At 44.8% G+C, this 144,179-nt stretch overlaps 1 pseudogene; it reads left to right on the top strand.

The window, feature by feature from the left end:
* Positions 1-53,555: 53,555 nt before the first annotated feature.
* LOC126420207 (5S ribosomal RNA) lies at positions 53,556-53,674 on the top strand (annotated as a pseudogene).
* The last annotated feature ends 90,505 nt before the right edge of the window (positions 53,675-144,179 follow it).

Genomic DNA, 144,179 nt, shown 5'->3' with positions numbered 1-144,179 from the left:
CTTTTCTTTTCGCGAGATGTACGTAGGAGAAAGCAACATGTCGGTGGACTCTTGTATGAATGTACGCTGTCGGAACTTAAACTGCAGACGACCCCGCGATGACAACACCTGTCTTGCAGCGTCTGCCTCTAGACCTGGCTGAGCATCTCCGTGAGCTTTCGCGCTTCTGTTGACGAAACTCGCTACTCTTCTTTGGATTTTCTCTACTTCCTCTATCAGTGCTATCTGGTATGGATCCCAGACTGACGAGCAGTGTGCAAGTATTGCCGTGAATAACCGTTTTGTAAGCTACCTGCTTTGTAGGTGGAGAATACTTCGCGAGGATTCTTCCAACGAAGTTCATTCTGACGTATGCCTTACCCCGGAATTAGTTTCATGGGGTCGTTCCACTTCACATCGTTCCATACGCGCACTCCTACATAACATTGCCGTAGGAAAGGATGTTGTAGAGATGGCTTAGCCACAGCTTAGGGTATTGTTGCCAGAATGAGACGCAGTGGCGGAAGTAAAGGTCTGCGGGCGTGTCGTGACCCACGCCGGGATAACACAACTGGTAGAGCATTTGCTCGCGAAAGACAAAGGTTCCAGGTTCACGTCCCAGCCTGTCAAGCAGTTTTAATCTGTCAGGAAGCTGTAGCCCAATTATATGGAAGGAGTGGGTATGGGTCATCGAAGCGAACAAAAGTTCACATATAACAGAAAATACCATTCTGAAGCTTCGTCAGCAAAATAACAGCCAGTTCAACGAATGTAGGGAAGTGTGTGCATTTAAACTTGTCCCATCTAATATCTCTTACGCTAAAGAGTACTCTTAGTAAATAAATTATCTGAAGATACTGGTTTCAGTTGAGCAGTCAATGCCTGGAAAATTTTATGTTTCGGTGTATATCTGGTTACGGTAGAAGCAAACAATCTCTGTAGTCTACTGCCTAAGCTTCTAATACATCTTCTTCCACGGTTCTGCATCTGCTGCGTTGACTGCTGTCATTATTCTTTGCAATACAAAGAAGTTAATAATGATTTCAAAATTATGTAGGCAGCTCGAACATGAGACAACTTCCATTTATTATTTTTTTCGTTTCGTATCTTGTGCACAGTATTTTACGCACACTTGAGCAAGATATATCGAGTCATTTTGATTGGACAGCTACAAAGGATAAGATAAATGGATTGATAAATTACGATAGTCTCTCTACTTTAACCGCAGTCTTCTAGAGTGGATGCAAATGGAGAACCACGCTTATATTATCAAACGACGAGATGGTCGAACTAAATTGAATTGGTGTAATGACCGTGTAATCAAGTGGTGACCGATCTCGTTATGTTGCACTGAATGATCGTAAGTGAAGAATGGTTAAATCCAACCTTCCGAATTTAGATGAAAAGTGTGAAAAAAATACTGTCCAACCCAAAATCAATAAAGCTGCACTTATATACTCGCCCTGCACTTTTACACAAGCATGCAATATGCATGCTCAAGATAATTAAATAAACATCACTCTCTGACATTAAATATAGTTCACTAACACTAATACATTCTAAACAGAAAGGAAAACCGACGCAACGCGGAAGAGCTACGAAAATCGGTCGGATATGGGTAGATGTTATGTACATGTAAACACAAATAAGCAATTACAGTTTCAAACTATGGATGATTTATCCAAGAGAAAGAACTTCACAAACTGAACAAATCAATAACGCGTTGATCCCCCTCTGGCAATTATGCTAGCAGTCCCACAAGATTTCGGGATTGCAGCCGGATTTCATCGACTTCTTTCCACGATATTTCGGCTGACAACCTTACAGCCATCTTCAGGCGAGTGTTTGACGCTGGAGATTGCTAGTGCAAGACTTGCACTAGCAATCTCCAGTGTCAAACACTCGCCTGAAGATGGCTGTAAGGTTGTCAGCCGAAATATCGTGGAAAGAAGTCGATGAGATCCGGCTGCAATCCCGAAATCTTGTGGAATATTCGATATGCCGGGAAAATTTCAAGAGTCACATGCTAGCAGTTATTTGCCTTACAATTGATTGATAGAGTTGTTGGATGTCTTCCGGAGGGATATCGCGTCAAATTATGTCCAACTGGCGGATCACATCCCCAAAATCCCGACATGATTAGAGGGCCCTGCCCACAACACTCCAAACGTTCTCAACTGGCAAGAGATCTGGCCACCACGATGGAAAAGGAAGAGTTTTGCAAACATGAATATAAGCAACAGAAACTCTGGCCATGTGCGGGTGCCCATTATCTTGCTGAAATTTAAGCCCACGATGGCTTGCCAGGAAGGGCAACAAAACAGAACGTAGAATGGTTCAAATGGCTCTGAGCACTATGCGACTTAACTTCTGAGGTCATCACTCGCCTAGAACTTAGAACCAATTAAACCTAACTAACCTAAGGACATCACACACATCCATGCCCGAGGAGAACGTAGAAAATCGTCAACGTATTACTGTGCTGAAAGGATGCCGCACATAACAACCAAAGTGGTCCAGATATGAGAAGAAATGGCAAGCCAAACCATCATTCCATGCGACAGGATGGTATCTCGTCAGTGCCTGGGGTGTCTCGGCCTGAAATCTCGTTGACTGGAGTAGAATTGCCTTCAGTGACGAGTCTCGCTTCAGATTCAGCCCCGATGACCAGAGCTTTACAAACGTCCTCGTACAGGGATACTCATTCACTGATTCCTGCCCACAGCCGGGCAAGCGACCTACTACACACTACCGCCTGCTGGGCACATACGAAATCAGAAGGGTTTTCTATCTGCCGTTGGACAGAGATCGGTAGATGGAGTCTCTAAATAGTGACATTTTTAAAGTGCCGAGAAAGATGTACAAACCGGGTAGTCTGAAAGGGACAGTAAGCCATTTCATTCAGAGGTCACAGAAGAGCGTGAAAAAGGAGGGATTAAAAATCGTTAACACCATTTTCTGCTTCGGGCCACGTTGAAATTCCTTTGAATGTTTTTAGACAGTCGCTAGTGGTTCCGTCCTGAATAACAAAGCAACAACTGCGGCTACATAACGTTTAGGGGGGCTGCAGGCCCACCATGTCCGTAGAAAAGTGTTGAATCGTCGGGGGGCGGGGGTGTGGGGGGCGTCTTCAGTGGCAAAATTTCTCAAGAACGTCGTCTTTCTGTACATCGCACTTCAAATTGTCTTTTTGGGGCGCAAAATGTGTGAAAATAAACGTCCCTAGGGAAAGGGTGGTTTGGGTTTCATGGACGCCCTTTATGCCACCTACTGAGTATTCCTCATGTCGACACTGAGTGGCGGGGGCGGGGTTTTCAAAACATTTCCCTCGGCCACCCATAAGAAACCTGCTTGATTTCAACGACAGGTTTCGCGGAGGTGGTAAAAGAAGGGCGGGCAAGAGTGGAGGCGACGACTTTCCCATAGAGAGACACGTCCGAGATGGCGTTGGGAAGAATTATGGTGAAATCTGGCGCCAATGTGACATCACTAACTCACTTTGCAGCTCACGTGAACTTACGACCTCTGGCCTTGATTTGCACGTGTCAACACTTTGTCATCCTTTAATTGTGTTGCATTGTTTAAGTTGCCTAGCGCGTATCTTTGTCTGTGTATGAAAGCTTATCTTAGGAAACCCGCAGGGATTTTGATGCTGTTTTGACTCAAAGGTTCGCCTCTGTAGCTCAGTGATCATCGTCTATGGTTGTTATTTGGGGGCCCGGGTTTGATTCCAGGTGATGATGATGATGAGGTCCCATACTCCGAGGAGCGTATGGGGCTATGTGGGAGACTCGCACCACTGCACTAGGCAAGGTCCTAGTGGACGTGGTTTGCCATCGTCTTCCTCCGACCGTAATGGGGATGAATGATGACGATGAAGACGACACAACAAAACCCGGTCATCTCGAGGCAGGAGAAATCCATGACCCCGCCGGGAATCGAACGCGGGACACCGTGCGCGGGAAGCGAGAACGCTACCGCAAGGGCACGAGCTGCGGACTTGATTCCACCTACTGATAGGTATTTTTCCTTGGTGGGGGGGGGGGGGGGCTGAGATGGGGTGCACTCAGCCTCGTGATGCCGACTGAGGAGCTGCTTGAGTGAGAAGTAGCGGCTCCATAGCCAGAAAACCGACAACGGCCATGAGGGCGGTGTGCTGACCCCACGACCCTCCGTACCGCATTCATCGATGTCACTGGTAGAGGACGACAAGGCGCAGCTCAGAACGCAGAGCTTTGCTTGCTTGCTTTCACCAATAGACAGGCTGATTCACGAGGAAGGCTTGTGTACAGAACTTATTACCACTACAGTGGACAGGCGTCCGACTGTAGATACTTGATGTCACCCGATCGAAACCAGGGCAAGTCGCTAGATTCAAACACATTTGTGATAAATACGACAAATATTTCATAATTAAATGAGTGGGCTACTCTTAGCTACACAGTTAAGTCGCAAACAGACTTTTTGGGGACCAATGTTTAGTAGCATATTTCTTTCTCTTAGCATCAAGTAATTTTCCCCGTGTCGGTTTGCGTGACTAATTACGATACATTCCTGAGTATACAGAGCGATTAAGATGCTTTACAGCTGTCGTTTCATGCAACCCGCAATGTTATATCTGGCCATGGAAAACGACGCGCGAGGTTTTGATATCCCCTCGCTCGCTACGCACAAACTGTAAGTCCTACAGAAAAAAATGAACAAGACCTTTATGTAGTAAATTACATTTAGATAAATTTTGTACCGGGATACGTTTTCGCTAGAGGCCGTAGTTTCCGAGTTATTTAAGAAAAAGTGCGAAGTGATCTTCAAATGCACTCCGACTCCCACACTCAGCCCCATCCAGTCAGGGTTTCTAGTTTATGTTGTTCCAGGCAATCCAACTACCATTGTTCAAGCAGGCCGGTGTGGCCGAGCGGTCCTAGGCGTTTCAGTCTGGAACCGCGCGACCGCTACGGTCGCAGCCTCGAATCCCACCTCAGGTATGGGCGTGTGTAATGTCCTTAGGGTAGTTAGGTTTAAGTATTTCTAAGTTCTAGGTGACTGATAACCTCAGATGTTAAGTCCCATAGTGCTCAGAGCCATTTGAACCATTTGGACCACTGTTCAAAAAGTTGCGACTGCAACAGTTATTTCTCACATTAACCTGGTTTGTTGTTTGGGTTTAATCACGCCACCAGCTTAGTCGATCGCATGCAAATTGCAAAACTGACGTTCTTGTAAATTTTATCAAACAAAATTGTGAATTTTAGCAGCATAAAATAAACAATTTTATCGATGTATTCGTCATGCCTTATGGCTACGAAACTACTGTGCATGGATGGGTCAACACAGTTACTTTTAGAGTAACGTTTACAAAAGTTATTTTTTATTCATTAATTTCACGGGCACGTTTCCGAAATAGCCGACTATAGTGCTGTCGCGATAGAGCAACCAATAGAGACCAAAAGAGTGAAATATCGGGAACAGTTCGTGTAGTAGGAAATTTTTGCACAGTGATAGGAGGGAGTGCCACGAAGAACGTATCAGGAATCGTGACCGGTGAGGGATGAGTGTGGGCGTACAGGTGTACGAAGATCATTTTTGTACGCTCTTGAATAACTCGAAACGTATCCCAGTACACAATTTAACTGCATTAAATTTCCTACAAAAAGATCCTCTTCATTTTTTATGTAGGACTAATTGTTAGCGCGTAGGAGACGAGAGAATATGAAAATCTCGCTCGTGATTTTTGAGAGCCAGCTATGATATTGCAGGTTGCATCAAACGACAGTGGTAGGGGCAACTGAATCACCCTGTTTATGGCGTCCGAGGAGGAACGGTCAATAATCAACAATATGACAGCCGTGATCACTCGAAGCAAAAAATTTCAGCAAACTTCGGACCTAAAAATGCATACCTTAAGAGCTATGAGCAATTTTTCATCTTCGATACTGTGAAGCAAATCTCTTCTGCTGCAAGGTGTGTGCTTTCCACATTTTGGGATAAGGTAGTATCCACCAAAGCAGGAAAAAAATTGTCCAGTAAACATGGGCTCCAAAGTGAGTACCTTGAGAGCAATGAGCACTTGCTCATCTTCGCTACTGCTAAACACATCTCTTCTGCCGAACAAGTATTCATAGGTCTTACGGTATGCACTTTGAAGCTCATGTTTGCTGGACATTTTTCTTGTTTTGGTCTATAGTACATCCTCCCAAAATATGGAAAGCGAAGAGCTTACTGTAAAAGACATATTTTCTACAGAATCAAAGATGAAGAACTGCTCTTAGCATGCATTTGAGAACCCACGTTTACATTGTTTTGCTTCGGATGACGGCCCCTGTCAATTCCTTGAATATTGACCACTCTTAATGGGACGACACATTGTGTAGCTGGTGGCCTGATGCTGACCCTGCTCAGTCGGGGGCTGATGCCGCTTGGTTCTGCAGAGCACGCGGACGCCAGCAGCAGCAGCAGCAGCAGCCGCCACAATAATTGATGTCGTCGCGATCGAACCGGACGGCCTGTCCGGCAGGAGTGGGCGGTGGAGGCCGGGGTGGGGAGGGTGGGAGGGTGGGAGGGTGGGAGGGTGTACACCGGGCAGGGCTGTGGCGTGAAGGCGGGGGCGAGCCGCTGGGCGAGATTTGTGAAATCACAACGCGACAGTTCCACTGCCGGGAGAGTGAGACACGAGACCGCTCTCTGCATCACAAGCAGAACTTAGTAGACGCCATGGCGGATTACGACGTATGCCTCAACTGAAGTCCGTATTTGGCGTTCTTTTTTAATTTTTAATGTTATAACGTACGTACTATTAACACGTGCCGTTTAAGGGCACCAACGCATTTAAGACTGATCATAAACGAATCTTTTTGGTGCGGTTTGTCGTAACTAAATGTTGCATGTATTGTATTGTATGTTAACCGGGGCCTAGAAACGACGGAGAGGCTCGGTCCCCGCCGCAGCCGCAGGGGTCCACAGCCCCACGCCGACTACCGCAGTCCACTTCACTCCCCCGCCACCCCACACCGAACCCAGGGTTACTGTGCGGTTCGACCCCCAATGGACCCCGCAGGGAAGGTCTCACACCAGACCAGTAGACCAGTGTAACTCCTATGTTTGCGTGGTAGAGTAATGGTGTTGGACGCGTATGTGGAGAACTTGTTTGCGCAGCAATCGCCGACATAGTGTAGCTGAGGCGGAATAAGGGGAACCAGTCCCCATTCGCGGAGGCAGATGGAAAACCGCCTAAAAACCATCCACAGACTGGCCGGTTCACCGGACCTCGACACAAATCCACCGGGCGGATTCGTACCGGGGACCAGGCGCTCCTACCCGCCCAGAAAGCCGAATTAAATGTTAGTTAACAATATATCGTTGGTTAAAACGTGTAGGACATCGAAAGATCAAAGACACAAACTGAAATAACATCTGCCTATTGATGATGGTGGGTAGACAGGGATCATGAACCGAAAGGTTGCCAGTTCGTGTCATTGTTTCCACAAATATTGTTTTTACTTGCCTTCTTGTTTTCTAAAGGATTATTGAGCTTATTTATTAATTTAATGTAAGTATGATATGGAATATTCGATGCAGTGTATAAATACGATGGTTCCCCGTTCAGGAGTTGTTTGATTTTGTAAATATGGAGCATAAATTGCAAGATTGCTTCAACGCCCGTAGCTGATACCGTCGTAATTCAGTACAGTGTACGATACAGGCACATAAACATGGGTAGCATTCGGAAAAGGGACCAAAAGTGCGTTTTAATACAGGCTGTGAAACATAGAGAAGTGTATGTATGATGTTGATAGTAATGTAAGTAGGCTGTTTAGGTTTTTTTTATTGGTAACGCCACGTAGCGCTCTATATGAAAATTGTGGTGTCACCGCCAGACACCACACTTGCTAGGTGGTAGCTTAAATCGGCCGCGGTCCATTTAGTACATGTCGGACCCGCGTGTCGCCACTGTGTGATCGCAGACCTAGCGCCACCACAAGGCAGGTCTCGAGATACGATATAGCACTCGCCCCAGTTGTACGGACGACATTGCTAGCGACAATACGGACGAAGCCTTCCTCTCATTTGCCGAGAGACAGTTAGAATAGCCTTCTGCTAAGTCCATGGCTACGACCTAGCAAGGCGCCATTAGCCTTACCTAGTTTGAGAGTTATCGTATAAATGTCTCAAGAAGAACGTGTAAACCAACAAAGAATAAAGTTAAGTATATTCCAAAGCTACGTATTTTCTTGATAGCAGTCATAACGTATCTTGTTCCAGACTTGACGCCAGTCGGCGTGTGTGTACGCGTGCCTTTCGGCTCCCTTCTCAGTGTGGCGTAGCAAGCTTGTTACGCCACAACAAAAATCACTGACTGTGCTGTGTGCAGTCTGAGGCTGGTTGGCATTGTTGTAATATTCGCTATTGTAGTGTTGGGCTGTTGGCAGTTAACAGCGCGTAGCGTTGCGCAGTTGGAGGTGAGCCGCTAGCAGTGGTGGATGTGGGGCGATTTTTGAGAGCGGATGATCTGGACGTGTGTCCATCAGAAACAGTACATTTCTAAGAATGGATGTCATGAACTGCTATGTATATTATGACTATTAAGGTAAATACATTGTTTGTTCTCTATTAAAATCTTTCATTTGCTAGCTATGCCTATCAGTAGTTAGTGCCTTCAGTAGTTAGAATCGTTTATTTAGCTGGCAGTAGTGGCGCTCGCCGTATTGCAGTAGTTCGAGTAACGAAGATTTTTGTGAGGTAAGTGATTTGTGAAAGGTATAGGTTAATGTTAGTCAGGGCCATTCTTTTGTAGGGATTATTAAAAGTCAGATTGCATTGCGCTAGTAATATTGTGTGTCAGTTTAAGCACAGTCATATATAATTTTTCTAAGGGGACGTTTCAGTAACAGTTAGCACAATAAATATTGCAGGCCGACGGATATTCCCTCGTATTTGGTGCCCATACAGCCATCTCAACACAGGCAATGTTATATTACAATTCGTTCTGAAAATATTAGATGGACATAAGTTTAAGTCGTACCCAGGTACAAAGTCATGTAGGCTTAACAAGGGACAGATTCGACATAAACCAAGTTTTGCTATGCGAGTATACCGAAAGGAATAAAGAAGAAAATGTGACACAGGATATGCAGTGATAGAATGCTATAAAAATCGTACTAGTAACGCAATAAGAAATGATAAATCGCCGTTGATACACATTTGGGATGCTCACAACTCAGCCTGTATTAATTACTATAAATCTAAATTAATAATAAAATATTGTCAGTGTGTTCTGTAAGAATTGTTTAAAAAGCTGCGGATGGAGAATTGAATATTTGTGCAGGTGTATACATACCACCTAGACAGAACAAGAGAATAGTTTAGAGGAATCAGATTGGTTTACTGCTGCCACATGTATAAAAACACCAATATTCAGACACATAAATATATGTGGTACATAGTGACATACATTCAGACGTTCAGCGCTCCATATTCTGTTGAGTAACACGTGGGGATATAGTCAGTTAATTGAGCTGTTGGTCTTCCCCTAGCAGTCTACGTACCAAGACCATTAGATTAACAGTGCAGGAAGCTACATCTTGATGTTGGCACTGTTGGCTAACTCATACAATAGCATATACGTTGCTGTACAGATGAATGCTAACAACGTTTGGAGGCTGCTTGGGAAATGATGAATAAGAGCCCGGGAGTACTTGCTACTACATTTCTGTGATACGTGTTCCGAAGACATTGTAGGCAGAACGGAGTTGGTGGGTCACAAGAATGCCAAACGATAATTTGCTCTAGTAGCAATTCCCTGCCTACCCCATAGGCGTCTCCACCATCTTGTTCGCAGTCTTGTCCACTCACCTTCGACGATAGCTAACAGAGAGAGCGTAAGGAAACTTTATGGTTTCTCAGGCCATAAAAGGCCCACACAACCACAGGGGAGCGCTGCTGTCGCAAACGACGTATAGGAGGATGTTCGGTGTGATGTGCCAACTCGTTCCTGAGGCTGCACCGACGACGTTGGAAATCACGTTTACTTCGTTTTTAGAATATTTAAAATGACTCTACTGAAACAAATACTACTCAACATATATTTCGTGCGATGCCACCGGTCAGCGCGAAACGAAGCTTTGTTTTCTGTTGCGAATTAAATGTTTTTGTAAAGTTGAAATTTTATCTGTCCATTCGATAGTATGCCCTAAAACTAGTCTAGTTGCCTACTGCGGTACTCCTCCTAACGACATGTGTTAACAGGGACAGAAGAACGCACAGAATAGCGAGTATTCAAGCAGCAACCCTGCTGCATGACGGTATACCGGGCGTTATAATTAAATTTTCCCTATTTAACACGTTATAACGCAGTAACTAATTACCTTACGAGTACCAGACTTGGTAGCATTAATGTCCAGAGTATGTGGTGCATGATTTCCATGAGTCACAACGCCACCGACCAGTTCCAGTTATTGCTACCAGGTGCCGTGATCAGTCATCGTGATTCATAGTCTCACACACCTGACCAGTCGCAGCGCATTTGTCGACGCGTCAACACGAGCACGCAAGAAAAGGAGCAGGTGATGCTCCATTATGAAAACAACATTAATGCTGCAGCTGCACTTCGAGAATATCGCCGGCTGAAAGTATTACGGAAGGGGCCTCTTTCTCCACTGCTGTGCGGAGCATGAGGAATTTCGAACCAACTGGAGAACTGGGCGTCGGTTCGGGAAGAGGCCGACGACCGGTTGCACCACTGGTGGTCGATGAAATCGCTGTTGTTATGGCGGACAACGCTGCCCGCAATTTCCGATCGTCAGGCAGTGCGCGTGCTGTGTCACGACAGTTGAACATCCCGTGGTCCACTGCACGGAAGGTGCTTCGAACCATTCTCAAATGATATCCGGATAAGGTCCATACCGTACAGCAGCTTGCACCATAGGACGCACAACGACGTGTTGACTTCGCTCTTCACTTTCTCGCAAGGATTGAAGGTGAAGAGGGCTGGTCCTAGACCATGCTATGAACAGACGAAGCTGATTATTCTCTGATGGGTGGGACGAACTCACAGATTTACCGAGTGTGCGGATCCTCGCCTCCAGTCGCTGTGCCTGAAGTTCCTCTGTATGGTGAAAGTACCACCGTGTGGTGTGGCTTCACGGCTACGTTCATCATTGCCCCATTCTTTTTTGAACAGGTTGGCGCTCTGGGCCCAAAAACGTGCAGTGTGACTGGCCAGCGTTAGTGCGACATGCTCCGCCAGCGTGTTATACCCGACCTACAGGAGAGAGACGCGTTGAACTCGACAGTTCTCATGCAGGATGGGGCCCCACCGCACATCACTCGTGAAGTTCACCTGATTCTCCGAAACACATTTGGTAACGATCGTTTCGATATCCTTGGCCGGCACAATCACCTGATCTCACTCCTTGTGATATCTGGTTGTGGGGCTACCTGACGGACAGTGTTCACCAGGGGAACCTTCACACATGTGCTGATCTGAAGGGCAGCATATCAAGAGAGGTAGCCAGCATACCTACGGATATTCTTCGTTCTGCTGTGCAGAATGGAATCATGCGCTTTCAGACTCTTCTGGACACGGGTGGGCGCCATATTCAGACCCTTTTGCAGCAGTAATGGTACCGGTATGTAATGGTATGTACCGTAGCAACACATTAAAAGTGTTTCAGTTCAACTGATTCTGCATTATTTCTCTTTGCCATGTCCTTGACATTAACCCTACCACGTTTGGTAACTAGTTTCCGTGTTATAACGTGTTAAATAGGGAAAGTTTAATTGTAACCACCTGAATGAGATTTTCACTCTGCAGCGGAGTGTCCGCTGATGTGAAACTTTCTCGCAGATTAAAACTGTGTGGCGGACGGAGATTCGAACTCGGGACCTTTGCCTTTCGCGAGTAAGTACTCTACCAACCCTTTTTTTTTTTTTTTTTTTTTTTTTTAATTTTGCCTTTCGCGGGCAAGTGCTCTACCAACTTTTTTTTTTTCCGCTACCGCTTTTTTTTTTTTTTTTTTTTTTTTTTTTTTAAATCCAATGTCAGGCTTACCACCTTTGCTGACATACATGTTGTTGTACTATCGCATAAATAGTGTCTACAAAGTCCATATGTTGACAAATAGTGGCTACTTAGAAAATTAATTAATTAATGAAATGAATAAAACTGAAAATTCCCAAATGAAAGACATGAAGACATTGCGGATAGTACAAATACAAAAGAAACATGCTCCTGCAGCAATGAAATGAAATTCGTGTCGGGGGCGACACCTGCTCACGACCCGACGTTCGATAGAGCAAGAGAGCCATCTATCGACTCGTTCTCCAGACGTTGGTGTAAGACTGGGTCGTCTTCTCGAAATGAACTAAGGGTCCGTAAGTGTGATCGATGTCTATCTCGGCTTCTTCGTCTATCTCATCTCTCACCCGTCACACCCCATCTGGCCGGCGGGTCGGTAAATGTAAGTCGCAAGTAATTAGCGAAGTCTTGTCTATATTTCTTATGCTGTTGCAGCTTCGTGTGTCCATCCAGGAGAAAGTGCCAAAATCAATTTTGTCCTTTTCCGATTCGTTATACACGTAGCCCACCACCATTCCCCGCACCCATGTCACTGCATTGGTTTTTTGGACCGGGAAATAATATTCTTGGGGGAAAAAAAGCGTGTCTGATGAAATTGTGTGAGGGGCGGAGCGTAACAGGAACGCCAATATCTGTTGTGCCAAGTGCCACACTGGAGCCGTCCCACTACATGTTAAACGATGTTCATCAGTGTCCACTGTTGCGCAGCCTAAACATAGTGGAGTGTCTGCCAAATGAATCGCGTGCCGCCGTTGATTCGTTGCGAACTTCCTATTTATCACCACATACCATGTTGAGCGTACCGACGTTGGGAGGTAAACGTTCCGTATAACGCGCCATATCTGTCGCCAGTTCTTGTCTGGGTACTTCTTTTCCAGGGTATTCCTGGGGCACCGGCGCAGTAAGAGTTGGTATACGTCTCGCGTCGTCGGTAGTCGTGTTGTTGGGAAGAAATCTCTGACATAGCTAAGCTCCAAAAAAAAAGACTTGAAATGTGACAGCTTCGGTGAAATATGGCCCACATCGACTGGGGGCAGCATTGAAGTGGGCGCTAGTACGTCGGCCAACGCACCCGAGATATTGCGAAATTGACCGCGCCACTGTCGGAAAATCGTACTGACGAATAACGCCCGTGCCTTTTCATATACGTTCACTAGACCAAGTCCACCCTCTCCAGGTGGTAGCGTAAGCGTTGTGTATCGGATCTTAAACAGGTGTCCCACACTCACGTAGGTTCCGAAAGTTGCTTGTATCCGTGATGCCATTGTGCGCGTTAAAGGCAGGACATGCGCTACGTGAGTGAGTCTCGGTGCTAGGTATACGTTAACATAGGTCACCCTCTGAATCATATCCAACGCTCTTAATTTCTGTAACCGCACCATTGTCCGCATCAGCTTCAATATGCGTCGGTAGTTATCCGCTGCTGTCCGCTGCACATCCGTGTGGAACGTAATACCTAGGCATTTTATGGTCTTAACCAAGATGAGCGGGCCTTCCTCCCCCGGTTGTAATCCTCGACCGACATTCATGCAGCGTGTTTTTTGTAGATTAAGCACGCTTCCTGCCGCCATCCCATATCGCTGTATCCATGCCAACGCCGTACGTACTTCTTCGCCTGTCCGTGCCACCAGCATCATATCGTCAGCATAAGCGCGGCAATGAAAGGTCAGTTGTGGCAACGGCACTCCCTCCAACCGTCTTCGGAGACCATATAGACAGGGTTCCAAAGCCATTGCATACAAAAATATCGAAAGGGGGCAACCTTGACGAACTGACCTTGAAATAACGATGTAGTCAGTGCCCCGCCCATTCACCGAGACCTTGGATCGTACGCCGTGTAACAGTCGCATGATCACTAGGATGAAGGCCTGTGGGATTCCCAATCTGCCCATCACCGCATGCAAAAAGGTATGATCCACTCTGTCGAATGCATGATCGAAGTCAATAGCGACGAGTGCCCCACGCACTCGGCATGCCGCTGCTAATGCGATGATATCTCGGTAGTCACTGAGCGCCGTATGTACGTTGCTCTTATCGCCGAGGCAAGTTTGATCTATGAGGAGTCTATCAGAAAGTGAAGACCGCAGGCGAGCCCCAAGGATGCGCGCGAAAATCTTATAGTCGCAGTTCAAGAGAGTGAGTGGTCTATAATCTCCTGGATTTCTGCCACCGCGTGGTTTGGGTATTGGGATGATGATACCCTCCGTGAATTCGGCAGGTATCTCAGTCTGCGGTAACAGGAGTTCGTTGTACATCTGAATCCAGGTCCGTCCCATGAGGTATGCAAAGGCGCGGTAAAATTCAATTGGGAAGCCGTCCTGTCCTGGGGACTTGTTCGGAGCCCCCCTGGCAATTGCGTCTGTCAGCTCGTCCTCTGTTATCGCTGTGATGAAAGTCTCTGCATCCAGTGGTGGTCCTCTATCTGGCATTTCCGAGATGACATCATGTAGTGTCTCGTGGTTCACATGTACAGGTCCATATAACTGGCGGAAATAGTCGGTAAACACATGCGCAATATCACGCTGGTGCACAACTTGCTGGCCAGTTTCAGAGATTAGTTCCCTGATCAAAGTCCTGCGTCGTCGTTGGCGTTCACGTACCACGTGGTGCATGGAGGGGGTTTCGGCAGCAACTGTGTCCGCCAGTCTCGCCCGGACCATTATACCTTCCATTCTTAGTCTCGTCAGCTGTAATAACTTGGCTTTTATCCTGCGCATGGCCGTGTGCCTTTCCGGCGATGATTGTTGGGTCATCAGCTCCCTCAGGGCTGTAAAATAAAAATCAGCCGTTGTGCGGTTCCACTGCGATTTGTCCTGCCCGTATCGTATCAACGTTCGCCGTAACGTTGGTTTTGCGCATTTAATCCACCACTGGAGAACCGAGGTGTATGCTCGTTGGCGGCGAACGCAGGTCTCCCAGGCCGCCTCTATCGACCGGTGACATTCAGTGTCACGTAAAAGTGCACAATTCATTTTCCAGTGACCTTTACTCCGCCATATCTTCTGACGCGTTAGTGAAATCGTACAGACGTACGCCATATGATCCGTAAAAGCCGCTGGCCAGATTTCGGCATCCAGTATCGTCGTCCGTAGAGTGCGTGTCACGTACACTCTATCAAGTCTACTCGCCGAGTGTCCCGTGACAAACGTATAACCCGGTCTGTCACCATGCTGCAGTTCCCAGGTATCCAGAAGCGCCATTTCGGTAATCAACGCACGCAGTTCCATGCATGGCACATAATGAGGTACTTGGTCCTTTTTGTCGACGACACAATTAAAGTCGCCGCCCACTATATAGTTATCAAAGCGTCCAGCGAACAACGGTGCTATCTCTTCGGTGTAAAAAGTCGCCCTTTCTCTTCGTTTTGTGGAGCCAGATGGTGCGTATAAATTGATGAAACGAACGCCGTCGACAGTGATCGCTATGCCGCGTGCCGAAGGGAGAGACCTGACATCCTCCACTCCTATTCCTTCCCTGGTGAGAATCGCCACACCGCATCCACTTTCATCGTGCACTGAATAATGTGCCTCGTAACCGTAGAACTCTGGCGGCGATGTGAAACGCACTTCTTGTAGGAGTACAATATCCACGTCCGCAGCGCGTAACATATCTTTCAGCATTTGAATTTTAAGCGGTGTCCGTATGCCATTAATGTTTATCGTGGCAATGCGGTACGCCTGGCTTGTGTTCATCAGTTGTAGGGCGGTGTCATTAAGCGTCCATCTGCACCCCCGGCGCTCCTCAACACACTAAGTTGGTCAACATTTCCCGACCCCTCCCGGCCTCTGGCCAGGACTGTCCTCAATCGTCGCGTTCGTATTTTCATCCTGTTCCTGTTGGTCCATTTCTTGCGCCCAGTCCCCCAGCATATTTCCGGAACTGGTCGAAGGATGGGAGGTAACGTTGTCATCGCTCTGATGTTGGACAGTTGTCATCTCCACTTCCGCCTTCCGGTTACCAGAAGGAGAGTTCAAGTTATCGTCGCTTTGTAGTTCCTGCATCGTCATCTCGGTATCTGTTGAATCCACTGGTCTCAGGTCGATACTGTCGTTGTCGTCCACTGTCCCCTCGGGACTATGGCTATCGTCAGCAGAAGTCAGTCGACGCTTCTTTCTTCTCTTCGGCGAACGCTGTTTCCGTTGCCTTGCTTCCGCATCGGCTGTTGGGGTTGCGTATCCTCCGTCTTGGGCCTGGCCTATCACGCTCTCGGTGGAAGCACTGGCAACCACCACGGATGAGCCTGGAGCGGCCGACAGCTGCATCTCTTCTGTGGTGTCCTGTGTCTGCTGTGGTGGAACCGGTGGTCGGAGTTCCAGCCCGTTGGCGTCCATGTTCTCTATAGGGGGCAGCTGCTGGTGCCCATCGGAAGTCTCCCTCACGCCGCCTCTCAGGGCTTCCACAAAGGTCAACGGTAAGACAGTCGTCGGTTGTGGCGCCTGAACGTCATCCCGTGGAGTTTGCACTAAACGTCGCTGGAGGCATTCCGAGCGGACGTGACCTTCTTTCCCGCACCCCGAGCAAGTGCGAGGTTGCCCATCATAGATTATAATCGCTCGACAACCTCCTATGTACAAATAAGAGGGGACGTGCTTGCGCAGTTCTATCCGTATTTGTCTCACCCCATTTAAAACGGGGTACGTGGTAAAACTCGTCCATTTTTCGGCCACATGGGATAGAACTGTACCATATGGTCGAAAGGCGTCGGTAACAAGTTCAGACGGGACCTCAAACGGAAGTTCGAAGACTCGTATAGTGCGGATCCCCATTCCTGCATGATCGACTGTAACCGCACCAACATTCCCGTCGGCATGACAGAAACGATACCCGTTCGGTGATCGTTGTATAAGTCTTTCGCAAGCAGCCTCGTCAACAAGCTTGACATAGACGACGCTTGAAACGAGCGATAAATTGATTCCCACGATTTCCTGTGGATCGATTTTTACCTCTTCTCTGAAGAAACGTTCAATCTCGTGTGCCTTTGGTCGTGTATAGTCGTTCGCAAAACTGAACTTCAAAGTCGTTTTTCTGTACGAGTGTGCCATCTCGTTCTAAACTCACAACACCGCACACGCGAAGCTGCTCCGGCGTAAACAAACAGGCGCGCGCACCACAGCGCGGCCGGCAGGCAACACGGTCCGCACTGTGTCACTGCCGAAGGCAGACTGCCAACTGAGCTACCCATGCACGACTCATGCCTCGTGCTCACAGCTTTACTTCTGCCCGTACCTCGTCTCCTACCTTCCAAACTTTACAGAATCTCTCCTGCGAGCCTTGCAGAACTAGCACTCCTGAAAGAAAGGATATTGCGGAGACATGGCTTAGCCACAGCCTGGGGGATGTTTCCAGAATGAGATGTCTCCGCAATATCCTTTCTTTCAGGAGTGCTAGTTCTGTAAGGTTCGCAGGAGAGCTTCTGTAAAGTTTGGAAGGTAGGAGACGAGGTACTGGCAGAAGTAAATCTGTGAGGAGGAGGCGTGAGTCGTGCTTGGGTAGCTCAGTTTGTAGAGCACTTGCCCGCGAAAGACAAAGGTCCCGAGTTCGAATCTCGGTCCGGCACACAGTTCTAATCTGCCAGAAAGTTTTATAACCACCTAGTTTACAGACTGAGTGAGGAAGAAAGGTACATGCTTTGAAGGGTCATTAGGAACAAAGAATTTCATACGGACATATGCCTGTTCCGAATAGCTGCCGGGTTAGAACACATACAGTTCATTGTGATGTATGCTCAGTATTAGTCAAACACTGTCATTGATTACAACGTACGACAATAGTGTAAAGGACGAAGAGTCGAATTATTTGATATAAAACACTTGTGATCTACCAAGTCGCGAAATTACCTCAGATTAGCCTACAAAAAATAGCGGAGCTAAAGAGCATACGCGTCACGCGAGGTTTTCAATATTCTCGCGCTCTCTTCGCGAAAACTGTTAGTGTTAGAGAAAAGATGAGTAGGGAATTTTTTGTAGGAAATTTAATATAGTTTAATTCTGTGCTGCGACGAGTTTTCGCTGAAGCGTGCGGTTTTTGAGTTATTCAAGGAAAACGTACAAAAGTAATAGTAAATGTATCTCGGAACCCATTCCGAATATAGCATGTGTCCATAGGAGGTATTTTGTTCAGAATCGCTGGTACTATCACCCCTCAAGGCACGTACCTTTCCTCGTGACTCAGCGTGTGTAGTCTACGCGACGGCAGCTAGGCAGCGAGGTGCACGGGAGACGAGACGTGGCCAACAAGTGTCTACAGGTATAAAAACTGCCGGAGGACACCCAAGCTGGAAACTGAAACTGAAACGCCAGGCTGTTCTGTGAAAATAACTTTAAACCGACAATGTACGGGTCTGTATCAGTACTACCGCGAAGTGTCTCGTCATGTCATATGAATGTGTGGTGTCTGTTCTTCCGGCGATTCGCATCCATATAATTGATACGCCTAGCTGGACAATGGATCTACTTTCTTCATTGCAGATGCACAAATACGTCCGATATCATGTGGGAATCTCAGAGAAGCGAACAGTGAGTGAAACGGACAGGGACTGCGGGTGGGTGGCACGCAGTGAGAATGTGGATCGGCAGTGAGGTGTGCTGAGATAGTCCGCGCAGTTGCGATAACGCTCTGTCCCAGACGGCGCAGTGGTAAACGCCCGTGCACAGTAAGCGGGAATCCCGGTTTTCGAATCCAGGTCCGGTACATACAAGGATCGTTCAATAAGTAATGCCCTCCATTTTTTAAATAAGCCATTAATATAAATAGAGAAACGTCCTTGTTGGTGCTTCACATATGATGTTTGTTCTATGCGCCGATGAAGTTTCGAACCATTCTGGTAGATGGCAGAGCCGTGGCACAGCGTCAAAATGGTGTCTACATGCGACTCTCGTTACAAGCAGCGTGCTATTATTGAATTCTTGCGTGCAGTAAAAGAAACCGTGATGTACATCCATAAGCGTTTCTGTGCAGTATATGGTGATGCTGCAATTGATAGGAGTACAGTTGGGCGATGAGTAAAGAAAGTTACAGCCTCAGGAGATGCAGGAACAGAGACCCGTGACCCGCCATGCTCGGGACATCCTGTCACAACCACTGCTCCAGACATGCTGAATCGTGCTGATGTCATTATTCGTGCCGACTGGTGCATCACAACTCAATAATTGGCTCTACAGTTATTGGTCAGCATTGGAAGTGCGTCTGCAATGATCGAGACTCTCGTATATTCAACGAGAAGGGCACGATGGATTCTACGAATGCTAAAAGTGGACCACAAGATTCAAAGAAAGGCCATTTCATCTGACACTTATTGGAGCGTTTTGAGACCGACGGAGAGGCCGTTCTATCACGGATCGTTACGGGGGACGAAATCTGGGTGCACCACTTTCCGCAGGAAACAAAAAGGCAGTCAGTGCAGTGGCATCATCCTCATTCAACTCAAAATAAGAAATTCAAGACAACCCCTCTGTCGGAAAAGTCATGGTTACAGTCTTCTGTGATTGTGATGGCGCCATTCTCGTGGATGCGATGCCCAGAGGGTCAACCATCAATTCAGAGGCATACGTCAATACTCTGAATAAACTCAAGAACCGTTTCCGACGTGTTCGATCGAACAAGAATCCAGCAGAAGTCTTACTCCAACACACGACAATGCACGCCCACGCACAAGCCTGAGAACCCGAGAACACATCGCCAAACTGGGTCGGACATCATTGCCTCGTCCACCCTATAGTCCAGACCTGGCACCCTCGGACTTCCATCTCTTTGGGCCGCTTAAACACACTCTGAACACACTGGAACACACTTTGAAGCTGAAGAGTGTGTCAGTCATGCAGTGAAAATATGGCTGCGCCTACAGGTCAAGAGCTTTCACCAGCAGGGAATACATGCTCTTCCACGACGTTGTCGTACGACAATAGAACGTGATGAAGACTACGTAGAAAAATAGGACACGGACAAGACATGTTGGTGTATATTGTTACCAAACTCTGACTCTTAACAATAAATATGTTCTGAGAAAATAAATCTGGACCATTATTTATTGAGCGACCCTCGCATTTTCGCTCGTCGCCGCTGAACCTGCGTAATGTCCCGCTGCAGCTGACACCAGTGATCCCCTTCAATTTACATAAAGTGTTTTGTCCTCGACCAGCCTGTGGTGCAGTCACTAACAGCAACAAACACCGAAAGATCTCGAAACACCTGCTGCCCATGTCTTTTGGCCTCCCATGCCGGGCTCTGTCAAGTCTGCCTGACTGTCTGCTAAGCTGAGAGGGTCGCCAGTGACGCAGAATCTGTTACGGAATGGATTACAGTTAGCAGCGGGTGAAAGTATGCGATGTACGATAATACGAGTAACGAGGTTCCAGTATACACGGGCCCGCAGACGATCCTTTTGTGAGGTAATAGTGAACTTGTGGTTACGAGCCAGCACTGATGTCTGTGGTGTATTATCATCATTAGCAAAAATGCATTTGAAATGCAAACTTTTAAATTGCCATCTAATTAACTCAAATTTTACTCAAGGCGCTCCATACCGACAGGTAAAACACTCCTCCAGCACGTTAGATATGATGAAGACGTTCCAAAATTCAATCTGACCAAGGTGTACCTGAGTCTACTACTTCTCAAGAGCGACTGAGTGAGCTGTCGAGCGAAGCTACAAAAGCGATACACACACTTTCAATAAATTTATATTCTACTTTGCAAGAGTTTATCTTAAAGGATAGAAAAATTCCAATACGCACGAGAAAAACAGTCAGTATATATACTGAACAACTGCAGGAATTACGTATGACTTTATTAATAGAATAGCTCTGTTTCATATTAAACGGAAGTTTGTATCCTGATATTGGTTTGCCAACATAAAATGTTTGACTATGTTTATCAATTGTCAACTACATTCGTGACAATTTTTCTTAAAGTTAACTAGATACTGCTCACCTCTTTGCTTTTATAATAGAACTTCTGCAATTAAAAGTGTGGTACGCGTAGCATGTCTCACTATTTCCCATAGGAAAATTCGCAAGTTATAGAACTAAAAAACGAGGGTCACTGCAAAAGAAATCCACACTATTTTTTTAAATCCATCTCTTATTCTATATGTTTGGAAGCTTTACAGTGTGTAGATACATCCTTTAGGAACAATATTTTCATTTCTCCACATAATTTCCATCCCTCTCAACTGCCTTGCGCCATCTTGGAACCAGCGCCTGTATACCCGCACGGTAAGATTCTGGACCAACCTGTTGGAGCCACTGTTTGGCAGCGTGCACAAGGGAGTCATCATCTTCAAACCTCGTTCCACCAAGAGAGTCTTTCAGTTTCCCAAAGAGATGATAGTCACATGGAGCCAGGTCAGGACTGTAAGGAGCGTGTTTCAGTGTTGTCCATCCGAGTGTGTGCAGTACGAGGCCTGCCACCGCCAGGGCATCCTCAATATTGCCGTGTCCGCTTTCATCACATAACCTGCTTGCCCACCGACTAACTGTACTGCGATCGACAGCAACATCTCCATACACATTTTTCAACCTCTTGTGGATGTTTCCCACTGTCTCGTTTTCATAGCACAGGAATTCTTTGACAGCATGTTGCTTCTGACGAACGTCAAGTGTAGCAGCCATCTTGAAGACATGCTGTGACGGCGCCACTCACGGGAACAGGTTAAAGTAAGTTTGAAAATAAGCGGGAAGGACGTATCTACACACTGTAAAACTTTCACACATGCAGAATGAAAACTGTATTTTTACAAAAATAGTGTGTATTTCTTTTGGAGTGATCCTCGTAGAACAAAGCCATCCTTTGCGATGTCTCTAAAATCGTTTTAAGATCTCCTCAATTACCATAAATGCAAATGAGTTGTTTCTTCTTTAATTATTTAGCACTGGAATGAGACTGAAAAAATTATTTCTGTTACAGAAAATGTCTAAGTAATAAGTTTTTTGAACGAAAACGCAAACTATTTCCACAATCACCAGGTTTAGATTTATTTTTAAAGGTCTTGACAGGAACCCAAGGAAATGCAAGTACTGTCTGGGAGAAACCGGGTAGTGTGTCTGTGTGTGTGTGTGGCGGGGGGCGAAGGGGGAGAAGGGGGAGGTGAGAGGCTGAGGAGATAAATCGTAGGATGATACGTCGCTTATACGGGAAAATTTCTGGAACCGGCCCTGCGTACGCAGTGGTCACTGTGAAACTGACACACCTCAAGACGACCAGAGGATTCTGCAGCGAAATATCGTGACAGCAAGGTCGAGACATACGGCAGCTCGTCCAGAATGTTATGGAACGCAGTGCTGGTTTTTGCGGTTGAAGACTAAGAGCCGGTGGCTGTGGCTGAGCGGTTCTAAACGCTTCAGTCCGGAACCGCGCTGGTGCTACGGTCGCAGGTTCGAATCCTGCCGCGGGCATGGATATGTGTGATGTCCTTAGGTTAGTTAGGTTTAAGTAGCTCTAAGTCTAGGCGATTGATGCCCTCAGATGTTAAGTCCCATAGTGCTTAGAACCATTTGAAGACTAAGAGTACTATGGTCGTCAAGATGTTAAGAGGCTGCTCACAGTTAGAGAGCCTGTATACAGAGAGAGTGGCCATAGGTGAAGTTGCCCGTGATTGGTTGATTAGCTTTGGCGCCATTTTTCTGCCAAACGTCTCTCGCGCTTCCTATGTTCGCCGTGCTTTTGAGCTGAATTGAAGTTCAGAGGACTTTTGGAAACGATTAAAAGGTATTTGAATTATTGAGAGACTTGTTATGCGTTGTGCATGCATGTTCGATTTAGTTGTATATCGTTTTCAGTACGTAATTAACGTTTGCGTGTATACTGGTAGCATCACAAGCTTTTCTGAAGCCGATATCTGACAGTTCTAGCTGGAAACGGAAAGTTCTTGTAATTGTTGTGCCATGCTCATTCGACTTTATAGCGTCAAACTTTATTTAGTTCCGAATCAGAACACTAGGCATTATTTTGGTTTCCGCATTATTGTCTGACTGTTGACGCAGGCAAGTTGCAAGCACGTTTTCCGCAATTGTCGTGGTTGCTGAAACATTATTCGTAGTAAACAATTGTAGGTACTCTTGAAGACAGTTTTTAATAGGCCTACTTACTGTGGGGTAGAAGGGATACGGTAGTTTTCTTGTTATATTTGGTCGTTATTACAGTAGCCTACATTTAACATTACCCGATTTTTGTAAGCTTTTTCGTTTGTTATCTACGAGAGGTATTCGTCAGAAAGTCGTAAGCAGTTGTTTACATGTGACATGCAAAAAGTTTGAAGGCGTGACAAGAAGTACTAATACGTCTCACACTTTTTGCGTGTCACAAGTAAACAACTACTTACGACTTTCATTCATCTGACGTAATACAGGTACGTTAAATCTTTAGCATTATGCACTTCCGATACAAAACAAATGGTATACGCTATATTTTATTATTTACGTTACTTTCATTGCAATATGTCTAGTAAACGAACTTAAGGGGGATAAATGCAAGTAACGAATAATTTTTACAGCCACTGTATCAAATTTTCCTGTGCTGTACGTAGTAGGCTACTGTGAGTTTATTATAGCTGTAAAGAAAGGCATTTAACGAATGATTTCGCCATATTGTCTTGTGCTTTTGATTCGGTGAGTGTGTACTCCACTACACCACTACTGGCCATCAAAAGTCCCGCCCGCATTTTGGCAGAAAAATGGCCGCCGTATCGTCCGGTTAGCCACTCTCTCCCTATACAGGCTCTCTACTCACAGTATTGTTGCCATCAGGTAGTGACGTTGTGTCCCGAAAAACATTTAACTGCTTATTTTGCTCACCACCGGATAGGAAATGCGACCGGCCGCTATCGTTTCGTAGCAGGAGCTGTCGCGTAGTACTTCTGGGAACGTCACGATTTAACGTGATTGCAGGAGCGATTCAATTTCGTTCTATAATGAGTCAGTGTGCCGTTTAATGGGGTCGCCTGCGGAGCACAATCTGCAATGCAAGCAGCGGATTTGTACGGAGCGATTCAGAATTACGGCTTGTTTGGCGGAGGCAGGGGAGGCTACGACGCCACCAACAGGTCTCTCGCGCCTCCAGGGCCAGTTCATCCGCGGCAGGACGGGGGGGGGAGGGGGTTGGCGGGTGCAGCGAATTGCGGGGTGCGCGAGGTGCGTGGGGCGAGCCTGACTCACGCCGCGCCGCTGACTCACGCGTCCTCAGCACCACACGCAACGCACGCACACGTACACGCACTCGCGCGCGAGCAGGGGCCGGCGCGTGCTGGTCGCGCGCAGAGGGGCCGCGCCTTTGTCTCGAGTGGTAACAGCCGCACTGTGCGAGTCCACTCGCCGCCCGGCCGACAACACCGCGTGCCAATCCGGAAACACCTTGTAGTGCTAACGACGGGACGTGCCGACAATGTGGGCCTCCGAAACGCGGGCTCTTCCACTGTCTCGCTCCGCACCGCGCAAGAGAGCTCCACTGTGTCGAGATACGAATATACCGGGTGATCAAAAACTCAGCATAAATTTGAAAACTTAATAAACCACGGAATAATGTAGATAGAGAGGTAAAAGTTGGCACACATACTTGGAATGACATGGGGTTTTATTAGAACAAAAAAAAAGAAAGTATTGCTAGACGTGTGAAAGATCACTTGCGCGCGTCGTTGGGTGATGATAGTGTGCTCAGCCGCCACTTTCGTCATGCTTGGTCTCCCAGGTCCCCAGACCTCAGTCCGTGCGATTATTGGCTTTGGGGTTACCTGAAGTCGCAAGTGTATCGTGATCGACCGACATCTCTAGGAATGCTGAAAGACAACATCCGACGCCAACGCCTCACCATAACTCCGGACATGCTTTACAGTGCTGTTCACAACATTGTTCCTCGACTACAGCTATTGTTGAGGAATGATGGTGGAAATATTGAGCATTTCCTGTAAAGAACATCATGTTTGCTTTGTCTTACTTTCTTATGCTAATTATTGCTATTTTGATCAGATGAAGGGCCATCTGTCGGACATTTTTTGAACTTTGTATTTTTTTGGTTGTAATAAAACCCCAGGTCATTCCAAGCTTGTGTGTCAATTTGTATCTATCTACATTATTCCGTGATTTATTCAGTTTTCGATTTTATACTAATTTTTTGATCATCCGGTATGCGCTCGTAACGACACATCGGAACGCGTGATACTGAGGAAGTGGTGTATTTATAGAGCGTGGCACACGTTCGGCAACACGGATTAGTAGCTACTGGTTGCGTATTAGGAGGGGTGTTACACAGTGGCCATTACTTTGGTCAGGAAGAGCAGATAAGTAGTTCCCTGCAAGACATCATAGTCGCTGTCGACTGTATAAAATATTTATTATTACGATTCCAATTTCGGCCTTAGGGCCATTTTCAAGTAACAGTGTAAAAGTTACTTAACCACAAAAATGAAGCACAGGTTGTATATACATAATTAAACAAACATTTCATTAAGATACTAGCGTAATTATAAAAACTGGTGAGAAATGTACATAACTTACATTCTGTCAGAATATAACACTATGTAACATGAGTACATGTCGTCGTCAAAATGCAGCCTTTTGACTGCGAGAGTCCCACAACATCCGATGAGTACGACACGAGTACATCGTAAAGTGTTGTTAAATGTGTGCTGAATTGTCAATGTTACGAACGTTCTAATAGCCTACCACAAATAAAGCTCAGGTGCACTGACAACATGTGGAGCTAAGTCTGTTGGCGGGAAAACACATTTACTAAAGATTCTGCCTGTGCATGTAGCAAAGATAGTGCACACCAAGGATACAACCTATAAGCTTCATATCGTAAAATCTTTTCATCTGTCGACATCATACACCTTTCTAAATAGCGCTATCATTGTAAAGGGCAGTAGGATGGGATGGGAATATTTATTTATAACATAATAGAGGATAATATATGTGTTATCTGTTAATAAGCTCTCACATTGACTTAAGTGCTCGTAAATGAGATGAAGACAGAGCTCTGATACTTAATACTTTGTGTGCGTAAACACTTTACGAATGTGAATGGCGTAAAACGCTTGCCAGCAATCCAATTTACTGTGGAGCACCACAAATCGGGACAAAACGTCAGAATGTCTCTGCACAAATAGAAGATGCATCCTTTAACCAGGCTCTGTTACAACAAACAAGGTTGAAATGGTTCTGAGCTCTACGGGACTTAACATCTGAGGTCCATCTGAGGTCATCAGTACCCTAGAACTTAGAACTATTTAAACTTAACTAACATAAGGACATCACGCACATCCATGCCCGAGGCAGGATTCGAATATGCGACCGTAGCAGTCGCGCGGTTCCAGACTGAAGCGCCTAGAACCGCTCGGCTACACCGAGCAAACAAGGCTAAGTAAATATGGATACTATTACATCGAAATTGCTTAAAATGTTTTCGATAAGTGTCCAAAATAACTGTGCAGTTCTATGAATTACTGGTGAAGTAGATTGATACAATAAGTCACGTTCTTCGGAAACGATGACATGTCGAGGCTACATTTCATTTATAAAATATAGAAAAATAAAATAGATTGGAGTATGCTTTTCTTCCCTCGTTCCAATGTGGTGGTTGTAGAGAATTATGGGCAAAGTAAAGAGTGATTCAGAATCGTGTTCTAGAAAAATAGGTGCAGAGTAAGTGAATTAGGGGCGGAGAAGGACCACCGTCATATACATTCTCCAAAAAATACTCTAGTCAATGAGATTCCAGGCCAAGGACGTGTCTGGGGACGCACCCAACAGAGGTGGAATATGAAGCTGACTGTCGCCCGCCACAGGACCCGAAACCAGGAGTGATGCTCTGTGGTGCCATTTCGTTTCATAGCAGGACCTCTTTGGCTGTCATCCGCGGCACCTTAACATCACAGCGGTACGTCGACGATATTCTACGCCCTGTTTTGTTTCCCTTCGAGGCGAGCCATCTTGGTCTACCATTTCAGCAAGGTAACACCCATCCAAACATGGCAGGAGTCTACTGCTTGCCTTTGTGCTTGGCCAGAAATGTCTGCACACCTCTCCCCAGTTGAGAACGTTTGGAGCATTACTGGGACGAGCCTCCAACCAGGTCGGGATTTTGACGATCTGACTCACAAATCGGGCAGAGCTATCCCTCAGGAGGACATCCAACGACACTCTCAGTCAATGCCAAGCTGAATAACCGCTTGCGTAAGCAACACAGGTGGACGAACGCTTACTGACTTGCTCAATTACTGAAGCTCTTTCACTTGCGTGGGGCAACGGCCTTGTCGCAGTGGATACACCGGTTCCCGTCATATCACCGACGTGTAGCGGTATCGGGCGTGGCAGGCACTTGGATGGGTGACCATCCAGGCCGCCATGCGCTGTTGCCATTTTTCGGGATGCACTCAGCCTCGTGATGCCAATTGAGGAGCTACTCAACCGAATAGTAGCGGCTCCGGTCACAGAAAACCATCATAACGACCGGGAGAGCCGTGTGCTGACCAGGCGCCCCTCCTATCCGTATCCACAGCTGAGGGTGACACGGGGGTCGGATGGTCCCGATGGGCCACTTGTGCCCTGAAGACGGAGTGCTTCCTCTTGAATAAATCATCTGTTTCTTCTGAAACTGTTATCATTTGTTTGTCTGTACGAGTATGTGACATATGCCAATTCAGTCCCATTTGGGTAAGTCTTTTGGGGTGTGCCTTTTTTTCTGTCGATGAGCTTAATTACAAAATTCGGAGAATGCTGGGAAAACAGAGAGCGTTGCCATCTCCGTTCAACAAAGAACGACGAAATTGCGATAGGTACAAGTTAGCAGGAATTCATGAGTCTATAAAAAGATGTATGTGCGAAGCATTCAACTTGCACCATCATCCGTTATAGGAACATCTTGCCGAAAACCTTAGGAAATTTTGGTTACAAAAATCACGAGGCGGATTGAAGGCTTACAATTAGCCAGTTGTCGACCAGTTGGTTGGTTGGTTTGGGGAAGGAGACCAGACAGCGTGGTCATCGGTCTCATCGGCGTAGGGAAGGATGGGGAAGGAAGTCGGCCGTGCCCTTTCAGAGGAACCATCCCGGCATTTGCCTGGAGTGATTTAGGGAAATCACGGAAAACCTAAATCAGGATGGCCGGACGCGGGATTGAACCGTCGTCCTCCCGAATGCGAGTCCAGTGTCTAACCACTGCGCCAACTCGCTCGGTGTCGACCAGTCTGATGTGATAATAGAAGACAGGAAAAGGAAAGCTGAAGTTATAAATTTCGCGTTTAATAAATTAAACAGACATCCACCATTTGACTACCACACACTCTTGTACGGAGGATATAGAAATACGTGTCACTGGCGCAGGAAAACATCAGAGAGAATTGAGAACAAACTAGTGGCGAGATCATGATGGAATACTAATTTGGTTTTATAGTGAGTACTATTTGGCATTGGCCCCCCTGTTATCTTGCACTTATGGTTAATCTCTCTTCCAGGGCAAAATCTCAAGCGTCTGGAAAAAGTCGTAGGTGACTCCACTGTGTGAGACGGGTGAAAGAACAGACCTGCAAAATTTCAAACCAATATGCTCAACGTCGGTTTTCTGCATAATTCTTGAGAATATTATAAGTCGAAATATAATAACTTTCCCAGAGCGAGAAAAGGTGCTATACACACATTATTACGGATTTAGAAAGCTGAAAGGGTACAGTATCGCCCGACATTGAAAATAGGTTTCAACATACTTCATTATTTTTGTCAGAACAACACATTTTTTTTTGTAAAATAACTCAATTTCAATTAATACAGCGAAGCCGGATACCAATGTGGGAAAGAATGACAGTTTATTTATTTAATTGATCACATGTGCACTCCCACAAAGTAAATCCCTACATCCAGTTTGGTGAGATCTGTGAAATGAATGAATGTATGGTCGTCTGCTAACCGCAGATAGTGAATGTGAATATATGATCATCTTTGAGACGATCCTTTGGCCACCTTTGGTGGGACCAAAGAGATGAAATTTACCAGAGCTTTGAGCGCCTGAAATGTGGCTGACCAATACGATAGCAAAGTGCTTCCCCCACCTCGACAGAGATGGGAGAGGACCTCGAGAACGGCCATGTTTCAGCACTCTGCCGCTGGATCTTGTGCTGTTAAGACCTGTTTTAGTTGTGCTCCGTAATGACGAAAGAGTGGAGACATAGTATGCATGTGGAATATTTAAGAGTAGTTTGAAATAATAATTTCTCTATTTCAGGAACTTTTGTGGGGAAAATTAAATGCCAGGCAGGTAATATTAATGGGATTGTAGTAATCTTCGGAAGTGACCAACGGTCACAATGAAACCACGTGTAGCAATAAGATGAAGTACTTCCGTGTGCTTAAGTTAAGCTGAATTACTAGCGTGTGTACAATAAGTTGAAATATTTAAGAAATAGCGTGTGTACCATAAGTTGAAATATTTAAGAAATGGCGTGTGCAGGACTTGAAATTAGAGACGAGTACTTCCACGTGGTGAGTACTGTGTGAGTCTCAATCTGTGTATGAGACAAAGGATAAAGAGAAGTACTCGTCCATGGTATCAGTTGAGGACTCGCGTGTGTGATGAATATGTTCTTAATATTACTTTGCGTGATATGATTCCGTGTGACGCTTGATTCAAACTCTGAGAGAGAAGCAAGGTGAGTCGGCCGTCTATCCAGCAACGCCACTTGGCTTGCATTGCACAGGAAGACGTGCAAATATCCCCAGAGTTCATAGTAGGAAAGTAGAATTACAAAGTGGGGCAGTGTCGTGTGAAACTGGGATAAATACTAATTGAAGTGGGAAAGCTGAAAGTGATAATGTTGTGACTATTCTCTGTGTAGTATTTCATGTTGTAGTGTGGTGTATGTCATGTAATTTGGGTATGTGTGGTTTGCATGGGAGAGTAGCGAGGTAGTTTCAAAAGATTAGTGGGTTATGCTTGTTCCTTCGGTACCGCTCGGTCTGGAGGAAAGTTTCGTGATGATGATTGTGAGAGTCGAAGTGTGAGGTATAATAAAAGATCCACCATCCTATCCAGAAAGTGCACTGTAGCGTTAAAATAATTACGAGACCATAATATAGAGATTCACCATTGTAAAGCCATGCCCACTGGGCGGAATTTCTCATGTGTTATTGTTGTAGGTTGTAGAATTTGTGGGTTTAGGTTAGAGAATTTATCGGAATAAATAAGATAGTGAAAAGAAAAAGATTGGTGGACTATTCCTTCGAATTGTATGTTGTCATAATGTCCCGAATTTATAATGTGTGCGCCATTCATATCCAGTGCGGTGGCCACGTGTTGACAAAAGCCGTTAAATAAAAAACAAAAAGAAAATGTGGTATTGCCAGTGCGTAGTGTACAGTCAGAGTTCTGTAAATTACTGATAGTCAGATGCGTGTTTCCGTTGCGTATTAATCATATAGGAGGATAACTGGTAACTTAAGTGTGAGTACTAGAGTTCATGTTACTCGATAAATAAGAACGAATCCACTCGCTTGGCAGACCACTCATCTTGCAGGCCTGACTGCTTGATGACACAGTATGAACAAGGCATGTGGGTGCCTCTCAAAGCATCGCTCCTGCGAAACTCTGCTTGCATTTTTCTCACATGATATCCAGCGAACTATGGATGAAGACCACCAGGCAGATTCCATATCCGTAGATTTCCCGAAAGCGTTTGACACAGTGCTACACTGAAGACTTAAGGAAGATCCGAGCAAACGGAATACGCTCTGATATGAGAGTGGCTCGAATATTTGTTAAGTAACAGAACCCAGTACGTTGTCCTGGACAGCGGGTGCTTATCAGAGACAAGGATAGCGTCAGAAGTGTCCATGAAGGACGGCTCTCGTTCTCTAGGAGCGTAAACGATCTGACGGACACGGAGAGCAGCAGTCGGCGACTGTCCACTGATGACGCTGTAGAGTGCTGGAGAGTGTCATCGTCGAGTGACTGCAGGAGGAAACAGGCTCGCTTGGACAGAATTCCTATTTGGCGCGATAGATGGCAGCTTGATCTAAATACGGAAAAATGTACATTGATGCAGAAGCGTAGGAAGCACAGTCCTACAATTTTCGAATAAAATATCAATCCTTTGTGCGTCACATTTAGAAAAAAAATTGGGGAAAATTTTTTGTGACGAATATTTACTGTGTATGTTGTACATCTGCCATATCCATTGCAAAAGTTCTTTTGAAGCTATTGGTTAATAAATAAAATAATGAATCCAAATGGCATCATTAGAAATTACATAATAATTACTTAAAAAATACAGACATAACTGTACTGTAAACTTACCGTATTTCTTTCCCTTCCCCTTGAGGAAATACGTAAAGTTGGTTCCATAACCAAGAATTTCACTATACACAGAATAAAACTAAACACAACAGTTATTGTTCACTCACAAAAGCAGTAGCACAACTCACGACACTTCTCTGTTATGCACTTCAAACTAACGGCGTGGCACGAAAGCAAACGCCACTGTGATCTGTTGGCCAAACTTGGAACTACGTGAAACGATGCCAAACGGTATCATTGAAACTTTGGGAAGCTCAAAAAAGCCAGGAATACGTAATGATGCCAGTTGGAATCGCATACGCAGAAAGGGATTAGGCTGTATGGCTCGACATAGTAACATCGGGTAAATACCTAAGTGTAACGCTGCAAAGTGACACGAAGTAAAGTGCAGCTCATCTAAAAAGGAGACCGCGTACAGAACAGTTGTACAGCCCTTTCTTCGGCACTGCTCGAGTCTGTGGGGTTCAAATCAGGGCGCATTAATTGAAGCTAGTCACTGAAGCAATTCAGAGACGTACTACAAGATTCATGATCTATAGATAAGCTGAAGACGCGAGTGTTACCGAAATGCTGCGTGAGCTAAAACGGGAACTCCGTGAGGTAATTAGATGTTGCTTTGGCGAAACGCTGTTGAGAAAATTGGAGACCCGGCATTTTCGACGTACTGCAGAAGGATTCTACTAACAACAGCGTGCATCTCGCGAACATAAGGGAAATCAGTGCTCAACGGAAGCATATAGATAGTAATTTTGTTCTTTTGCGTGCACACGAGGAAAGGGATTGACTAGCAATGGTAGAATGTACGCTTCACCACGCACCACATGGTGCTTTGCGAAGTATGGATGTAGATGTAGATGTAGACGTGAGAGCAAAGCCAATATAATCAAACTCGACAAAGAGAACAGACGTATTGTCAGTCTCAGGATTCACTCGATCGCACCAGAATACCTAACAGAGAAAAATTCTCCTGTCGTTCCTGCGGGAGGAGACGGCCTATTAAACCAAATGAGTTGGCGACTTGGGAGGAGCTTTTGCAGCCAACCGCCGCGGAAAGGCCAGCGGGTTTCGTCGTTCGTATAAAAGCTTTCCTCGATCCACCCAGTGTGTCAAATTTCGTGATTTCAGTTCTTTTAATCAGTCCACAGAGAGAGACTAACAGTCACTTCAGATTGTTTACAAGGGACGGTCGTGAAGTTTTAATTATCATCTCAAGAAAGGAAGCTGAGACCGTGAAATTATGTTATGGTATTACTTCTTTTTTCCTTACTTTCACCACGAAATACTACATATTCATCGTAACGCACAAATGTTTCAAATGGCTCTGAGCACTATGGGACTTAACATCTGAGGCCATCAGTCCCCTAGAACTTAGGACTACTTAAACCTAACTAACCTAAGGACATAACACACATCCACGCACGAGGCAGGATTCGACCTGCGACCGTAGCAGCCGCGTGGTGCCGCACTGAAGCGCCTCATCGTAACGATAGAGAACGTATTTTCGGAAGTCAGCTGTCAGACTGTCAACCACTAAAATAACATCGTTACCTTTCTGAAAATGCCTGAAGTACAGTGGTTTCTTCATTTGAGGAAAAAGATACCATGTGTGGAGAATAAGAATGCTTAAGGCAAAATGTGATAGCACGAAGAAGCACATGTATGGTAGGGTGACCAAGCGTCCCGGAAAACCGGGATTGTCCCGGTTTTCATCCCTGAGTTCCGGTGTCCCGAAAATTTGTTTCGGGACGCTCAAAAGTCCCGGAATTCAGTTTTTAAACACATTTCGTGAAACTTTCTAAAATTTTTGGGATTTCGCTATATTAAAGGAAGTACAACACAAGAAATTAATATATTTTAGCTTATTTGTCTAAAACCTCCATTGTCCCATACTAGTAATCACAGTATCAGTATTGATACACTCAGGCAATAATTTACTTTGAGCGGTACTTTGGCCAACAAGTAGTAAGTTGTATTATTGTAAGAGAGCTATGAAACCGTCCGATTGTCGCGCCACTTACTCACACACTCATTGTCAGAACAGTGTAGTAGTTGGTGTTTTGTCAGACAAACTGCAATAGTTTTTTCTCATATTAGTGGTATTATTGTTGCAGTACTGTGAAACGCAATGCCGAAACGTGCCTGCAAGTTCAGTGACTGTTATTCCAAGGAATGGAATTTCATTAAGAAAGGTCGTTTTGATTACGAAGCAGAGTGTTCCGTATGTAACTGTTTTATTAGTATAAGTCATGGTGGACGTTCCGACATAGTTGATCACATCAGGTCAAAGAAACACATTAACAGATACACCGAGCTGCAGTAAAACTCTACAAAATTATTTTGTGAAACATCAGTCAAGTGAAGAGACGAAAGTTCGAGCAGCTGAGCTTACACTAGCCTACTACACGGTAAAACATCACCAAACTTATAGATCTAGTGATTGTACTAATAAGCTTAACAGCATTATGTTTGATGATTCTTCCATTGCAAAAAAGTTTAGTTCAGCAAGAACTAAAGTGTCAGCCTTAGTGAAAGGAATTATTGCTCCCCAGAGTGTAAAGGAAAGCCTTGAATACATCAAAAAGTCTTCTTTCTACGGGGTATCCAAAAATGATGAAAAAAACACCATTGGAATGTCATGAGAAGTGGGTGAGTTTTTTTAAAAGCTGTGACTGTCTTTAGCATTACTCTGAGTTGGTAATAATTGCAAGGTATTTATTTGCAATCCCAGCCCATAATGCCAATGTGGAAAGAATATTTTCGTTCAGGAATATCCAGTGGACTGATGAAAGAAACAGAATGGAGGTGGACTCTCTTGAAGCAATCCTGCAGATCCTGTACAACTACAAAATGGATTGTGCCGAGTTTTATCACTGTGTCTCAAAGAACAAAGACATGATCAAGAAGGCTGGAGGCAGTGAAAAATACCCTTTTCTCCAAGGACAGTCAACTGCATCCACAAGTGCTCAGTAATATTAAAGCTCATGTTAATATTAATTGATTAAAAGTTGAAATGCTGTAAAATTTTGTAAAATCGTAATACAATTCTTTATTACTGCATATGTTTATTAAATGTCATTAATTATACAGATAATCTAGATTATATCAATCTTTTGTATCCTCTTATTAGTTATATTAATCGGGTTAACAAAATGTATCAAGAAAACATTAATATTTAAAATTAAGAAACCTGGATACATGTGGAATGAGGTGTCCTTTGGCACCCGGGTGAAAGTGTCCCAGTTTTCACCTAAAATAATTTGGTCACCCTAATGTATGGTTGTGTTCTGTGCAAGACAAAGCGGAGCATTATCGTGGAGCAAAACACCCCCATGGACAGCTTCAGACTGTGCTTTTTCTTGACAGCATCCGGTAACCTGGGCAGACGAATTCGACAGTCTGCTGCTGTGGCGATTTCCTCTTACAAGCATAATCTATTATCACTGTACGATTGCAGTTTTAAAAAAGCAGTCAGCATCATCTTTCCCAAAGATGATTGGGTCTTCGCCTCCATCGGCGGTGGTGAATCCACATGCTTGGATTTTTACATGGTTTCCCACATCCGACCAGGTGAATACCAGGCTAGTACCCACATCCTGTCTGAGTTACATGTTACACATGCATGTCAAAAACGTACTCACACTTTCACATTGGGTAATACTAGACGCAGATAGATGCGGTACACAAATTCATGAAGGGCATCTAGCCGTTCTCTACCATTGACCTACCGATCCAGTGAAGATATGGGATAAGACCAGGACGAAAAAGAAGAAGAAGAAGTAAATCCATCTGTTTCTACTTCTTGCTTTGCTTCTTTCACTCAGCATCGTGGTGATACCCCCAGCACTTGAGCGACTAAAACAAGTGATTTGGACTAGCCCGACACAGCTGGAAGATTTCTGCTGCTTCCCCGATTCGGTGGTCTCTTCGAATGGGTGTGAGGAATGGTAGAACCCAGCGAGCGCGACCATTGTCATGTTCAAAATGTCGCTCGCGGTATGTAAGCTGATCCATGACTGGTTTTTATCTCGATTGTAGTACTGCGGTCTTCGAGCACCAGGGCCTCCTGTTTCTGTGGCGTTTCCCGGTTCTTCACAGAGAGATGCTCTGCCCCTTCATTCTTTGTTATTTGGCCTTGCTTGACCACAAAGGTAGCGTCTGCACCAATTTAACTGTTGTGTCATACTGTGATGGTGCATTGTTGCAGGACACTCCTGCCAGCTCTACATGGGCTGTTCCATTGTTGTTCACCTTGAAATGCAGAAAACAAATCACCGCACAATACTCCACTTTGTCAATGGCCTGTGCCCTCTCATTTCGCTTCCTGTAGCAGTGTGCTGCGGGGTTGTTGCATGGGGATTTCATTGCCTAGCAGAACTGCAGACATGTACCTGCAAACAAACTAAAGGTTAATTACGTAACTTTATTTTTTCAAGGTGATAATTGAAACCTTATGATCCCTGGTAATCAGTAATACGGGGCGTTGCTTATCGTGCCCCTTGTTTACGCTACACTCGATACACGGTCTAATAAGCGAGTGAGAGTACAGTAGCTCATAACAACAGCGGGAGAGAAAGGACGTGGGCAAACGATATTCACCGCTGGTTGTAGATTAGTAAGGAAGTACGTCCAATGGTAAATAAACAGCAATTACGGTGCTTCATCACGACAAAAACATGTCTGGGCCAAATTGTAAAGTAATTTAACAGCGCGTTCTCAAGACAATACACTCAGTCACTTTATTTAAGTGATAATAATTAACGTTTTAATTGGTAAAGTTATCCTCAAGTAACACCATTGCCCAGAGGCCAGTTTCGTCCTCAGTCACCCATTGACTACGGATTTTGCAGCACCTACATTTATAGTCACCAGATGACACTTATACATAGGGTTGCACGAGAACAGTGAATATACTTATACGTTTACCCTGATTTATATATAAATAAAGTCATGCTTTAGGCAATGGAAGTTGTAATTGATCTCAAATCTATGTATTGAGTATTCGGATGCGCAACATTTGTTGCAGCCCAAGTAACGTAGTTTTGGGACGGCGTATTTTAGCCCCATAGCACTTAACGTATTTTGAGTGTTATTACTTTGCTGCTATAGATAGACAATGACACTATATACGGCGCCGAAGAAGTGTCACGAAAATCCAGTGCATTTGGAATTATGTCATTGTTACAGTAAATACAGTGAGCGATTTGTACCACCTGCCTGTACATTACTATTTTCAAATTTTCCTTGTTTACCCTTCTCTTTCTTATAGACAAGTAGAATATCTGTAACGTTTTTTCGCCATTCCGTCGTAAAGTGAAACCAGGTGCTACGCACGAAAAATAAAAAATACAGGATCAATGCTCGAATTTTGGAGTGATAAAAGAAGTGACAGCCAATAATATTCATTTTTTAAGTTTTCTAATGAAATGTTCCGGTTTGTCGAAGCTGTTCTAATTAATTTCGTTACAATGTCACTGTATAGAACACTGTCTCGTGCAGAAATACTTAGATACATACAAGGGTTTGAGAATCTGCATCCACAGGAGGAAATTAATCAGACTATAATGTGTACATTTCATCTGCATACAGACGTAGCACCAATATGTATATCTGACTAGCAGTTTACTGAAACAAACTTACAAATTTGTCTAGCACTTGTCTCGTAAAAACATGGTCATAAAATCACACACATTATCTATACAATACAGGACTTTATAAACCTGTGTCTCGATATTTTTCAATAAACTGCCTCATAGCAATATAACATTTACATTTGTATGTTTGTTGTACACACCTGTGTAAAGTATCTAGTCCACCTTTCACATACGTCTCTGTATATTCGCAGCAACGACAATACTACATCGTAGTTGTTACTAAAACTCAAACCTCCAGAAATGTATATAAAACAAGACTAATTAATGTACTATTCACGTTTCGCTACTACTGCCAATTGTAGACAAGTAACGCCGTCCCAAAATCACGTAATGTGATAGCAGCTACAACATTCACGGTCAATTTCTTGCTTTTCGCCACGCGGGGTAGCCGATCGGTCTTGGGCACCTTGTCACGGTCGGAGGTTCGAGCCCTCCCTCGGGCATGGGTGCATGTGTTGTCCTTAGCATGAGTTAGTTTAAGTTAGGTTAAGTAGTGTGTAGGCTTAGGGACCAATGATCTCAGCAGTTTGGTCCCATAACACCTTACCACAAATTTCCGAATTTTTCTGTTACTTTTCAGTATAATCATGCTCTTTGTCCACAGCCTTTTTCGGCCTTGAAACAAGGGCAAATATACCTGTGCAGCAAAAATCGCACTGCTGCTTCTTCAGCCACTGATGCACTGGATTTTTCACGGCCTCTGCATCTTTAAAGTGATGCTCCCGATGAGCTTCTTTGGGTGTGCCCACAGATGGAACTCCAATGGTACGAGGTTCTTCAATCCGGTCAGTCAACATTTTCGGTACCTAGAGTGCACAACCCTTGGAGTAGCCAGTTTTTCAGTAATGGCCCTCAAACTGCCATTTTCGGTGAATAACTGGCAACATAATTCGTGTGTTGTTCTTTGCCAGTCATCACAGACGATTTGGTCGACACGCTGGATGCTGTGGTGTCACAGACGCCACACTGGCATTCCACAGTTGGTAATGGCAACGCAAGTTTCCGTCAGAAGCCGGCAGACGTCGTGCGGGATCTGTCAGACCCAATGGAGCACGCGTGGTGAGCCACGCCTCCAGTAGTTCCGTACCACGAGCGCCGTCTGCCGCTGCGATATAGGATGTCGGTGGCAGCCGCACAACCCGTTCACAGCGAGGCACATATCAGTCGCAACGGAGTCACCACCGAGATGCAGATCAGTCGCAGCTCTCGCTATCACTCGTGCAGACCCTCACCCTAAGATGCTCTTGTTTTAGCTGGACTTAACTGCTACATATTAATTTGTAAAGAGTCTACGTACACTTGGAGGAAGCAGCAAGTTAAGTAAAGCTTCCGTTTACTGATTTACTTGTCCGCTAATCAGCACTGCCCCGACCAGCTTTTCTACGAAAACAGCTGCTTCACCACTCTGTAGCCCGCCTTGCCTTACCGTTGTGTATAAAGCAGTACACAAAATATGTTCTGTGACATCACAGCCGCCCCACGCTGCATCAGCAAACTGTGTCCGCCACTCACCTTCTCTAGAGCGACGAACCAATCGCATAACGGCGTGTGCTGACGTCCCCCGCAGAGTGTCAACCCATCGGAAAAGTTGGCCAGGTGCGAGCAGGACTCGCTCTCTGAGGCTTCTGTTCAGACTTCATGATGTGTACACTACGCGGTTCATCCACTCCGGGAATCGAGAACCTCGACCATTTTTGCCTGTTATCGACACTGATCCTGCCAAGATAACATTACCTGGAACGAGACTTTGGACAATGGTTTAAGTCTGAAAACGGATAAAAAACGGGAAAATACATTTAAAGTGAACATCAACAGTCTCGACTGCAAGAAACCTCTATTGTTGTGGTTACCGGTTTCGGTCAGTTACTGACCATCTTCAGACCTCATACCATGTTTGAACGAGGTGGCGTGTGAAAGGAGGGAGTTGACGTTTTTGGAGTTCGTAACGCCTGTTCCGTTCACTGCCACCGCCTACCAAGATGGTATGAACCTGAAGATGGTCAGTAGCTGACCGAAATCGATAACCACAAAAATAAATGTTTCTTGCAGTCGAGACTGTTTATGTTCATTTTCAAGTACTGAGGATAACCTCTGTTCTCCACGAGAAATGTTCTCAAAAGTTACTGAGAAAGTAAATATTTTTCGCGTGATATAATTACAGACTAACAGTTTTCGGTTTTTTTCCCCTTACTTGTACAGTGAAACCTTAATTCTTGCCAAATTTGACGATTCTAGGTCAACAGGAGGTACACTATAGGTTCTAATGAGTGAGTTTGCGAGTATCAAAATATATGAAATAAACGGCCATATTTTTTGATTGCATTGACTTAGGGACATCAATTTTTTTTTACGCCGCCAAGAGTCTGTAGATCTTTGTATGCCACTTAAGTCTCGACTTCACACATCTATCCGTTGCTGAGAAAAACGGTGCTTAACAATCGCGCAGACAGACAGGTGGACAACAGAGTTACCCTGTAAGAGTTCCATTTCTACCCGACTGAGGTACGGAACCCTGAAAATAAAGTCGAGTAATTTATTTTTTGTTTCTTTGCTGGCGTATGACTGCAATCATGGTATGTACTGAAATCGCCGTACCACACGATCGCAGCAAGCAGTTAGAAGAAGCAAAACAAAATTATGCGACGCACAGTAGAAGTGGGGTATTATGAGGTAATTCGCTTTCTGCATTTGACGGCGTACAACAGTGCAGCACAAATGATGATGAGTTGGTGGCAGTGTGAGGCAACACTGCACCATCGTATGGCGCAGTGCCTAGGTGCTGTAGATGCCTCCAGTGTGGCGAAGAACGAGGTGGCAGATCATCTCTCTGAGGAAAATCGGGCATCGCAAAAGTAGTGGATTCCATGAAATCGAAGACCGGTGTGTCGAGAGGGGAATGTGAAAATCGGTCACGCATCACTTTTTAGCATCTCTCACGACATTTTGAACATGATGAACATTGCAATCCGATATGCTCTGCAACGGCTCACATCAATTTAGAAAGAGCACACGATCGGGGTAACAGTAGAAATGTATCCGGGCCAGGCCAATCCATATCACTCTTTTAGCCGCCTATCTGTCTTTTAGTTCTGAAGAACCGTTATGTTTTGGTATTTGTTTGGTGTTGGCTAAAACATGTGTTTTTTACTTCTTACTAATTACCAAGTGAAAATAACGAAATGTCGGTTAGCGAGAGCAGCAATGCAAAAAGTTTCTTTTTAAATAAGCCTCTCTCTTTTATAGTCAACATCCGTAGCGTAGCGGTAGCGTTATCGCCCACCACTCAAGGGGGCCCGGTTCGAATCCCGGCAGGGGACTGGGTGTTGTGTGTTCTTCATCATCATTACTGACACGCATGTTGCCGAAATGGCGTCAACTAAACAGACTTGCAGTACGCCGGCCGAACTCCGAAGGGGATATCTCAGCCAAAAAATGCCATACCATCATTTCATTTTATTTTTTTTTTATAAAAGGAGTAATTTGCATTGGCTAGAAGTACTGCGCTATTATTGAAAATGGGGAAAGCGACCAGTGCTATTTAACGAGGAACAGACACATGGTATAATAATTGCTACAGAACTGTCGAGACAATAAGGTCCCTGATTTCGTGTGCCCTGGCTAAAGGTACGCGTTGTGTGTAGCGTGCAAGTCTCGCTCCCACCTCGTCCGTACAGTAGTTTTATCACCGTCATCGCTGAACATCCGTTGTATTGCCGAATTGTACCAACCCTAGTCTGGAAATAGTTTTACGAAGTGAAATAGCAATGAAGTACAATGCGTTGTTTGCTTTAAAAGAGTAATGATTTATCTGTCGTTTGTATGAAATAATGCAAGAGGAAGAAAATTATGCCGCACTGGATTAGCCGAGCGGTCAGGGGCGGTGCAGTCATGGACTGTGTGGCTGATCCCGCCGGAGGTTCGAGTCCTCCCTCGGGCATGGGTGTGTGTGTTTGTTCTTAGGATAATTTAGGTTAAGCTTAGGGACTGATGACCTTAGCAGTTAAGTTCCATAAGATTTCACACACATCTGAACGTTTTTTGAAGAAAATTATGGTAACAGTAATAAATTAAAAACTTAACAATTCATTCACGCTACACAATAAAATAAAACGTAGCTGATCTGCTGCGTGTCTACATAATATGCGTCTATCTGCTTGTAGCCCTTCAAAACGGACAAATTAACGCAAAAAACTGAGTTCTTCATCCTTTAGCACCTATTATTCGCAATGCTCAAGTACTGGTATGGTCCCCGATTAAAACATTATTTTTGACCAGAGCTTCAAAACATTAGAATCAGTAGGAGAATGTTGCTGATTTTTTGTCGTGTGCAACCAATTATCAGTTTTCTAGAAAAACAGCGAACGGTGGCTGGACAGTTCCCTTTTATTTGCCTTTTAATTTAATGTTTGGATTCTATTTCTCTTAAAACTGAGTCAAAGCACTTCAATCTTTGTTCGATTTCTACGTTTATTACAGGAAGTAATGGGAATTAAAAATCTAAAATCGGTTATTTTAGAAACTGGTTACTTTGAGAGGTTTTAATTGTCAGGTTAAACTGGTGTGAAAGAAAACGAAGCAACTGAAAACCGGTTGTTTCACCGGTAACCACCATCCCCAGTAGTCACCACGGACGACTGCTGGGTCTATCACTGCGAACCTGAGACAAAACAGCAAAGCAAGCTGTTAAATAGCGTGGACTCGGCAGTGCTGAAACAGTCGAAGACGAAGCCACCATATACGCCGGATGTTACTGCGGTGTCGGCGGTCTCTATACTTAACGTCCACCGCACACAGCGCCGCCCACGTCTCAGCAGAAGACACAACACGTATGTCGTCCTGCAGCAGGTGCGACCGAGACTTACGGTCGCCAGAGGGCTCGGCGCATCCGTATGCGTTGCGCTGTGGACGCCACCAGCGGACGCCGCCTTCGGTTCCACCCGCTGCGTACCAATGTACCCGTCCGCTCGTCTTCTTAAGATGCCGCTCCACGTGTTCTGCCCCCTGATCTCGTAAGACTCGCACTGAGAAACAACGAACAGTGCACGACGCTACTAATTCACAACTCCCATGGGCGCTCAATAAGTAAGGCGACACATTTTTTTCTGAAAGCAGGTTGGTTTTATTAAGGATTCGAATACATCACATTATTCCCCCTCTTTCGGCTACAAAATCATATTTTTCGACATAATCCTCGTTCAATGCAACAGCCTTACTGTGAGGACCCGTGTGACCGCATGGTACTACTCTTCTGGTCGACGTAGCAGCTAACCTCCTGCTGCATCAGTAACCTCCCCATCATTCACGTACTGCTTCCCGCGCAGTATATCCTTGATTTAGCCGAACAAATGGTAGTCGGAAGGTGCGAAATACTGGCAGTGTAGTGTCACCGCCAGACACCACACTTGCTAGGTGGTAGCCTTTAAATCAGCCGCGGTCCGGTAGTATACGTCGGACCCGCGTGTCGCCACTATCAGTGATTGCAGACCGAGCGCCACCACACGGCAGGTCTAGAGAGACGTCCTAGCACTCGCCCCAGTTGTACAGCCGACTTTGCTAGCGATGGTTCACTGACAAATTACGCTCTCATTTGCCGAGACGATAGTTAGCATAGCCTTCAGCTACGTCATTTGCTACGACCTAGCAAGGCGCCATTATCATTTGCTATTTATCTTGTGATACATGTACCGTCAGACCGATGTTCACCAATTATGAATTAAAGTTAAGTATTCCAGTAGTTACTTACGTTCTTTGCTACTATAAATTCCATTACCTGTTCCAGACCTCACGCCAGCCTGCGTGAGCTTAAACGCGTGCCTTTCGGTTTCCTCTCCTAGTGACTTGGCTGTCTTGCCAAGTCACAACTGGCAGTAGTGTGGATGAGGAAAAACAGACCAGTGAAGTTTTGTGAGATCCTCTCGCTTGCGCAGACTTGTGCGAGACCTTGCGTTGTCACGAAGAAGGACAATTTGTTTGCCTTTTTGTGGCGATGAACAAGCTGAAGTCGTTTCTTCAGTTCCACAGCTGTGTGCGGCCGGCTGGCACTCGGGAGATCAGACAGACATGCGCGATCTCGTTGCGGTGATGACAAAACCTCTTCCAACGACTCACCGTGCTTTTGTTCACTGCCAAGTCTCAGTGCACATTCTACAAGCGCCCATGAATATCTACGATGCTCTGGTTTTCCGCCAAAAGAAACATCTTTGAAGACTACATCTTTGAAGACCACGTATAGCGCCTCCACCTATCGGAATTTCATCAATCTGTAGGGGCCGAAGCGGCAATATTCCAACATGTCCCACAGCAGTTTTCTTTTTCAACCGCAATTGGCCGACAAAGAAAGTGTTGCACTACTCATTGAACACCCCTCGGAGTATTCTGTGATCTACGATTGACAAACATCACTGGAACGGACTCAGATGTTCAAAGTTACGTACATTTCATTTTCTGTAAACACCTTAAATAAAAGTAATGGTCTTTCATTAATATACTGAATGTTTTGGAGTGTTCATACCTAGCAAGGCCCGTCCGTACCAGCTACGGACGCAACATTTTATTGGGATTGCCACAGTGTTTGGTGACAGACTAACCTCTTAAGACGCTAACCGTCACAAGAGGATACTACCGAAATCACGTGACCAGTTCGCAGGAGGCTGTCGAGACGAAGCGTTGCTAGACGCTGTCCAAGACGGTGGTTTTGCTCCACTACGCGGCTGGTCCCGACGGAGGTTCGAGTCCTCCCTTGGGCATGGGTGTGTGTGTTTGTCCTTAGGATAACACTGTTCGACATGGGTTCTATTTCTGATATTAAAGTATGTGCTTCTAGACCATTTTACCGTGGGAAATTCAAATATGTAAATAAAATATCGTTGTCAGGGATACTTTTTATGTAATATGTGTATATATGCATATTCACAATTCATGGGAAACACAGAGACGTTATAGAGAAATACGGGTATGTTGCCGCATCCAGTAGTGATAGAACGTGATAATTTCTTGTGCAACAGCAGGTGGGAAGAATCAGACATCATTAGGTTATCCCCCGCCACACCTATGTCATTAAGACCACCTTAAACATCTCATTAACTCGAACAGCGACAGCCGGTCGCAGCCTCGGCAGTAAAGCTTCACGCCTCCTAGGGGCAGGTGCATCGAGTTTACAACAGTGGTGTTAGCCGCAATTTGTGTCAGTCTTAACGAGTGGGTGTTTTGGCTGCCAAGTAACTGTCTGTCATATTTCCGAGCACGGTTGAATTTTTTAGTTCCTGCGTGTAAACTGATTAAGCCTGGTGCTGAAGGTAAAACGACTGCTTGTTTTTACACATCAGCGTTCCTCTAGTTCCCTACTATTAATACCAAAGTGGTATTTTTAAATTTGCAGAAATGCCACGTCGTCGTGGATGTCGATATAAGCCGGACAACGTCTGCTACATCTGTGGGAAGTTCACTTTTGCCAGAAATAGGAAGCAAAATTTCTTCAGTCATAAAGAAAGCATACAAACATTACGTTGGAGTAGAGATAGGAGACCAAGATAAAGAATGGGCACCACATTTCTGTTGTGCTACATGTTACTGCAAACTAATTCAGCGGTGGAAAGGTAAAGAGAATGTGGCGTTGTTTGCTGTTCCCATGGTGTGGAGGGAGCCTAAGGACCATGTTACTGTTATTTCTCTCTAACAAAAATTCACAGTTTTACAAACAAAAAGTCAAAGAGGCACGTTGTTTACCCAGATCTGCCTTCAGCGAGAATGCCAGTGCAGCATTCCGACAATCTTCCAGTATCTTCAAGAGCTCGAGGTCAAATTCCGAGTGACAGTGAAATAAGTAGCACTGAAGAAATCACAGATAATGATTCTTTATATCACTGCACAAGTGAGTCATCGCCACATTTGTTAACACAGGCAGATTTAAATGATTTAGCACGTGATCTAGGACTAAGTTAACAAAAGGCACAACTGCTTGGTTCAAGATTACAAGAGTATAATCTACTCCACCAAAGTACTAAAATCAGTGTGTTCAGGCACAGAGAAAGTGCCTTTATTTCTTATTTTTCAACTGACGAAGCACTGATATTTTGCAATGACGTTGCTGGCCTGATGAAAGTGCTGAACTTCACTTATATTTCACAGGAGTGGAGACTTTTCATAGATGCATCTAAAACCAGTCTGAAGGGTGTTTTGCTCCACAACGGAAATAAAATACCCTCTGTTCCAGTAGCTTATCATAGTTTGACAAAAGAGAATTACGAATTCGTACAAAGGATGCTAAATTCATTAAAATACAATGAACACAAATGAAAAGATTTCAAGGTAATTGCTACGGTACTTGGAATGCAACAAGGCTACACAAAGTATGCCTGTTTCCTTTGCGAGTGGGATAGTCGAGACCGAAATTCTCACTACGTGAAAAAGAAGTGGCCTAGGCGAAGATGGAAAGTTGGCGAAAAGAATGCACAACGTGGAAGTCTGGTAGCTCCTGAATATATACTACTTCCACCGCTTCACATCAAACTTGGCCTGATGAAACAATTCGTGAAGGCCATGGATCCAACAGACTGTCGGTTTGCATATCTAGCTACCAAATTCCCCCGTCTTTCAGCTGCAAAAATAAAGGAAGGTGTATTTGTGGGCCCACAAATCAGGGAGCTGCAGAAAGATGCAAATTTCGAAGCATGTTTAACTGATAAAGAAAAAACCGCATGGGACTGTTTCAAGATGGTGTCGGAAAACTTCCTCGGAAGAAGAGCTACTAACTACAAAGCAATGGTGAAGGATATGATCAAAGCATATCAGGATTTGGGGTGCAATATGTCTTTGAAGGGACATATGACGGACTCACATCTGGACTACTTCACAGAGAGTTGTAGTGACGTTTCGGATGAACATGGGGAAAGATTCCATAAAGACATTTCTACCATAGAAAGGCGTTATGAAGGGAAGTGGGTACCTTCTATGTTAGCAGATTATTGCTGGAATATCATTCGAGAGAAGAAAGATTCACAATACAAGAGAAAAAAGTGATGAACATTACAAGACAGTGACTCATTGTTTGACAATTTTCTGTAATTTCTCATGTCAAATAAATGCTTCAAAGCGTATACACAAAGGTTACTGTGATATATGTTATATCCCACCCTCCATTAATGTGATGAATTTATAACATCATAAAGATGTGCATTTGTTTGTCGAATTTCACCTCATGTTTGCTGCACTATATCAGAAACTGAAAAGAGAAATAAAATTGCGATTACTCATAAACTATCCCTGACAGAAAAAAACCAAAAACAGTTTTCAATTCAGCACTCAAAATACAACTAGGATCACAATATTTTTTATCAGAAATGGAAGAAAAGGTTTTTTTTGTAGAACAGTGTAATTTAGGTTAAGTAGTGTGTAATGATACGATTCGCTGATGACATTGCTATCCTGAGTGAAAGTGAGGAAGAATTAAATGCTCTGCTGAACGGAATGAACAGTCTAATGAGTACACAGTATGGTTTGAGAATAAATCGGAAATGAGAACAGCGAGAAACTTAACATCAGGATTGATGGTCACGAAGTCAATGAAGTTAAGGAATTCTGCTACCTAGGCAGTAAAATAACCAATGACGGACGGAGCAAGGAGGACATCAAAAGCAGACTCGCTATGGCAAAAAAGGCATTTCTGGCCAAGAGAAGTCTACTAATATCAAATACCGGCCTTAATTTGAGGAAGAAATTTCTGAGGATGTACGTCTGGAGTACAGCATTGTATGGTAGTGAAACATGGACTTTGGGAAAACCGGAACAGAAGAGAATCGAAGCATTTGAGATGTGGTGCTATAGACGAATGTTGAAAATTAGGTGGTCTGATAAGGTAAGGAATGAGGAGGTTCTGTGCAGAATCGGAGAGGAAAGGAATATGTGGAAAACACTGATAAGGAGAAGGGACAGGATGGTAGGACATCTGCTAAGACATGAGGGAATGACTTCCAAGGTACTAGAGGGAGCTGTAGAGGGCAAAAACTGTAGAGGAAGACAGAGATTGGAATACGTCATGCAAATAATTGAGGACGTAGGTTGCAAGTGCTACTCTGAGATGAAGAGGTTAGCACAGGAAAGGAATTCGTGGCGGGCCGCATCAAACCAGTCAGTAGACTGATGACCAAAAAAAAAAAGTGAGTAAGCTTAGCAGTTAAGTATCATAAGATTTCACACACATTTGAACATTTTTTTGCTCCACTACGACGCGAAAGCGACTAGGGCGCAGTCACAGATAGCTGCTGCTTCTTCAGGCTATCAAATTTTGAGTCACTCCCGTTTTCTCCCGAGATGGGACAAGAGATGTCTTCCTCTTTCCACGGATGAAGAAACCGTTGCTTGGCGAGCATCTCCACAATGACGCAGAAGTGATTCTCGAGGTGAGACGTTTCCTTGACATCCAAAATCTAGACTTCTCTAACGAACGTGTCCGCCAGTTCCAATATACGCATGTTTTTGGATAGGGTCCGCCTTTAGCAAAACACAATTTTTTTTTAACCCAAACATATTTCACTGCAGTTGCAGTATCTTCAGTGGGCTTTTATTTTATGGCTGTTAAAGATAAAGAATGTTATTTACTGTTTGTATACATGTAACTATTAGTTATTAAATGGTAATTACAGATATTTAAAAAAACACATAAAATTATGAATTCATGCCTTTTTACCACATGGTGTGGATTTTCTTATGTGTTGTGTTACTACAGTGACTGTTTTGTTCCACAGTTTGTCATGTGCAACCACTTACACGTTAAAGTAGATAAACTGTTTAAGCCAAAATTACGATGCCCGCCATGTTTGTTTTTACAGCTGGTAAACAGTGAACAGTGACAGTGACATGTGAGATATGTATCGGCGAATAAACGTGCAAGTATTGAGCAACTGACCACCCAGATCAACCAAACGACTGCCAACGGCGTCTTCTCAACGAGCATTCAGCGAACGATGCCACGTATGAGGCAGGCGCCTGGTTCATACACCCACACCGACTACTGTTCGTTGGCGACGAAGGGTCTAACTTCCACGCCGGTATCGCAACTGTACGTCAGTTGAGTGCTGACAGCTGACCTTTTCAGATGAATTACGTTTTATGCTCCATCGAACAGGTGGCCTTCGGAGTGTACGGGCGTGCAACAGTCGTCGGAAGGGTCCAGACCGAAGGAGGGAGCGTTATGAACTGGGCAATGTTTTGGTGGCATTCCCTGGTTGATCTCGTCATTCTGGAAGGCACAATGGATCAACGCAAGCATACACGTATCCTTGGGACCATGTCCACCTCTATATGCAGCTTGCTTTTCCTCGGGACAATGGCATTTACCAGGATGGGTAATGCTGCGTGTTACACAGCTCAGAGTGTACGTGCGTGCTTTGAACAGCACGAGGATGAGTTTACCATACTCTACTGGACCCCAGACTCCCCAGATTTAAAGCCAGTTGAGAATCTACGGGACCCCCTTGACCGGTCTGTTCGCGCCACGGATCGTCAGCAGAGAAACCTGGCGCAGCTGGCCACTGCACTGGAGTCGACATGGTTCCACGTCCCTGCCGATACTTCCCAGAACCTCCCTGACTGACTCTCCTCCGGCATGTCTCGCAGTGGTCCGCACTGCAGATTACGCTGATACAATAGCTCCCTACTTAGCAGTCATATACAACCGCTCGCTCACCGATAGATCTGTACCTACAGATTGGAAAATTGCGCAGGTCGCACCAGTGTTTAAGAAGTGTAGTAGGAGTAATCCATCGAGCTACAGACCTATATCATCGATATCGATTTGCAGTAGGGTTTTGGAGCATATATTGTATTCAAACATTATGAACCATCTCGAAGGGAACGATCTATTGATACGTAATCAGCATGGTTTCAGAAAACATCGTTCTTGTGGAACGCAGCTATCTCTTTATTCGCACGAAGTAATGGCCGCTATCGACAGGGGATCTCAAGTTGATTCCATATTTCTAGATTTCCGGAAAGCTTTTGACATCGTTCCTCACAAGCGACTTCTAATCAAGCTGTGGGCCTATGGGGTATCGTCTCAGTTGTGCGACTGGATTCGTGATTTCCTGTCAGGAAGGTCGCAGTTCGTAGTAACAGACGGCAAATCATCGAGTAAAATTGAAGTGATATCAGGTGTTCCTCAAGGAAGCGTCCTGGGACCTCTGCTGTTCCTGATCTATATAAATGACCTGGGTGACAATCTGAGCAGTTCTCTTAGGTTGTTCGCAGATGATGCTGCAATTTACCGTCTAGTACGGTTATCCGAAGACTAGTATCAGTTGCAAAGCGATTTAGAAAAGATTGCTGTATGGTGTGGCAGGTGGCAGTTGACGCTAAATAACGAAAAGTGTGAGGTGATCCACATGAGTTCCAAAAGAAATCCGTTGGAATTCGATTACTCGATAAATAGTACAATTCTCAAGGCTGTCAATTCAACTAAGTACCTGGGTGATAAAATTACGAACAGTTGGAAAGACCACATAGATAATATTGTGGGGAAGGCAAGCCAAAGGTTGCGTTTCATTGGCAGGACACTTAGAAGATGCAACAAGTCCACTAAAGAGACAGCTTACACTACACTCGTTCGTCCTGTGTTAGAATATTGCTGCGCGGTGTGGGATCCTTACCAGGTGGGATTGACGGAGGACATCGAAAGGGTGCAAAAAAGGGCAGCTCGTTTTGTATTATCACGTAATAGGGGAGAGAGTGTGGCAGATATGATATGCGAGTTGGGATGGAAGTCATTAAAGCAAAGACGTTTTTCGTCGCGGCGAGATCTGTTTACGAAATTTCAGTCACCAACTTTTTCTTCCGAATGCGAAAATATTATGTTGAGCCCAACCTACATAGGTAGGAATGATTATCAAAATAAAATAAGAGAAATCAGAGCTCGAACAGAAAGGTTTAGGTGTTCGTTTTTCCCGCGCGCTGTTCGGGAGTGGAATGGTAGAGAGATAGTATGATTGTGGTTCGATGAACCCTGTGCCAAGCACTTAAATGTGAATTGCAGAGTAATCATGTAGATGTAGATGTAGATCCAGATGTAGGTGTCTATTCAGGCTTTTGACAGGTGGTCACCTTAATGCGATAGGACGGTGCCTATGCTGTGATAAGTGATGGGCCTGTAACGCTCCATTGTGATGTCCCCGAAATCGCTTTTATGTTTGCTTCTTTCTCTCCGTTAGTGATGGAGTGCTGTTCCTTTTTGCTAGGGACTCTTGAATCTAATCTCACATTTGTTTCATATTACACACGTTCGCGTTTTGTTCATGAGGCGGCAGTGCGGAATTGTATTGAATGTCTTCTGTAAGTCGAGGAACACCACCGTCAACCTGGACCCCGGTACCTGCTGCTGACCGTCGTTTGCTTGTTTCCTACGGAGCAGATGTTCGGTCTCCAGTAGGGTCGGCGATATTGGTTTACTTAGTTCTGTGGAACATCTAGAAATGGCAACATTTCTTCCGTCTCCATCGCGACAGTGAACTGGATATTACGGTGCACGTCTTTTGTAGGATCGAGAAACTACTGAACAGATACGAACGTGTTTGTACAATAATGTGGTTACGTAGAGCTTCGCTCCCACGTAGCTTAGTCAGCAGGTGGATGGATAGTTGGTAAAATTGACTTAAGATCATGACCACGTGATACGACGAAGCCGCGTCCTTTACGAGAGATGGGACGACCTTTCCGGTGCGCCAGACGCTGTTATCGCAGGCTGCCAGAAGTGGAGGATCAAGGCCCATTATCTGGACGCGCGCCACCAGCCCCAGGCTGCAGAACAGAACAGAAACCCCCAACCCCCCCGGCCCAGGAACACTGCCGCCCCCATTCAGCCCCTTAACGCTTGGCTGGGCGCGCTCCGCTTCGGGTCGCCAGTAATCGCATTCGGCGATCCCGTGCGCGCCCAATCGCGTTATCCCCATAGCTCCGTCTCGTCTCTGCCTCCGTACTGCCGTCTCCCCCACCCACCCGACACCGCGTCGTTCACCCTCTCCTGCTCTCTCTCTCTCTACCCCTCCCTCCTTGTCACGTCCCCTGTCCGTTCTCTCGCCGGCCCAAACAAGCTCACTCCAATTTTTCTGCGCCCCCTCCTGCGTCGCCAGACTTCCCGACGTTAGCATGCAAATTAGTCGGCCCGAAGCCATAGCCACGGTCGCTCCATTTGCCGGCGCGCAGAGGCAAAATAGCGCAGACAAGTTACTCCGCTGCTGCACGCGCCGCCGGGACGCAAAGTGCCTCGTCGAAGGCGGCCGGAGCGGAACCTGTTATTAAATCACACCACTTGGCGGCACGACGCTTCGCCAATTTGCATACAGAGGAGGCGGCTTACAAGAATCAAACACGGGGCCGGCTGGCTAAGTGCTCCTGGCTAATACTGACGGCGTCAGACTCCGACGGTGCCTGCGTCACTTCAGGTTTATCAATTCGTTCTGGCACTGACAGTGTGTGCTTCCCAAACATGAGGGGGAAAACCAAATGTAAACACCACTCACGGATTACCCCCTCAGGCCTGTTCCAACTGATCGACTGCTGGGTACAGGACAGTACGAGGGGCGCTCCGTGATAGTGGGACGTGCGACCAGTACCTCGCCAATCGCTCCAGCCCTTACCGTCAGTACGTGAATCCTGATGATGCTGCTGTTTCTTTGTTCAAGCAGCTCCTCATCTTGTAAGTAGGCTGTTTATGTGTTTGTATGTTGGCAGCGCTGTGTAGTGCTCTGCATTAATAACTCTGACAGCGCTGTGCGCACTCTGTAAGAGACTCTGTCGCTGGTCGCACTGGCAGGTGGAAGTTAATCGACAGCAGTGATGGAAGTTGGAGGTGCATAGCCAGCAGTGGTGGAAGTTAGGAGTGAGTAGCCAGCGGTGATGGAGGTTAGAGGTTTGAAGTGTTAGCGCGAGCGGACGATCTGGACGTGTGTCCATATGGAAATGTAATTTTTCGATGATTATATAATTTTTGGAACTGGATGTCAAGGACGATTATATAATTTTTGAATTGGTTGTCACATTATTAAGGTAAATGCATTGTTTGTTCCGCAATAAAATCTTTGCTTTGCTAACCACATGCCTATCAGTAGTTAGAACCTTCAGTAGTTTGAATCTTTTATTTAGCTGGCAGTATTGGTGTTTACAGCATTGCTGTAGTTCGTGTAATCAAGATTTTTGTGAGGTAAGTGACTTACGAAATGTATAGGTTATTATTAGGATTACTACTAATTCAGGGCCATTTTTTCTGTATTAATTATTTGAAGTCAGATTATCATTTTTTGAGCAGTCAGATTGCGTTGCGCTAGAATATTGTGCGTCAGTGTTGAGATGATAAAGAATAGCAAAGTGACAGTATGTCAATTTCACAGAGCAATATAAGCAAAGAAAATTTTTATTAAGAAGTTTCAATTTGGCCTCACAAGAGGTTAATACACCCTGTACCAGGCCTCCCTACCTCAGAAGTAAACGGAGACCGTACTGGGAATCGAACCTGGGTCCTTCTGCACCGGCGGTAGCAATGCTAACCATTTTCTTAACTTACTTGTCACTTGCTTTAGCCTTGCCATTTTTTTATAATGGTGCAATACCGTTCAATAATGGAACTTACACAATTATGCAAAGAATATATCGTCTACATAACATTTAAAATTGATACAAATGACTGATACAGATGAATTTAATTAGAATTCCATAAACAGTATGCTGGCCGATGTGGCCGAGCGGTTCTAGGCGTTTCAGTCTGGAACTGCGCGACCGCTACGGTCGCACGTCCGAATCCTGCTTCGGGCATGGGTGTGTGTTATGTCCTTAGGTTAGTTAGGTTTAAGTAGTTCTAAGTTCTAGGGGACTGGTGACCTTAGATGTTAAGTCCTACAGTACTCAGAATCATTGGAACCATAAACAGTATAACATTTATTTAATCAGGGTTACAACATGTAGCAGGTTCATGCAGGATCTGCGAACTTCATCAAAATAACAAACAACAAAAATTGACGTAGGGACTCACTTCTAGTGAAACAAAACAGAACGGCCGCCGCGTACTAATGAGAGATGTGTGGGTTCACACCGATCCCCAACGTCTTCTCGAAAACGTATTCCTTGGCACATCCCATGAGTCAAATTCTGGAACAAACAAGAACTCACCTTCTCATGCCCGGCACACCCCACGTGCAGAAAGGATCCATGAAGACATTGCCCAAAAAAACTGGCTTAATATTGACGATATCTCTAATGGCGCATTAAAGAAGTATGACTATTCTGAAGAAACACCAAAAAATCAAAGTCGCTCTGGCTGCCGTCATGAAACAAATAATGAACTGAGAGTTCTTTGAGCCAAATCATTTCGGCTGTATTCGTGAGTGGTAAAAGAGTTTCATCCGGTAAAAGAAGTGACTGAAGAGCAGCACGGAGAAGAAAAGCAAGCATTTTCCCTATGGAGAGCCAGAGCTATGAGGCAGGTTCACAGACAGTCGATATTCAACCGTCAAGCATGCCAAAGCGGAAAATCATCCATATTAATGGCTTTGCAACCAGAGTGCCATCATCTGTTTCTCTAACAATCAGATGCCAGGTCGGCCAACGGCCTTGCCGCAGTGGTAACACCGGTTCCCGTCAGATCACCGAAGTTAAGCGCTGTCGGGCTGGGCTAGCACTTGGATGGGTCACCGTCCGGGTCTGCCGGGTGCTCTTGGCAGCTATTGTGGGGCCAGTCGGGGAGCTACCTGAACGACAAGTAGCGGCGCCGGTCACCAAAACTGACAACGGCCGGCACAGCGGTGCGCTGACCACATGCCCCTCCGTATCCGCGAGTGAGAGAATGTGAAAATCTTCTACGTGGTTTTTGAAGGTGCTGCGGCTTCCATCAAACCCATAAGTACGAGCAGCTGAATCACCCTTTCATCTACGTCTACATGACTACTTTGCAATTCACAATTAAGTGCCTGACACCGCGGTGGTCTCGCGGTTCTAGGCGCGCAGTCCGGAACCGCGCGACTGCTACGGTCGCAGGTTCTAATCCTGCCTCGGGCATGGATGTGTGTGATGTCCTTAGGTTAGTTAGGTTTAAGTAGTTCTTAGTTCTAGGGGACTGATGACCACAGCTGTTAAGTCCCATAGTGCTCAGAGCCAGCCAAGTGCCTGACAGAAAGTTCATAGATCCACCCTCAAGCTACTTCTCTAGTGTTCCACTCTCGAACGGCCCGCAGCGGAAATGATCCCTGAAATCTTTCTATGCGAGTTCTGTTTTCTCTTATTTTATCATGATGAACCTACTTAGGTTGGAACGTCCCCATAGAAAAATTTATGAATTACTGTGCTGATAAACCTCTTACGTTATTTGATTTTCAAACAGCTGAGCAAAACTGAACGTACTCAGACATTTCTCTCTTTACTTATTCTGATCATCACTAAACTGACACACAATATTTTTAGCGCAACGCATTCTGACTTTCAATAATCCCTAAGAAAGAATGGCCCTGACTAACAAAAACCTATACCTTTCATGAACCACTTACCTCACAATAATCTTCGTTACTCGAACTACTGCAATACAGCGAGCGCCAATACTGCCAGCTAAATAAGAGATTCTAACTACTGAAGGCACTAACTACTGATAGGCATAGTTAGCAAATGAAAGATTTTGATGGAGAACAAACAATGTATTTACCTTAATAGTGTTCAAAAGTCATAATATATATATATCAGTTCATGACATCCAGTCTTACAAATTTACTCTCTCTAATGGACACACGTCCATATCATCCGCTCTCAAAACTCCGCCATCTCTCTCCCCACATCCACCACTGCTGGCGGCTCACCTCCAACAGCGCAACGCTACGCGCTGTTGACATCCAACTGCCCAACACTACAATAGCAAATATTCCAACAATGCAAGTCAGCCACAGACTGCACAGAGTACAGCCAGTGATTTTCAAAAAAAAAAAAATGGTTCAAATGGCTCTGAGCACTATGGGACTTAACTTCTATGGTCATCAGTCCCCTAGAACTTAGAACTACTTAAACCTAACTAACCTAAGGACATCACACAACACCCAGTCATCACGAGGCAGAGAAAATCCCTGACCTCTCCGGGAATCGAACCCGGGAACCCGGGCGTGGGAAGCGAGAACGCAACCGCACGACCACGAGCTGCGGACCAGTGATTTTCATACAGAGCGCTACGTGACGTTACCAATATAAAAACTTAAACAGCCTACGTACAAAGTGAGCGCCAACAGAATATTTTCGCAATGAGAGGGGAAAGTTGGCGTTTGAAATTTCACGAGAGGGTCCTGCCATAACGAAAAAGACCTTTGTTTTAACGATTAGCACCCGAATTCGCTTATCATGTCCGTGGCACTCTCGCCTCTACTTCTCGACAACACAAAACAAGCTGCCCTTCTTGGAAGTTTTTTGATGTCGTCCGTCAGCCTCTTTGATGCGGATCCCTCACTGCACAGCAACATTACAGAAGAGGGTGTTGCGGCTTCCATCAAACCCATAACAGTACAAAACCTCTCTTTAATGGACGTATTATACTTTCGAAGTGTTCCACCAATAAATCACAGCCTTCAGTTTGCTTCACCCACATTATCCATATGATCGTTCCACTTAAAGTTTTTCGTAATTGTTATCCCTAAGCATTTAATAAAATTTACAGTTTTTAGATTTGTGTGATTTATCGTGTAATATATATTTAGCGGCTTTCTTTTACTACTCATACAGATAACTTCACAATTCCGATTATTTAGAGTCAATTGTCATTTTTCCCACAATGCAGATATCTTCTCTAAATCATATAGCGATTGCTTTTTTTATCTGGTGGCTTTACAAGAGGTAAATGGCTGCATCATGTGCAAGCAACCTAAGAGGGCTGATCAGATTGTCCCTTACGTCGTTTATGTAGATAAGGAAGATCAGAGTGCCTGTAACAGTTCCTTGGGGAACAGCGAATATTACTTCTGTTTTACTCGATGACTTTCCGTCAGTTACTGTGAACCGTGACGTTTCACACAACTGAGACGATACTCCATTGGTTCGCAATTTGATTGAAAGACGCTTGTGAGAAACGGTGTCGAAAGCCTTCCGAAAATCTAAAAATATGGAATCAGTTTAACGTTCCCTGTCGATAGCACTCATTACCTCATGAGAATGAAGAGCTAGTTGTGTTTCGTAAGAATGATTTCTTTTCTGAATGCGTGTTGACTGTTTGTCAATAAATCGTTTTCTTCGAGATACCTCATAATGTTGGAACACAGTGTATGTTCCAAAATACAACTGCAAATCGACGTTAGTGATATTTCCTTTTGTTTGGGGAGTGGTGTGACCTGTGCAACTTTCCAGTCCTTAGGTGCGGATCTTTCGAGGAGCGAGTGGTTGTATATTATTGTTAGATATGGAGCTATTGTATCAGCATAGTCTGAATGGACACTGACTAGTATGCCGTCTGGACCGTAGGACTTGTTTTTGTTAAGAGATTTAAGCTGCTTCACTACACAGAGGAAAGCCATTTCTAAACTGTTCTCGTTGACATTTGTTCTAGATTCGAATTCTGGAATATTTACTTCGTCTTCATTGGCGATGGAGTTTCGGAAGCCGCGTTTAGTAACTCCGCTTTATTGGCACAGTCATCGGTAGCATCACCATTGTTATTGCGCAATGAAGGTACTGATAGTGTCGTACCGCTAGTGTACCTCACACATGGCCAGAATCTCCTTGGGCCTTTTTCCAGATTTAGAGACCGCTTCGTTATGGAAACTATTAAAAGCATCTCGCATTAAAGCTCGCGCTAAATTTCGAGCTTCTGTAAAACTTCGCCAAACTTAGTATTTTTTGTGTTCTTTTTAATCTGACATGCTTTTTCGTTGAATCGGTGACACTGGGTATCATGGTGGGGGGGGGGGGGGGAGAATCAGTATCATCTCTTATTAATTTATGTAGCATATCATTCTCAATTTATTTCGATACTATTTCTTTGAATTCGAACCATAGATGGTCTACGCTTACGTAGTGTGATTGGAAGAGGTGGAGACAGTCTTTTACAAGGCGCCAAGCGAATTTTTTTCTGCTTTTTTAAAATAGATGTACTCTGCGTTTATTTTTGGTGTGTTTGGATGTTGGAGTGATCAGCCTCGTTACAACTGCCTTGTGGTCACTGTATACGTCATGATGCTCCCTGTTTGCTCAGGATCATTTGTTGGTAAGAGACCAAGTTTCTTTTCGTGACCATTTACACTTCGAATGGGCTCCTGAAGAAATTGTTCGAAATAATTTACAGAGGGAGCATTCAGTACTATTTCGGACTCAATTTTTTTTAACTGTTCAGCAACTGCACCATCTCAGTCGGGGGGTGGGTAAAACGAACCAGTTATTAATTTTTTCCGGTTCCGAAGAATAACTTCTACTAATAGTAAGTCACAGGAACTATCTTCTTCAATTTCACTACAAGGTGAACCACTTCAGACAGCAATGAACACTTCACGGCCAAATGTATTTAACATATTCTTTCTGTTCACGGTTAGGTCCTTTGAAAAAAATTCCGCTGAACTTATTCCCGGCTTTAGGAAGCTTTCCATACCTATAACGAAGTGAGCTTCAGTGATTTCTATTAGACAGATTTTAACTTTAATACCTTTAATGTAAAAAATGTGTGTGAAGTCCTTAGGGGCCAAACTGCTGAGGTCCTCGGTCCCTAGTCTTACACACTACTTACACTAACATGAGGGAGGACTCGAACCTCCGGCGGGAGGGGCCGCGCAGTCCGTGACACGGCGCCTCAAACCGCGCGGCCCCTCAGATCGCCCCTTTAACGTAAGGTCATACCTCAAACGAGTAGCTTATGACAGCCTTTTAAATTTTAAGTTTGGCCAGTAATTATAAAATGTATTAAAAAATCAAAATTTCGTTGCTCCTGAAAGCAGTTAGATAGGCAACTTGCAGGGAGGAGCGGTAGACTGTTTTAGACGTTTGGTAATAGATATGGAGTGTAGGTTTGTACGGACGTGAAGCGCAGACGATAGGCAGTTCAGGTAAGAACAGAAGAAAAACGTGAAATGTGATGTTGCAGATGAATGCTGGAGATTAGATGGGTAATTCGCAACAGTAATGAATAGATGCTGAACCCAATCTGAGCGAAAAGAAATTTATGACAGGTTCGTTGATAAGACATATTGTGAGGCGTCAAAGAATAGTTGTGGTGTCACCGCCAGACACCACACTTGCTAGGTGGTAGCCTTTAAATCGGCCGCGGTCCATTAGTATACGTCGGACCCGCGTGTTGCCACTGTCAGTGATAGCAGACCGAGCGCCGCCACAGGGCAGGTCTAGAGAGACTTACTAGCACTCGCCCCAGTTGTACAGCCGACTTTGCTAGCGAAGCTACACTGACCGATACGCTCTCATTTGCCGAGACGATAGTTAGCATAGCCTCCAGCTACATTTGCTACGACCTACCAAGGCGCCGTATTCAATTGATATTTATTATATGAAGCATGTATCATCAAGAGCGATGTTCTACAATTGTGGATTAAAGTTAAGTATTACATCAACTACTTACTTTATTTGCAATTCTCAAGATATTGTCCTGTTCCAGACCTCACGCCAGTCAGCGTGTAATTAAACGCGTGCATTTCGGCCTCCTCTAGAAACACAGTGATGGCTCTTCATCCAACACTACAATAGTCAATTTGGTAATGGAAAAAAGTGTGGAGGATAAAAATTGTGGAGGAGGTTCCAGCCTTGACCACACTAACAAGAGGACCGTAGGAACTTTCCCTCACCGATTTGATCCACAATGACGGGGTGTGTAGGTCACGACCTGGACTTCAACGTAGGTGAGTAGGAAGACGCAACTCTCAACCGATTTCTAGAAAAGCGAGTCAGGGTCGCAAAACTTCCAGCAGTCTGCCGCCGAGCAAGTGAGTGCTTACACATAGTTCCGTAAGAGCGAGGTCCGTGGATCGATTCTCAGTGCCGATAACTCTTTTTTGTTTCCCGTAATAAAAACAACAGATTTATTATACTGTGCGAATGACAAATATTTAATGATTCATTTATTAGTTTACTAGTATTTATCCTGAGAAAGAGTGAAATTGTTTTTAAGCAGTTTGGAAATAAGAAAAGAATACAGGAGAAGTTTCAATCAAACTTTTACAGTAATTTTATGTATGTTACTGTATCTACATTTACGACAAGATTAATATAATATGTGACCAATGAAGCACTTGCACGAATCAGGACGGTACTGATCTTAGAAACACGGGAAACAATAATTACTGCGACATAACAGCACTTGTAATGAACACAGAATTTTTGAATGTGAGTGATTTGCTCATCGTGTATATTGCAAAAAAAATTTTGGTTTGCATTCATAAATGGGTGCGCCGGTCGGGGTGGCCGAGCGGTTCTAGGCGCTACAGTCTGGAACCGCACGACCGCTACGGTCGCAGGTTCGAATCCTCCCTCAGGCATTGATGTGTGTGATGTCCTTAGGTTAGATAAGTTTAAGTAGTTCTAAGTTCTAGGGGACTGATGACCTTAGAAGTTAAGTCCCATAGTGCTCAGAGCCATTTGACCATTTTTTTCATAAATGGGTGCTGGTTCGTCACACAATTTCGTGTCGCACCACGCATATCAAAGCATAGCGTCGGTTAGTTGCGCAGACAGCACACTAAAAAGTAATACTGGCAACGAGATTCGGTCCGACGACACCGCTCTTATAAAACTTAAGCGCTCACTCGTTCTACTGCGGACTCCATGGGTACTATAGGACGCTGAAAAGTATACTATAAGCACGCCTGAACTTTTCCAACTCGGTTTCCAGGAAACAGTTTGTGTTTGCGCCTTCCTGTTTACGTATGTCCAAGTCGAGATCTAAACACCCTGTCAATACGAATGAAATCGTTCGGCGAAAGTCCATAACGTCCCCTTTAGGTATGGGAAGAACCGACCGGCTGAAACTTGTTTGGTCTCGACAACAAGAGGCGTTCTTTTATTTTTTAGTAATAACAGAGAACAAAACAGAAATATCAGCTACCCATAGCAGCAGTACTAAGATGGTTCAAATGGCTCTGAGCACTATGGAAGTTAACTTCTGAGGTGATCAGTCCCCTAGAACTTAGAACTACTTGAACCTAACTAACATAAGGACATCACACACATCCATGCCCGAGGCAGGATTCGAACCTGCGACCGTAGCGGTCGCGCTGTTCCAGACTGTAGCGCCTAGAACCGCAGTGCTAATACTTCTCGTTTTTAAATAAACCTTTTGTCTTTTTTTGTTTTTTAAAAAAGCAGTAATTTCTATTTCTTAAATTTGCATTGATTTGAAATATTGCGCTATTACACAAAATGGGAAAAGTGATCGGTGCTATTTACTAACTGAAACGAGCAACAAACACGCAAATCATAAGAACTGATGCAGCATTGCTGAGACAGTAATGTTCCTATTGCCGTGTGTCTTGTTTTACGGTACGCGCGCACCTGCAGTGTGCAAGATTTCCCCCATCCTGATCTATACGGCATTTTCTCGCTTTCGTCGCCAGGCCTCCGTCGTACTGCAGAATGGTTGCAACTGCAGTTCAGCAATATCTTTACCAAAGTACGATGCATCATTTACTTTAAAAGACTAAGGAGTTGTCTACTATTTCTATGAAATAATAAAAGGGGAAGGCAATTAAAAGCTTGATAAAAATCATTCAAAGTATGCAATAGAAATAGAGAGATGATCTGTTGCCAGTGTGTACATGTCCCATTATCTGCTTGTAGCACTTGAAAATGAAAAAATTAACACGAAACACAGTGTTTATTCAGCCTCAATTTTTACCCTTTAGCGCTGACTAAAAAATGTTCAAATGTGTGTGAAATCTTATGGGACTTAACTGCTAAGGTCATCAGTCCCTAAGCTTACACACTACTTAACCTAAATTATCCTAAGGGCAAACACACACACCCATGCGCGAGGGAGGACTCGAACCTACGCCGGGGCCAGCCGCACAGTCCGTGACTGCAGCGCCTTGGACTTAGCGCTGATTAAATGGTTCAAATGGCTCTGAGCACTATGGGACTTAACATCTGAGGTCATCAGTTCCCTACAACTTAGAACTACTGAAACCTAACTAACCTAAGGACATCACACACATCCACGCCCGCGGCAGGATTCGAATCTGCGACCGTAGCGGTCGCGCGGTTCCTGACTGAAGCGCCTAGAAATGCTCGGCCACAGCGGCCAGCAGCGCTGATTATTCTTAATGCCCAAACAGTGGTATGATCCCCTATTGAAACATGATTTTTGAGCAAAGTTTCAAAAAATTAGAATCAGTAGGACGTAAGACTTTTTTGTAGTATCAGCGACTTACTGCTTTACTAGAAAAGCAGCGAACGGCGGACACTAAATATTCTTTTATTTGCCTGTTAAATATAATATTTTGATTCTATGATGCTTGAAACTGAGAGCGCTAAAGTTTTGCAATCTTTCTTCGGTTTCTGCGTTTATTGCAGGAAATAATAGCAATAAAAACCGATTATTTCAGAAACCAGTTATTCTGAGCGGTTTTAATGGCTAGGTTAAACTGTCGTTGAACAGTACCGATATAATCGAGAACCAGTTGTTTCAGCAATAACCGCCATTCCTACACCAAGCCAACCTTCGGACTGAAATTCACAACAACAATATCCAGAGGTATAGCACCTGGAGCGGCGGCGGAAGCTAACATTTGACAACCACGTCAGTTTCCCCTGACACTGCCTGGGGACAATTTGTAGACTGATCTCGTGAGTTACAGCTCCGAACGCTCATTCGGAGCAATGGGACGCAGGTGAAAGGAATGTCGCGTTTTAATCAGCAAGCGATGCATTGCCCGTCAACAATTGCGAAGTGACAGCACGGCAAGTATTCACGTGACGCGGCAGCAGGTGCGCCACCCCGACGACACGGAACATCGGCCCATTGTGTGCGCATCGCTTTCGCCCCGTGGCCTGACAGCGCTCATCTGGGGAGGAGTGGGGAGTGGCTGCGCGCCACATTCGCGTCTCGTCGCCTAATTAGGGCTGCGCATTGTTCCGCCCGCGGCCGCTGCCGAATGGCGGCGCTCCCGGCGCCGAGTGGCGGTCCCGGTTGCGAGCCCCAGCTCGGCTTCAGCCGCGAGTGCGAAGCACTGCGCGCCGCGAGGGCTAATGTCGCCGCCATTACTCCTCCACAATGGGGGCGCTGCACGCCGGTGCAAAGAGCGAGGCGAGGCGCGGCGCCGCTCGCATCCCGGCGCACCCACACTGCGGCGTACATTACAGCGCGTTGCTGCGATGTGCAGACGAAGTCGGGTGGGGTGTTTCCGGAAGGGAGCAGCGCGCACGTCCAGGCGAACGTGCCCCGCTCCAGATTCGTCGCGAGCAGGGACTGATAGAATTACACGTTATGAAACTGGAAAACTAACTTAACTTCACTAGGTGATAAATCGTTGCCCGAAGCGAGACTAGTGGTCTGTCCCTTGGTCGCCGACCGCTGTGGCCGAGCGATTCTAGGCGCTTTAGTCCGGAACCGCGCTGCTGCTACGGTCGCAGGTTCGAATCCTTCCTCGGGCATGGATGTGTGTGATGTCCTTAGGTTAGTTAGTTTTACGTAGTTCTAAGTTGTAGGGGACTGATGACCTCAGATGGTAAGTCCCACAGTGCTTAGAGCCATTTCAATCATTTTTTGTCCCTTGGTCGCTCCATGAAAAGATGTAAGTAGTGGGACATTTATTTATTTGGCATGATATGTGAGGTTTGCCGTCTTGGGTCTACAGATGATGGATGGAGTGAGCAGGAATCTCCGACTGAGCAGATTACGCTGTAGTGCATTGGAAAGTGTCGTTGTTGAGTGAAAAATGTTCAAATGTGTGTGAAATCTTATGGGACTTAACTGCTAAGGTCATCAGTCCCCACTGGACTCGCATTCGGGAGGACGACGGTTCAATCCCGCGTCCGGCCATCCTGATTTAGGTTTTCCGTGATTTCCCTAAATCGCTCCGGGCAAATGCCGGGATGGTTCCTTTGAAAGGGCACGGCCGACTTCCCTTCCCATCCTTCCCTAATGCGATGAGACCGATGACCTCGCAGTTTGGTCTCTTCCCCCCAAACAACACAACCCAACCCCTCATCAGTCCCTAAGCTTACACACTACTTAACCTAAATTATCCTCAGGACAAACACACACACACCCATGCCCGAGGGAGGACCCGAACCTCCGCCAGGATCAGCCGCACAGTCCATGACTGCAGCGCCTGAGACCGCTCGGCTAATCCCGCGTGGCGTTGCTGAGTGACATTAGAAGTATACGGGACGACTTACACAGAATATCTGTTTGGCGTTATGAATGGAAGCTTGCTTTAAATGTAGAAATATCCTCACAATAACGCAGATCAGTGGGAAAAACAACCCTCTACTCTTAGAATACAGCATTAGTAGTCTGCTGCTTGGCACAATCACGCCGATTAAATGTCTGGGCATAACGTTGCAAAGCGATGTGAAATGGATCGAGCATGTAAGGTCGGTAGTAGGGGAAGCGCATAGTAATCTTCGGTTTATTGGCAGAATTGTACGAAGGTGCAGGTCGTCTCTGAAGCAGACAGCGTGTACAGCACTTGTGAGACCCATTCTTGAGTACTTCAGATCCCTACGTGCCCGGATGTCCGCCCCCGTGGTCAGCGCGAGGGAATGGCAGTCCTCAGGGCCCTGGTTCGATTCCCGGCTGGGTGGGAGATTTTCTCCGCTCAGGAACTGGGTGTAGTGTTGTCCTAATCATCATCATCTCATCACCATCGACGCGCAAGTCGCTTAAGTGGCGTCAACTCAAGACTTGCACCCGGCGATCGGTCTACCCGACGGGAGGTCCTACTCACACGACATTTACGTTTATTTAAGAGCTCGGATTAAAAGAAGACGTCATGGACTGTGCGACTGGTCCCGGTGGAGGTTCGAGTCCTCCCTCGGGCATGGGTGTGTGTGTGTTTGTCCTTAGGATAATTTAGGTTACGTATTGTGTAAGCTTCGGGACTGATGACATTAGCTGTTAAGTCCCATAAGATTTTACACACATTTGAACATTTTTTTTAAAAACAAGACGTGGAAACAATTCAGACACGTGCTGTTTGATTTGCAATCAGCATGATCGATTAACAGGAAAGTACACCGGGAACGCTCCGTGTTCTCAAATAGGAATGCCTGAGGGAAAGACAACGTTCCTTTCCCGAAACGCTGCTGACAGAATATACAGAAACGCCATTTTTCGGCTGACTGCATAATGATTCTGCTGCCGTCGACGTACATTTTCGCGTAACGAGTGCAAAGACAAGATAACGGACGTTTAGGCTCGTCGAGAGGCATATACACAGTTCAGTTGCTTTTCTTTTCACAGAGAAAGAAATCACCAATAAGCAGTGCCGTGTACCTTACGGTGCTGGGGCTGTATTGTGCAGACGTCGCTATAATGAGTGTAGCAGATCGTGCTGATTACTACATAAGAAAAGAAACGTATACCGTAATTTCATAATACACTCTCTGACACACAAACCGCCACATTATCCACAGAATTATTCATAAGACACTCCGGGGTTTCATGAGACAACTACATGAAAACCACAGGACGTACTACGGTAAATAACCGCATACTAGTGAAGAGAGCGTCTCTCCAACTTTCTAAGTCACGTTACAAGAACTGAATACGGGCACAATTTGTGATGTGACCAACGGCAATAAGTATGCACTCTCCATTGAAGTCAGTGCTGTTGGTATAACGGCAGCAGCCCACTTTCAGAATCTGTTACTTTAGGGAGACGTACGTAAGACTACGGTATTAGGAACTGGCCAGACAGAAATGGAGATCTGGACTGGACCGGACAGTGTGCACGGACAGGCGGAAAGGTTAAGACCGGCTTCCCATTCAAAATGGTCGAAAATTCTACTTTTTATTGCATTTAGGAAACGTATAAATGTCTATAATGTTGGGTTAAAAACATTTTTTTAATTTGTGCGTTACAAAAGTTTCTACAGCCCATCGTTCGAAGCCGCGTGGCGGCCGCCATGGGACGCTCACACCCGGAGGCGCCTGGCTCAGGTAGAAAACTTGTCGTGCCGTGGCGCACGGTCAAAAAAAGATTTATGTACACTACTGGCCATCAAAATTGCTACACCACGAAGATGACGTGCTACAGACGCGAAATTTAACCGACAGGAAGAAGATGCTGTGATATGCTAATGATTAGCTTTTCAGAGCATTCACACAAGGTTGGCGCCGGTGGCGACACCTACAACATGCTCACATGAGGAAAGTTTCCAACCGATTTCTCATACACAAGCAGCAGTTGACCGGCGTTGCCTGGTGAAACGTTGTTGTGATGCCTCGTGTAAGGAGGAGAAATGCGAACCATCACGTTTCCGACTTTGATAAAGGTCGGATTGTAGCCTATCGCGATTGCGGTTTATCGTATCGCGACATTGTTGCTGTTCGCGTTGGTCGAAATCCAATGACTGTTAGCAGAATATGGAATCGGTGGGTTCAGGAGGGTAATACGGACCGCCGTGCTGGATCCCAACGGCCTCCTATCACTAGCAGTCGAGATGACAGGCATCTTATCCGCATGGCTGTAACGGATCGTGCAGCCACGTCTCGACCCCTGAGTCGACAGATGGGGACGTTTGCAAGACAACAACCGTCTCCACGAACAGTTCGACGACGTTTGCAGCATCATGGACTATCAGCCCGGAGACCATGGCTCCGGTTACCCTTGACGCTGCATCACAGACAGGAGCGCCTGCGATGGTGTACTCAACGACGAACCTGGGTGCACGAATGGGAAAACGTCTTTTTTTCGGATGAATCCAGATTCTATTTACAGCATCATGATGGTCGCATCCGTGTTTGGCGACATCGCGGTGAACGCACATTGGAAGCGTGTATTCGTAATCGCCATACTGGCGTATCACCCAGCGTGATGGTATGGGGTGCCATTGGTTACGGGTCTCGATGACCTCTTGTTCGCATTGACGGAACCGTGGAAGCTACATTTCAGATCTGTTACGACCCGTGGCTCTACCCTTCATTCGATCCCTGCAAAACCCTACAGAATAATGCAGACCGCATGTTTCAGGTCGTGAACCGGCCTTTCTGGATACAGATAATGTTCGACTGTTACCCTGGCCAGCACATTCTCCAGATCTCTCAACAAATGAAAACGTCTTGTCAATGATGGCGGAGGAACTTGCTCGTCACAATACGCCAGTCACTACTCTTGATGAACTGTGGTATCGTGTTGAAACTGCATGTGCGGCAGCTGTACCTGTACACACCGTCCAAGCTCTGTTTGACTCAATGCCCAGGCGTATCAAGACCGTTATTACGGCGGGTGGTGGTTGTTCTGGGTACTGATTCATCAGGATCTATGCACCCAAATTGCGTGAAAATGTAATCACATGCCAGTTCTAGTATAATATATTTGTCCAATGAATAGCCATTTGTCATTTGCATTCCTTCTTGGTGTAGCAATTTTAATGGCCAGTAGTGTAGCATTATGCATGCAAACATATTCGCCGAAAAAGCTGACGGACAACGTGTAGTGGATACCGAAAGCAGCATACCCAGCTAAGCCAGATCAGTTTTTCTCGCCAAGAAGAACGAGGGAATTGCTCTCCAGGAACAACTCGAGTTAGAGGAACGGTTGATATACGATCCTGGAACAGCACACTAAACGTAGGTTCCAAAAACATTTTTTTGGTCAAATTTTGGTCAAAATTGATCACAACGCCATGTCTGGTCCGCCATATTCGATTAGCCATTTTGAGTTTTGAAAACTTAACTTCAGATTTGTATTGAGCGAGATCATAAATCTATAATAACATGTAGATTTATGCAAATTGAACTAATAACTCATAGAAAAGTTTTCCCTAAACTTTAAACTGGTTTCTCTCGAGAAACGATGTTTCAAAAATGTGTGCAGTATAAAATAAAAACGATTAAATCTATTAACATCTACCTTTGTTCCCCGAAAAGTAAACACTTCTCTTGGGAGCTTATAGGTATAATATATGAAATTTGTTAGTATCAACTATTTTGTGTAAAGCCATAAAGAGTGAAACAAACCCCCAAAAATGGATTTCAAAGTGAGTGTTCGCAAAATATCGTTAAATTTAAGGGTATTTCATTGTGGTTAGGTATAATCTCCTATGAATTTAATGTAGTATCGACTGATGCTACCCATTTTTGATTTCAGATAACTCCTGCGAGGCTACATTGCACGCTGTCTGCGTACTTCAAACCACAGGCCCTTGATCAAACCATAACTACAGGCGCCATTTCGTTTTTTATTGAAAATGTATAATGACGTTCAAAGTAAGTGCAGTCATAATCTCCAATCAGATCTTTGTATGTCTTTTCATTGTCTCAAAAAAAAGTTCCAAACTCTGCCTATTTTTGGCACATATGAATGAGAACCTGGCCTTAAGGTGAGCACTCGCAATAAACGAGAAATTCGAGTTCGAGTTGCGATACGGCACAAATTTTCAAATGTGACAATGCAGTAACACATCTACACCCAATGCAGCTGATGTCATAAAATTCACATTCACCGAATAGTTTGGGATAATATTTCATACACCTGCTGATCGTCAAACCATATGTAACTGTTTATCACGTTGCGTATCTGCAGGCGCACAGTAATTCCATGTGACTATGCAGAACTTTCTCCATGTGTTTAAAAATTTCGCATTTCCTTTTCAGAAGTTGTCTCCTCTATTACTATTATTTACTGGGAGTTAGAAACACTTATTACTATCAGCGGCATAAAAGATTTGTGGGAGACAGCAGCTGTAAACTAACCCCATGAAGTCCGACATGACAACGCGGTACTATTTAGTATCACGTTCGATGTACGATATATTGTTTCATCTAAAATATGATTTTTTAAAGTGATATCGGTAAATTGATACATCGATAGCAAAATGATAGCTGAGATTAGTAACATACGCATCAAATGTTATCCTTTGATATGTGTAATCTTAACATTTATCAAATAAATTCTGCTATTGCGCGCTATAGCCTACCATCTCCATGTGAAACCAGCTGCGTCAGCTGAAAGGCGCCAGCTGTGGGCAGTCGTGGCAGAACTTTTTCAGTGAGTTACAGCTACTGAGAGCGACAGCCTCAGCAGACACTGGGCGCCTTCGATTCTGGTGAAGTAATGCGGTTGTAAGTGTGTCGACAACAATATTGAAATGGAGCAACAAGTTTTTATTTTGCGCTGAATAATAACAAACAAACATATAAAAATTTTTTGTTTGTTTCTCAGTTATCAATATCATTTCAAACGTCAAATGTAGTCTTGGGCATGCAACCCTAGACAGTGCAAAAAAATGGTTCAAATGGCTCTGAGCACTATGGGACTTAACATCTATGGTCATCAGTCCCCTACAACTACTAACTACTAACTAACCTAAGGACAGCACACAACACCCAGCCATCACGAGGCAGAGAAAATCCCTGACCCCGCCAGGAATCGAACCCGGGAACCCGGGCGTGGGAAGCGAGAACGCTACCGCACGACCACGAGATGCGGGACAGTGCAAAACGAGGCAACACTAAACATATGAGGATATCGATACCGATGAGCAGTACTATCAAGCGAGGAATGCAATATCTCTGACTTGACCAAGAACTGCAGTGTGTTTCCGAGTTTTTAATAAACTGCGTTTATACAGGCTGATTCTAATTAAAGTTAAACGTTCAAAACGCTGTAGAAATAACACCACTCGTCAGAATGACGTCAAGTTCCAACGGAATATTATTGGAGAAGGGGCAAAATGTATGGCAGAAGAAAAAAATAGTGTGAAAATTGATCAATAGATGGCGCTGTATGTGTCAAAATATGTAAATGAAAAAAACCTGTCATGTCCACGAACCATTGAAGCTGGTATAAACACGCCGGGTACACGACTTTTCCTCCTTTCGCGTCTGCGACGTTCGCCATGACTGTCTCAATAATCTGTATTACAAGAATGATGATTGTGCACAAGTCACTCTGCAGATGTTCCGGACACTGAAATGTTTGAAAAAAGGCGTTGGTCCGATGACTGTCGTCGGTTTGGAGAAAATGATTGGGAAATTCGAAAAGACGAGTTCTTTTGATGTTCATCCTGGTAGAGGGAGGAAACGAATTGATTCGACGTCAGTGGAAGCAGGGCCACAACAACGCAGGAGACGAGTGGTGGTGTGCGAATGTGTAGCGCACGGAGAATTGCCCGAACATTGGATATACCCGTGAGCACGGTGCTTAAAATCCTATCCATTCAAAATTACCCATTTGCACGAGTTGCTTCCTGTTGACATACCAGCAAGAGAGGCCCTAGCTTTAGAATTTCTCGCTCGCATGGAAGTGGACAATGATGGGCCGTGGAAGATTTTGCGGACAGACGAAGCCCACTTCCATCTGACAGGCTACATCAATACACAGAATTGACGAATATCGGCAACGGAAAATTCACATGCAAATCAACCAGTACCACTTCATCCTGAAAAGGTCACTTTGGGATACAGGATTACGGCATCATAGGGGCATGTTTTTTCGAAGTGACAGGTGCGTCCGGTCCTGTTACCTGTACCGTCACTGGTAAGCGCTGTGGGTGTCTTCTGCGCAAACACATCATTCCAGCTCTCCAACAGCGTGGATGTGTGGATGGTATCAAATGGTTCAAATGGCTCTAAGCACTATGGGACTTAATATCCGAGGTCGTCAGTCCCCTACACTTAGAACTACTTAAACCTAACTAACCTAAGGACATCACACACATCCATGCCCGAGGCAGGATTCGAACCTGCGACCGTAGCAGCAGCGTAGTTCCGGACTGAAGCACCTATAACCGCTCGGCCACAGCTGCCGTCTGGATGGGATCATTCTTATGCCAGATGACACACCTGTTCGCATTGCAAATCCAGTTAAGCAGTTGCTGAAGCGCCATTTCGTAAATGCTAGAATTATCAGCCACCAGTCCCCTACAGCCTGGCCGTCCCGATCACCTGATCTTAATCCGTGTGACTTCTGGCTGTGGGGCTATCTGAAAGATGTTGTGTTCAGTGTTCCGATTGAAAACTTAGCTGCATTGAAGGCAAGCATGGCGCAACGTATTCTGAACGTGACCCCAGAAACACTTCATCAGTTATGAAACATCCTGTTTCTCCATTTCAACTTGTTGCAGAAAACTATGGAGAGCATATTGACCACGTCTTGCGCCAGTCACACAGAAATTAATAATACGATTTGATTTTGACTGATGCTTTTCATACTGTTCTTGGTCTCAGTACAATTAAAAACCGGTCTTTCCCATGCGATGTGATATGACCTTGCCGTGGTGGATGGGCTTATGTAACTAACAGTATCACTCCTGTACACCCATGCACACTGAGTAGTACAGTTTGTTTAACTTCAAACGTACACCTTAGGCACTGTTGTATGATCCATTTGTCATTTGTAGTCGACCACTATTAAATTATGATTCTTACAACGCCACTATTGCTACATTTTGTAATTATTTATTTTTCTTCTGCCATACGATTTCCCCCTTCTCTGATAATATTCCGTTGCAATTTGATGTCATTCTGACCACTGGTATTATTTCTACAGCGATCTGAAAGTTTAACTTTAATTATAATCACCCTCTATTCGTTTCTCATTACTGGTATATTCCTACCGCCTGGTAGTGAATTCTGCCAAAAACATATCCACCCGAGTTGTGGATGAGAGAATCTACTGGTGGGGCTCGATAGGCCTGAAAACTAAACATAGGTGAATCTCAGAGGGTGCAGTCTATCGCTAAACGGATTGAACAACTCCGGCCTTTCTCGAAATTTTTTGCCGCTATTTACAGTTAGTGCTCGTCCTTCCTCTTCGATTATCGTTTTCAAGAGATTACGCTCAGGTTCTGGACCTTTAGGTATAGCACGTTATGTCGGTCACATCAGGAAGTAACTAAGGCAGTGGTAACACGCTAGACACCAGATTCGCTTTCGGGAGGATGAAAGGGTCAAGTCCCTGTTCGACCAAGGAGATTTCAGTTTCGTGGTTTTCCTAACTCGCTTGAAGGAAATACAACGGTTGTTCCTTTGACAGGGTTACTGCCTGTTTCCTTCTAAAGTCTGAGATCGTGCTAAATCTCTGGAAACCTCGCCGTCGATGGGGCATTAAACCTTATTTTCCCGCTTTTCTTACGTGACACTTACGGAAGTCGGTTCGTTGTTGAATGGCACAAGAATATTGCCATAGTCTGGCCTAGTGCAGTTTGCAATAGACAAAATAAAATAATTTTGTTCATCATAATCGATGTTTTAGAACAGCCTGCAAATGCGTCATTCACGATGTTAATAATGGAAAAATGCACCTGTTACTTATGTTTTTCATGCTTAGCACAAGCGTTTCGAGAATTTATTCTCATTTTCTAGTGCCTTTGCTTACACGGATGTTTTTGGTGGTGACTGCGTGTGTGATTTTCCGTCTCTCTCGCATTTTAGATGTCTTTTTGACGTTATACTGCACTCGGAAAATCGGACAAAATGAATCTTGGGGTATTTTTATATGTTAGTCTTAGAAGTATTATTTTTCTTTGTCTGCTTATAGGTTTCACACAGAATGTCACACAAACGCAAATCATCACTCACACTGTTTGTTTATGTAATCAAAACATGCTGCAAAGGTATTAGGACGCTATGGTTTCACAAACATTATGTTTATTTTTACCGTTATTGACTGCTGAATTATTGATTCCATTTTTATTACTTTTCATCATATGTAAAAAATGCAATCGATAGTGGAAAATAAATTTTATAACTGACAGTTTTATATGCATAATATAATCCAGAAACATTGTAACACCTCCGACTGTGTGCAAAGTCTTTGTGAAACAACAGCGTCTAACATCTTTGTAACATGTTATGACTACAGAACCAGAATAAATGAAGATCTGCGTGTGTGTGACGTTCTGCGTAAAGCAGGAGGCACAATACTTGTTAGTAGACAAACAAAATTACTATTTCTAACATTAGCATATAAAAGCACTAAAATATTCATTTTCTCTGATTTTTCGATTGCGGTATAACCTCAATATGACATCTGCAATGCAAGAGAGGCGAGAAACACACACGCAAACTCCACCAAAATATTCGTATAAACAAATGCAAGCTTGAAAATGAGAATAAATTATCTAAACGCGTTGCAGGAAAACATGAGTGGTGCAGTTTTTCATTATTTAAATAAAAAATAATGTACTTAGTGAGGCAACTGTACATGGTTTTAATATATGATAAAGAGAACAAACACGGTAAAAAATCACCGTAATTCGTAACCTCGATCCTTCTACAGAATTCCGCTTTCTTTAAATATTTTCATATTTGTTACTTACCAGGATTCTGCTACGATATTTCAATTTTTACAGAAGTAGAGAGATGTGGGACTCAGCGTACCTGAAAAGAAATAAATTAGAATTACTCATACTGAAAATGATAACATTAAATCAGTGCGAGCTTAGATACATAGAGCCGATAAATCAGTTGACAATGGCATTTATCACACTTCATACTCAGCTACGATTTCAATGCTCAGCTCCACGGCACGCGTCTTCTTGGGCGATAGTGCAGACTCTCAACTAAATTCGTAACACATGAGCCGCCTCCACAAACCGTCGACCTTCTCAAACCACATACACGCATTTTGTTACTTCATCTGCAGTTGAAGATACGACCTTCAAAATACAATGAATTCCTGTGCACTTGGTGCAAAATAGCACTGTGCTATTACCAGCCGATAAATCAGTTGACAATGGCATTTATCACACTTCATACTCAGCTACGATTTCAATGCTCAGCTCCACGGCACGCGCCTTCTTGGGCGATAGTGCAGACTCTCAACTAAATTCGTAAACATGAGCCGCCTCCACAAACCGTCGACCTTCTCAAACCACATACACGCATTTTGTTACTTCATCTGCAGTTGAAGATACGACCTTCAAAATACAATGAATTCCTGTGCACTTGGTGCAAAATAGCACTGTGCTATTACCAGCCGATAAATCAGTTGACAATGGCATTTATCACACTTCATACTCAGCTACGATTTCAATGCTCAGCTCCACGGCACGCGCCTTCTTGGGCGATAGTGCAGACTCTCAACTAAATTCGTAAACATGAGCCGCCTCCACAAACCGTCGACCTTCTCAAACCACATACACGCATTTTGTTACTTCATCTGCAGTTGAAGATACGACCTTCAAAATACAATGAATTCTTGTGCACTTGGTGCAAAATAGCACTGTGCCATTACCAGGCGATAAATCAGTTGACAATGGCATTTATCACACTTCATACTCAGCTACGATTTCAATGCTCAGCTCCACGGCACGTGTCTTCTTCGGTGATAGTGCAGACTCTCAACTAAATTCGTAACACATGAGCCGCCTCCACGAACCGTCGACCTTCTCAAACCACATACACGCATTTTGTTACTTCATCTGCAGTTGAAGATACGACCTTCAAAATACACTGAATTCCTGTGCACTTGGTGCAAAATAGCACTGTGCTATTACCAGCCGATAAATCAGTTGACAATGGCATTTATCACACTTCATACTCAGCTACGATTTCAATGCTCAGCTCCACGGCACGCGCCTTCTTGGGCGATAGTGCAGACTCTCAACTAAATTCGTAAACATGAGCCGCCTCCACAAACCGTCGACCTTCTCAAACCACATACACGCATTTTGTTACTTCATCTGCAGTTGAAGATACGACCTTCAAAATACAATGAATTCCTGTGCACTTGGTGCAAAATAGCACTGTGCTATTACCAGCCGATAAATCAGTTGACAATGGCATTTATCACACTTCATACTCAGCTACGATTTCAATGCTCAGCTCCACGGCACGCGCCTTCTTGGGCGATAGTGCAGACTCTCAACTAAATTCGTAAACATGAGCCGCCTCCACAAACCGTCGACCTTCTCAAACCACATACACGCATTTTGTTACTTCATCTGCAGTTGAAGATACGACCTTCAAAATACAATGAATTCTTGTGCACTTGGTGCAAAATAGCACTGTGCCATTACCAGGCGATAAATCAGTTGACAATGGCATTTATCACACTTCATACTCAGCTACGATTTCAATGCTCAGCTCCACGGCACGCGCCTTCTTGGGCGATAGTGCAGACTCTCAACTAAATTCGTAAACATGAGCCGCCTCCACAAACCGTCGACCTTCTCAAACCACATACACGCATTTTGTTACTTCATCTGCAGTTGAAGATACGACCTTCAAAATACACTGAATTCCTGTGCACTTGGTGCAAAATAGCACTGTGCTATTACCAGCCGATAAATCAGTTGACAATGGCATTTATCACACTTCATACTCAGCTACGATTTCAATGCTCAGCTCCACGGCACGCGCCTTCTTGGGCGATAGTGCAGACTCTCAACTAAATTCGTAAACATGAGCCGCCTCCACAAACCGTCGACCTTCTCAAACCACATACACGCATTTTGTTACTTCATCTGCAGTTGAAGATACGACCTTCAAAATACACTGAATTCCTGTGCACTTGGTGCAAAATAGCACTGTGCTATTACCAGCCGATAAATCAGTTGACAATGGCATTTATCACACTTCATACTCAGCTACGATTTCAATGCTCAGCTCCACGGCACGCGCCTTCTTGGGCGATAGTGCAGACTCTCAACTAAATTCGTAAACATGAGCCGCCTCCACAAACCGTCGACCTTCTCAAACCACATACACGCATTTTGTTACTTCATCTGCAGTTGAAGATACGACCTTCAAAATACAATGAATTCTTGTGCACTTGGTGCAAAATAGCACTGTGCCATTACCAGGCGATAAATCAGTTGACAATGGCATTTGCCACACTTCATACTCAGCTACGATTTCAATGCTCAGCTCCACGGCACGCGCCTTCTTGGGCGATAGTGCAGACTCTCAACTAAATTCGTAAACATGAGCCGCCTCCACAAACCGTCGACCTTCTCAAACCACATACACGCTTTTTGTTACTTCATCTGCAGTTGAAGATACGACCTTCAAAATACACTGAGTTCCTGTGCACTTGGTGCAAAATAGCACTGTGCTATTACCAGCCGATAAATCAGTTGACAATGGCATTTATCACACTTCATACTCAGCTACGATTTCAATGCTCAGCTCCACGGCACGCGCCTTCTTGGGCGATAGTGCAGACTCTCAACTAAATTCGTAAACATGAGCCGCCTCCACAAACCGTCGACCTTCTCAAACCACATACACGCATTTTGTTACTTCATCTGCAGTTGAAGATACGACCTTCAAAATACAATGAATTCCTGTGCATTTGGTGCAAAATAGCACTGTGCTATTACCAGCCGATAAATCAGTTGACAATGGCATTTATCACACTTCATACTCAGCTACGATTTCAATGCTCAGCTCCACGGCACGCGCCTTCTTGGGCGAAAGTGCAGACTCTCAACTAAATTCGTAAACATGAGCCGCCTCCACAAACCGTCGACCTTCTCAAACCACATACACGCATTTTGTTACTTCATCTGCAGTTGAAGATACGACCTTCAAAATACAATGAATTCTTGTGCACTTGGTGCAAAATAGCACTGTGCCATTACCAGGCGATAAATCAGTTGACAATGGCATTTATCACACTTCATACTCAGCTACGATTTCAATGCTCAGCTCCACGGCACGCGCCTTCTTGGGCGATAGTGCAGACTCTCAACTAAATTCGTAAACATGAGCCGCCTCCACAAACCGTCGACCTTCTCAAACCACATACACGCATTTTGTTACTTCATCTGCAGTTGAAGATACGACCTTCAAAATACACTGAATTCCTGTGCACTTGGTGCAAAATAGCACTGTGCTATTACCAGCCGATAAATCAGTTGACAATGGCATTTATCACACTTCATACTCAGCTACGATTTCAATGCTCAGCTCCACGGCACGCGCCTTCTTGGGCGATAGTGCAGACTCTCAACTAAATTCGTAACACATGAGCCGCCTCCACGAACCGTCGACCTTCTCAAACCACATACACGCATTTTGTTACTTCATCTGCAGTTGAAGATACGACCTTCAAAATACACTGAATTCCTGTGCACTTGGTGCAAAATAGCACTGTGCTATTACCAGCCGATAAATCAGTTGACAATGGCATTTATCACACTTCATACTCAGCTACGATTTCAATGCTCAGCTCCACGGCACGCGCCTTCTTGGGCGATAGTGCAGACTCTCAACTAAATTCGTAAACATGAGCCGCCTCCACAAACCGTCGACCTTCTCAAACCACATACACGCATTTTGTTACTTCATCTGCCGTTGAAGATACGACCTTCAAAATACAATGAATTCCTGTGCACTTGGTGCAAAATAGCACTGTGCTATTACCAGCCGATAAATCAGTTGACAATGGCATTTATCACACTTCATACTCAGCTACGATTTCAATGCTCAGCTCCACGGCACGCGCCTTCTTGGGCGATAGTGCAGACTCTCAACTAAATTCGTAAACATGAGCCGCCTCCACAAACCGTCGACCTTCTCAAACCACATACACGCATTTTGTTACTTCATCTGCAGTTGAAGATACGACCTTCAAAATACAATGAATTCTTGTGCACTTGGTGCAAAATAGCACTGTGCCATTACCAGGCGATAAATCAGTTGACAATGGCATTTATCACACTTCATACTCAGCTACGATTTCAATGCTCAGCTCCACGGCACGCGCCTTCTTGGGCGATAGTGCAGACTCTCAACTAAATTCGTAAACATGAGCCGCCTCCACAAACCGTCGACCTTCTCAAACCACATACACGCATTTTGTTACTTCATCTGCAGTTGAAGATACGACCTTCAAAATACAATGAATTCTTGTGCACTTGGTGCAAAATAGCACTGTGCCATTACCAGGCGATAAATCAGTTGACAATGGCATTTATCACACTTCATACTCAGCTACGATTTCAATGCTCAGCTCCACGGCACGTGTCTTCTTCGGTGATAGTGCAGACTCTCAACTAAATTCGTAACACATGAGCCGCCTCCACGAACCGTCGACCTTCTCAAACCACATACACGCATTTTGTTACTTCATCTGCAGTTGAAGATACGACCTTCAAAATACAATGAATTCCTGTGCACTTGGTGCAAAATAGCACTGTGCTATTACCAGCCGATAAATCAGTTGACAATGGCATTTATCACACTTCATACTCAGCTACGATTTCAATGCTCAGCTCCACGGCACGCGCCTTCTTGGGCGATAGTGCAGACTCTCAACTAAATTCGTAAACATGAGCCGCCTCCACAAACCGTCGACCTTCTCAAACCACATACACGCATTTTGTTACTTCATCTGCAGTTGAAGATACGACCTTCAAAATACAATGAATTCCTGTGCACTTGGTGCAAAATAGCACTGTGCTATTACCAGCCGATAAATCAGTTGACAATGGCATTTATCACACTTCATACTCAGCTACGATTTCAATGCTCAGCTCCACGGCACGCGCCTTCTTGGGCGATAGTGCAGACTCTCAACTAAATTCGTAAACATGAGCCGCCTCCACAAACCGTCGACCTTCTCAAACCGCATACACGCATTTTGTTACTTCATCTGCAGTTGAAGATACGACCTTCAAAATACAATGAATTCCTGTGCACTTGGTGCAAAATAGCACTGTGCTATTACCAGCCGATAAATCAGTTGACAATGGCATTTATCACACTTCATACTCAGCTACGATTTCAATGCTCAGCTCCACGGCACGCACCTTCTTGGGCGATAGTGCAGACTCTCAACTAAATTCGTAAACATGAGCCGCCTCCACAAACCGTCGACCTTCTCAAACCACATACACGCATTTTGTTACTTCATCTGCAGTTGAAGATACGACCTTCAAAATACAATGAATTCTTGTGCACTTGGTGCAAAATAGCACTGTGCCATTACCAGGCGATAAATCAGTTGACAATGGCATTTATCACACTTCATACTCAGCTACGATTTCAATGCTCAGCTCCACGGCACGTGTCTTCTTCGGTGATAGTGCAGACTCTCAACTAAATTCGTAACACATGAGCCGCCTCCACGAACCGTCGACCTTCTCAAACCACATACACGCATTTTGTTACTTCATCTGCAGTTGAAGATACGACCTTCAAAATACACTGAATTCCTGTGCACTTGGTGCAAAATAGCACTGTGCTATTACCAGCCGATAAATCAGTTGACAATGGCATTTATCACACTTCATACTCAGCTACGATTTCAATGCTCAGCTCCACGGCACGCGCCTTCTTGGGCGATAGTGCAGACTCTCAACTAAATTCGTAAACATGAGCCGCCTCCACGAACCGTCGACCTTCTCAAACCACATACACGCATTTTGTTACTTCATCTGCAGTTGAAGATACGACCTTCAAAATACAATGAATTCCTGTGCACTTGGTGCAAAATAGCACTGTGCTATTACCAGCCGATAAATCAGTTGACAATGGCATTTATCACACTTCATACTCAGCTACGATTTCAATGCTCAGCTCCACGGCACGCGCCTTCTTGGGCGATAGTGCAGACTCTCAACTAAATTCGTAAACATGAGCCGCCTCCACGAACCGTCGACCTTCTCAAACCACATACACGCATTTTGTTACTTCATCTGCAGTTGAAGATACGACCTTCAAAATACAATGAATTCCTGTGCACTTGGTGCAAAATAGCACTGTGCTATTACCAGCCGATAAATCAGTTGACAATGGCATTTATCACACTTCATACTCAGCTACGATTTCAATGCTCAGCTCCACGGCACGCACCTTCTTGGGCGATAGTGCAGACTCTCAACTAAATTCGTAAACATGAGCCGCCTCCACAAACCGTCGACCTTCTCAAACCACATACACGCATTTTGTTACTTCATCTGCAGTTGAAGATACGACCTTCAAAATACAATGAATTCCTGTGCACTTGGTGCAAAATAGCACTGTGCTATTACCAGCCGATAAATCAGTTGACAATGGCATTTATCACACTTCATACTCAGCTACGATTTCAATGCTCAGCTCCACGGCACGCACCTTCTTGGGCGATAGTGCAGACTCTCAACTAAATTCGTAAACATGAGCCGCCTCCACAAACCGTCGACCTTCTCAAACCACATACACGCATTTTGTTACTTCATCTGCAGTTGAAGATACGACCTTCAAAATACAATGAATTCTTGTGCACTTGGTGCAAAATAGCACTGTGCCATTACCAGGCGATAAATCAGTTGACAATGGCATTTATCACACTTCATACTCAGCTACGATTTCAATGCTCAGCTCCACGGCACGCACCTTCTTGGGCGATAGTGCAGACTCTCAACTAAATTCGTAACACATGAGCCGCCTCCACAAACCGTCGACCTTCTCAAACCACATACACGCATTTTGTTACTTCATCTGCAGTTGAAGATACGACCTTCAAAATACAATGAATTCCTGTGCACTTGGTGCAAAATAGCACTGTGCTATTACCAGCCGATAAATCAGTTGACAATGGCATTTATCACACTTCATACTCAGCTACGATTTCAATGCTCAGCTCCACGGCACGCGCCTTCTTGGGCGATAGTGCAGACTCTCAACTAAATTCGTAAACATGAGCCGCCTCCACAAACCGTCGACCTTCTCAAACCACATACACGCATTTTGTTACTTCATCTGCAGTTGAAGAAACGACCTTCAAAATACAATGAATTCCTGTGCACTTGGTGCAAAATAGCACTGTGCTATTACCAGCCGATAAATCAGTTGACAATGGCATTTATCACACTTCATACTCAGCTACGATTTCAATGCTCAGCTCCACGGCACGCGCCTTCTTGGGCGATAGTGCAGACTCTCAACTAAATTCGTAAACATGAGCCGCCTCCACGAACCGTCGACCTTCTCAAACCACATACACGCATTTTGTTACTTCATCTGCAGTTGAAGATACGACCTTCAAAATACAATGAATTCCTGTGCACTTGGTGCAAAATAGCACTGTGCTATTACCAGCCGATAAATCAGTTGACAATGGCATTTATCACACTTCATACTCAGCTACGATTTCAATGCTCAGCTCCACGGCACGCACCTTCTTGGGCGATAGTGCAGACTCTCAACTAAATTCGTAAACATGAGCCGCCTCCACAAACCGTCGACCTTCTCAAACCACATACACGCATTTTGTTACTTCATCTGCAGTTGAAGATACGACCTTCAAAATACAATGAATTCCTGTGCACTTGGTGCAAAATAGCACTGTGCTATTACCAGCCGATAAATCAGTTGACAATGGCATTTATCACACTTCATACTCAGCTACGATTTCAATGCTCAGCTCCACGGCACGCACCTTCTTGGGCGATAGTGCAGACTCTCAACTAAATTCGTAAACATGAGCCGCCTCCACAAACCGTCGACCTTCTCAAACCACATACACGCATTTTGTTACTTCATCTGCAGTTGAAGATACGACCTTCAAAATACAATGAATTCTTGTGCACTTGGTGCAAAATAGCACTGTGCCATTACCAGGCGATAAATCAGTTGACAATGGCATTTATCACACTTCATACTCAGCTACGATTTCAATGCTCAGCTCCACGGCACGCACCTTCTTGGGCGATAGTGCAGACTCTCAACTAAATTCGTAAACATGAGCCGCCTCCACGAACCGTCGACCTTCTCAAACCACATACACGCATTTTGTTACTTCATCTGCAGTTGAAGATACGACCTTCAAAATACAATGAATTCCTGTGCACTTGGTGCAAAATAGCACTGTGCTATTACCAGCCGATAAATCAGTTGACAATGGCATTTATCACACTTCATACTCAGATACGATTTCAATGCTCAGCTCCACGGCACGCGCCTTCTTGGGCGATAGTGCAGACTCTCAACTAAATTCGTAAACATGAGCCGCCTCCACAAACCGTCGACCTTCTCAAACCACATACACGCATTTTGTTACTTCATCTGCAGTTGAAGATACGACCTTCAAAATACAATGAATTCCTGTGCACTTGGTGCAAAATAGCACTGTGCTATTACCAGCCGATAAATCAGTTGACAATGGCATTTATCACACTTCATACTCAGCTACGATTTCAATGCTCAGCTCCACGGCACGCGCCTTCTTGGGCGATAGTGCAGACTCTCAACTAAATTCGTAACACATGAGCCGCCTCCACAAACCGTCGACCTTCTCAAACCACATACACGCATTTTGTTACTTCATCTGCAGTTGAAGATACGACCTTCAAAATACAATGAATTCCTGTGCACTTGGTGCAAAATAGCACTGTGCTATTACCAGCCGATAAATCAGTTGACAATGGCATTTATCACACTTCATACTCAGCTACGATTTCAATGCTCAGCTCCACGGCACGCGCCTTCTTGGGCGATAGTGCAGACTCTCAACTAAATTCGTAACACATGAGCCGCCTCCACAAACCGTCGACCTTCTCAAACCACATACACGCATTTTGTTACTTCATCTGCAGTTGAAGATACGACCTTCAAAATACAATGAATTCCTGTGCACTTGGTGCAAAATAGCACTGTGCTATTACCAGCCGATAAATCAGTTGACAATGGCATTTATCACACTTCATACTCAGCTACGATTTCAATGCTCAGCTCCACGGCACGCGCCTTCTTGGGCGATAGTGCAGACTCTCAACTAAATTCGTAAACATGAGCCGCCTCCACAAACCGTCGACCTTCTCAAACCACATACACGCATTTTGTTACTTCATCTGCAGTTGAAGATACGACCTTCAAAATACAATGAATTCCTGTGCACTTGGTGCAAAATAGCACTGTGCTATTACCAGCCGATAAATCAGTTGACAATGGCATTTATCACACTTCATACTCAGCTACGATTTCAATGCTCAGCTCCACGGCACGCGCCTTCTTGGGCGATAGTGCAGACTCTCAACTAAATTCGTAACACATGAGCCGCCTCCACAAACCGTCGACCTTCTCAAACCACATACACGCATTTTGTTACTTCATCTGCAGTTGAAGATACGACTTTCAAAATACAATGAATTCCTGTGCACTTGGTGCAAAATAGCACTGTGCTATTACCAGCCGATAAATCAGTTGACAATGGCATTTATCACACTTCATACTCAGCTACGATTTCAATGCTCAGCTCCACGGCACGCGCCTTCTTGGGCGATAGTGCAGACTCTCAACTAAATTCGTAACACATGAGCCGCCTCCACAAACCGTCGACCTTCTCAAACCACATACACGCATTTTGTTACTTCATCTGCAGTTGAAGATACGACCTTCAAAATACAATGAATTCCTGTGCACTTGGTGCAAAATAGCACTGTGCTATTACCAGCCGATAAATCAGTTGACAATGGCATTTATCACACTTCATACTCAGCTACGATTTCAATGCTCAGCTCCACGGCACGCGCCTTCTTGGGCGATAGTGCAGACTCTCAACTAAATTCGTAACACATGAGCCGCCTCCACAAACCGTCGACCTTCTCAAACCACATACACGCATTTTGTTACTTCATCTGCAGTTGAAGATACGACCTTCAAAATACAATGAATTCCTGTGCACTTGGTGCAAAATAGCACTGTGCTATTACCAGCCGATAAATCAGTTGACAATGGCATTTATCACACTTCATACTCAGCTACGATTTCAATGCTCAGCTCCACGGCACGCGCCTTCTTGGGCGATAGTGCAGACTCTCAACTAAATTCGTAAACATGAGCCGCCTCCACAAACCGTCGACCTTCTCAAACCGCATACACGCATTTTGTTACTTCATCTGCAGTTGAAGATACGACCTTCAAAATACAATGAATTCCTGTGCACTTGGTGTAAAATAGCACTGTGCTATTACCAGCCGATAAATCAGTTGACAATGGCATTTATCACACTTCATACTCAGCTACGATTTCAATGCTCAGCTCCACGGCACGCACCTTCTTGGGCGATAGTGCAGACTCTCAACTAAATTCGTAAACATGAGCCGCCTCCACAAACCGTCGACCTTCTCAAACCACATACACGCATTTTGTTACTTCATCTGCAGTTGAAGATACGACCTTCAAAATACAATGAATTCTTGTGCACTTGGTGCAAAATAGCACTGTGCCATTACCAGGCGATAAATCAGTTGACAATGGCATTTATCACACTTCATACTCAGCTACGATTTCAATGCTCAGCTCCACGGCACGCACCTTCTTGGGCGATAGTGCAGACTCTCAACTAAATTCGTAACACATGAGCCGCCTCCACAAACCGTCGACCTTCTCAAACCACATACACGCATTTTGTTACTTCATCTGCAGTTGAAGATACGACCTTCAAAATACAATGAATTCCTGTGCACTTGGTGCAAAATAGCACTGTGCTATTACCAGCCGATAAATCAGTTGACAATGGCATTTATCACACTTCATACTCAGCTACGATTTCAATGCTCAGCTCCACGGCACGCGCCTTCTTGGGCGATAGTGCAGACTCTCAACTAAATTCGTAAACATGAGCCGCCTCCACAAACCGTCGACCTTCTCAAACCACATACACGCATTTTGTTACTTCATCTGCAGTTGAAGAAACGACCTTCAAAATACAATGAATTCCTGTGCACTTGGTGCAAAATAGCACTGTGCTATTACCAGCCGATAAATCAGTTGACAATGGCATTTATCACACTTCATACTCAGCTACGATTTCAATGCTCAGCTCCACGGCACGCGCCTTCTTGGGCGATAGTGCAGACTCTCAACTAAATTCGTAAACATGAGCCGCCTCCACGAACCGTCGACCTTCTCAAACCACATACACGCATTTTGTTACTTCATCTGCAGTTGAAGATACGACCTTCAAAATACAATGAATTCCTGTGCACTTGGTGCAAAATAGCACTGTGCTATTACCAGCCGATAAATCAGTTGACAATGGCATTTATCACACTTCATACTCAGATACGATTTCAATGCTCAGCTCCACGGCACGCGCCTTCTTGGGCGATAGTGCAGACTCTCAACTAAATTCGTAAACATGAGCCGCCTCCACAAACCGTCGACCTTCTCAAACCACATACACGCATTTTGTTACTTCATCTGCAGTTGAAGATACGACCTTCAAAATACAATGAATTCCTGTGCACTTGGTGCAAAATAGCACTGTGCTATTACCAGCCGATAAATCAGTTGACAATGGCATTTATCACACTTCATACTCAGCTACGATTTCAATGCTCAGCTCCACGGCACGCGCCTTCTTGGGCGATAGTGCAGACTCTCAACTAAATTCGTAAACATGAGCCGCCTCCACAAACCGTCGACCTTCTCAAACCACATACACGCATTTTGTTACTTCATCTGCAGTTGAAGATACGACCTTCAAAATACAATGAATTCCTGTGCACTTGGTGCAAAATAGCACTGTGCTATTACCAGCCGATAAATCAGTTGACAATGGCATTTATCACACTTCATACTCTGCTACGATTTCAATGCTCAGCTCCACGGCACGCGCCTTCTTGGGCGATAGTGCAGACTCTCAACTAAATTTGTAAACATGAGCCGCCTCCACAAACCGTCGACCTTCTCAAACCACATACACGCATTTTGTTACTTCATCTGCAGTTGAAGATACGACCTTCAAAATACAATGAATTCCTGTGCACTTGGTGCAAAATAGCACTGTGCTATTACCAGCCGATAAATCAGTTGACAATGGCATTTATCACACTTCATACTCAGCTACGATTTCAATGCTCAGCTCCACGGCATGCGCCTTCTTGGGCGATAGTGCAGACTCTCAACTAAATTCGTAAACATGAGCCGCCTCCACAAACCGTCGACCTTCTCAAACCACATACACGCATTTTGTTACTTCATCTGCAGTTGAAGATACGACCTTCAAAATACAATGAATTCCTGTGCACTTGGTGCAAAATAGCACTGTGCTATTACCAGCCGATAAATCAGTTGACAATGGCATTTATCACACTTCATACTCAGCTACGATTTCAATGCTCAGCTCCACGGCACGCGCCTTCTTGGGCGATAGTTCAGACTCTCAACTAAATTCGTAAACATGAGCCGCCTCCACAAACCGTCGACCTTCTCAAACCACATACACGCATTTTGTTACTTCATCTGCAGTTGAAGATACGACCTTCAAAATACAATGAATTCTTGTGCACTTGGTGCAAAATAGCACTGTGCCATTACCAGGCGATAAATCAGTTGACAATGGCATTTATCACACTTCATACTCAGCTACGATTTCAATGCTCAGCTCCACGGCACGTGTCTTCTTCGGTGATAGTGCAGACTCTCAACTAAATTCGTAACACATGAGCCGCCTCCACGAACCGTCGACCTTCTCAAACCACATACACGCATTTTGTTACTTCATCTGCAGTTGAAGATACGACCTTCAAAATACACTGAATTCCTGTGCACTTGGTGCAAAATAGCACTGTGCTATTACCAGCCGATAAATCAGTTGACAATGGCATTTATCACACTTCATACTCAGATACGATTTCAATGCTCAGCTCCACGGCACGCGCCTTCTTGGGCGATAGTGCAGACTCTCAACTAAATTCGTAAACATGAGCCGCCTCCACGAACCGTCGACCTTCTCAAACCACATACACGCATTTTGTTACTTCATCTGCAGTTGAAGATACGACCTTCAAAATACAATGAATTCTTGTGCACTTGGTGCAAAATAGCACTGTGCCATTACCAGGCGATAAATCAGTTGACAATGGCATTTATCACACTTCATACTCAGCTACGACTTCAATGCTCAGCTCCACGGCACGTGTCTTCTTCGGTGATAGTGCAGACTCTCAACTAAATTCGTAACACATGAGCCGCCTCCACGAACCGTCGACCTTCTCAAACCACATACACGCATTTTGTTACTTCATCTGCAGTTGAAGATACGACCTTCAAAATACAATGAATTCCTGTGCACTTGGTGCAAAATAGCACTGTGCTATTACCAGCCGATAAATCAGTTGACAATGGCATTTATCACACTTCATACTCAGATACGATTTCAATGCTCAGCTCCACGGCACGCGCCTTCTTGGGCGATAGTGCAGACTCTCAACTAAATTCGGTAACATGAGCCGCCTCCACAAACCGTCGACCTTCTCAAACCACATACACGCATTTTGTTACTTCATCTGCAGTTGAAGATACGACCTTCAAAATACAATGAATTCTTGTGCACTTGGTGCAAAATAGCATTGTGCCATTACCAGGCGATAAATCAGTTGAAAATGGCATTTATCACACTTCATACTCAGCTACGATTTCAATGCTCAGCTCCACGGCACGTGTCTTCTTCGGTGATAGTGCAGACTTTCAACTAAATTCGTAACACATGAGCCGCCTCCACGAACCGTCGACCTTCTCAAACCACATACACGCATTTTGTTACTTCATCTGCAGTTGAAGATACGACCTTCAAAATACGATGAATTCCTGTGCACTTGGTGCAAAATAGCACTGTGCTATTACCAGCCGATAAATCAGTTGACAATGGCATTTATCACACTTCATACTCAGCTACGATTTCAATGCTCAGCTCCACGGCACGCGCCTTCTTGGGCGATAGTGCAGACTCTCAACTAAATTCGTAAACATGAGCCGCCTCCACAAACCGTCGACCTTCTCAAACCACATACACGCATTTTGTTACTTCATCTGCAGTTGAAGATACGACCTTCAAAATACAATGAATTCTTGTGCACTTGGTGCAAAATAGCACTGTGCCATTACCAGGCGATAAATCAGTTGACAATGGCATTTATCACACTTCATACTCAGCTACGATTTCAATGCTCAGCTCCACGGCACGTGTCTTCTTCGGTGATAGTGCAGACTCTCAACTAAATTCGTAACACATGAGCCGCCTCCACGAACCGTCGACCTTCTCAAACCACATACACGCATTTTGTTACTTCATCTGCAGTTGAAGATACGACCTTCAAAATACAATGAATTCCTGTGCACTTGGTGCAAAATAGCACTGTGCTATTACCAGCCGATAAATCAGTTGACAATGGCATTTATCACACTTCATACTCAGCTACGATTTCAATGCTCAGCTCCACGGCACGCGCCTTCTTGGGCGATAGTGCAGACTCTCAACTAAATTCGTAAACATGAGCCGCCTCCACAAACCGTCGACCTTCTCAAACCACATACACGCATTTTGTTACTTCATCTGCAGTTGAAGATACGACCTTCAAAATACAATGAATTCCTGTGCACTTGGTGCAAAATAGCACTGTGCTATTACCAGCCGATAAATCAGTTGACAATGGCATTTATCACACTTCATACTCAGCTACGATTTCAATGCTCAGCTCCACGGCACGTGTCTTCTTCGGTGATAGTGCAGACTCTCAACTAAATTCGTAACACATGAGCCGCCTCCACGAACCGTCGACCTTCTCAAACCACATACACGCATTTTGTTACTTCATCTGCAGTTGAAGATACGACCTTCAAAATACAATGAATTCCTGTGCACTTGGTGCAAAATAGCACTGTGCTACTACCAGCCGATAAATCAGTTGACAATGGCATTTATCACACTTCATACTCAGCTACGATTTCAATGCTCAGCTCCACGGCACGCGCCTTCTTGGGCGATAGTGCAGACTCTCAACTAAATTCGTAAACATGAGCCGCCTCCACAAACCGTCGACCTTCTCAAACCACATACACGCATTTTGTTACTTCATCTGCAGTTGAAGATACGACCTTCAAAATACAATGAATTCTTGTGCACTTGGTGCAAAATAGCACTGTGCCATTACCAGGCGATAAATCAGTTGACAATGGCATTTATCACACTTCATACTCAGCTACGATTTCAATGCTCAGCTCCACGGCACGTGTCTTCTTCGGTGATAGTGCAGACTCTCAACTAAATTCGTAACACATGAGCCGCCTCCACGAAACGTCGACCTTCTCAAACCACATACACGCATTTTGTTACTTCATCTGCAGTTGAAGATACGACCTTCAAAATACAATGAATTCCTGTGCACGTGGTGCAAAATAGCACTGTGCTATTACCAGCCGATAAATCAGTTGACAATGGCATTTATCACACTTCATACTCAGCTACGATTTCAATGCTCAGCTCCACGGCACGCGCCTTCTTGGGCGATAGTGCAGACTCTCAACTAAATTCGTAAACATGAGCCGCCTCCACAAACCGTCGACCTTCTCAAACCACATACACGCATTTTGTTACTTCATCTGCAGTTGAAGATACGACCTTCAAAATACAATGAATTCTTGTGCACTTGGTGCAAAATAGCACTGTGCCATTACCAGGCGATAAATCAGTTGACAATGGCATTTATCACACTTCATACTCAGCTACGATTTCAATGCTCAGCTCCACGGCACGTGTCTTCTTCCGTGATAGTGCAGACTCTCAACTAAATTCGGAACACATGAGCCGCCTCCACGAACCGTCGACCTTCTCAAACCACATACACGCATTTTGTTACTTCATCTGCAGTTGAAGATACGACCTTCAAAATACAATGAATTCCTGTGCACTTGGTGCAAAATAGCACGGTGCTATTACCAGCCGATAAATCAGTTGACAATGGCATTTATCACACTTCATACTCAGCTACGATTTCAATGCTCAGCTCCACGGCACGCGCCTTCTTGGGCGATAGTGCAGACTCTCAACTAAATTCGTAAACATGAGCCGCCTCCACAAACCGTCGACCTTCTCAAACCACATACACGCATTTTGTTACTTCATCTGCAGTTGAAGATACGACCTTCAAAATACAATGAATTCCTGTGCACTTGGTGCAAAATAGCACTGTGCTATTACCAGCCGATAAATCAGTTGACAATGGCATTTATCACACTTCATACTCAGCTACGATTTCAATGCTCAGCTCCACGGCACGCGCCTTCTTGGGCGATAGTGCAGACTCTCAACTAAATTCGTAAACATGAGCCGCCTCCACAAACCGTCGACCTTCTCAAACCACATACACGCATTTTGTTACTTCATCTGCAGTTGAAGATACGACCTTCAAAATACAATGAATTCCTGTGCACTTGGTGCAAAATAGCACTGTGCTATTACCAGCCGATAAATCAGTTGACAATGGCATTTATCACACTTCATACTCAGCTACGATTTCAATGCTCAGCTCCACGGCACGCACCTTCTTGGGCGATAGTGCAGACTCTCAACTAAATTCGTAAACATGAGCCGCCTCCACAAACCGTCGACCTTCTCAAACCACATACACGCATTTTGTTACTTCATCTGCAGTTGAAGATACGACCTTCAAAATACAATGAATTCTTGTGCACTTGGTGCAAAATAGCACTGTGCCATTACCAGGCGATAAATCAGTTGACAATGGCATTTATCACACTTCATACTCAGCTACGATTTCAATGCTCAGCTCCACGGCACGTGTCTTCTTCGGTGATAGTGCAGACTCTCAACTAAATTCGTAACACATGAGCCGCCTCCACGAACCATCGACCTTCTCAAACCACATACACGCATTTTGTTACTTCATCTGCAGTTGAAGATACGACCTTCAAAATACACTGAATTCCTGTGCACTTGGTGCAAAATAGCACTGTGCTATTACCAGCCGATAAATCAGTTGACAATGGCATTTATCACACTTCATACTCAGCTACGATTTCAATGCTCAGCTCCACGGCACGCGCCTTCTTGGGCGATAGTGCAGACTCTCAACTAAATTCGTAAACATGAGCCGCCTCCACAAACCGTCGACCTTCTCAAACCACATACACGCATTTTGTTACTTCATCTGCAGTTGAAGATACGACCTTCAAAATACAATGAATTCCTGTGCACTTGGTGCAAAATAGCACTGTGCTATTACCAGCCGATAAATCAGTTGACAATGGCATTTATCACACTTCATACTCAGCTACGATTTCAATGCTCAGCTCCACGGCACGCGCCTTCTTGGGCGATAGTGCAGACTCTCAACTAAATTCGTAAACATGAGCCGCCTCCACAAACCGTCGACCTTCTCAAACCACATACACGCATTTTGTTACTTCATCTGCAGTTGAAGATACGACCTTCAAAATACAATGAATTCCTGTGCACTTGGTGCAAAATAGCACTGTGCTATTACCAGCCGATAAATCAGTTGACAATGGCATTTATCACACTTCATACTCAGCTACGATTTCAATGCTCAGCTCCACGGCACGCGCCTTCTTGGGCGATAGTGCAGACTCTCAACTAAATTCGTAAACATGAGCCGCCTCCACGAACCGTCGACCTTCTCAAACCACATACACGCATTTTGTTACTTCATCTGCAGTTGAAGATACGACCTTCAAAATACAATGAATTCCTGTGCACTTGGTGCAAAATAGCACTGTGCTATTACCAGCCGATAAATCAGTTGACAATGGCATTTATCACACTTCATACTCAGCTACGATTTCAATGCTCAGCTCCACGGCACGCGCCTTCTTGGGCGATAGTGCAGACTCTCAACTAAATTCGTAAACATGAGCCGCCTCCACAAACCGTCGACCTTCTCAAACCACATACACGCATTTTGTTACTTCATCTGCAGTTGAAGATACGACCTTCAAAATACAATGAATTCCTGTGCACTTGGTGCAAAATAGCACTGTGCTATTACCAGCCGATAAATCAGTTGACAATGGCATTTATCACACTTCATACTCAGCTACGATTTCAATGCTCAGCTCCACGGCACGCGCCTTCTTGGGCGATAGTGCAGACTCTCAACTAAATTCGTAAACATGAGCCGCCTCCACAAACCGTCGACCTTCTCAAACCACATACACGCATTTTGTTACTTCATCTGCAGTTGAAGATACGACCTTCAAAATACAATGAATTCCTGTGCACTTGGTGCAAAATAGCACTGTGCTATTACCAGCCGATAAATCAGTTGACAATGGCATTTATCACACTTCATACTCAGCTACGATTTCAATGCTCAGCTCCACGGCACGCGCCTTCTTGGGCGATAGTGCAGACTCTCAACTAAATTTGTAAACATGAGCCGCCTCCACAAACCGTCGACCTTCTCAAACCACATACACGCATTTTGTTACTTCATCTGCAGTTGAAGATACGACCTTCAAAATACAATGAATTCCTGTGCACTTGGTGCAAAATAGCACTGTGCTATTACCAGCCGATAAATCAGTTGACAATGGCATTTATCACACTTCATACTCAGCTACGATTTCAATGCTCAGCTCCACGGCATGCGCCTTCTTGGGCGATAGTGCAGACTCTCAACTAAATTCGTAAACATGAGCCGCCTCCACAAACCGTCGACCTTCTCAAACCACATACACGCATTTTGTTACTTCATCTGCAGTTGAAGATACGACCTTCAAAATACAATGAATTCCTGTGCACTTGGTGCAAAATAGCACTGTGCTATTACCAGCCGATAAATCAGTTGACAATGGCATTTATCACACTTCATACTCAGCTACGATTTCAATGCTCAGCTCCACGGCACGCGCCTTCTTGGGCGATAGTGCAGACTCTCAACTAAATTCGTAAACATGAGCCGCCTCCACAAACCGTCGACCTTCTCAAACCACATACACGCATTTTGTTACTTCATCTGCAGTTGAAGATACGACCTTCAAAATACAATGAATTCTTGTGCACTTGGTGCAAAATAGCACTGTGCCATTACCAGGCGATAAATCAGTTGACAATGGCATTTATCACACTTCATACTCAGCTACGATTTCAATGCTCAGCTCCACGGCACGTGTCTTCTTCGGTGATAGTGCAGACTCTCAACTAAATTCGTAACACATGAGCCGCCTCCACGAACCGTCGACCTTCTCAAACCACATACACGCATTTTGTTACTTCATCTGCAGTTGAAGATACGACCTTCAAAATACACTGAATTCCTGTGCACTTGGTGCAAAATAGCACTGTGCTATTACCAGCCGATAAATCAGTTGACAATGGCATTTATCACACTTCATACTCAGATACGATTTCAATGCTCAGCTCCACGGCACGCGCCTTCTTGGGCGATAGTGCAGACTCTCAACTAAATTCGTAAACATGAGCCGCCTCCACAAACCGTCGACCTTCTCAAACCACATACACGCATTTTGTTACTTCATCTGCAGTTGAAGATACGACCTTCAAAATACAATGAATTCTTGTGCACTTGGTGCAAAATAGCACTGTGCCATTACCAGGCGATAAATCAGTTGACAATGGCATTTATCACACTTCATACTCAGCTACGATTTCAATGCTCAGCTCCACGGCACGTGTCTTCTTCGGTGATAGTGCAGACTCTCAACTAAATTCGTAACACATGAGCCGCCTCCACGAACCGTCGACCTTCTCAAACCACATACACGCATTTTGTTACTTCATCTGCAGTTGAAGATACGACCTTCAAAATACAATGAATTCCTGTGCACTTGGTGCAAAATAGCACTGTGCTATTACCAGCCGATAAATCAGTTGACAATGGCATTTATCACACTTCATACTCAGATACGATTTCAATGCTCAGCTCCACGGCACGCGCCTTCTTGGGCGATAGTGCAGACTCTCAACTAAATTCGGTAACATGAGCCGCCTCCACAAACCGTCGACCTTCTCAAACCACATACACGCATTTTGTTACTTCATCTGCAATTGAAGATACGACCTTCAAAATACAATGAATTCTTGTGCACTTGGTGCAAAATAGCATTGTGCCATTACCAGGCGATAAATCAGTTGAAAATGGCATTTATCACACTTCATACTCAGCTACGATTTCAATGCTCAGCTCCACGGCACGTGTCTTCTTCGGTGATAGTGCAGACTCTCAACTAAATTCGTAACACATGAGCCGCCTCCACGAACCGTCGACCTTCTCAAACCACATACACGCATTTTGTTACTTCATCTGCAGTTGAAGATACGACCTTCAAAATACAATGAATTCCTGTGCACTTGGTGCAAAATAGCACTGTGCTATTACCAGCCGATAAATCAGTTGACAATGGCATTTATCACACTTCATACTCAGCTACGATTTCAATGCTCAGCTCCACGGCACGCGCCTTCTTGGGCGATAGTGCAGACTCTCAACTAAATTCGTAAACATGAGCCGCCTCCACAAACCGTCGACCTTCTCAAACCACATACACGCATTTTGTTACTTCATCTGCAGTTGAAGATACGACCTTCAAAATACAATTAATTCTTGTGCACTTGGTGCAAAATAGCACTGTGCCATTACCAGGCGATAAATCAGTTGACAATGGCATTTATCACACTTCATACTCAGCTACGATTTCAATGCTCAGCTCCACGGCACGTGTCTTCTTCGGTGATAGTGCAGACTCTCAACTAAATTCGTAACACATGAGCCGCCTCCACGAACCGTCGACCTTCTCAAACCACATACACGCATTTTGTTACTTCATCTGCAGTTGAAGATACGACCTTCAAAATACAATGAATTCCTGTGCACTTGGTGCAAAATAGCACTGTGCTATTACCAGCCGATAAATCAGTTGACAATGGCATTTATCACACTTCATACTCAGCTACGATTTCAATGCTCAGCTCCACGGCACGCGCCTTCTTGGGCGATAGTGCAGACTCTCAACTAAATTCGTAAACATGAGCCGCCTCCACAAACCGTCGACCTTCTCAAACCACATACACGCATTTTGTTACTTCATCTGCAGTTGAAGATACGACCTTCAAAATACAATGAATTCCTGTGCACTTGGTGCAAAATAGCACTGTGCTATTACCAGCCGATAAATCAGTTGACAATGGCATTTATCACACTTCATACTCAGCTACGATTTCAATGCTCAGCTCCACGGCACGCGCCTTCTTGGGCGATAGTGCAGACTCTCAACTAAATTCGTAAACATGAGCCGCCTCCACAAACCGTCGACCTTCTCAAACCACATACACGCATTTTGTTACTTCATCTGCAGTTGAAGATACGACCTTCAAAATACAATGAATTCCTGTGCACTTGGTGCAAAATAGCACTGTGCTATTACCAGCCGATAAATCAGTTGACAATGGCATTTATCACACTTCATACTCAGCTACGATTTCAATGCTCAGCTCCACGGCACGCGCCTTCTTGGGCGATAGTGCAGACTCTCAACTAAATTCGTAAACATGAGCCGCCTCCACAAACCGTCGACCTTCTCAAACCACATACACGCATTTTGTTACTTCATCTGCAGTTGAAGATACGACCTTCAAAATACAATGAATTCTTGTGCACTTGGTGCAAAATAGCACTGTGCCATTACCAGGCGATAAATCAGTTGACAATGGCATTTATCACACTTCATACTCAGCTACGATTTCAATGCTCAGCTCCACGGCACGTGTCTTCTTCGGTGATAGTGCAGACTCTCAACTAAATTCGTAACACATGAGCCGCCTCCACAAACCGTCGACCTTCTCAAACCACATACACGCATTTTGTTACTTCATCTGCAGTTGAAGATACGACCTTCAAAATACACTGAATTCCTGTGCACTTGGTGCAAAATAGCACTGTGCTATTACCAGCCGATAAATCAGTTGACAATGGCATTTATCACACTTCATACTCAGATACGATTTCAATGCTCAGCTCCACGGCACGCGCCTTCTTGGGCGATAGTGCAGACTCTCAACTAAATTCGTAAACATGAGCCGCCTCCACGAACCGTCGACCTTCTCAAACCACATACACGCATTTTGTTACTTCATCTGCAGTTGAAGATACGACCTTCAAAATACAATGAATTCTTGTGCACTTGGTGCAAAATAGCACTGTGCCATTACCAGGCGATAAATCAGTTGACAATGGCATTTATCACACTTCATACTCAGCTACGATTTCAATGCTCAGCTCCACGGCACGTGTCTTCTTCGGTGATAGTGCAGACTCTCAACTAAATTCGTAACACATGAGCCGCCTCCACGAACCGTCGACCTTCTCAAACCACATACACGCATTTTGTTACTTCATCTGCAGTTGAAGATACGACCTTCAAAATACAATGAATTCCTGTGCACTTGGTACAAAATAGCACTGTGCTATTACCAGCCGATAAATCAGTTGACAATGGCATTTATCACACTTCATACTCAGATACGATTTCAATGCTCAGCTCCACGGCACGCGCCTTCTTGGGCGATAGTGCAGACTCTCAACTAAATTCGGTAACATGAGCCGCCTCCACAAACCGTCGACCTTCTCAAACCACATACACGCATTTTGTTACTTCATCTGCAGTTGAAGATACGACCTTCAAAATACAATGAATTCTTGTGCACTTGGTGCAAAATAGCACTGTGCCATTACCAGGCGATAAATCAGTTGAAAATGGCATTTATCACACTTCATACTCAGCTACGATTTCAATGCTCAGCTCCACGGCACGTGTCTTCTTCGGTGATAGTGCAGACTCTCAACTAAATTCGTAACACATGAGCCGCCTCCACGAACCGTCGACCTTCTCAAACCACATACACGCATTTTGTTACTTCATCTGCAGTTGAAGATACGACCTTCAAAATACAATGAATTCCTGTGCACTTGGTGCAAAATAGCACTGTGCTATTACCAGCCGATAAATCAGTTGACAATGGCATTTATCACACTTCATACTCAGCTACGATTTCAATGCTCAGCTCCACGGCACGCGCCTTCTTGGGCGATAGTGCAGACTCTCAACTAAATTCGTAAACATGAGCCGCCTCCACAAACCGTCGACCTTCTCAAACCACATACACGCATTTTGTTACTTCATCTGCAGTTGAAGATACGACCTTCAAAATACAATGAATTCTTGTGCACTTGGTGCAAAATAGCACTGTGCCATTACCAGGCGATAAATCAGTTGACAATGGCATTTATCACACTTCATACTCAGCTACGATTTCAATGCTCAGCTCCACGGCACGTGTCTTCTTCGGTGATAGTGCAGACTCTCAACTAAATTCGTAACACATGAGCCGCCTCCACGAACCGTCGACCTTCTCAAACCACATACACGCATTTTGTTACTTCATCTGCAGTTGAAGATACGACCTTCAAAATACAATGAATTCCTGTGCACTTGGTGCAAAATAGCACTGTGCTATTACCAGCCGATAAATCAGTTGACAATGGCATTTATCACACTTCATACTCAGCTACGATTTCAATGCTCAGCTCCACGGCACGCGCCTTCTTGGGCGATAGTGCAGACTCTCAACTAAATTCGTAAACATGAGCCGCCTCCACAAACCGCCGACCTTCTCAAACCACATACACGCATTTTGTTACTTCATCTGCAGTTGAAGATACGACCTTCAAAATACAATGAATTCCTGTGCACTTGGTGCAAAATAGCACTGTGCTATTACCAGCCGATAAATCAGTTGACAATGGCATTTATCACACTTCATACTCAGCTACGATTTCAATGCTCAGCTCCACGGCACGCGCCTTCTTGGGCGATAGTGCAGACTCTCAACTAAATTCGTAAACATGAGCCGCCTCCACAAACCGTCGACCTTCTCAAACCACATACACGCATTTTATTACTTCATCTGCAGTTGAAGATACGACCTTCAAAATACAATGAATTCTTGTGCACTTGGTGCAAAATAGCACTGTGCCATTACCAGGCGATAAATCAGTTGACAATGGCATTTATCACACTTCATACTCAGCTACGGTTTCAATGCTCAGCTCCACGGCACGTGTCTTCTTCGGTGATAGTGCAGACTCTCAACTAAATTCGTAACACATGAGCCGCCTCCACGAACCGTCGACCTTCTCAAACCACATACACGCATTTTGTTACTTCATCTGCAGTTGAAGATACGACCTTCAAAATACAATGAATTCCTGTGCACTTGGTGCAAAATAGCACTGTGCTATTACCAGCCGATAAATCAGTTGACAATGGCATTTATCACACTTCATACTCAGCTACGATTTCAATGCTCAGCTCCACGGCACGCGCCTTCTTGGGCGATAGTGCAGACTCTTAACTAAATTCGTAAACATGAGCCGCCTCCACGAACCGTCGACCTCCTCAAACCACATACACGCATTTTGTTACTTCATCTGCAGTTGAAGATACGACCTTCAAAATACACTGAATTCCTGTGCACTTGGTGCAAAATAGCACTGTGCTATTACCAGCCGATAAATCAGTTGACAATGGCATTTATCACACTTCATACTCAGATACGATTTCAATGCTCAGCTCCACGGCACGCGCCTTCTTGGGCGATAGTGCAGACTCTCAACTAAATTCGTAAACATGAGCCGCCTCCACGAACCGTCGACCTTCTCAAACCACATACACGCATTTTGTTACTTCATCTGCAGTTGAAGATACGACCTTCAAAATACAATGAATTCCTGTGCACTTGGTGCAAAATAGCACTGTGCTATTACCAGCCGATAAATCAGTTGACAATGGCATTTATCACACTTCATACTCAGATACGATTTCAATGCTCAGCTCCACGGCACGCGCCTTCTTGGGCGATAGTGCAGACTCTCAACTAAATTCGTAAACATGAGCCGCCTCCACGAACCGTCGACCTTCTCAAACCACATACACGCATTTTGTTACTTCATCTGCAGTTGAAGATACGACCTTCAAAATACAATGAATTCCTGTGCACTTGGTGCAAAATAGCACTGTGCTATTACCAGCCGATAAATCAGTTGACAATGGCATTTATCACACTTCATACTCAGATACGATTTCAATGCTCAGCTCCACGGCACGCGCCTTCTTGGGCGATAGTGCAGACTCTCAACTAAATTCGTAAACATGAGCCGCCTCCACGAACCGTCGACCTTCTCAAACCACATACACGCATTTTGTTACTTCATCTGCAGTTGAAGATACGACCTTCAAAATACACTGAATTCCTGTGCACTTGGTGCAAAATAGCACTGTGCTATTACCAGCCGATAAATCAGTTGACAATGGCATTTATCACACTTCATACTCAGATACGATTTCAATGCTCAGCTCCACGGCACGCGCCTTCTTGGGCGATAGTGCAGACTCTCAACTAAATTCGTAAACATGAGCCGCCTCCACGAACCGTCGACCTTCTCAAACCACATACACGCATTTTGTTACTTCATCTGCAGTTGATGATACGACCTTCAAAATACAATGAATTCCTGTGCACTTGGTGCAAAATAGCACTGTGCTATTACCAGCCGATAAATCAGTTGACAATGGCATTTATCACTCTTCATACTCAGATACGATTTCAATGCTCAGCTCCACGGCACGCGCCTTCTTGGGCGATAGTGCAGACTCTCAACTAAATTCGTAAACATGAGCCGCCTCCACGAACCGTCGACCTTCTCAAACCACATACACGCATTTTGTTACTTCATCTGCAGTTGAAGATACGACCTTCAAAATACAATGAATTCCTGTGCACTTGGTGCAAAATAGCACTGTGCTATTACCAGCCGATAAATCAGTTGACAATGGCATTTATCACACTTCATACTCAGATACGATTTCAATGCTCAGCTCCACGGCACGCGCCTTCTTGGGCGATAGTGCAGACTCTCAACTAAATTCGTAAACATTGCCGCCTCCACGAACCGTCGACCTTCTCAAACCACATACACGCATTTTGTTACTTCATCTGCAGTTGAAGATGCGACCTTCAAAATACACTGAATTCCTGTGCACTTGGTGCAAAATAGCACTGTGCTATTACCAGCCGATAAATCAGTTGACAATGGCATTTATCACACTTCATACTCAGATACGATTTCAATGCTCAGCTCCACGGCACGCGCCTTCTTGGGCGATAGTGCAGACTCTCAACTAAATTCGTAAACATGAGCCACCTCCACAAACCGTCGACCTTCTCAAACCACATACACGCATTTTGTTACTTCATTTGCAGTTGAAGATACGACCTTCAAAATACAATGAATTCCTGTGCACTTGGTGCAAAATAGCACTGTGCTATTACCAGCCGATAAATCAGTTGACAATGGCATTTATCACACTTCATACTCAGATACGATTTCAATGCTCAGCTCCACGGCACGCGCCTTCTTGGGCGATAGTGCAGACTCTCAACTAAATTCGTAAACATGAGCCGCCTCCACGAACCGTCGACCTTCTCAAACCACATACACGCATTTTGTTACTTCATCTGCAGTTGAAGATACGACCTTCAAAATACAATGAATTCCTGTGCACTTGGTGCAAAATAGCACTGTGCTATTACCAGCCGATAAATCAGTTGACAATGGCATTTATCACACTTCATACTCAGATACGATTTCAATGCTCAGCTCCACGGCACGCGCCTTCTTGGGCGATAGTGCAGACTCTCAACTAAATTCGTAAACATTGCCGCCTCCACGAACCGTCGACCTTCTCAAACCACATACACGCATTTTGTTACTTCATCTGCAGTTGAAGATGCGACCTTCAAAATACACTGAATTCCTGTGCACTTGGTGCAAAATAGCACTGTGCTATTACCAGCCGATAAATCAGTTGACAATGGCATTTATCACACTTCATACTCAGATACGATTTCAATGCTCAGCTCCACGGCACGCGCCTTCTTGGGCGATAGTGCAGACTCTCAACTAAATTCGTAAACATGAGCCACCTCCACAAACCGTCGACCTTCTCAAACCACATACACGCATTTTGTTACTTCATTTGCAGTTGAAGATACGACCTTCAAAATACAATGAATTCCTGTGCACTTGGTGCAAAATAGCACTGTGCTATTACCAGCCGATAAATCAGTTGACAATGGCATTTATCACACTTCATACTCAGATACGATTTCAATGCTCAGCTCCACGGCACGCGCCTTCTTGGGCGATAGTGCAGACTCTCAACTAAATTCGTAAACATGAGCCGCCTCCACGAACCGTCGACCTTCTCAAACCACATACACGCATTTTGTTACTTCATCTGCAGTTGAAGATACGACCTTCAAAATACACTGAATTCCTGTGCAATTGGTGCAAAATAGCACTGTGCCATTACCAGGCGATAAATCAGTTGACAATGGCATTTATCACACTTCATACTCAGCTACGATTTCAATGCTCAGCTCCACGGCACGTGTCTTCTTCGGTGATAGTGCAGACTCTCAACTAAATTCGTAAACATGAGCCGCCTCCACAAACCGTCGACCTTCTCAAACCACATACACGCATTTTGTTACTTCATCTGCAGTTGAAGATACGACCTTCAAAATACACTGAATTCCTGTGCACTTGGTGCAAAATAGCACTGTGCCATTACCAGCCGATAAATCAGTTGACAATGGCATTTATCACACTTCATACTCAGCTACGATTTCAATGCTCAGCTCCACGGCACGCGCCTTCTTGGGCGATAGTGCAAACTCTCAACTAAATTCGTAACACGTGAGCCGCCTCCACGTACCGTCGACCTTCTCAAACCACATACACGCATTTTGTTACTTCATCTGCAGTTGAAGATACGACCTTCAAAATACACTGAATTCCTGTGCACTTGATGCAAAATACGAGTAGCACTGTGCCATTACCAGCCGATATCAGTTGACAATGGCATTTATCTTGCAGACTCTCAACTAAATTCGTAACACATGAGCCGCCTGCACGAACCGTCGACCTTCTCAAACCACATACACGCATTTTGTTATTTCATCTGCAGTTGAAGATACGACCTTCAAAATACACTGAATTCCTGTGCACTTGGTGCAAAATAGCACTGTGCCATTACCGGCAGTCAGAAACAAAGCTCATTTTCAATGCTGGAATAACATACGTTTGTACGAAACAGGGTAATACACAATACGTACAAGAACCAAGAAGGAACATGATTAATGGAAGACCAAGACAGGAAAGCTTTGATTAAAAAGTAATGCGGTGTTCCTCTTCTATTATACAACATATACATCGAAGACGCAATGAAGAATTTAGAAGAAACGTCACAATGAAATATAAATTCAAGGTGAGAAGATATCAGTGAAAAGATTAGGCGGCAACATTGCTTTCCTCAGTAAAAGTGAGAAAGAAAGACATAAACTGTCGAACGGAAGGAGCTGTATAATGAGCACTGAACGTGGATTGAGAGTTAACCAAAAAAAGACGAAGGTATTGAGCAGAAGCATGAAATAGGTTAAATGTAAACCTATCATAAAAACTGAGATAAATGTAATATGATAGGCGACAGTCTGTTGCCGGCCTGAGTGGCCATGCGGTTCTAGGCGCTACAGTCTGGAGCCGCGGGACCGCTCCGGTCGCAGGTTCGAATCCTGCCTGCATGGATGTGTGTGATGTCCTTAGGTTAGTTAGGTTTAAGTAGTTCTAAGTTCTAGGGGACTGATGACCTCAGAAGTTGGGTTCCATAGTGCTCAGAGCCATTTGAACCATTTGACAGTCAGTTGCTGCACTGACTCGTCTCATGTTTTATTCTCATGTTGCTGTTGTTGTTGGTGATGTCGTGATCTTCATTCGGAAAACTGGTAGCTCTCCATGCTACTCTATCCTACGCAAGCCTCTTAATCTCCGAACAACTATTGCAGCCTAAATCTTTCTCAGCCTGCTTACTGTATTCATCCCTCAGTCTCCCTTTACTATTTTTACCCTCCACTCTTCGCTCCAGTACTAAATTGGTGATCCCCTGATGTTTCGGAATGTGTTCTATCCACTTATCCCTTTTATTCAGGTTGTGTCACAAATTTCTTGTCTGTCCAAATCTATTCAGTTATGTGATCTGTCCATCTAATCTTCATCATTCTTCTGTAGCATCACATTTTAGAAGCTGCTGTTCTCTTCTTTTCTAAGCTGTTATCATCTATGTTTCAATTCCGTACTTGGTTGGACTCCATACAAATACTCTCAGGAAAGTCCTCCAGTCACTTAAATCGATATTCGATGTTAACAAACTCCTCTTCTTCAGAAACGCTTTTCTGGACATTATCAGTCTACATTTTATATGCTCTCTATTTCGGTCATTATCAGTTCAAAAAATGGCTCTGAGCACTATGGGGCTTAACATCTGAGGTCATCAGTCCCCCAGAACTTAGAACTACTTAAACCTAACTAACCTAAGGACATGACACACATCCATGTCCGAGGCAGGATTCGAACCTGCGACCGTAGCGGTCACGCGGTTCCAGACTGAAGCGCCTAGAACCGCACAGCCACACCAGCCGGCTCATTATTAGTTATTTTGCTCCCAAATAGCAAAATTCATCTACTACTTTAAGCGTCTCGTTTCCCTATCTAATTCGTTCAGCATCAAATGATTTAATTCGACTACATTCCATTATCCTTGTTTTGATTTTTTTCATGTTCATCTTATATCCTTCTTTCAAGACCCTGTACATGCAGTGCAACTGCTCTTCCAAGTCCTTTGCTGTCTCTGAGAGAATTACAACGTCATTGGCAGACCTAAAAGTTTTTATTTCTTCTCCCTGAACTTTAATTCATACTCCAAACCTTTCTTTTGTTTCCTTTACTGCTTACGCAGTATGCAGATTGAGTAAGACCGGGGATAGGCTACAACCCAGTCTCACGTCCTTCTCAATCAGTGCTTTCTTTTCACGGACCTCGACTGTTATAACTGCCATCTGGTTTCTATACAAGTTGTAAATAGCTCTTTGCGTCCTGTATTTTACCTCTGCTACTTTCAGAATTTCAAAGATAGTATTCCAGTGAACATTGTGAAAAGCTTTCTCTGAGTCTACAAATGCTATAAACTAGATTTGCCTTTCCTTAACCAATCTTCCGAAAGAAGTTGTAAGGTCAGTATTGCCTCGTGCATTGCTACATTTCTCCGGAATCCATTGTCATAAGGCTCCTTAATTCACTAAGTTTGAGTTCAGCTGAGGCTAGTTGATGTATGCTCACGTTTATAGAAAGCAGTAATCAGTGACTATGGAGACTAGATTGTCAGTTAATATCTTCCTTCCCTACTACACAGTATACGGGTAGTCTCGTATAAATCTTTCTGTAGCTTTCCGTACTTTTTGTATACCAGAGCAAGAAACCGCCTGTGAAACTTCTTTCGGACAGCAAAGCGAAGTCCTGTATAGCACTCAGGAATCACCACCAATTACAAAGCAGGTACCCCGTCACTGTACCATATTTCCCACCGGGTGTTCTCCAGGAGGCTTCCCAGGAATCAGATAATGGAGCGGCAGGACACTTGAGTTCGGTCGACTCACCGGGCTTAGCGAACCGACGCATCCAGGTGTAACTGTTCGAGAAAAGAAGTTTGTTTTCAAGCTGGAAAGTCGTTCCTAGAAGCGAGTGGTGTGAGGTTAGGAGGCACCTTGCAGAATCGTGCGAAACAGCGAGGTCCAAGTCTTCACACGGTGTAGTCCGGCCAGTTAGTTAAACATCCAAAAGAAGACTCCTTACTGGTTAACAGCAATAATTTAGGACAGGGGAAGACCCGAGCGCTGGCGTCCAGAAAGCCCAAAACTTGGAACCCTCTGATTAGTGAGAGAGAAAACTCGATAGCGGAGTAGGAACATCAGCAAGACTTGTTCAGAACTCAATCCTCCCATAGATTAACACTGCAAACTACGAAACTGTTTATCTATGTACGACCATGCCAATGGGCAGAGTCTTATCAAACAGTCTGACTGGCGCACCGAAAAGCGCAGAGAAGCAGAAGGGAGAGTTAGCCTGGAGACCGAAACTAATTCACTTCCTCTCTGGGCGCGGAACAGAACGGACTTATTCACAAGCAGGCATAGCGGAAACACTGTGTATTGCCGTTCTTTTCAGCCTACAACACTACCCAGTCACGTCAGTCTCTTGGTGCTGGTACAAGTGTAAGAGCGCATACGTTATTGGTGTGTAAGCCACTACGTAAGCTATGATTATAAATTACTGGGTCGCCACCAGCCCAAGCCGTTCTTTACACATTAAAGATCAAGCCGGACTGGAAAATTTTGTACCACTAGATAACTGAAATTACGCGGGTTTATATTAAGTTATTGAAGTTATGCAAAAATGTATCACGTAATCAAACGATAATATTGTGATAAATTAATAAAACGTGGGGTGTTCACTCTAATTCTGAGGGCTCCCTTCCACATTATGTTTCATTACTATCACCGTCCCCTTTGTGCAGCTTGTAAAAACAGTACTGAAATGCTCTAACAAAACATAAGCACCGGTGCAAGTATGTGTGTAGTAGATGAACTACCTATATATGAAGAAGATGTTCAAACATTTTTTTCAAAAACTGTAACCTCCATCACAATATTGCACACATCAATGCTAGTATTTAAATTAACAATGTAATTAGTATTACGGTCTTAGGAAATACATGAAGCAATGATCTGCTAAAAAGTAATTCAGTTTCGTGACGGGAATACGAGGGTTGTCCAGAAAGTTGCATAGTCGCGGCTCCGACTTGGACATTTATCTTAGTGTTCCATCAACTTTCAAATATCCTGGTCATGGTTGGCAGCCGCCTGCGTTTTCCGCAGATTCCTTATGCTGGACTGTAGCTCGTTGGCTGTGCCAAAACGTTGTCCTCATACCCAGCGGTTCATAAGAGCGGTGATGAAAAACCGAGAGAACTAAGTCCGGGCTGTATGGTGGGCGATCAAACTCTTCACATCTAAACCGCTGCAGGACGCCTGCATTGCAACCACAGTGTGCGGTCGAGAATCGCCATGAAAAAGGAAATATACGACAGTTAGTTACATCACGTGGGGTTGCCTGAAATCAGGCGAAATCTCTCGGCAGGCACCCATACTTGGCGGGAGACACTATTTTCTAGGTCTCTTTACGTGCTCACCGTGCGCTCAAAACGGCAAAGTGCAACACGACGCGATCGACTGGCACATTATAGACACTGGCCAACACATCCGTGCCAAGCTTCTTCGGATTTTCGCTGTGGTATCCGATCGGAAATGAATTTCTGAACACCCGTCATACAATTGGACATCTTTGTTTTCACCCCTCAGAACATTTCGTTTTATTCCAAAGCTGGGCACCACTGAGCTTGAGCGTGTCCGCTCGGCGCAGTGTAAACAATGCGTCATACCACCGCTACAGAGCTACGCATTGTTACTTAGCAAATCTCGCAACGCGTTAACAAAACAAATGCTGACCAACTAAATGGAATACGTATTCGTTACTCCTTGCTACTTTCTACTCGGTCCCCTGAGACATACAAACCGCTGGAAAACGAAAGCTACCGACTCGAGTCCAGTCAGGCACGAACTGCGTGCGGAAAAGACTACCTGCGAGTAACGAAGCGTTTTAGGGAGTACAGTATCGGAACTTCGAGTTTGGTGAATTACTCACTGTCAGGAATCGATGCCATTGCTGTCTTCTCAGCAGTGCACCAAGTCAAAGTAGCGTTCCTACGTCACGCGTTGTTTTACAATCAGTAACCCCACCATCCGCGCCGCTGATTCTTCAAAAAAGCGGAAACGGTAGCAACAAACCCATTACAAAAGGTTAAATACTCTGGATACAAATTATTGGGAAATACTAACAACAATTCCGTCACAAACGAAAAGTTACGTCACCGCTTTGCTATATACGCCAACAGTACAAACAAACATCGTCTGAACAGGCCTCGAACGCCCAGCAGCACCGACCGGCTGCCGTGTCATTCTCAGCCCTTTGGCGTCACCGCCCTTCTACAGGCCGTTGTCAGTTCTCGCGATCAGTGTCTCCACTTCTCATGCGAAGTGTAATATTTCTGGCTGTACAGCCATTATATTTAGATACAAGAGGCTCTTGTTAGAGCAGCTAAGAAGGAAGCAGTGGGAAGATGACGTAATGCGGTGTGAGATACAGGTGGCAGATGGTTTATTCTGTACGTGTATCGTGAGACAGAGAGCTTAAATTGTGGTCCTTCTCGGCGATTGGCTGTTACGTTGGGAAGTAACACGCCAAAATGATAAACTTCTCTCATTAACATTAGAAAAACTAAACAGTGAAATTCCTACCCGGCTGGTCCCGGCGGAGGTTCGAGACCTCCCTCGGGCATGGGTGTGTGTGTTTGTCCTTAGGATAATTTAGGTTAAGTAGTGTGTAAGCTTAGGGACTGATGGCCTTAGTAGTTAAGTCCCATAACATTTCACACACATTTGAACATTTCTGAAATTCCTACCCTTCCGTATAAAACCATCTCACAATAACAGGTTATCAAATGGTTCAAATGGCCCTGGGCACTATGGGACTTAACATCTGAGGTCATCAGTGACCTACAACTTAGAACTACTTAAATCTAACTAACCTAAGGACATCACGCACATCCATGCCCGAGGCAGGATTCGAACCTGCGACCGTAGCAGTCGCGCGGTTCCGGACTGAAGCGCCTAGAACCGCTCGGCCATCGCGGCCGGCTAACAGGTTATCATCCTGTTATTTCAAAAGTGTTAATTATCAGCAGAATAATAAACATTAGCAGAACGAAAAGGCAGATGAAGCGCTTCCGAGATCTTCGGATCACGCCTAACATGAATGGCGCCGGGTGGACGAAGTCGTTCTGCTGTAAGATTAGAGCTGGATCGGGAGTCTTGAAGGACAGTCACGTCGTCTGCCTTGGGCGATATCAGTTAAGAACTTAACTATCGATCTCTGTTTATTTGGACTCGTAATTGAGAACAGCTAGATAGTAATTACGCTAATACGCAGTTCACTAACTTCTTTACTTTCTATGAAAGTGTGAAGAATGGAAATTACAGCGAAGAGCCGAGGAAAAGAGGTATACATGCCCAATATCGTGTAGGACCCTCGCGAGCACGCAGAAGTGCCGTAATACGACACAGAAAGGACTCGATTAATGCCTGAAATAGTGCATGAGGGAACTGACACCTTGAATCCTGCAGAGCTGTCCATAAATCCGTAAGGGGGAGGAGATCTCCTCTGAACAGCACGTTGCAAGGCATGCCAGATATACTCAATAATGTTCATGTCTGGGGAGTTTGGTGGCCAGCGGAAGTGTTCAAGCTCAGAAGAGTGTTCCTGGAGTCTGGACGTGTGGAGTATTGCATTGTCCTGCTGGAATTGTCCAAACCCGTCAGAATGCATAATGGACACGAATGGACGCAGGCGATCAAACAGGATGCTTACGTACGTGTCACCTGTCAGAGTCGTATCCAGACACATCAGGGGTCTCACATCACTCCAACTGCACACGCCCCACACCATTACAGAGCTTCCATCAGCTTGAACAGTCCCCTGCTGACATGTAGGGTCTATGGATTCACGAGCTTGTCTCCATACTCATACACGCTCATCCGTTCGATATACTTTGAAACGAGGCTCGTCCGACCAGGCAACTTGTTTCCAGTCTTCAACAGTCCAATGTCGATGTTGACGGACATGGGCGAGGCGTAAAACTTTATGTAGTGCAGTCATCAAGGGTACACGAGTGGGCCTTCGGCTCCGAAAGCCTATATCGATGATCTTTCGTTGAACGGTTCTCACGTTGACACTTGATGGTCCAGCATTGAAATCTGCAGCAGTTTGCGGAAGGGTTTCACTTGTGTCACGTTGAGCGATTCTCTCCAGTCGTCATTGGTCCAGTTGTTGCAGGATCTTTTTCCTGCCGCAGAGATGTCGGAGATTTGATGTTTCACCGGATTCCTGATATCGCTCAAATGTTCAAATGTGTGTCTGAATTCCTAGGGGACCAAACCGCTGAGGACATCGGTCTCTAGACTTACTCACTACCTAAACTAACTTATGCTAAGAACAACACACACACCCATGCTCGAGGGAGGACTCGAACCTTCGACGGGTGGGGCCGCGAATTCGTGACGTGGCGCCTCCAACCACGCGGCCACTCCGCGCGGCCTCCTGATATTCACGGTATACTTGTGAAATGGTCGTCCGGGAAAATCTCCATTTCATCGCTACCTCGCAGATGCTGTGTCCCATTGCTCTTGCGCTGACTATAACAGCACGTTCAAACTCATGTAAATCTTGATAGCCTGCCATTGTAGCTGCAGTGACCGATGTAACAACTGCGCCAGATTCATTTTGTCCTATATACGCGTCCCGACCGCAGCGCCGTTATCTGCCTGTTTACGTACCTCTGTATTTGAATACGCCTGCCTATACCAGTTTGTTTGGCTCCTCAGTGTATCTGCGATTCATAAAGTCGAATATAACAGTGCTAATACAAAATGAGTGGCATCCCGGATATACAAGCTGTGGTGTCACCGCCAGACACCACACTTGCTAGGTGGTAGCCTTTAAATCGGCCGCGGTCCGGTAGTATACGTCGGACCCGCGTGTCGCCACTATCAGTGATTGCAGACCGAGCGCCGCCACACGGCAGGTCTAGAGAGACTTCCTAGCACTCGCCCAGTTGTACAGCCGACTTTGCTAGCGATGGTTCACTGACAAATTACGCTCTGATTTGGCGAGACGATAGTTAGCATAGGTTTCAGCTACGTCATTTGCTACGACCTAGCAAGGCGCCATTATCATTTGCTATTTATCTTGTGATGCATGTACCGTCAGACCGATGTTCACCAATTATGGATTAAAATTAAGTATTCCAACAGATACGTACTATTTTTGCTAGTCTCATATCCCCGACCTGTTCTAGACCTCACGCCATCCTGCGTGAGCTTAAAAGTGTGCCCTTCGGCTTCTCCTCCTAGTGGCTTGGCTGTCTTACCAAGTCACAACACAAGCTTACTAAACATTTCATTATTTGTACACTTCCAGTTCGTCGCTAATAGTATATTACACCCTCAAGATAACGGATTCACAGTCTACGTGCTATTTTCTGCGCTTCATCTGTTGTAAGGAATGAGGGAAATTTTCGAGGGACGAGATTTATCACACACACTTAAATCCCTCTCACCGTCTATACTCTCTCTGCCTTCCATTTGCCGTAGAAGGACAGTATCAGTAGTAACGACATTCGTATTTATTGTTTTTAATTCGGTAATCAGAGGGCCTTAGGATAACTACCTGCCAGCAAGCTTTTTTTACCTCTATGCAGATTTATACAACCGATGTTGGCAGCTGCTTACATTTTTCTGAAAAGCTAGTCTTTCTTGTAAAGTTTTGTGTCACATAATGATATCATTTTGTTTGTTTCCGCAGTGGTACATGTTACAGAATGGATAGCCAATAGAGTTATTGGAAAAGAAGTAAAAAAATAAAACCTCTGAAATTTTACTGCACCAAAAACGAGTATTTAGTAAGCAATAAACTGTTTTGCTTTTATTATTTTGTGGGGCTGTCAGTGAGAGGTTTGAAACTACACGTGAAATTTGTTGGGAGTTGCTAAGTGCTCTCATTCTCAACCACTGGATGAATATGGTGTCGATGATTTGCATGCTGTGAGTTGCGCTGCCTCAGGGCAGATATACAGGGCGGGCATTAATAAAGCCGACATACTGCAGGTGCGGATTCCGTTTGTCAAATGTCAGGTATTTAGTCGAGAACAAGCCGAGATGGTGTTTGTGTGCGGGCAAGCAGATGGAAACGGTCGAGAGGCAGCAGAGCTATACCGAAACAAGTACCATCATAGGCACAAACCACATCACACAAACTACATCACACAACATTTCACGCCCTTTTTTGGGCGTTTCTGTGGTCATGGGTCCTTTCAGAGGGACGAACGAGCAGAGTGGCAGCGGACTAGGCGTACACCAGATTTTGAGAACCGGATTCTGCCTCTGCTTGGCCGTACATAAATACCACCTCGGTTTGTTCCCGACAGTATACCGGAGCATTCTGCCGCTCAAAGTATGCTGCGTCAATCACACAGCCTGCAACACACAAGGAGCACACGGCACGCGGTCAGAGAAACTGTCATTCGTCAGCGCCATCTACCGTGGCAACGATGCATTTCCGGACACGTGTACATGGATTCTTTTTACCTCCATTTCCACTCAAGGATACGTCGCATATTAGTTGCACGTATTTGACTTTATCGTTTCGGTGATGGAGTGAGAAATGGTGTACGGTGTGCTGTTGATACTGCGAGATACTTTGCGGTACGTGGAGGACCCGCCTGCGAGCGCTGAGCCGGCGGAGAGCAGAGGAGAGCTGAGAAGCTATGCTACCGCTTGCCGCCTGTCGGCGCGGCGCCGTGCCGCTAATGGAGTGCGGTGCGTGGCGGAGGATGCTGTGCGCCTCACGTCACCCGCTCTCCCGGGAAATTTCATTAGACACATCCCACCCCTCTCCCCCACCACCCCTCCCTCGCCGACGCTCTTGTCGCACAAAGAGCGCCACGTCACGTGACGCTACGTGAGAGAGGAAGGCGCGGCAACTGGCTGTCTAACCGTAACCATAACCATAAGCATAACCATAACCATAACCATGGCCATGACGGTAACCAACTGCAGTCCGCACGCACTTAGGCTACCCTCTGGGCCATGGTGCGGATACAGCCTGCCGACACTGCCTACATCTCTGCGTCACAGCTACTCTTGTGTATAATCCTTATCACCACTGGGGCAATTTCAAGAAGTTCATCGCACCACTACAGGCTGCTGGCACCTTAATTATTTTTCACCTTCCCTTTTGTCTAACCAGTGACCAACGGGCAATTTTTGTTCCTTCTTACTTACTCCTGTCTCTCCACCATGTCTTCTTGTTATCGCTTCAGATCGCGCCACAAATCTTTTTCCTTACTGCTTGCCAAAATTTAACACTTTGATTCTGACGGTATCTCTTTCTGCGGCTTCTTCTCCTTTTATGTTGTACATTTCTAATGTTTTTCAACTTTTCGGAGCCAGCGTGCCGTTAACTTCTTTTCCGAGATGTACCTTAAGAGCCGTTTCGTCAGCCTGTTGTCATTGCCCGTGTATAAATGGGCGAGAAATCTCTTCTTTTTCTTATTGTTTCTTTTTGGACGCTCCGAAATATTCCATTTTTATCTTTTTCATTTTTTAACGGTCCGGTTACATTCGCCCTTTTTTCCCTAGCAAGGTATTAATTTAACACGTGGAACTTGAGTGATACTTTGCGACATTTCGCTAAACCTTATAACTAAATGTTTCCCTGAGACATTTAAGTCTCTTTTCATTATCTACGGTAATGATTGAAGCAGAGGAAATGAATTAAAATTTGTGCTGCCGCCGGGACAAGGACGTCCCATTACGTCCAATGCCGGGGTGCTTGCCAATATTGGAGAGCGGTGGCAGTAGTGACAATATGTAAGGGAAAAATGAAATGAAGTTTGTGTTGGGGAGGGCACTCAGCTTAGGTTCTTCGTGCAGCAATGTTGACGTTCGTACTGCGGTGGTGTAATGATTGCCGGCACGGTAGCTCAGCGTGTTCCGTCCAAAAAAAAAAAAAAAAAAAAAAAAAAAAAAAAAAAAAAAAAAAAAAAAAAAAAAAAAAAAAAAAATGGTTAACATATCTGCCTAGCACGCAAGAAGACGCTGGTTCGAGTCTCAGCCGCAGCACAAATTTTAATTCATTTCGTCTGCTTCGATTATTATTGTGGTGTCACCGCCAGACACCACACTTGCTAGGTGGTAGCCTTTAAATCGGCCGCGGTCCGTTAGTATACGTCGGACCCCCGTGTCGCCACTGTCAGTGATTGCAGACCGAGCGCCGCCACACGGTAGGTCTAGAGAGACGTCCTAGCACTCGCCCCAGTTGTACAGCCGACTTTGCTAGGAAAGGTTCACTGACAAATACGCTCTCATTTGCCGAGACGATAGCTAGCATAGCCTTCAGCTACGTCATTTGCTACGACCTAGCAAGGCGCCATTATCAATAGATATTTAACTTGTGATGCCTGTACCGTCAGACCGATGTACACCACTTATGCATTAAAGTTAAGTATTCTACCAGTTACCTCCTGTTTTGCTAGTCTTATTTCTCTGACCTGTTCCAGACCTCACGCCAGTCGGCGTGAGCTTAAAAGCGTGCATTTCGGCCTCCTCTAGCAACACGGTGTTGGCTCTTCTGCCAACACTTCAATTATTTCGCTAAATGATGGAATAACAACAAGAAATGGGAGAAAATACGGCGGATGCCAGAGAGGTGGAGTCGCAGAACGATGGGCAAAGAACAAAACGCGTGATGGCGACAGCCGCTGTTTCCCTATGAATAAAAATTACGAATGAACTATACTACGGCAGCCATTTTCTCGTATTGATTTTTGAATCGCCAGATCATTTTATGATGCGCCTGGCCAGGATAATTACTAGTAATACTGAATGATATCCTTCAAAACACAATTACCTGCTACGACAACGCGTAGTCGCCGTAAATACAGAATATTTGTTTTCAGCAATTCGTAGTTTTTCTTTCACATACTTAGAGTATACGTCTGACTAAGGGATACTTATTTTCAGTTGAGTACAGTGCAGCTTTTATTTTTATCTAGTAGTTCCTACGTGAAGTTTATAAGGTATCCCTTATTTGCACACAAGAGCCCATTTTACTTTAACTCCAGGTTTGCTATTTCACATTCGTGAAGTGCATGTATCAGCGCTGCAGTACATACGGAGTAAGGAGCGAGAGGTAGGCTCGCACGTTGGGGAGCAGAGGCGGTTCCCCATCTGGCGTCTTCAGAGTCAGTGGGATGACGTGCCTATGCAGAAATCGGCCGTGACGTCAGCAAAGAGACGCGCAGAGTATACATTTATTCTGACTTGAATCAAGTAATCGTTATTAATAAACATTTGCCAACAAAAGTCGCCTTTTGCCACTCAGACATTAGCAGGAGTCTACGGGTCAGCAGGCCGGAGTGGCCGAGCGGTTCTAGACGCTGCAGTCTGGAGCCGCGCGACCGCTACGGTCGCAGGTTCGAATCCTGCCTCGGGCACGGATGTGTGTGATGTCCTTAGGTTAGTTAAGTTTAAGTAGTTCTAAGTTCTAGGGGACCGATGACCTCAGAAGTTAAGTCCCATGGTGCTCAGAGCCATTTCAACCATTTTTATCTACGGCTCATGAATACTATTTTTCAGTAACTTTACAATCCCAGGAAACGCCGATATTTATAAATAAATTAATAACTTAGGAATAACCGAAGATGTATGAGCTTTACTAACTATACCGATTGTACGCTCAAGTTACAGACTGTGCGCCGTAGTCGGCAATCGCTGACAGGATGCCTTTTGATCTAGTCGTACGGTAGACCATGCTCTCTTACCGTTAATTGCCGCGCAAACCGTGGCAAGGTGCCGTAGACCGCGCGGCCATCTGCGATGATTAAGCATTTTACGACTGCATTGGGAATGTAGGGAGAGAAGGACTGAGGGACGCATCAAAAATGTAACATTTTCCTTTCTCATTTTACCAGTATTTCGCGAGTCTACCACACATAATTGGCTTTTAAACACGATGTCAGCTGTCTCCTGTGCCGGCCGAAGTGGCCGTGCGGTTAAAGGCGCTGCAGTCTGGAACCGCAAGACCGCTACGGTCGCAGGTTCGAATCCTGCCTCGGGCAGGGATGTTTGTGATGTCCTTAGGTTAGTTAGGTTTAACTAGTTCTAAGTTCTAGGGGACTAATGACCTCAGCAGTTGAGTCCCATAGTGCTCAGAGCCATTTGAACCATTTTTTACTGAAGTCATGGTTAGAAAGCTGACATTGGAGGGTGTTGGTACGTGAAGATCAACAAAGGATAGGAAAGGATGGAGAGTAGCATCAAAATAATCGAAAGACTGACGGGTTAGAGCAGCGGTCGTCAAACTGTCTCCTGTCGATTATGGGATTTAAGCACATAATGCTAGTAATAATGAAGCATTCAGAATGATAAGCTCTGTGCGCCCTGTGTATTCACTATTTCAATCGCAGCGAACTTCTGATCAGTATGTATTCCAAAAATATGTTGAAAATGTGATGCTAGAGCGTACAAATGTCTTATATTAAATAAATGACTATAGTAAATGACATGGCCACAACTTCATCTTTACGTCAGATTTGAGGCTATACTGAACCGAATGATTCAAATTCACATAACAGCACACTTAGAGCGTCGGTGGTTTTCGCGTGACATGTAGATACTGTGGCACGATTGACTCACGGGAAGCGAAGACAGCTGGTCATCATCAGATGCAGATATCCTACGACACTGTGCTTCTTCATTTATTGCGTTTCCTACACTAAACTGCGTTGTGGCCGCACTTTCCGCATTATAGTAATACTCGACACTGTAATAGCACTTTGATGTAAATATAATTGCTGTTCGCTTAACTCGCAACAATTTAAGCCGGTTCTGTTAGGATCCTGCGTAATCACATACTCCAAAAGTGTGACATATTTGTAGAAAAGACCAATTTTTTTCGAAACAAGAGTGTAAAGATGTGACATAACGTAATGGTTCTGTAAATCAAGTAAAAAAAATGAGGAAAAAATGGAGTGAAGAATAGAAATTTATTACTATTGATAATTCTTTATCAGTTCTTGAAATGAAATGAGAAACGTGTCTGTCTCCTAAGTGAAGTAGCAATAACGTGAAACGAAAATGAAAATAACAGAATAAAATACAAAACATCATAGGGTATTATAAATCCTTTTCAACAGAGTCGATAAAACGCAGAATCGAGTCTTTCTCATGGCTCCATCTCCTTCTCCACATATGTTCAACTAAATAGGAATCAAAAGTGTCCTCGCATTTGTCGGGATACCGAAATGATCGTTTTATGACAGACCAAGCTCCCAACAAGCCGTTGCTGTGGGCAATTCCTTTTGGCTCTTTGAAACGTAAACTATGATTTAAAGGTAAATGAACAAAACCCGCATCTCTGAGGCAGTTGTACGAATGAAGCAACCTGATATGACAGTACTTCCAGTGAGAACGTTTCTTTACATAACTCTGAAATGTACAGCCTGCGTGCAGCTTCAGAAGAACACTTATTACTATGGTTCAAATGGCTCTGAGCACTATGGGACTTAACATTTTAGGTCATCAGTCACCTAGAACTTAGAACTACTTAAACTTAACTGACCTAAGGACATCACACACATCCATGCCCGAGGCAGGATTCGAACCTGCGACCGTAGCTGTCCCGCGGTTCCCGACTGCAGCGCCTAGAACCGCACGGCCACCGAGGCCGGCGAACACTTATTACTCCCCCTCTCTACGTCACTAAAGACGCACCTGTCAACAACACACTTCTCTGTAGGAAACTTGCATTTGCCAAATGTAGATGACTGATTTCAGTTAGTTTCCTTACGCCCCCCACGAGATCATCACTTCGAACTCAGTCCAATATACAAACTTCCTGGCTGAAGCTCATCCAGCCAGCGACGATGTGTTTCGACAAACATAGTTCTGATGACATGAAAATATCAGAACATTTTGTTGTCCAACTGATATATCATTTTGAAAATGTCTCCAATGTAGAGTCTACTGCCAGCAAACCAACTCCTCTGTCATGTGGAAACTGGAAATTTGTAGTAAGATCTTATGGGACCAAACTGCTGAGGTCATCGGTCCCGAAGCTTGCACACTACTTAATCTAACTTAAACTAACGTACGCTAAGGACAGCACACACACCCATGCCCGAGGGAGGACTCGAACCTCCAACGGGAGGAGCCGTGCGAACCGTGACAGGACGCCTTAAACCGAGCGGTTACCCTGCGCTTTTTCATGTGGTCAAACTACATAATATGTGGCATCCCTCTTTCTTGCAGCACCATTGGAGTCCATCTCGAAACAAGTATCATTTCCGCAGAACATTTACTACAAATTCTTTTTGATCCAAGCAGTACCCGTTTGAAACACCACTCCTCTATATCACCCTGCAAATTAAATTGAATCCATATGAGTAGCGGACAGTCACGAAAACTCCTAAAAATATGCCCACAAAGAAAGACTACACCAAAAAATACGAAAAATATCTAACAAACCCTAAAACCCACAATAACCAAGTTAGCATACGTAATTATCAACCCTTCCGCGTAGAAATAAATGAAACAAAACTCTAATAAATTACCCAAAAAAAGAAATTACGTTGAGCGAATACTCACTGATTATATGACAATCTAAAAAGTTTTCGCTAGTATGAAACGTAATAGAACAGTGATAATTACACACAATATAAGATATAAATTCCTAAGAGACAAACAAAATATCAGCTAATTTTATTTGAGAGACGACATCCTCATTGATTATCAACATCTCTGTCAACGTGACATAAGTAAAATGTTAGCTAAGTAAATATAACTTCATTTACGAAATGAAAGAAATGAAGAACAACAATGTCTTTGACTATCTCCATCTGACTCATGATTAGCTGTCTGTTCGCACCGTTACCAACAACTACACCTCAAGAAAAATTCGTCGACTTTAATTTAACTTTGAAATGGTGCTGCTGTATCGACGAGAATAGCTAAAAACCGGTCCTGCAGTATATTACTGCTTAAGCTCTTTCTTAATCACAAGGGAAGTTCTGTGTCGCAGCCAGACACGATGTAGACTGGTGACTTCGCAAATCGCGTAGCGTGTGGAACACCAAGTCGACGCTATGTCGATGAACACTACAAGGTGAACGCTAAGGCTGCAAAGTGAGCTCAAATCAGTTCCGATGAACAGAGCCAGAATCGTCTAAGCAGCAACACGCACAGGTCAGAGAACCGGGATGACAGATGTGTTCGGAAACCAGCGAAACGTAGGCTACAATGGTCAGATGGCAACTGCCGATCCACAAGCCATATTGGCAACAGAAGCTCTACTGCGTAGTAGATGATCACAGAAATGAGATGATGTGTGCACAGTGTTAGTATTGGTGTAGTGTGGTTCTTTTTGGTCTCTTATGAGGTGAATTTGTTCGTTCTTGTCCTAGTGAATTTATGAGATAGTAGGGCCAAATAAATTTTATTTTGGTATTGATTCTGATGGATATCGTGTGACTGACTTGGGTTTATTGATGGTTGATGATGATGACGTTTGGTTTGTGGGGCGCTCAACAGCACCCGTACAGTTCCAATTTTTACATAGTCCAATGTTTTTCGTCGGTCCAATCGAGCCACTGTCACGAATGATGATTCGTAATGTAAATAATGGAAGTGTGGCAATTAAATGAAATGTTGATACAATGTAAATAATTATATTTCAGACGGTTTGTTTTCTTGGAAATCTTGAATTACAGCCTTTTGTTTTAAACGCAAATCAAAACAAGAGAGTTACGCTGGTGACGTAAGTAAGCTGTTGTGAATCGGAGCCAAATTGCTCTTACGTGAGAGCGGTTATAACTTTATTTACAGAGAGAAGCGCAGTAGATAAAGTGAAAAGCCTTGCACAACGGTAATCAAATTTTGTCGGTTGGTCAGTTGGTGTAACATTGTAACATTTTTACTGTATGATTAGGACAGAGAGAGAGAGAGACAGAGAGAGTACTAGGTGAATGATTTTAATTAGACTTATTCACTGACTCTTTCGTATACAGGTAATAGCTCCAGCCTCCGAGCGGATAGCGTGGGAGGAGCAACGACGCATTTTCAGAGAATCGGAAATTGTGTGTGTGTGTGTGTGTGTGTGTGTGTGTGTGTGTGTGTGAGTGAGTGTGTGCGTGAGTGTGCGTGTGTATATGTTTTTCAGGCAGTGTGGTGACCGACAAAGCGTAATGTAAAGAGTAGAATGGTTCGATATTCATGTCGGGAGCGAGCCCATATGGTGCTTGTGTAGGGCGAAGCAGATGGAAACGATTGGGAGACAGCACCGCTACACCAAAACAACTACTTTCACAGACACCAACCACATCACACAACATTTCAAGCCCTTTTTGGTGGTTTGTGTCATCATGGGTCCTTCCAGACAGACGAACGCGCGGGGAGACGGCGGACTGCGCGTGCGCCAGATCTGGAGGACGAGGCTCTAAAAGATGCTGAGACGAACCCTAGTACAAGCTCCAGGCAAAAGGCCAGTTAACATGGTGTAAGCCAAAGTACGATTATGTGTATCCTGCATGACAACCGCTACTATCCCTGTCACCTGCAACGAGAGTAAGGATTATCAGCAGCGCACTTCCCTCTACGGGAAGGATTTTGTCTATGGTTTTTTGCACCAGACTATCATAATTATGGGATTTCTGTCGTCAGTCCTCTTTACCGACGAAGCAACCTTCACCAGAACTGACATCACCAATCTGCATAATAATCAAAATATCCACGGGTATGCTGCCGGTCTATAGTGTCCAACGGGCACAATATTTCGGCGATCAAACATGTCGCCATCATCAGGTGAACTGACGGACTGAGCTCCTGTGAACGTGCCGGCACGGAGATCCGTACGCTATGGCTGCTCAGCGGGAACTGGGTTCGGTCGCGGCGGCGGCCGATTTAAATACCCTCCGCCGCCGCGACCGAACCCAGTTCCCGCTGAGCAGTCATAGCGTACGGATCTCCGTGCCGGCACGTTCACAGGAGCTCAGTCCGTCAGTTCACCTGATGATGGCGACATGTTTGATCGCCGAAATATTGTGCCCGTTGGACACTATAGACCGGCAGCATACCCGTGGATATTTTGATTATCAAATACGCCGGGAGAAACTCAAGAATCAAATCTGCATAATCATTATCTGTGGGTTACAGACAATTCCCAGCGAATGGTTGAGGCGTTTCATCAGGATCGCTTCGGCATCAATGAATGGGCAGGGTTTCTGGCGATCGCATATTTGGACCGGTTATTATTCCACAACACCTAGACGGAGGGATGCGCCTAAACTTGCTGCGGGATGCTCTGCCTGGGCTGCTTGAGAATGTGCTTTGGCGACACGACAGGTTGTGTGGTTTCTGCATGACGGAACACCACCCTACTTCCGCCTTACAGTTACCCGACGCGTCAACATCATCTTCCCCAGATGTTGAATAGGACAGGGAGGCCCTGTAGTATGGCCTGTTATATCACCGCACTTAAGCCCCCCGGATTTTACTTCTGAGGGCATCTGAAAAGCGTTGTGTATGGTGAACCTGCTCCTGATGTGCGAACCCTTCAATAGTGTGTCCACGACGCCTGTGACGCTATTCGGAGAGAGGCCGAGTCGTGCAAAAGATTACGGCAATCAATGATGCAACGTGTGTACGCGTGCATTGCATCCCATGGAAGCCACTTTGATCTCTGTTGTCACTTGTCGTTTCACACATACCGTCCATTTCCGGACACATGTTCACAGTACCTTTTTCCCTTCATTTCCAGTCAGGAATCCGTCCCTGCAGTTTGTTGGTTTTATTAATCCAGTGTCGTGAGTGTGCCGAGAATACCAAATGAAAGGCATTTCCTTTCACCACCGACAACGCAGTAGCGGACTGCCTTCACTTAACGACCGAGTGCAGTGGCGTTCGAGTAGAGGTGTCAGTGCTAACAGACAAGCAACACTAAGTGAAATAACAGCAGAAAACAAAATGGGACGTACGACGAACGTATACGTTAGGAGAGTGCGGCGAAATTCAGCGTTAATGGGCTATGACAGCAGACGACCGGCAGGAGTACTTTTGCTAGCCGCACTATTTCGACTGGTCGCCTCACCTAGGCTTGTGACAATATCGGTTGGATCCCAGACGACTGCAAAACCGTGGCTGGTCAGGCGAGCCCCGATTTCAGTTGGTAACAGCTGGTGGTAGGGTTCGAGTGTGACGCAGACCGCAGGAAGTAGCGTGCAAGCTGGTGATGGTCCCATAATGGTGCGAACTGTGTTTACGTGGAACGTACTGAGTGCTCTGATGTGACTGAACCGATTACGTTCGGCTACTTGGAGACCATTTGCAGCTATTCATGGACTTCGTGTTCGAAACAACAATGGAATTTTTATGGATGACAGTACACCGTGTCCACGGGACTCAATTGTTGCTGATTGGTGTGAAGAACATTCTCGACAATTGGAGCAAATGATTTAGCCACCCATTTCGTACGACACCAATACCATCGAAGATTTATGGGACACAAACGAGTGGTCAGTTCGTGCACAAAATCTTGCACAGGCAAGACTTTCGCAATTATGGGCGGTTATAAAGTCAGCATGGCTCAGCATTTCTGCTGTGGGCTTCCAACGACTTGTAGCGTGCCTGCTACGTGGACCTGCTGCACTGCGCCGGGCAAAATGAGGTCCGACACGATATTCAAGACTTTTTTCACCTCAGTATATGCAGTGAAATCCATGTGATAACTTACTCTGGTGTTACGTTACAACACAAAACCCTCTTTACATAGCTCTATTACAAGCCTTGGTTCGACAACCGAAATACACTACTGACCATTAAAGTTGCTACACGAAGAAGAAATGCAGATGACAAACGGGTATTCATTGGACAAATATATTATACTAGAACTGACATGTGATTACATTTTCACGCAATTTGGGTTCATAGATCCTGAGAAATCAGTACCCAGAAAAACCACCTCCGGCCATAATATCGGCCTTGGTACGCCTGGGCATTGAGTCAAACGGAGCTTGGATGGAGTGTACAGGTACAGCTGCCCATGCAGCTTCAACACGATGTCACAGTTCATCAAGATTAGTGACTGGCGTATTGTGACGAGCCAGATTCTCGGCCACCATTGACCAGACGTTTTCAATTGGTGAGAGATCTGGAGAATGTGCTGGCCAGGGCAGCAGTCGAACATTTTCTGTATCCAGAAAGGCCCGTACAGGACCTGCAATATGCGGTCGTGCATTATCCTGCTGAAATGTAGGGTTTCGCATTGATCGAATGAAGGGTAGAGCCACGGGTCGTAACACATCTGAAATGTAACGTCCAGTGTTCAAAGTGCCGTGAGTGCGAACAAGAGGTGACCGAGACGTGTAACCAATGGCACCCCATACCATCATGCCAGTATGGCGATGACCAATACACGCTTTCAATGTGCGTTCACCGCGATATCGCCAAAGACGGATGCGACCATCACGATGCTGTAAAAAGAACCTGGATTCATCCGAAAAAATGACGTTTTGCCATTCGTGCACCCAGGTTCGTCGTTGAGTACACCATCGCAGGCGGTCCTGTATGTAATGCAGCGTCAAGGGTAACCGCAGCCATTGTCTCCGAACTGATAGTCCATGCTGCTGCAAACGTTGTCGAACTATTCGTGCAGATGGTTGTTGTCTTTCAAACGTCCCCATGTGCTGACTCATGGATCGAGACGTGACTGCACGATGTATTACAGCCATGCGGATAAGATGCCTATCATCTCGACTGCTATTGATACGAGGCCGTCGCTATTCAGCACGGCGTTTCGTATTACCCTCCTGAACCAACCGATTCCATATTGTGCTAACAGTAATTGGATCTCGACCAACGCGAGCAGCAATGTGGCGATACCGATAAACCGCATTCGCGATAGGCTAAAATCCGACCTTTCTCAAAGTTGGAAACGTGATGATACGCATTTCTTCTCCTTACACGAGGCATGACAACAACGTTTCACCAGGCAACGCCGGTCAACTGCTGTTTGTGTATGAGAAATCGGTTGGAAACTTTCCTCATGTCAGTAAGTTGTAGGTGTCGCCACAGGCGCCAACCTTGTGTGAATGCTCTGAAAAGCTAATGAGTTGCATATCACAGCGTCTTGTTCCTGTCGGTTAAATTTCGCGTCTGTAGCACGTCATCTTCGTGGTGTAGCAATTTTAATGGCCAGTAGTGTACTTCCTTCGCCTCAGGGTCGAAGTCCAATGGGCGCGGTCATTGTTTGTAGTATCAGGCTTGGCTCGCAGGTGGCCACTGCGCAAAGTGGAAAAATGTAATCAATTACTGGTGAAAGGGATCTTTATTTCTTTTATCCGTTTTGTAGACAAGAGTTACCGATGTAGTTTCGTGTGAGAACAGTTACTGTTCACTAGTAAGTTGCGGAATTGGGACTGTACTCATCTTGTGTCGTAACGTTTGCGAAGGAGTTTGAGTGGGACCTGGAGGAGACAGTGACACAGCCGGGAGACGCGGCTTCCCGGGCGCCGCGCCTCCTCTACACTGGACCGTTCGCCCAGCTGGGAGGCAGACACGGTGAGCCTACGTGTATCCCGTCCGCCGTAATTGAATTATGGGCCGTCTCCCGCCCCGGCTCCTGCTGCCGCGGCTCTAATTAAAGCATCTCCTCCACCGCCTTCCCGCCTGCCCTCCAGCCCAGATATTAAATTTCTGTTCTTGCGAACTTTAAGAAGAAGGCTGTGATGGAGGGCCGCACTCGTTTCTCAGAACTTGTAGCGACTTTCAGTCTACACTATTTCATACGTCTGAACACGGAATAACAACCGTGATATCGATAACTAGCTTAGTGCACGCTGTTTCGCTCGCGCGTGATTTAAAAAAAATGAAATAAAAAAAAAACAACAACAAAAAATTCAAATGTGTGTGAAATCTTATGGGGCTTAACTGCTAAAGATCATCAGTCCCTAAGCTTACACACTACTTAACCTAAATTATCCTAAGGACAAACACACACACACACCCATACCCGAAGCAGGACTCGAACCTCCGCCGGGACCAGCCGCACAGTCTATGACTGCAGCGCCGAACACCGCTCGGCTAATCCCGCGCGGCTCGCGTATGGTATGCACGGATTTCTTTGTTTCTCTTCAACCAAATGTTTAGTTGTTCACAAATTGCAACAGCTTCTACATTTTTCACGCTAATTAAGCCGTAAAAGCATGGTCTTTTCGGAACGTAATTCTGACCAAAAAGCGATTCTGGTAGGTGGAGTCGGAGGTCTTTTGTTACTGCCTCTTCACTTCTTCTGGTGATATTTCCTTAGAAGCTTTCACCCCTAATACATGTTTCTTCAGAGCCATATTTCATAGATTTAGCTTTAAAATGTTTTAATGTAACGAAATATTTTCAAAAACACTGAGATATGTATTTTTTGTTTATGACAGGGCAAATGAAAATTTTCTTAGATTTAGTTTTAAAAGTGCTCTCCTAATTAAATATTATCATTAAAAGTTTCATCCCCTTAGCGGTTGAATTTCCAAAAGCGCAGAAACAAGATTTTTTTTTTAAGTTTCTAAACGAGAAGTCAAATACCAACTTTCGGACATGTTGCTTTAAAAATTCTTAGGAGTACTTTAATAATAATTACATATTTTTAAAACAATACTTTCAGACACTATTTTATCCCCTTAGTGGTTGAATTTTCAAATGCGTTGGAATATGTATTTCTTTATTTACGACCGAGAAACCAAATACAGCCGGCCGAAGTGGCCGAGCGGTTCTAGGCGCTACAGTCTGGAACCGTGCGGTAGCTACGGTCCCAGGTTCGAATCCTGCCTCGGGCATGGATGTGTGTGATGTCCTTAGGTTAGTTAGGTTCTAGGGGACTGATGACCTCAGAAGTTAAGTCCCATATTGCTCAGAGCCATTTTTGAAACCAAATACCAATTTTAGTAGTCCTACATTCAAAATTGCCTTAATTATTACGGCGTAAAGTCAAGCGCCGGCACGCCATTCAGGAACGATAGAGAAGAGATGACTGTGAGAAGCAGTCAGCCAATCGCACGCTGACCGACCTCCCTTCCAGGACGACAACGCGAGAGTAGCGGCCCCTACGTGCAGAGGACATAAGTTCCGCGCCCGACCGGTGGCGGCCCAGTTCGATAGCAGCTTCAATGTTACGCACTTGAATAGTAGCGTCAACGTTAGCGACTCCGTTAGGAATCTCTTACGTAGCACAGACTTGCATTTGTTGATTATTTTGTATGTCGCCCTCTGCTTGCGACACATCTTTCAAAGTTAAGTATTGTAATTTTCTTATTATAATGAAACTCATTAATACGAGTTGTTTGATTGTTTGTCTAGCGAACCGAGCAGGAAGGATTCGTAGACACAACATTAATACCGACGTATTTTCAAAAAACGTTTCATCGCCTATTACATCCCCTTAGAGATGGAATTTAGAAAAATCGCGTATTTTCTTTTACTTTCGCATTATACATCGTAAATCTATCACATTGTCTGAGTTGAACGGCGAACCATGACCTCACACAAGCTACAAAAAACGCAGAGAATAGTATCCCTTTATCTGACACTGCTTTAAAATATTGAGAAGATAAATATTGTAATTGAGTTAAAATTTACAGGCTGAGAGCCGGTGGCCGAACTACAACACTACTCATCCACGTTTCGCTTTCGTCCGCGAAAGGCTACTTCTGAGATAAATCAGCTGCTGAATCTACATCTATATCTTCATCCACATCTACATGGATACTCTGCAAATCACATTTAAGTGCCTGGCACAAGGTTCATCGAACCACCTTCACAATTCTCTGTGATTCCAATCTCGTATAGCGAGCGGATAGAATGAACACCTATATCTTTCCGTACGAGCTCTGATTTCCCTTATTTTATCGTGGTGATCGTTCCCCCCTATGTAGGTCAGCGTCAACATAATATTTTCGCATTAGGAGGAGAAAGTTGGTGATTGGAATTTAGTGAGAAGACTCCGTCGCAACGAAAAACGCCTTTCTTTTAATGATGTCCAGCCCAAATCCTACATCATTTCTGCCACACTCTCTCCCATATTTCGCGATAGTACAAAACTTTTGGATCCTTTTCGATGTACTCCGTCAGTCCTACCTGGTAAGGATATGCGCATTAAGATCTATACGCAGGGCACTGCAGCTTGTTATGTGATGCCGACCGCGTGGTTATATCTGGATCTAGAGAAGGTCTTCGGTTAAAAGTTGTGTAATATAATTTAACTCGCCCTTATATTTTTCTAAAACCATTAAGACGTTTATACTTGTACGTTTGTATCGCCTCGCTAAACAAGTACCCACTATGAGGTCTTAGGAATTGGAGACCTAGAAACGACGGAGAGGCTTCGTCCCCGCCGTAGCCCACAGTGGTTCACAACCCCACAACAGGATACAGCAGTCCACTCACCCCACCGCCGCCCCACACTGAACCCAGGGTTACTGTGCGGTTATGCTGCCAGTGGACCCCCTCCCCCCCTGGTCTCCCCCCTCACGACCCGGGAACGTCTCGTCTCATACCAGATGACTGCACCCCAAATGTTTGCGTGGTAGAGTAATTATGGTGTACACGTATGTGGAGACAGAGTTTGCGCAGCAATCGCCGACATAGTGTAACTGTGGCAGAATAAAGGGGAACCAGCCCGCATTCGCCGGGGCAGATGTGAAACCTCCTTAAAAACCACCCAAACGTTGGCTAGCACACCGGTCCTTGACACTAATCCGCCGGGCGGATTCGTGTAGGAGACCGGCTCGCCTTCCCGCTCGGGAAGCAGTGCGTTAGACAGCGCGGCTGGTCTTAGCTAAAACACTAGCGCGCTGAGACGCTGCGTCATGTCAGTATTAAGCTGGGGGAGCGAGAGGAACCTCCTACAAGCCACACCGCAGCCGGTCGCCGGGCGGTCGCGACTAACGTAAGCTACACTGCTGGCCACTAAAACAGCAACTCTACAAACTACAACAAATAATTTTCCTTGCTGTGCGAATGCAGTATATAGGGAAGAATACCTGATTAACGTTTTAGAGCATTTGAGGATATACAGCATGCAAAATTTACTACACAGAGCTGCGATCTTTGGCAGTGACAACAGTCCTGACATGATTGAGCATCCCTCGAATGAGTTTGCATGACAAACGCCAGAGTTCACCGGCCATTGTGGCTGACAACTAGTGGAATATGAGTGTCTCGGCAATCTGTGACGAACTGTTTTAAGCGGGTGAGATATCTATGGGACGTGCTAGCCAGGGCAACATTCGAACATTGTACATATGAAGGTGCGTCGAGACGGCATGGGTGGCATGCAATTTTGCGCTGCCGTGTTGAAAGATAGCGTTAAAGAGACCAAAACGATAGGGTGCAGTGACCAGTCTTATTCCTGCAAAAATGTAACACCTACCGTCAGGGTGACCGGCTATGCGAACCAGAGCTGATCTTGTTGTGCACTTAATGGCGCCCTATACTATCACTCGAGGTGCTAAGCCCGTATGACGATCTACATCTACATGCATACTCTGAAAATCACATTTAAGTGCCTGGCAGAGGGTTCAACGGACCACTTTGACACAAGAATTCTCTATTATTCCAGTTCGGACAGCGCGTGGAAAAAACGAACACCTATATCTCTCGCTGCGAGCTCTGTTATTTTATTATAGTAATCGTTTCTCCCTATGTAGGTTGGCGTCAACAAAATATTATCGCATTCGGAGGAGAAAACTGGAGATTGAAATTTTGTGAGAAGATCGAGCCAGAACGAAAAACGCCTTCGTTTTAATGATGTCCATCCCAAATCCTGTTTCATTTCAGTGACACTCTCTCCCCTATTTCGCGATAATACAAAACGTGCTGCCCTTCTTTGAACTTTTTCAATGTTCTCCGTCAATCCTATCTGGTATGGATCCCACATCGCGCAGCAGTATTGTAAAAGAGGACTAACAACCGTAGTGCAGGTAGTCTCTTTAGCAGATCTGTTATCTTTTCTAAGTGTCCTGCCAATAAAACGCCCTCCTCGGTTAGGCTTCCCCACAACGTTTTCTGTTTGTTCCTTCCAGTTTAAGTTGTTCGTAATTTTAATTTCAAGGTATTTAGTTGAATTTACGGCCTTTACATTTGAGTGATTTATCGCGTAACCGAAGTTTAACGGATTCATTTTATCACTCATGTGAATTACCTCATGCTTTTCGTTATTTTGGGTCAGTTGCCAATTTTGCATCATACAGATATCTTTTCTAAATCGTTTTCCAATTTTTTTGATCTTCTGAGGACTTTATTACTGGATAAACAACAGCGTTATCTGCAAACAACTTGAGACGGCTGCTATCTTCTAAATCTTTTATGAGGAACAGCAGAAGGCCTATACCACTACCTTGTGGAACGATAGAAATCGCTTCTGTTTTCCTCGATGACTTTCCATCAGTTACTACGAACTGTGACCTCTCTGACAGGAAATCACGAATCCAGTCACATAGCTGGGACAATATTCCGTAAGCACGCAATTTCACTACGAGACGCTTGTGTGGTACAGTGAATGCTACCTGGCAACGTTCTTTCTTCTCAGAGTCCGCACACACAGAAACGTCTATCGTGGCGCTCTACGCACGACAGTGACTCGTCTGAAAGGACGTGCTGGCCGTCCTGTATCCAGTGCTGGCGCAGGGCGCAATATCGTCGTGGCGTCGGTGTTTTCTGCCCCAAGTTGCAACGACGGTCGTCGTGTTGACAGCGCCCGGTGCTGCACACATCGTTCCACGTCAGTGCGCACTTTGTCTTGCTGTAAAGAAGCCCGTTTCCTGGCTCAACATGTGTGACGTGGCTGCACGATACCTCACGACTGAGCGAATGATGTACCTTTGCCGGCCGGTGTGGCCGCGCGGTTCTAGGCGCTTCAGTCTGGAACCGCGTGACCGCTACGATCGCAGGTTCGAATACTGCCTCAGGCATGGATGTGTGTCATGTCCTTAGGTTAGTTAGGTTTAAGTAGTTCTAAGTTCTAGGGGACTGATGACCTTGGATGTTAAGTCCCCTAGTGCTCAGACCCATTTGAACTATTTTTTATGTACCTTTCCTCTTGGGTGCTAGTCGCATGAGACCTTTAAAATCCTGCATGACGTTCCGTGTGGCCCCTCTGAATCTTCCCAGTCCATATTCATACGATGCTCTTGGGATTACGACCAACGCAAACAGCAATGCCACCCAGAACAATCGTTCTCTCAATAGGCCACGATTGTGCAGCAGTCGAATTCCAACTTGTGGTTGTAGCCGTTTTAATCTCCTTAGACAAGGAAAATCATGATTTTTGTAGTTTCAACACTGCAGCACAGTCAGCAATCGTGATAATCTAATATATAAGAAACTGTCAGCCTCGATTGCGGTAATGAAACCAACGTTTACCTAGGTTTCAGCCCAAATAATTGAGCCTTCTTCAGAAGATATACCTGAATCGATAATTTGTCTAAGAGCCTATTCAGGCTGTTATAGTTTTATTTCTAGACCATTCCCTCTTAGACAAATTATAGATTCAGGTATATCTTCTGAAGTAGGTTCAATTATTTGGGCTGAAACCTAGGTAAACGTTGGTTTCATTACCGCAATCGAGCCTGACACTTCCTTATACAGGGTGTTACAAAAAGGTACGGCCAAACTTTCAGGAAACATTCCTCACACACAAAGAATGAAGATATGTTACGTGGACATGTGTCCGGAAACGCTTACTTTCCATGTTAGAGCTCATTTTATTACTTCTCTTCAAATCACATTAATCATGGAATGGAAACACATAGCAACAGAACATACCAGCGTGACTTCAAACACTTTGTTACAGGAAATGTTCAAAATGTCCTCCGTTAGCGAGGATACATGCATCCACCCTCCGTCGCATGGAATCCCTGATGCGCTGATGCAGCCCTGGAGAATGGCGTATTGCATCACAGCCGTCCACAATACGAGCACGAAGAGTCTCTACATTTGGTACCGGGGTTGCGTAGACAAGAGCTTTCAAATGCCCCCATAAATGAAAGTCAAGAGGGTTGAGGTCAGGAGAGCGTGGAGGCCATGGAATTGGTCCGCCTCTACCAATCCATCGGTCACCGATTCTGTTGTTGAGAAGCGCGCGAACACTTCGACTGAAATGTGCAGGAGCTCCATCGTGCATGAACCACATGCTGTGTCGTACTTGTAAAGACACGTGTTCTAGCAGCACAGGTAGAGTATCCCGTATGAAATCATGGCGGTGAATCGAGGAAGTACACTACATACCGACGAAACTAAAATGAGCTCTAACATGGAAATTAAGCGTTTCCGAGCACATGTCCACATAACATCTTTTCTTTATTTGTGTGTGAGGAATGTTTCCTGAAAGCTTGGCCGTACCTTTTTGTAACACCCTGTATACTGAAAATCACGATGTCCTCTGGAACAACTGAACTTCAAATGCCATTCCTGAGTGAGAAATCCTTTACGAAATCTTTCTTAACGCAGAGGTGACAAAAGATACTTTAGTCGTACGTCTCACATTGATTTCTGCGGTTATTTCACGCAGTGTCTGTTTGCACTGGCAACTCTGTGTAAACGCCGCTGCTCACGTCTTGAAGTGAAGGCTGTCGGCCAGTGCGTTGTCTGTGTCTCGAGTTAAGGCCTGCAATTTGATATTCTCGGTACACTCTTGTCACTGTGGATCTCGGCATATTGTATTCCCTAACGATTTCGGAAATGGAATGTCCCGTGCGCCTAGCTCCAACTACCATTCCGCGTTCAAAGTCTGTTAATTGCCGCCGTGCGGCCATAACCACGTCTGAAACCTTTCCACATCAACCACGTGGGAACAAATGACAGCTCCACCAACGCACCGCCCTTTTATGCCTTTTGTACCCGATACTACCGCCATCTGTATATGTGCATATCGCTATCCCATTACATTGTCACCTCAGTGTATAGAAAGATTGCAAGCGTTGTCACTCCTATATCCTTCTTGCAGTTATGCCGAAACGCTAAGAATTTGTATAACCACGCACAGTATGTCAATTTGGAGATTGTTGTATGCGCCGCTTTGATGGTATTGCAGTTCTATTGGGCATGTTTTCGGTACGACGTTTACCTTGTTGTCTACGAGTGTTCGTTTGCGTTTTATTAGCGTCGTCTTCCTTATGTTCGTGCGGAGAGCTGTCTGTGACACCAGGCGGGTGGTGATGAAGTTGCATCGTTCCATTAATTGCGCCCGCAGCCGCCACGACGCCGGTACACAGTTCCCGTGACAAAAAGCGTATTCTCCGGTTACGGCCGCGGAGCGCCAATTTCCCTGGGCGGCAAGAGGAGTGTAATGGGTGTCGTTTGTCGCGGGGTCCCCAGGCGGGAGTCGCGTGCGCGGGTAATAACAGCCGCCGGGAGTGGCTAGAATAGAGGGCGGGAGGGTACAGAGAGGCCGGATAGGGTTTCTCGCCGCTTCTCCGCCAACACCGCCAGCCGCCCTTCGGCGCCCTCCTGAGGACAGGAGAGGAGAGGAGAGGAGAGAGGCAGGTGCCTTCTTGTCTGGCTGCTGGTACCACTGCAGGTAGCCTACTGCGGGTTTGTGAGGAGGATAGGCTGACGCTCCAGCCTCACTTCCAGCACAACTCTGCTCGGTGGGAACCAAACCAGGAAAAGTGTTCCTGCAGCCACAATGTAGAACTTCTGGACGTGTGGGGTGTCCCATGGTCCTGCTGGAATTACCCGTCTCCATAGAAACTGGCTCACATTGCTGCCTGAGTGCCTTAAGTGGTTCAACAATGCTGTAAAACTGTCAATATGCTTGGAAGTGCCAAAGGAACTGGTATAGGCATGCGTATTATAATACCGAGATTCACTATGTGATCAAAAGTATCCGGACACCCCCAAAATCATACGATTTTCATATTAGCTGCATTATGCTGCTACCTACTGGCAGGAACTCCGTGTCAGCAACATCATTAGTCATTAGACATCGTGAGAGAGCAGAATGGGGCGCTCCTCGGAACTCACGGACTTTCAACGTGGTCAGGTGATTGGGTGTCAGTTGTGACATACGTCTGTACGCGAGATTTCCACACTCCTAGACATCCCTAGGTTTCACTGTTTCCGATGTCATAGTGAAGCGGAAACGTGAAGCGACACGTACAGCACAAAAGCGTACAGGCCGACCTCGTCTGTTGACTGACAGAGATTGCCGACAGTTGAAGAGGGTCGTAATGTGTAATAGGCAGACATCTATCCAGATCATCACACAGGAATTCCAAACTGCATCGGGATCCACTGCAAGTACTATGATAGTTACTTGAAACTTGGATTTCATCGTCGAGCAGCTGCTCATAAGCCACATATCACGCCGTAAATGCCAAACGACACCTCGCTTGGTGTAAGGAGCGTAAACACTGGACGCCTGAACAATGGAAAAACATTGTGTGGAGTGTCGAATCACAGTACACAATGTGGCGATCCGATGGCAGGGTGTGGGTATGGCAAATGCCCGGTGAACGTCATCTGCCAGCATGTGTAGTGCCAACAGTAAAATTGGAGGCGGTGGTGTTATGGTGTGGTCGTGTTTTTCATGAAGGGGGCTTGTTGTTTTGCGTGACACTATCACAGCACAGGCTTACATTGATGATTTAAGCTCCTTCTTGCTTCCCACTGTTGAAGAGCAATCTCGGAATGGCGACTGTATCTTTCAAAACGATCGAGCACCTGTTTATAATGCACGGCCTGTAGCGTAGTGATTGCACGACAATAACATCCCTGTAATGGCTTGGCCTGCACAACGTCCTGACAAGAATCCTGTAGAAAGCCTTTGGGATGTTTTGGAACGTCGACTTCGTGCCAGGCCCCACCGACCCACATCGATACCTCATCGATACCTCTCCTCAATGCAGCACTCCGTCAACAATGGGCTGCCATTCCCCAAGAAACCTTCCAGAACCTGACTGAACGTATGCCTGCGAGAGTGGAAGCTGTCATCAAGGCTAAGGTTGAGCCAACACCATATTGAATTCTAGCATTACCGATGTAGGGCGCAACGAACTTGTAAGTCATTTTCAGCCACGTGTCCGGATACCTTTGATCACATAGTGTATGTAAACAGGCTGAATACGGCGCTGCGGTCGGCAGCGTCTATATAACACTATAAATGTCTGGCTCAGTTGTTAGATCGGTTACTGCTGCTACAATGTCAGGTTATCAAGATTTAAGTGAGTTTGAACGTGGTGTTATAGACGCCGCACGAGCGCTGGGACACAGAATCTTCGAAGTAGCGATGAAGTGCGGATTTTCCCGTGCGATCATTACACGACAGTACCAAATCTCCGACACCGCTGCAGCCGGGAAAAGATCCTGCAAGAAAGGGACCAACGACGACTGAAGAGAGTCGTTCAACGTGACAGAAGTGCAACCCTTCCGCATACTTCTGCAGATTTCAATGCTGGGACATCAACAAGTGTCAGCGTATGAACAGTTCAACGAAACATCATCGATATGGGTTCTCGGAGCCGAAGGGCCACTCTTGTACCCGTGATGACTGCACCACAGATAGCTTTGCGCCTGGCCTGGGACCGTCAACACCGAAATTGGACTGTTGATGACTGGAAACATGTTGTCTGGTCGGACGAGTCTCGTTTCAAATTGTATCGAGCGGATGGACGAGGTACGCGTATGGAGAAAACCTCATGAATCCATGGATCCTGCACGTCAGCAGAGGACTGTTGAAGTTGGTGGAGGCTCTGTAGTGGTCTGGGCCGTGTGCAAATTGGTGTGATATGGGACCCCCTGATACGTCTAGATACGAATCTGACAGGTGACACGTACGTAAGCATCCCGTCTGATCACCTGCATCCATTCATGTCCATTGTGCATTCCGACGGACTTGGGCAATTCCAGCAGGACAATGCGACACCCCACACGTCCAGAAATACTACAGAGTGGTTCCAGGGACACTCTTCTGAGTTTAAACACTTCCGCTGGCCACCAAACTCCCTAGACATGAACATTATTGAGGGTATCTGGGATGCCTTGTAAAGTACTGTTCGGTGGGGATCTCCACCCCCTCGTACTCTTACAGATTTATGGACAGCCCTGCAGGACTCATGGTGTCAGTTCCCCTTAGCACTGCTTCATACATTAGTCGAGTCCATGCCATGTCGTGTTGCGGCACTTCTGAAGTCTCGCGGGAGCCCTACACGATATTAGGTAGGTGTTCCAATTTCTTTGGCTCTTTATTGTATTTCTTTGAAAGAATACACCGCCATTTGACTGCCTATTCCTGCACATTTCTTGTGTAAAATCTAGATTTCTAGTTTCATGCCATTATCGAGTATAAGGCTAAAAGCAAGAATATGCAAATTGTACGACACATGATAAAAAACTGATTAAAAAAGTAATTAGATGCAAGCTGATATAACATTACTTGTAGATCATTAGCATCATTTCACTGTGTGCTGTGCAGGATGACAAATATACAGTTCAGTACATTTGCTTAATATGAAATAAGTGGTACAAAATTAACGTCTTACTGAAATGCAGCATATTATCGTGAAAGGCGTTAATTTTGTACCAGTCGTATCACGTTAAGTAAATGTGTTCAACTATGTGTTTGTCATCCTGCCCGGTACGCAGCAAAAAGACGTTAATGGGCTGAAAAATAAGAGCAAATCTCGTAATTTTATATCACCTTGCATCCAATATTTACAAAGTTCAGTTTTTTATAATGTCTCTTGCTATTTTCATATTCTTGTCTTTACTATTGCACACGATAATAAGGTGAAAAACCTAAATCTAGACTGTACATAAGAAATATGCATTAACACACAGTCACATGGCTGCGTGTCCTTTCAAAAATACTGTGCAACTGTGGCTCAGAATGAGGGCACGTATTGGTGTGTTGCCAATACTAGAAATATTGGCAAGCAATACTGATGGTCCTCATAATATTCTCAATATTGGCCGGCCGGAGTGGCCGAGCGGCTCTAGGCGCTAGAGATTGGAACCGCGCGACAGCTACGGATGTCTTTAGGTTTGTTAGGTTAAAGTAGTTCTAAGTTCTAGGGGACTGATGACCTCAGAACTTAAGTCCCATAGTGCTCAGAGCCATTTGAACCATTTTTTTCTCACTATTGTCAATACATGCTGAATATGTGTGGTCAATATTGATAATATTCTCCATTTAAGTAGTGTCAGAGCTCCACGAACGAGCAACACAATTGTAGTGAGCACTATTTATGTTTTCAGTTCGCCTTTGTACATATCATGCCTGACATTCAATTTTTCAGTTGTTGTTTTAACAATAAACTATTTTAATAGACCTCTGCGAGAGTAGTCATTGTGTGTACCACTATAAAATGATTAACAGAGTTTTCGCTATGACACTTTATGAATTTGAAAATATGGTATGGTTTGGTGAAATACATAGCAGTTTAGAAAAATGCTTCTACGTTCATATTCACAGGATATGTACATTAGTGTGTTCTGCAGAAATGATTAGCATTCCGGTGATCTCAGTGTAGCGTGTAGCACGTGTCCTGTTGGCTAGTAGGCAAAGGGTCCGCCATGGCTCCTGATAACTTGTTCCATGCGTGATGCCATCGACACGTATAAGGAGAGAATGGCGTCCTGTAGTATAGCCATCTACGCTGCATTCACCTGGTTCCAAAGTCCATCTGTGGTGGTTGGCATTGAGTCACAGCGCTGCATCCGTCGTTTCAGCACATCCCATACATTTTCGATTGACGACAAGTCTCGTGATCTGGCGAGCCACGGCAAAATTCTGACATCCTGTGACATCAAGAAGGCACATATTCTTGCAGCAACATATGACCGAGCATCTGGGATGTTGTGCAGAAAGGGTATGGCTACGGATCGCAGGCTGTCATTCACGAAGAGTCATGTACCAAGTGTCATTTTTGATTGTACCGACACCATAAGGCCTTAAGCTGGCGCTGTATGTCTTGTGCGAATTCAGTCGCTGCGATGCCGCTCCCCCTGTCTGCGGCGAATCAAAACGCGGCCATCATTTTCAGACAAACAGAACCTGGATTCGTCTGAAAACACTGTCTGATGCCAGTCCTGTCCCCAGTGACGTCGTTTCGTACACCATTGCAGTCTAGCTTGTTTCTGCATATTTGCCAAAGGTAGGCAGGAAAGTGGACGACGCGTACGTAACCAGTGCCATAATAAACAGGTTCAAAAATGGCTCCAAGCGCTATGGGACTTTATTTTTTAACTTCTGAGGTCATCAGTCCCCTAGAACTTAGAACATCACACACATCCATGCCCGATGCAGACGGTAGCGCCTAGAACCGCTCGGCCACCCCGGCCGGCTATTAAACAGGGATGGACTGTCACCCCAGATAGTGTACCACGTTTGACCCTATACCACTGTTGCGCCAGAGCCAAGGAGGGCGCAGATCTGTCCTGTAATGCCGTTCGGACGAGGTGTCGATCTTGTCGGGGTGTGGTCCCGGTGGTGCGACCTGACCCTTTTCGTCGTTTTCTACGGCCTTCCGTGAACTAAAGGTTCCATGAATTACTGCAACCAATCGCCGTTTTTTCTTCAATTTTTATTTATTCATGACCGGTTTCGAATTGCCTGGTGATTCATCATCAGATGATACAATTTAGTTTGGAGTATTGTGGGGGTCGTGCATTGTTTTTATTCTTGTGGCAGCTCCGGATAACATAATGTTTGCTTACCAGAATCGTTAAATACGATACTAGTATCGTATCGTTAATTACGATGCTAGTAAGCACACATTATGTTATCCAGAGCAGTGCCTGCCACAAGAATAAAAACAATGCACGGCCCCTACAATACTCCAAACTAAATTGTATCATCTGATGATGAATCGCCAGGTGATTCGAAACCGGTCATGAATAAATAAAAATTGAAGAAAAAACGGCGATTGGTTGCAGTAATTCCTGAAACCGTTAACAAGACAGTTGCAGTGTTCCAAATCCAGAATGGATAAAAGTTTTCTTCCGTGAAGTATTCTGCACACAGCCGTTGGACTGCCGAAACACTTCCTCCCACAGAAGCAACAATTTCCCGGATGGATGCATCACATTCTCTCATGCCCATAATACGCTCTGTTTCAAACTCACTGGTTTGATGGTACGAAAAATGGTTCAAATGGCTCTGAGCACTATGGGACTTAACTTCTAAGGTCATCAGTCCCATAGAACTTAGAGCTACTTAAATCTAACTAACCTAAGGACATCACGCACATCCATGCCCGAGGCAGGATTCGAACCTGCGACCGTAGCGGTCGCGATGTTCCAGACTGTAGCGCCTAGAACCGCTCGGCCACCCCGGCCGGCGTTTGATGGTACGATTCGTGTGCACATCTACTAGGTATCCCTCACGTCTGTTCAAGACACACTGATCCATTACCTTCGGTTTACATCGACGACAGCCTCAGGCACATTTTACTGGTAGATGATGTCGCACCGCGATATCGATGTTGACCTTGAACCCGTGGATCGATATGGTTCAAATGCTAATCATTCCTGCAGAACATACTAATGCACATGTCCTGTGAATATGAACGTCCTGTCTCTACTCGTACAAACTGTCCTTTTTTTCTGAACATGAGTGTACTAAGCTTGTTCAAAGGAAGCCAGCGCGAATGGTCACATATTTGTTCCGTCTACGGGAGAACGTTATGGAAGTGCAGAAAGACTAGAACACAGAGGCAAACGATCCATCACAAACTTCAACACGCGATCGAAACTGTTAGATTTTCTCCAGCATTGTTAACACACATGGTTATTCCTCCGCACCTACCGATAGGTTTCAGGCAACCCACAAAGCCTTCAAATACCACGCGCGAGATTTTCATATTCTCTCGCTCGCAACGTGCAAACTATCAGTGCTACAGAAAAATGAACAAGCCCTATTTGTAGGAAATTTAGTGTAGTTATATTTTGTATCAGGATACGTTTTCGTTAGACGCTGTGGTTTTCGAGTTACTCAAGAAAAACGTAGAAAAGTTACGTTCAAACGCATCCCCACTGCCACACTATATCCCCGCCAGATACGATTTCTAGTGTGTTGTCCATGGCACTCCTTGTCATGGACTGCACATACTGCACCCTCACTGTAGAAATATGAAGTATTTCCGCTAGAATTACATTACAGACAAAATGTATTGATGCCATAACATATTTGTGAATCAGAGTGTTCAATATCAAAGTTTCGGCAGTATGCAAAATTTATTTTGACCACTGTAGTAAAGTGATAGTGGCTTTGGCAATGGTCGTGAAGCGAGAAGAGTAACCATTTCTCAGTTAAAGACCACATTAAGCCACGGAGCGTGACGTCTCCTGTCAACGTGGCTGTTTACCAGCCAATCAGGCTTTTGACAACGCACCTCACAAGCGGCTTGCAATCATATTGCGTGCTTGTGATATCATCTTAGTTGTACGACTGGATTCATGATTTCCTGTTAGAGAGGTCACATTTCATAGTAAATGATAGAAAGTCGTCGAGTAAAATAAAAAGTGGTTTTTGGCGTTCCCCCAGTTAGTGTTATGTGCCTTCTGCTGTTTTTATCTATATAAGCGATCTAGAAGACAATCTGACCAACGGTCTTAGGTTATTACCAGATGATGCTGTAGTTTATAGTCTAGTAAAGTCATCAGAAGATCAAATTGCAAAAAGATTTAGAAAAGATATCTGTATGGTGTGAAAAGTGGCAAGTGACCCTAAATAATGAAAAGTGCGAGGTCATCCGCATAAATTCCAAAAGGACTCCGTTAGATTTAGTTTACACAATAAATCACACTAATGTAAAGGCTGTCAATTGAGCTAAATACCTAGGAACTACAATTACGAACCAATTAAGTTGGAACTATAACATAGATAATGTTTTGGCGAAGAGAACCAAAGACTGCTTTATTGGCAGAACACTTAGAAAATGTAACAAATCTGTTAAAGAGACTGCCTACACAACGCTTGTCCGACCTCTTTTGAAATACTGCTGCGCGGTGTGGGATGCTTAACTGGTAGGACTGGTGGAGCACATCGAGAAAGTTGAAAGTGCAGCATCAGGTTTTGTATTGCGGGGAAATAGGGGAGAGAGTGTCACGGTCATGATACAGCATTTGGGGTGGTTATCGTTAAAACGAAGGCGTTTCTCGTTGCTTCGGGGTCTTCACGCAAAATTTCAATCACCAGCTTTCTCCTCCGAATGCGAAAATATTTTGTTGATGCTGACCTAAGATGGAGAAACTATCATCATAATAAAATAAGGGAAATCATGGCTTGTGCGGAAAGATATAGATGTTTGTTTTTTGCACGCTGTTCGAGAGTGGAATAATAGAGAATCATTGTGAAACTGGTTCGATGAACCCTCTGCCAGACACTTAAGAGTGATTTGCAGAGTATCCACGAAGATGTAGATGAACTAGGTAGGTCAGTGCAGCAAGTTCTGCATATCATTGTAACTCTAACCGATAATAAAGTGGATATGTCGGCGTACCAGAGGAGAGAAACAGTTATCGATCGTAGTAACATTAGTGGATGGCGAAGTCACTCGTTCGTTTCTCGCTCCTATCTGTTTTTTTTTTATTTACTTTTTTTAAAAATTTACTTAAACGGATTAGGGAGAGCAAAAGAACCATGGTCTGTATTAAAAGGGCTTCGACAGGATACAAAAGCAAAACCAATCTCTAACTGATAACACAAAAGGAATGAGAAGAGTATTTCCAAAAATTATTAAATGAGAACAGAGAAGAATATGTAGAAGAAGGAACAGTGGAAGAAAATGAACATGAAGGTGATGAGATCCAGATTTTAGAAAGTGAAGTACTTCAGGCGTTGAGAACAGGAAAGAATGGTAAATCACCTGGACCAGGCAATATCAATCTGGAGTGTCTGAAATATGGTGGTGACAAAATTGTGAAACTGATGACACAGCTCTTTAACAAAATGATACATGGAGATTCAATACCCAACGAGATGAAGCTAGGTTATATTAATACCATATTTAAGAAACGGAATCGCAAAATTTGTTCAAACTATCGAGGAATTTGTGTTACAAACACATTAATGAGAATTTTTGCGAAAGTAATTAAAAACAAACTGGAAACAAAATTTTAGAACCCCAGAAGAACAATGTGGTTTCACGGCTGGGAGATCATGTGTAGACCATATTTTCACATTACGACAGATTTTGGAGAAGCATAGGGAAAAATCAAAAAATATAGGATTAATTTTCATAGATCTAGAATAAGCGTATGATACTGTTCCAAGAAAATTACTTTGGAGAGCACTACATATGGCAAACATAAACCCTTCCTTGATTAAAATAATACAACAGTTGTATAAAGATAACATTTGCCAAGTGGAAGTTGGTAATAAACTTTCACAGAAATTTAGAACAAGCAAAGGCCTTTTACAGGGCTGTCCCATGTCACCATCATTATTTAAAACCTATATAGATATTAGCCTTCGAACATGGTCTAGTAAATGTAATAATATGGGATTAGAAATAAGAGATGGAGTTTAGCTACATCATTTATTGTTTGCTGATGATCAAGTAGTCGTAGCACAAGATGGGGCGGATGCTAACTATATGTGTAATCAACTAGCAGTAGCGGTTCTAGGCGCTACAGTCTGGAAACGCGCGACCGCTACGGTCGCAGGTTCGAATCCTGCCTCGGGCATTGATGTGTGTGATGTCCATAGCTTAGTTAGGTTTAAGTAGTTCCAAGTTCTAGGGGACTGATGACCTCAGAAGTTAAGTCCCATAGTGCTCAGAGCCGTATGAACCACTTGAACTAGCAGTAGCATACAAATCTTGGGGTTGGAAGATTAATTACCAGAAAACAGAATACTTGACAAATGATCCAGATGAGCTATACATTGAAGGAAAGAAAATAAAAAAAAAAACACTTCCTGTTATTTGGGGTCCATTTTAGGAATCGAGGGAAAACCACAGTCAGAAATCACTAAAAGAATTAGTAGTGGACGGAAGGTCATTGGGATGCTTAACTCAGTCGTATGGAGCAGCAATGTAATAAGCAGAACTAAGAAATTAATATACGAATCTATATTAGAGAGTGTGGTTCTGTATGGAACGGAGACCTGGACAATTAACCTGAAGGACATTAAAAATTACAAGCTCTAGAGATGGACTTCTGGAGAAGATCCGAAAGACTCTCCAGTAAAGAGAAGATAAGGAACACCGAAATAATGCCGTGTTTCTTGACTTCCGCAAGGCGTTCCATACAGTTCCCCACAGTCTCTAATGAACAAAGTAAGAGCATATGGACTATCAGACCAATTGTGAGATTGGATTGAAGAGTTCCTAGATAACAGAACGCAACATGTCATTCTCAATGGAGAGATGTCTTCCGAAGTAAGAGTGATTTCAAGTATGCCGCAGGGGAGTGTCGTAGGACCGTTCTATTCGCATTATATATAAATGACCTTGTGGATAACATCGGAAGTTCACTGAGGCTTTTTGCGGATGATGCTGTGGTATATCAAGAGGTTGTAACAATGGAAAATTGTACTGAAATGAAGGAGGATCTGCAACGAATTGACGCATGGTACAGGGAATGGCCATTGAATCTCAATGTAGACAAGTGTAATGTGCGGCGAATACATAGAAAGAAAGATCGTTTATGGTTACAGGATAATTTGGCAATCGCGAAAGCGTTACGGAGATGATAGATAAACTCCAGTGGAAGACTTTGCAAGAGAGACGCTCAGTAGCTCGGTACGGGCTTTTGTTCAAGTTTCGATATCATACCTTCACCAAGGAGTCAAGCAGTATATTGCCCCCTCCTACGTATATATCGCTAAGAGACCATGAGGATAAAACCAGAGAGATTAGAGCCCACACAGAGGCATACCAACAATCTTTCTTTCCACGAACAATACGAGACTGGAATAGAAGGGAGAACCGATAGAGGCACTCAAAGTACCCTCCGCCACACACCGCCAGGTGGTTTGCGGAGTATGGATGTAGATGTAGATGGAAATAAGAGAAAGAATATATGACGTAATGGATAGGAAGAAATTACAGTGGTACGGGCATGTACGACGAATGGAGAAAACCAGAATACCAAAATTGATACTGGAGTGGGAACCGGAGGGGAGAAGAAGGAGGACGAGCTATGACCACCTGGCTCCAAAATGTACAGCACACAATGAGGAGAATGGGAGAAGAGGAAGAGCACACACAAGATCGAAACGCCTAGAGGAATATTTTGAAAATATAGTTTAAGAACGTTTATTCTTTGTATAGTACTTCCCGAGTAAATTGTTATGTTGGAGATAAGCCTTTGTAATGAGGAAAAGTTCAAAATAATAATAATTTACTTAAACTCAGTGTCAAATGGAAGTGTTAGATAACGAGTGTTTTAGCACACGCCCTCTGCTTAGGCCCTCTGCTTAGGGCAGCCACTGTGTGCCGGGTGACCTGCGCGGCCACCCCCTGTCCCCTGTCCGCTGTCTGCTGTGCCGGCGTGTGGCACGCGGAGCACGTCCGCCTGGTGGGACGCCGCGCCAGCAGGGGCTGCTCTCCAAATACTGGCCGCTGGCCGCACCGTGACCCGATTTCCCACGGGAGTGCCAGCCGCAGCAGTGGCAGGGTGAGGGCAGAGCACGGGCTTCCCCAGAGCCGGCGCCTCCTCGGCGGCGCTCTACTGCCCCGAGGAGGCCGTCTCTAGATCAAAAACGTCACCGATACTTATATCTGGCGCTGGCAACTGTCTTCCTATGGCGTCAGTCAGTAATACGAGGAGTAGCTGTGAGACACCGTGAAGATACAATTAAAGTGCAGATACTCACGGAGGACAACTACGAGCTGTAATTATCGTATGGCAATGAAACTTGGTAGAAACGCTAATGCGTTAATACAGATTTATGCTGGAAAAAATCGGTGCAAGTTACTGCGGATGAGTAGGAAGAACAAGCGTGTAATATTCCGATACAGTATTACAGTACTGCCCATTAAAATTGCTACGCCACGAAGAAATGCAGGTGATAAACGGGTATTCATTGGACAAATATGTTATATTAGAAGTGACATTTGATTACATTTTCACGCGATTTGGGTGCATAAATCCTGAGAAATCAGTACCCAGAACAACCATCTCTGGCCGTAATAACGGCCTTGATAAACCTGCGCATTGAGTCAAACAGAGCTTCGATGGCATGTACAGGTACAGATGCCGATGCAGCTTCAACACGATACTACAGTTCATCAAGAGTAGTGACTGGCGAATTGTGACGAGCCAGTTGCTCGGCCACCATTGGTCAGACTTTTTCAATTGGTGAGAGACCTGGAGAATGTGCTGGCCAGGGCAGCAGTCGAACATTTTCTGTATCCAGAAAGGCCCGTACGGGACCTGCAACATGCGGTCGTGCATTATACTGCTGAAATGTAGGGTTTCGCAGGGATCGAATGAAGGGTAGAGCCACGGGTCGTAACACATCTGAAATGTAACGTTCACTGTTCAAAGTGCCGTCAATGCGAACAAGAGGCGACCGAGACGTGTAACCAATGGCACCCCATACCATCACGCCAGCTGATACGCCAGTATGGCGATGACGAATACACGCTTTCAATGTGCGTTCACCATGATATCGCCAAACACGGATGCGACCATCACGATGCTGTAAACAGAACCTGGATTCATCCGAAAAATTGACGTTTTGCCATTCGTGCACCCAGGTACACCATCGCAGGCGCTCCTGTCTGTGATGCAGCGTCAAGGGTAACCGCAGCCATTGTCTCCGAGCTGATAGTACATGCTGCTCCAAACGTCGTCGAACTGTTCGTGCAGTGGTTGTTGTCTTGCAAACGTGCCCATATGTTGACTCATGGATCGAGACGTGGCTACACGATCCGTTACAGCCATGGGGATAAGATGCCTGTCATCTCGACTGCTACTGATACGAGGCCGTTGGGATCCAGCAAGGCGTTCCGAATTACCCTCCTGAACCCACCGATTCCATATTCTGCTAACAGTCATTGGATCTCGACCAACGCAACCAGCAATGTGGCGATACCGATAAACCACAATCGCGATAGGCTACATTCCGACCTTTATCAAAGTCGGAAACGTGAGGGTACGCTTTTCTCCTCCCTACACGAGGCAGCACAACAACGTTTCACCAGGCAACGCCGGTCAATTGCTGTTTGTGTTTGAGAAACCGGTTGGAAACTTTCCTCTTCTCAGCACGTTGTAGGTGTCGCCACCAGCGCCAACCTTGTGTGAATGCTCTGAAAAGCTAATCATTTGCATATCACAGCATCTTCTTCCTGTCGGTTAAATTTCGCGTCTGTAGCACGTCATCTTTGTGGCGTAGCAATTTTAGTGGTCAGTTGTGTACTAATATTCTGCTTGACACAGTCAAGTCGTTTAAATATCTGGGCGTAACGTTGCTAAGCGATATGAGGTGGAACGAGCATGTGAAGACAGTGGTAGGGAAGCCGTATGGTCGACTTCGGTTTATTGGGAGAAGTTAGGGAAATACTGCTTCATCTGTAAAGGAGATCGCGTATAGGGCGCCGATACGACCTATTCTCGAGTACTGCTGAGTGTTTGGGATCCGTGCCAGGTCGGATTGAGGGAGGACATCGAAGGAATTCAGAGGCGGGCTGCTAGACTCGTTACCGGTAGGTTCAAACAGCACGTAAGTGTTACGGAGATGCTTCGGGAACTCAAATGGGAATTCCTGGAGGGAAGGCGACGTTCTTTTCGAGAAAAAACATTGAGAAAATTTAGAGAGCCGCCATTTGAAGCTCACTGCCACACGATTCTACTGCCTCCAACATACGCTGCGCGTAAAGATTACGAAGATAAGACATGAGAAATTAGGTCTCATACCGCGGTATATAGGCAGTCGTTCTTACCTCGCTCTATTTGCGGGTAGAACAGGAAAGGAAATGACTAGTAGCTGTACAGGATTCCTCCGCCATGCACCGTACGATGGTTTGCGGAGTGTCTGTATGCATGTAGATGTAGATCTGCCTCTGCAAACTGTCCGTATGACGGTATGACATCCAAGATGTCATCTGACAAGCCGTAACGTGCTTTCGAAACGAGAGACCATGCGCTGTTAGTTAAACTGTTTTATATGAACGGTAGCAATGACAGTTCTGCATTGAGAGCGTATCGCCGCCAGATGGTCTGAGGAAAGGACCGACGTCATAAGGAAGTTAGCAAGTTATAAATAAAAAGCTCCTCCCGGACAGGCCATGAAGGTCCAACGGTACCGACCGGTCGCCGTGTCATCCTCAGCCGGTAGGCGTCACTGGATGCGGATATGGAGGGGCTTGTGGTCAGCACACCGCTCTCCCGGCCGTATGTCAGTTTCCGAGACCGAAGCCGCTACTTCTCAGTCAAGTAGCTCCTCAGTTTGCCTCACAAGGGCTGAGTGCACTCCACTTGCCAAGTGCTAGCCCAGCCCGACAGCGCTTAACTTTGGCAAGTTATAAATGAGCAGGCAATAAAATTCGAAAACGCTGGTGAGCTTAGTGTGGCACCCGGATGAGAAATGCCACCCATCCCGGTGGAAGCTATTCACGATGTTACAGTTCCTGTAACTGACCATGCAGCACGTGTCGCGGGCAGTGTTTGAGCTCGTGCAGTGCCACGAGATTACTGTCGATGGCGTGTTCAACATTAGGG

This window comes from Schistocerca serialis, chromosome 9 (genome assembly GCF_023864345.2).
Source record: "Schistocerca serialis cubense isolate TAMUIC-IGC-003099 chromosome 9, iqSchSeri2.2, whole genome shotgun sequence".
Taxonomy (NCBI): Eukaryota; Metazoa; Arthropoda; class Insecta; order Orthoptera; family Acrididae; genus Schistocerca; species Schistocerca serialis.
Note: the sequence above shows the minus strand (reverse complement) of the source record. Positions and strands in the feature narration are given on the sequence as shown.